This window comes from Mytilus galloprovincialis, chromosome 10 (assembly GCF_965363235.1).
Source record: "Mytilus galloprovincialis chromosome 10, xbMytGall1.hap1.1, whole genome shotgun sequence".
In the NCBI taxonomy this organism is placed as follows: Eukaryota; Metazoa; Mollusca; class Bivalvia; order Mytilida; family Mytilidae; genus Mytilus; species Mytilus galloprovincialis.
In genome coordinates this window covers 74,137,177-74,281,355 of record NC_134847.1, presented here as the reverse complement: position 1 = coordinate 74,281,355, position 144,179 = coordinate 74,137,177, and the positions used below count along the sequence as shown (strand labels likewise).

Here is a 144,179-nt window from a genome sequence, read left to right as displayed (position 1 = left end):
TGCTGTACTTCCGGTATAGTATCTGAAAATGATGCACATTCATATTCGTTATTTAGTACACTAAATTCTGCTATTGTACGGTCTTTCGCAATAACGACATTCTCACTTGTTGGATTAAAAATTTAACCGGAACTTTCCTATTGTACGGTACGGTAACAACACTTTAGCTACAAGTAGACCTTTACTACACGAAAACTTGCTTTTGGAGCACACACCTTGTAGTCCCAATGCAATGTAATTCGGAACCCTAGCCCAAACAACAGTATCTGTATTTGGTTCAAGGCTAAGTCGCTTATGAGTTTGAACATTTGCGGTATTCAATTGATATGACATTTTGCTAAAATCTAACACAACATTGTTTTTCATCAAATAATCCGTCCCTAGAATAAACGGATGTGAAGTTACTGGGAGAATATATACATCAATATCAATTTCCCCTCGTGTCTCTATGTACAATTTAATGTTGGCCGTTCCCGTTACTTTAATTGTGTCATTATTGGCTAACCGTATTTCCGAACAATCCAACTGTTCAAATGATAATTTTTGCTTGTCGGAAACAGAATCAAATGAAGATTTTGACATGATATTTATGGAACTGCCAGAGTCAACTAATGCAGCCACTTTCAACTGATCGAAAAAACATTAATGTACAAAAATTGATGCTTCTTTTGTGAACTGAAGTCTATAAAGGCACTTTCATAATCTATCCCGGACGACCGTGCCTGTCTCCCGGGTTCTGTCGGTTTCCCGAATCAAACGTTGTGCAGACATTCGCTGTATGTCCCTCCTGCTGACACAACTGATATTTTGCAGTCGACATATTTTTGTCCATACCGTTCTAATAACATTCACGCTGTCGGTGACCTCTACCATTACATTTAAAACACGGCCCGGAAAAGTTATTGCGATCATTTGTAACTTGTCCGCCATTTCTTGGATAATTATAATTACGACCAGGAGTATTTTGTCGGTCATATGTAGCCTGTGGCTTACTCTGCACATTCATTCATGATAACAGAGACGTTAGTGTCTGTATCTGATCCTTCGTTTCGGATATTTCAGATGAAGCCGCTGCAGGAGACTCGAGATCTGGGGATATTTTGTCGGATTTCATTTCTTTTTGTGCATTAACTAACTTGCTTAACTCCCGAATTTGCTCTCGTAAATCGCTCACCCAACTATTTCGATCATCTGCAGTTCTTCTGTTATCACGAGATTTGTTTTTGAAGAATCCTGCGGCATTTACAGAATCATCATGTTTTCTGTAACCTTAGGCTTCTGTCATTTTTGCGGAAGCGAGGGCGTTTTGCATATCTGGAGGCATCCCTGCGCGAACAAAAAATGACATTTGGTCTGGTAAGCCACTGATAAATTTGGAGAGCATTTCATGTTCCGGCAAGCTTTGACCTGAAGACAAGGTCAGGTTCTGAAATATTTCACTATGCATAAGTGCGTTAGCCCCATGCCCACATAAATTTACGTATTTCTCCTTAAATAGAATTCGGACACTTTTCCAGTCAGATTTGCTTTCATCGGCTTAATGAGTTGTACCATGTTAAAGCCGGACCTTTGAGGTGTAAATGAAAAGCAGCTAGCATGCGCTTGTCAGTCAGGTTAAATTCAGATAAACCGTGCAATGTGGAGAAAGATTCAAATTCAGTCAAACACGTATTACCATTGTCTTGAGGATATCCGTGAAACTTAGAGCACTTAGCCAAACTTTCCATTTTATTATTTAATGTGTGTGGAAGCGACACTCCGACGCTAGGTTCTGGTTGAAACGATATTTGTGTAGGGGGAGTTTTTCTTGAAAAGAATAAGGTTCAGAAAACGGAAGTTTAACTGTTGGTCTAACTGCTGTTGAATGAGTTATTGGCGCATGTAATGAATCATGTGGTAGAGTTTGTAAAGAAAACAGTTCAGTTAAAGCATGTGCCTTCAAAAATGAGTCGTTTAAAAAAAGTTGTGACACCGATTCATTTTGTTTCGAGTATGGTCCATTTTCAATTGATTCTTCCATAAATAAAGACGATTTGGTATCTTAACTCATAGTAGTAACGCGAGTTATAATATCAGGATTTGGCAAGACTGTTCTCACCGAAAAATTATTTTGATGAACATGGCAAGACTGTTCCCACCAAAACATAATTTTACACCCATACATTCACTTTATTTCTAGACCAAGGAACAATGTTACTAGCAACGCAACATTCTCTTTATTTACAGTTTTATTAACAACACTTAGTATATACACAAAAAAGACTGTTTATTATGCACAGTCGGTCATCACTCGTCGACAAATTTTCAACAGCAATATTAAGTCTCGCAAAAAAAAATAGAATGTTATAATTCAGTGTACAAGGCGTTTGTAGGATATTCCATCTGACCCCTTTATCTACTTAGAGTCATACCAACTTGCAGCATGCAAATATATTATTTGGTAACGATGTCAAAATGGAAACCTTGAAATGTTTGTCTCAGTTTCTAGTGTAAAATAATTTGTACCGATCACAGCCCTGTAAATGTCTCAATTTTACATTATTTTAAGGGACCTTCACTATTCTGTATCCTTGGGGGACTTTTGTATATTAAGGACACATATAATAACGAATAAGATAACGTCTGCTACCCTCATCGACAAGAAAAAGAGAAAGACTTAATATCAGTCCGGATACGGAATGACCTTTTCCGATTCCGGAGTGATACAGATACCAGACTGTGAGCTAGCAACCATTATTTATAACGAAAATATGTATATAACATAGGGTGACAACTCAAAGGAGACAGATATAGATGTCTGTCTGTGGGCTTGCAATACAAATCTGTAAATATGTTTCCACCCCTCACTTGTGTTGTAGTGTCAAGAAATGTGATCTGAGAGTCAGAGATTTCATATGTGAATTTGATTGAGGGATGGGCATCAATTGCATGTTGAATGAACAAATTTAGTTCTTCTTCAGTATTATCCCACTTCATGTCAATATCGTCGATGAATCGGAATCAAGAGAGGGATAAAGAGAAGAATTGAGAATTCTCTGTTCTAATTTCCCCATAAAAATATTAGCATAAGACGGTGCAATCTTTGTTCCCATTTCTGTTCTATTAACTTGGAGAAAGTGTTTACCATTAAATGTGAAGTTATTGCATTGTAATACCAAAGTTAGAAGCTGGATGAGACATTGAGTTGTTGGATGTAAGGTGTAACGAGAATTCCTGACTTCCTTACAGGCTTCAATACCATCGTCATGGGAATTTATTTTTAAGAGGGAGGTAACATCAAGCGAGACAATGATTGTTTCAGGTGAGAGAAGGTTCAAAGATTCCATTTTCTTAAGATAATGTGTTGTGTCTTGTATATAGGATAGTAAATTTTCTACATGTGGCCTCAGATGAAATTCAATAAATTCTCTGTAGGGTGGTCATTGGGGGAAACAATTGGTCTACCTGGATTATTGACTTTATATATTTTGGGTAGAAGATAGAAACGCCCCAGCTTTGATTTTTCAGGTTTTAGATATTTAAATATGTCCCTGTTCACACATGTTTTTCAGGTTTGTGGTGATCTCTTTAGGTTTTTTATAATTTATTTATTGTGTACATGTATCGTTACTCGTGAAGATCCAGCGCCCTCGTGGGGAAAATCGTTGACTATTATTTAGACGTATTATACCAAACAACACAATTTTGTTATCAATGGATGTTTCTTATTATACACAAATATTCCCCAAAATAAAGAAATAGTCGCTTGAAAACAAGTATGGAATAACTGTAAAGATAAACATCCCCTACAAACTGTCTGGTTCAGTTGCTGAGACTAGTGCTCGAAAACAACAATTTTGTATTCAACGAGCAGCACTACTTGCAGATTGACGGTACCAGTATGGGACCCAAAATGGCACCTTCTTTTGCCAACATTTTCATGGGGAGTCTCGAAGAACGCATCCTTTCGAATATACCATACAAATCCTTGGCTTGGCTCCGTTATATTGATGACATCGACATCAAATGGAACGAAACTGCAGAACGTCTGCAAGAATTTCTCGATTTCTGTTATAACTTTCATCAATCGATAAAATTCACATCTGAAGTTTCAAATGAGGAAATCGCGTTTCTCGACACCACCATAACTTTAAAAATCGGAGTCATGACAACCGACCTTCACACTAAAAAAACTGATAAACACAAACTCCCTCCGAAGAGTTGTCACCCGCAACACTTTGCCCGGAGCATTCCATACAGCCAAGCCATCAGGTTAAAACGGATTTGTTCATCGGAATCAAAATTAAACCATCGTTTGGGGCAACTCAGACAGCAACTTAAATCAAGAGGTTATAAGAACAAAATAATTCAGAAGCTTTCGGTAAAGCAAAAGAAATAGACCGAACAAAACTACTTCAATACAAAGACGGCCCAAACAAATACAATCCCGTTTGTTTGTTGTTAGCTCATCCATTGTCCACAAACACTGGCGTCTTATTGAAAATGATCCTTCCTTAAAAGAGATTTTCCCATCACCTCCCGTTATGGCTTACCACAGACCCAAAAACCTCAAAGATATTCTTGTAACATCCAAAGTATCTACACAGGAGATATCAACAATCGGAGGTTATAAACCATGCGGCCCGAGAACACAGTTATTTCGTAGTGCATTTCTTTTAGACAATAAATTCAAATTAAAAAAATCGCACCTGCTCTTTCTCAAAAAGATTTTTACAGTGTAGTGTACTACCAGTGAGACAAATAATATCAAAATTATAGAAACTTCTACCAGCTCTAACTCAAAATATTGACAATTCTGTGTTAAGGGGGTGTAAAATTCAGTTTGACAGCTTCAGACGTGCTAAAATTTGACCTTTTAGAACTGGACCAATTTACTTCTTAACATAAAGATTCAGCACCCAATTTTTTTTTACATGTAATTACATCCCATTTAATATCAAGAAATAAATTGGGAAAGTGTATCAAATAAGACATGCAAGTTATACACTGTTTACACTAGGGACTATATTCGTAGACAACGAAAACCAAAGGACGATAACTGTGTCCTTGGACCTAATAGGACAGAAAGACTTGACCAATCTTTATAAAACTTTGCATAACCTAAGCTTAGGCAATTGTGAGATAGGTTGCCAAGTTTCATGGCCATATGACATATATTAGAGACACTAGGGTCATTTTAATATAGACATTTGAATGTTTATTTTTGACGTGTAAATCAAATATCTTCAACTGTCAAGATTTTGGCCTTAAAATTTTAAATTTTGCAAAAATTTGCTTTTTAAATGCTCTTGAATATCAAATATTAAGTATTAAAAGCATCTGAACACTCTTTTATTTATCAGATGTATTGTAATTATTCCAAAGTTAAATTTATATAAGCCTATGCCTGAAAATAGAGATTTTCCAATTTAGGGACGCCTTATATAAATATGCATTTTTCTCAGCCAATTTGAAGATTTTGAAGTTTTTTATGCCTAATTTATTCTTTCATATATATAAAATGTACTTTAAATGTATAGAAAAGTGTCAAAAAGCATACCACATGAGTATAAAATGGTCTTGGGCCATGTAGTACTGAGAATTATTTAGAGTCGATTTAGGCGGTAGCCCATATTGACATATAAAAATGCACACAGAAGCTATTAGAAATGAAAATGTGTAACTTTTTGCTCATTTCTATGCTAAGGCGTTATGATACAAGAAGTCTAATTGCAAAAGGACTCTTGCATTTAATTTTTTTAGAAACAATATGGTCTGATGGCCAGTTTTTTCACTTTTCAATGGAAAACTTGCATTTAGTTTTAGCCTTAATAGGCATAAAGTTGGACCACTTACTATCATACAGAGAAAAAAAATGGTAGCCTATGAAAGGAGTAAGGTGTACTGAGTATAATAAAGTGCTTTTTTTACAGATTTAGTGAAATATTTGTGATGGACTACAGATTTGATGTACAAAGCTCTTCACATTTTACATACATCTATTAGGCCGTTTAACCATGGCCGTGAATACAAATATCTGCACTTTTTTTCTGTGATAATCTACTTTTCTCTATATCCAGAGTTCACAAATGGTTAATTAAATTTGATTTAATCATAGAAACACAAATATCAGGAACAAAAAAGCTGTCAGATAGAAAGTCAGCATGCCTCTTAGCCATAAAATGTAAACTGCTTTAAAATGCTTATTATAGCCGTAGAATGCCAAAATGGCACATTTTAACAGAATTTCTGTAAACCAAAGATGTAAATCCTTTACTTTGATTGATTTTGACAAACTGAAACCAGCAAATCATTCAGGAAAGTTGCCAAAGTACAGAATCTAGATTTCAGGAATCCATCTCTTAAGCCCGAGAACACAGTTATTTCGTAGTGCATTTCTTTTAGACAATAAATTCAAATTAAAAAAATCGCACCTGCTCTTTCTCAAAAAGATTTTTACAGTGTAGTGTACTACCAGTGAGACAAATAATATCAAAATTATAGAAACTTCTACCAGCTCTAACTCAAAATATTGACAATTCTGTGTTAAGGGGGTGTAAAATTCAGTTTGACAGCTTCAGACGTGCTAAAATTTGACCTTTTAGAACTGGACCAATTTACTTCTTAACATAAAGATTCAGCACCCAATTTTTTTTTACATGTAATTACATCCCCCTACTTGATATTTCATGCATTTAATATCAAGAAATAAATTGGGAAAGTGTATCAAATAAGACATGCAAGTTATACACTGTTTACACTAGGGACTATATTCGTAGACAACGAAAACCAAAGGACGATAACTGTGTCCTTGGACCATGCGGAAGGGGCAATTGTGAGTGCTGCAAAGTCGCCAACATTGAAACCCAATTCGTCAGCACAGTCACAAAGAAAACATATTTTTTAACTTCAAATTGCAAAACGCAAAATTGTATTTATGTTCTAACGTGTGGAACTTGCAAATTACAATATGTTGGTGAAACAGAAACACCATTCAACATACGACTAAATAACTTACGGTCATTTTATACAAAAGAAAGAAACTGCCCAATCATAGAGCAGGACATGATTTTGGAAACGTGACATTTCAAATCAGTGAGAAAAATCAAAAATTATATATGGCATGCCTTGTATATGTTACACTAAATATGTGAAATTAGGAATTACACGTAATTACTAAACATTTCAGTAAATACCTGTAATTACTAGCCAATTTAGTAATTACATGTGTGACGAAGTCAGTAATAGGATAAATATATTTTATTATGTAATTACAAAGTCAAGAATGTTTCTAAAGTTCAATTGTTCGAATGTTCACAAACTGTCTTTAAAGTTGAATTGTTCGAATGTTCAATATCTCACACGGGCACGTGATCGTATAGTAGTATAACTGTTCGTTCCTGTTAGAGTATTTCGGATATTAAGCACATGAGTTCCAGCCTACCCACGAGGGGAGAGACCTTGACGGAATCTCCGTTATCAATCTGTCCTCTTCGAATTGTACCAATCTCCCTAATCGAATCCAAAGCTGGATCTTATATAGTTCAGAGGGGCCATCCATCAAGTTCAAAAATAGCCATAAATGTCAATAGTTGTATAGAGTAGTCTAGCTATTAAGTAATACATGTACTAGGTTGGTCAGTTGACAATGTTATTAACATCTGCGCAATGCAATTATATAACGTCAGCAAAATACATGAACGATAATGTCTGCAAGGGTCAAATACATGTACTTGAAATTGTATTAATTATGTAACTAGTAGATTGGAACACAAATTGTGTTACATAATGCCTTCCCTCGCAATGAGAACGAATGTTCGGTAAAATACAATAGTCCTTCTTCATTTATGCTATTATAAATCCAGTAGTTCCTTGTTAAGTTTTCGGTAACCATCACCACATATATGGTTCATAAAATTCGGCAATTCCAACATCTGGATACAAAGAGTTCATAAAACCCGCCACCATCATAGTATAAAGTTCATCAACTGCTGGAAAGGGCGCAAATCTTGGTACAAGTGTCGGTCATCATCATCTTCATTACGAAGTACTTGACGCATCTAGCTGGTTAGTTCGTCCTTCTTAAAAGAGGCTGTTAACATCGGCCTTCAGTTAAGTTTGGTCCTTCATCAATGGCACAGAGGAAGAACTCTCTCTGGAAGCAGTTACATCTGTTCCAACCAATTGCATTGACACCATTTTATAACAATTCTTCATGGCATTAGAACCAGAACTCACAATTTCCTTTTTGGCTAACCAAGATATATTCTAAATGAATTAACAGTACAAACATATGGCTATTCCAATGAAGATCGCACCTTAAACCCAATAACAAACTTATCCCAATATGGAAAAACTTAAATTCAATTTCTAGGTATAATCAATACGTTCTCTTAAATATCGAATTATCTGGTTTAAACAAACAAACAAAAACTGTCGTATACAACTTCTACAATTTTAAGAATCTTATGTAATAAAAACAAAGATTCGTTTATCAACACAAGACATAAGCAATATATTTAATAATTTACAAAATAAAAATCAATTTGATCATTTTATATAACCCCTACACCTACATGATACTAAAATTATATGTGTTATTTTTTTTTAATACCTTGTTACCAATTGTAATACTTTTACTTATTTAACTTTAGTTCCTCATTAATTAATTTTAACGCTAAACATAAAATACAGACCACAGATTTATTCTCATCACTCTTAAAAAAAAAAAGATTTCATTGATAAAATTTTAACTATATCTTGCGCAATTGGTTACTGACTATATTTCATATTGACAGCAACAACACGTTTTTGCGAGAAAAAAAATGTCGTTCTCTGTAATCTATTACATTTTTTCAAAATTAGTATATAGTTACCTCATCATAATGATTCCTTTCTTTTTCATATATCTATTTTTCATTTGTTTTAAAATTTCAAACCTACTGCCTATCCTATTTATACATTTCAATATGGCTCAGTGTTAGGGTATAAATTGAAATCTGATTTTAAAACTTAACTAACATCTTAAAACTAAAACAAATTAAAAAAATCGGTGCCTATTTGTGAACAAAAAACATCGTTAAGACTCTTTTTTCAACTCCTTAATTAATTATTTCCTTATTCTTATCTTAATTTCTAATAATAAACCTCATATTAAAGTGTTCATGAAAAATTTCAATTTTACTTTAAAGCTAGTTTTCCTTTAATATCAATTATCTATTTCACTTAAATTTTCTCATTACGTTCGTATGTCTCTCTTTTTTTTTTTTATTAATATCAATCTACCACAACAATACTAGTATGTAAATCCCTTAGGGCAAAACATGTTTATGTGCTATTTTCTGAAGATACTTCTCTTTTCCTATTAACAATATGTAAATATGGCGTAATCTAACACCATAAAAAAAAACTTGCACCATTTAATTACTAACATCACTTATGTTAATCAACCGAAGAAGGGGTTGGAATCTAAAATTATAGACTATTTGTTTTCTCTAAACAAATGTGCGTACACACTACCAACCTACGTAAACCCATAATTATCAATGGCTATAATACGCAAACAATGTATCCTCAATGTACCCTTAACTTCATCTACCAAAGGTTCTAAATCAACCTTAATTTACACCGGTGCTCTACTAATTTTACGTAAAACATATGTTTTCTAGAATAATTGAGTGTATCTTCAAAAAAACAACCCATAATATGACCAAAAACCACCATTAAATACGGAAAAAAATGCTAATGTATCAGACATTTTATCTTTTTACATATTTACTTTAAACGAAAAACTAGCTTCTCTAAACTTAAATTTTTTTTTTTAAGAATCATATATATAATTTATCCTATCTATTAAATAACAGCCCATAAAAATACATGTAGCACTTAAAAAAAAACCTTTTTTCTCTAATAAAAAAAAATGTGTATAATATTCATAATTTTTAAATTTACCTTAATACCTTAAAACACTAAATAAAAAGTTTTATTTGAATCACATCTCGTGAACAAACATCCGATTTTCAGCCTTTTTAAAATACGGCCTCAATCCCTTTAAAATTAAAAACTTTACTTAATATGTGTGCCATCCCTTGAAAAGCCATTTCTACTTGTTGTACTGACATAGAAATATCTTGATTTTCCATTAAGAAAAATGAAAGTAACTGAGTTCTTACCTTTTATATTCCTTCGCGTTATTTTAGACAATCCAAGTCGATCGTGGTCAAACGGCATCAAATCGTGACTTATGTGACGAAGTCAGTAATAGGATAAATATATTTTATTATGTAATTACAAAGTCAAGAATGTTTCTAAAGTTTAATTGTTCGAATGTTCACAAACTGTCTTTAAAGTTGAATTGTTCGAATGTTCAATATCTCACACGGGCACGTGATCGTATAGTAGTATAACTGTTCGTTCCTGTTACAGTATTTCGGATATTAAGCACATGAGTTCCAGCCTACCCACGAGGGGAGAGACCTTGACGGAATCTCCGTTATCAATCTGTCCTCTTCGAATTGTACCAATCTCCCTAATCGAATCCAAAGCTGGATCTTATATAGTTCAGAGGGGCCATCCATCAAGTTCAAAAATAGCCATAAATGTCAATAGTTGTATAGAGTAGTCTTGCTATTAAGTAATACATGTACTAGGTTGGTCAGTTGACAATGTTATTAACATCTGCGCAATGCAATTATATAAAGTCAGCAAAATACATGAACGATAATGTCTGCAAGGGTCAAATACATGTACTTGAAATTGTATTAATTATGTAACTAGTAGATTGGAACACAAATTGTGTTACACATGTATTTACTAGTTGTTTCAGTGATTACTGGTATTCACTTATTTTCTTTGTCATTTTTACAGCTATTTACTAACTTGATATTTTTGTTTTAAAATTAAAGACATAATCCAAGATACAAAATAAGAAAGTAAAAGGGTAGGTGTTTTAGGGCTGACTTAATTAAGGATAAATGAATATAAGGCACACCTTTATTTACCTCGATTTCAACCAAACTTTTACAGAAGCTTGTTTATGATCATAAGATAATATCCAGAAGTAAAGTCTGTAAAAAAAATCCCTCTTCGTATATTCCTAATAAATGGACTTGGTTTTTTCCCCCAGTTAACATTACATACACTCTGCGATTAATTTTTTTTTAAACATTTATTAGATTTCATTAACCATCCTGGATTTTAACCAAATTTGGACAGAGCACTAGTCAAAATATTTGATATTTTCCCCCATTTTTGTTGAGCCTGTGACTAACAGCTCAAGTAGGCGAGATACTGGGTTCTGCGAAACCCTTACAATTTTAAATCTGAATACATCGGTAACCTATCTCCAGCTAGGTGTTGAATTGAAGGTCACATGAATACGTATTCAATGAGGTCCAATTATTCACTTGCAAGTGCAACATCATCAACCATGTTTCTCTGCTTATTATAGTAAAATAGAACCAGATTGACTGCTAAAAGTGAATTATAATTTCACTATATAATTTTCATTAATGATTTAACAAACAAAAAAATCATATTTAATTTATTTTATATCTCGTAGCTAATGCTCTTACAACAAAACAGGTACATTTTAGGCTGATCACTTTTTAAGAGTACTCACTGATCTTCTATAGCTAGAATTACCATAACTTTTGACCAGCTTACCATATTACAACATTGTTTTAACAGTTAGTAAATAGGTGTAAAAATTCATTTTAAAATTAGTAATTACTGGTAATAACTGGGCCGTTTCAGGAATTACTTGTATTTACTAAGTACATCGGGGATTGCATGTAATTCCTAAATTTTAGTAATTACATGTTATTCCTAATTTTACCTATTTACTGTAACATATACATGTATATCATAATTTCATTCAAATAATATAAACATGTACTACCTGAAAGTTTGAACAGTCTGTGCAGTTTCTCCGTTTCATATGGTTCTTACATTCAACGTCAAGCGTTTCATGTAAAACTGCACCTAAAATAAAATGGATATGGATTTGAGCAAGAACAAATCAAATATGGTAAGGTAGCATTTTCAAAATCGACAAGGCTTGAAGTAACGAGATGTGAAATGTAAGATATATAAAAAGTATAATATTAATGACTTGCTGGACAATGACTTTCAAAATGTACATACGCCAACGTAAGCGGTCAACACTGGTATAGCATTTATCTTTGTAATATCAATTATGTCTTGGCATTTTACATTCGTATTGTTCTACATTAAAAATATATATATATATGTGGTTATATTCCATCTGCATGGCTTATATTATTTTTGTCAAGCCTAGATGGTCGAGTGATCTAGCGCGCCGCACAACAATTTGATGCCATGATATCTATGAAGCACGAGTTCGATTCCCGGCCATGGAAGAACTAAAATTTGTCTCCACCAATTTACAGATCTGACATTGTTGGGCTATTAGATAAAGGCAACAGTAGAATACCGCTGTTCGAAATTCATTAATCGATAGAGAAAAAACAAATCCGAGTTATAAACTAAAACTGAGGGAAACGCATCAAATATAAGAGAACTACGACACAACAGAAACACAACATTAAAATGTAACAAACACAGAAACGAACAATTATATAACAATGGCAATTTCCCTGACTTGGTACAGGAAATTTTAAGATAAAAATGGTGGGTTGAATCTGGTTTTGTGGCATGCCAAACCTCCCGCTTTAAATGGTATTGTTAATTATAACATTAAAATGGCAACGTTACAGGACAGGACTACAATACAAATAAATGGGAGAAAATATAGGACAGAGAAACAAACGATTAATAGCCAACAAAAGGTACCTGGTAAAAAATTTAATACGCCAGACGCGCACCACGTTCACACAAGACTAACCAGCGACGCCCAGATGAAAAAAGTTTGAAAGCCAAAACAAGTACAAAGCTAAAAAGCACTAAAGACCAAAGGTTCCAAAAAGTTGTGGCAATACGACCAGGGTTTTTCACCTGGGACAAGAACATCCTTTAATATTATTTAGCATTTAGAATAATACATACTTTTGCAAACAGTAAATTTTATAAATTGACTATATAAAAGATATACATGATTAAACTGAAGTGGTGACTAGCTACAGTCAGGATCCTTTACAATAGTTTATTTAGGTGAATTATATATACTAAATGTGTTTTAGCCTTGAATCACCATCCCTGTTAATCCGATGTATAAAATGTGTTGTTGAGTTCAGACGTACTTATATATATATTATATACAAATCAAGATTGAAAACAAGATCAAAATCTATATTGCGTTGGATATAAACCTCATTTTTATAAGTATGCATGCTAAAGAAAATTTCTTCGTAGAGAGGTCTCATACAGCACAAACAACATTTTTAAAAAGCTCAAAACAGTGTATTTTAACAGAACGGTTTTGACTAGCAGGTCGAACAACGGGTTTTCTTAAACCCTGTTGACTGCCATTGGTGATGAATACCATTACATTTTTAATTGTTCAGCTTTTGATAACTGTAGAAAACAATGTATTGCATTTTACTATAGAAAAAGACCAAGCACATTGAAGTTTTATGACTTCATGAATCCAACAAATGTACAGAACTGAACGAACTTATGTAAACTTATTAATGAGATCAATAACAAATTAAACTTTTCTGGGTGAACAATTGTGAATTCCTCTATCTACTTTCGTACATTATTTATTTATGTAATTGTATTGTACGCCCCCCTTTGCTGGCACTTTTTTTTTTTTTATAAAATGATTATAATCAGCCTAGACTTTGTGAATTTTGCTGTGTATTTAATTTTAATGCGACAGTTCTTCACTTATAAAGATATGTTTCGCTCGTATTCACTGTAATATATTATTGATTATGTCAAAGTTATGTGATTCGCTACGGTGGAGTTGACAAGTACGTCAAAAAAAAACCGTCACTCAGTCATTTTGAAATTCAGATTACAGTAACACATGTTTAGGCTAAGGATGACGCCTTCAAAGTATTGAGCAAGGACGTATTGACTTCTTTGTCACAATTCCACCCAACAGAAAAATTATACTCCATTACACTCTAAAAAAACCGGGCGTATTTTTTTTGGGGGGGGAGGGGGGGGGGGTGATTGCATGTGAATCCCAAATCTGACCGAATCCGAAGGTCTGTTCCGCCGAACTGATATACTGAATATTTTTTTCAAAGCCCGACTGCAACCGGCCTGCTGGGTGTGGCCTATATGACTCTATTTGTCGAACGTTATTCACAACTTCATTTTCGTTTCCGATTCATTCGTAGCCTTTTGGTTGATTTGTACCCTTCGCTTCCATTGTTGGGATAAACATTTCAACCATTGAATAGCCGTATATCTTGTTCACAACAAGAAATCTGTAAAGTTATGCTAACTAACCATACAACAAACGGGAATTTCTCATGTCCATTTTTTACTGACAAATTCCACTTCAAATATATTAAATAGTACATATAGCTTTGGATCCATTCAGTCATTTTATAATAGACAATCAATGTAGAGAATACGGCACCAAAAATGTCCAGCCCCTACACTTTAACTAAAATGCATTTTACACTTATTTTGTGTTTTTTAGCAAAAAAAAGGTCCCCAAAAATTTATTCCTTCGTCCCCCCTTTCCAAAATCCTGGATTCCGCCCCTGATCTCTATTCTTTTGTAATTTGTTTGTGATAATAAAGATATATAAATAAACTGATCCCCAGAAACAAAATGTATAACAAAATGGATCTTTATTATCAATTTAATTCGAACTCGTGTTATTGATATATCGTGGCACCAAATCGCATTGCACTATATCCGACGCGCAAACCACTCGACCACCTAGTACGGGGCGCCGAATGGGACTCTTGTGGTTTTGTACTCGAAATTCAAATTTGTACGGAAAAAAGTGAGTTTTGTTCAACAAAAATGAGTTCAGTTTATCAAAATTTGTAGAATACTACACATTTAAAATTTTGTCATACAAAATTATCTTTCAGTGGACAAAAGTCACTTTTGTCATGACAAAATCATTAACACAGACTTGACTTTTGTTACCTAATTTGAAAATTGGGAGACAAAAGTCAATTTTGTATGCAAATTAGTTTAGTATGGATTCTGTGAACCAAAGTCAATTTTGTCTCACAAAAGTCAATTTTGTCTCACAAAAGTCAATTTTGTCTCACAAAAGTCAATTTTGTCTCACAAAAGTCAATTTTGTCTTCACAAAAGTTAATTTTGTCTCACAAAAGTCGATTTTGTATGCAAATTGGTTCACAGAATCCAAACTAAACTAATTTGCAGACAAAATTCAATTTTTTCTCACAAAAGTCAATTTTGTCTCACAAAATGTTAATTTTGTCTCACAAAAAACAATTTTGTCTCACAAAATTGAATTGTGTCGTTGACTTTTGTGAGACAAAATTGACAAAATTGAATTTTGTCTCACAAAATTAAATTTTGTCTCACAACAGTCAATTTTGTCTCACAACAGTCAATTTTGTCTCACAAAATTGAATCTTGTCTCACACAATTGACTTTTGTGTTAATTTCTATATCAGGTAACAGAAGTCAATTTTGTATGCAAATAAGTTTATATTTGCATCACTTTTTGACAAAATTGACTTTTCTCGTGACAAAAATGAATTTTGTCTACAAAAATGAATTTTGTCTACAAAAGTGAATTTTGTCATCGCAAAATTGAAGTTGTCATAAAACAAGTCTGTAACACATAGTTTTATAAGACAAACATGATTTTGTTATGACAGAATTGAATTTGTACAAAACCATTCGGCGCCCCGTAACTTGGCTCAACAAAAATAAAGCTTCCAGTGACCGGCTGTTACCTTTCCTCGTCAGTATTAATCTAGCTTCGTAATACAGGACATGATATATAAGGCATGAAGATGAACGTGTTTCAGATCAGCTGAATTATCTATTGTAAAGGATCCTACACATTAATGCACGATACAGTCACAGAAATAACTACAACATAAGTACGTCTGAACCAGTGACGACTCTACAAAAGATTTAATCCATCGGATCACCATCAGTGAAATTGATACAAGGCTGTGTCTTTCAGCCTTGCATCAACATCACCGGTAATCATGGTTAGATAAAACATGCTACCATTAATGAAATGAAGAGTTTGCTGGAGTTTCTATCACTTTAACATTCAATAGAAATATCTGTTTTTGCAAGAACATTACCAGACGGAAATTAAATCAATTGCTGTAAATTTAGCCTTAATTCTTCAGAAAGGAAGCTTTATCCGGCAAATAAATTAAATATAAAAAAGAAGATGTGGTATGATTGCCAATGAGACAGCTATCCACAAAAGACCAAAATGACACAGAAATTAACAACTATAGGTCACCGTACGGCCTTCAACAATGAGCAAAGCCCATACCGCATAGTCAGCTATAAAAGGCCCCGATAAGACAATGTAAAACAATTCAAACGAGAAAACTAACGGCCTTATTTATGTAAAAAAAATGAACGAAAACCAAATATGTAACATATAAACAAACGACAACCACTGAATTTATAGTTACTTTGATAAACTGCCAATAAAAATTGTCTAATTGTCTTCTCCAGGTACTAGTATGATAAGTAAACAAAATCATGTGTCCACTATTATCTGGTCAAAACAAACTATGCCATCAACTCTCTTATTGGGAGTGAAACTGACTAGTTGCAAGTTCAAGACAACCCCTAGCAAGAAAAAAAATATTTAACCCGGGACAGTTGTGTAACAGTACAACATAAGAACGAACTATAAAATCAGTTGAAAAAGGCTTAACTTATTAGATGGATACAAATAGAAATACTACACAGAGTGGACATGGCCGGGTACTTGCAATTGTATATCCCAACAACAACAAAAAGACACTAAGTACAGATCTGATTGTACTCGCAGTTACTGACAGCTACTGCAAATCCACTAACAACTAATATAAAATAATCATGCATCTAAGACTTAGGAGTTATTATTGATCTGCTCACGTAATGTGTCAAATACTAAGTAATATCATCATCGATACAAGTATTGAAAGACATTTTCGATTTTCAAAAAGTTGTCATTATTACATACTTTTCCGTTTGGTAAAGTTATTGTAAAACAGATATTTCTATTGGATATTAAAGTGATAGAACCTTCAGCAAACTTTTAATTTCTTTAATGGTAACAAACAGTACAATGGGGGCGTTCAGAACAATATACCTTAATCAAAAATTCTAGAGAGAAGTAAGTGTTACGATATTTGATTTTGTGGAGCTCGAATAATCAAACGCTTAGTATTTTAACGACCAAATTCCAGAAAAAAGAGCTACTGTTCTCTCGAAATTAATTTAGCAGAATGATGCTATTTTGTTAAATGATAGTTAAATAACTTTAAACAAATATGCAAAAAGCATAATTTAAAGTTTTAAACGAGTAAATATACCTTTATTTTCCTTTGTACTATGAATAGAATACAAAACAACTGGTACAATAGTAAGTACAATAATTATCCCAGTCAAAATTAGTGTAATTTTTCTTCTAGTAGTCGCAATAGGGTAACACTTCTGTGCTTTTCTTCTAACGGGCAATTCCAGTTTCACTTCATTATTTCCGTCAATCTCAAAGTAGATATGCGAGTCCGAGTTGCTTGAATTATTGGCCTCCGTTGAACGTATGACATTACTATTCCTGTTATATTTTGCTATCTTAGCAATCCAAAAGTCGTTTTCATAGTGCATCATCATGGACGGGTATTTTCAGATATATTTGTTAGAATAAATAAAGTGTAGTTATATAATCAAATAAAGAGGAAATATTTAATTGTGTTTCGATTTCAGTCAATATATATATTATTTATAAATGCCTTATAGTTTTACCTAACATGGTCATAGGAATTTTCTCATTCAAAATCGTCTATATACACAGACTTGATATTTTAAGTTGTCTCTCGATAATCGAGCTTACAACCATTTTTATTATTTTTACAGACTTCGACGTCCATGTTTCCAAAAAGAGGAACTGGGGCAGTGTTACATTTGCTTGTCACGCAAAGTGTTCTTAAAATAGAACTTGTCTGTTACATACAACGTTTTCGATGCAGTCATGGGGCTTAATTTTATATATATACTAGAACACACCCATGATATCGCGGGTCTGTGACTGAATTAAAGAATATAACTATGCGTAAGCCTTATTTTAGTATTGGTACTGTCATCTGATAAAGTCATGCCGATTATAAGATGCACAGTTTTCTCTGCTTTCAACATCTTTCTGTTTGAACCCGTCGACCTGGAACTTATCAATTACTGGTGCTATTATTTATTTGGAAAACAAAATGGCCTGGAAAGGAGTATTTTTTAATCAACAGCATTGTCCTAGAATGTTAGTTATAAAGAAAGTTGAATTCTTTGATTCGCTGTTTGACGCCATTCCGGCTAACAAATTGAAAACTGTACATGCTGTACCTATACGCCTTATTTTAAGTCCAGATTTTTATTATTCGTATTGTCATCTTAGAAAGTCATACTGATTAAAATACTACAATCGGGAACAATGTGACAGTGATTGAATTTAGTTGTGTCAACCCTGTGATTACGACCCGTGTATATAGCAAAATCTTAAATACAGCGTTTGGTGCTGCGCCTGTCAGATGCGGAACGTACAGATAAGTTAATAGGTAACAGGTGAATATACTATTGGTATCGGTATCGGATTTGACCCGGAACTTCTTTATTATTGGCAATATTAATTATGTGGAAAACAAAAGGGTCTGGAGTGGTGTAATTTTTAATCAACAGCATTGTACTATATTAGTTATATATAAAGTTGAATTCTTTGATTCATCGTTTTTACGTGATGACGGCTGACAAATTGGACCTCGTAATTTTAGTATTATAGATACAAAAATATCGCTTGACTGTCGTGCGTGGATGTTAAAATATTGAAGAATACTTTAATTTCTTGTTCCGGGGTAACGGGATAAAGGTACATTTTAATGTTTATTCTCAGATAGGTAACCACATCTATGACGCGGAATTAGGGTCATAAACCTCGAATTTAGCATATGCTTAAATCATTTTAGCATATGCTAAATTATAATTTATGCATATACTAAAATGATTTTAGCATAAGCTAAATTCATTTTAGCATAAGCTGAATTCATTTTTGCATAAGCTAAAATCAATTTAGCATATGCTGAATTGTTTAGCTTATACATAAATGTTGGCGCGGAATCAAGGTCATAAATATTAAAATTAAAGTTTATTTTAGCATATACATAATGAATTTAGCTTATGCTAAAATGATTTTAGCTTATGATAAAATCATTTTAGCATAAGCTTAAATCATTTTAGCATAAGCTAAAATCATTTTAGCATAAGCTAAATTCATTATGTATATGCTAAAATAAACTTTAATTTTAATATTTATGACTTTGATTCCGCGCCAACATTTATGTATAAGCTAGACATTTCAACATATGCTAAGTTGATTTTAGCTTATGCAAAAATGAAAAAATTAAATTGGCTGGTCTTTGACTGGTCTGCTTTGAATTGTGGCGGTAATTTCTATGGCTTGTGGAGGGAAAAGGCTACTTCTCATTTTCAAATATCCATTACTTTATCATGATTATTCTGCTCTTCATCTTGGTCGACTTATCTGTTGATAGAATTCTTAGTTTTCTGTCGTTTCAAACATGTTTGAAAAAGGTTTCGTCGAATTTTAAGCAATGAACGAACAATCAAGTACAGTGATTGATTTTGCTTCGGTTCATCACCTGTCTATGTGGCTATCTGATCCATCTGTGTCATGTAGGCCTCTAAAAAAACAAAAAACGAAATCATTATTTACAAATTTACAGATAATAGATATAAAAAGATGTGGTATGAGTGCCAATGAGACAACTCTCTATCCAAGTCAGAATTAGTCAAAAGTAAACCATGTTAGGACAAAGTACGGCTTCAACACGGAGCCTTGGCTCACACTGAACAGCTAACTTAAAATGGCCCCAAGTTGACTAGGCTAAAACTATCAAACAGCAAAACCAACGATCTAATCTATGTGAAAAGTCAGAAATGAAAAACTTTGCTTTAGAATTTGTACAATGTGTATGGTTGTAAAAAGCATTACAGAAACTATTAATTAGAATATTTGATAAAATTAATGTTAAACTGTTCAGGACGTTCATAAACTGCTTCATACAAGGTAGCAGATTAGAAATTGTACGATTGGTATGGCTTTGAAAGGCATGTCAGAACTTAACTTCTAAATGTAGTAGAAAGAGTTGAAAAGGGACAATGCATGCATGTAAATTACATAAACAGATATTAAAGTAATGCCTAATCTCATTTGACATCAAGATAGCAGTTTGTCACTAAGGTTTCAATTTGAGCCATGACCTGAATGTTAATATATTCCAAGATTATATATTTTGATTTATAGGATCACCATGGATAAGATGATTATAAGTTTGTTTACATTTGTTATCGGTAAGAGTAACATTTATCCTTCGTGAGATTTTTTTTCCATTGCAGGTTCTCACAAAGAATCGAATTAAGGTTGCGATTACAACTGTATAATGCAAATAGTTTTAACATTTTATATGCTCAATATTTAGTATTTGAAGGTGGACTGGTTTTACAGGGAAATTAAAAATGACAGCATATTATGATGACCCAAAAATGTAGGTCTATGTATGAAAACAACACGTTTTAATGGAAACGTGATCTGTCTGAACGCCAACTGTTGTTGCGGAGGATACTTCATTTTTGAGTAAACAAAAGCTCCCTCAAATTATTAAATTCCATTTCTTTCTGGCTTGAATTGGTATCTTTGGTAAAGTTTATCTTTTAATTTTAATTTAGATATTTATTTACTTAGGAAGATATATCAAAAGCAAGCATTATAAACTGTTATTATAGCACGATTTTCATCCAGTTCTTGGTGGGGTAAAAGTTGGTAGGTCATTAGTTTTAAAGTAGTGTTTTGTAGACTACGAACACCTCAGAAAGTAAGTTCAATGGTTTTTGCCGTACAAGGAGCTTCACCAATCAACCCAAACAGTTTCTTTAGAACAGATTGTACCGCCGAATGATGATATATCTATTCCCTATCAATCATTACGATTAACCATCCAAGAAGTGTTAGTTGATCGATATTGATAAATAGTTCATAAAAAAATTGAAGAATAATGAAATATCATTGAAAACGTATTAGTGCTGACAAATCGGATACTTGATAATACTATGGTCACGTACTGGATAGTCCAACTGAGGCAGTGTTGGTACAAAGAAAAAAGAAACAAATTCCAACGAAAATTCGAAACGGAAGGTCCTTTATTAAATGGGAAAATAAAAAGCTCAAACACATCAAAAACAACTGTCATTTCCTGACTTGGTACAGTCATTAGTAATTCTGTATGTAGAAAATGGTGGATTTAGCTTGGCTTTATAGCTATTAAACCTTCTCTTGAATGTATTATATTGACACCAATGTATGAGAAAACAAATAGGCATACATGTTATACTAGGTAAAAATGTCGAAAATTGGGGAATAGCAGTCAATATTGAGTTATATTTTTATCACTATAAAACAAACAAACATGTCAACAAAGAAAAACAAGATTCAAAACTCCATAACACAATAACACAATGGTGGAATATATAAATACAAAGCCACGCCAATTTACTTTAACGAGGTATTAAACTTTATTTAAATTAAAATGTCAACTACTTTCAGGAATAGCGTGTGTGTCCTCAATCTCTAACTGTCCAAAGGACTGGGCAGAATATCGTGGCGAATGTTTCCTGTTCAGTATTGATAGGAGGACTTGGGTTGACGCACAAGTAAGATTTTATTTTAAAATTCTACTAATGATTTGGTTTTGTAGTCTGTATCTTTATGCCAAACTATCTTTTTGAGAACAAACATAATATGAAAAAGGAAATATCAAATGTTTCTTTAATGATAATTCTAATGTTCCCCTTTATTCTAAAGGCTATTTCAATTTTTTTTTTAGAATAAATCTAACGTCTGGGGCTCATTTAAGTTGAAATCGTGCATTTATGATATCAGTTCACAAAGCAACTTGAAGAGATAAAACTTATCCAAAGAACAATAAGGGAATGTTAACTTTCACTAGCTCTATAACAAGTCTCAGCCAGTTTCATATGAAGTTTATTGGTAGTAATATGAATTAGGATAACTCAGTTACCCTCAATTCCTTTTTACAGACAATCCACGGGACTACTGGTGCACTTTGCATTATACTTTAAATTTCCGTTGAAATGATGCAAAATAAAAAAGAGTCACCGACTTAGTTTTTACGGTATACATCATTCACAGTCGTGTTCTTTGTGAAATAATCCCTCAAAACCTTGAAATAAACGTAACATCGACGCGTTGCAGGCCATAACACGTTGTTTTTTGACGTTTTTCACTACCAACAACTTAATAAATTGGTTATTAGACAAAAAACGCATTTATCGTGTAAAAAGTGGGTTCCAACTTCCGGAATCGCCCCCACCTGGATCCGCTACAGCCATTTCTATTGGTGAAACAATTTAAGTAATTACATAATTATGTTCGAACATTTTGTTTTTTGTTTCAGAGAAACTGTCGAACCCATCAAGCGTATTTGGTTACAGATGACAATGCAGAAAAACACAATTTTATCAGACAAATTCTCAGTGTCTTAGACGGTAAGTAAGAATACGTTTAGATGTAGAAGATTAACAAGGCAGTTACCAAATAACGATAAAATTTGAAAACATGTTGGGGTCTTCGAATATTACGTTCCCTTCATCACGCTATTATTCTGTATGTTTAAATAATTTATAGATTTAGTAAATTTGTTAATTATACTTTTTAAAAGAGAGTCGAATTATACCAAATAACATTCAAACTCATAAGTCGAAAACAAAGAGTTAACGCAAAGCCAAATAAACGAAACACGACCAAAAACACAAACAACAGTATACAAAACACAACATAAAAACTAAAGAATAGGCAACACGAACCCAAGCATAGGAATGGGGGATGTTCTTATGCGTTTCAGGAGGGTACGTAGATCCCACCCCACACGCGAGCCTTTATGTTACTCCTGTACGTTTTATCAAACGATCAGATATCACAGAATAAAACATGGGTAAGTTATTCTTGTATTTCACTAAAACATCTTCAATAAACCATCGGTAAAAATACCAATGAAGGGTAAGCAGATCCTGCTACATATGTAGCACCCTGAGTAATACTCGTTTTTATATGTAGACTACTCAGTTATATATGAATTCTTTTAAAAATGCATAATAAAACTATTTCATATACAATATTTTACACTTTATATAATGCATATTATATCTTGCTACAGTGTTAAGACTAAAATTCTTTACAGAGAGTCGTGGTTTAATGGTTAGTGCATCCGTGACTACTAATACAAAGGTTCCTGGTTCGATTCCAGGATGAAAATTTCAGGGACTGAATTTCGGCTCTGCCTTGACACCATTTGCGAGTATGGTCTTGAGGAAACAATGATAGTCCGTCGGAATGGGACGATAAATGGCTGGAACGTGTTAAAAGAGAGCCATATCTCTTGCACGTAAAAGACACCCTTGTAGTTTTCGAAAAAGAGCAGGCGAATGCCGCAACAAGGCAGCACTCGCACCCGCAAAGTCGAAAGGGATAAATATTAGTTGCAATAACTTGTTTCCAAATTCACTTTAAATAAATATGTTTAAACTTAAACTAAAATTCTGATTTTGGCCTAAGTTATAGTCAACAATGATATGAATCTGTCTTATTTAGAAATTATAAACTGTACTTTCAGGAGAAAGAATACAAAACTTTTTTGTTGGAGCAACAGATCAAGCATTTGAAGGACAGTGGCGTTGGTTAGAAACTGGTGTCCCACTAAAAGGTTATACCGCCTGGGGACCAGGAAAACCAGAAAATAATGTCACACTTGCAAACAAACAGAACTGTTTGATGTATTACTGGGTTGATGATGACGTGTTTTGGACTGACCACGATTGTTCTGATAGACATGTTCATTTCATCTGTGAAAAACAGTAAGTACCAACATTAAAATTGTATAATCAAGATTTTCCATTCTTAAAAAAAAACCCAACAACATTGAAATGGAAGAGTCAACTGTACATTTATTTGTTTCGTGTAAAATCTAAGGATAATTTTCCCCTTTGCGCATTTACCTTTATATGAAAAGGTCGTTTTATGAAGGTACGATCCTTTATAGTCATGCATTTTGTGTTATAAATATATAGCGGGTATTTAAAGCATAGAACATGTGTTCAAGGCCTGCACAATTTAGTAAAACTCCAACGAATTCGACTAAAGTGTCATAAAATGCAGTCTTAAAAAAGTTCATTTTTGATTTTATACATGTGTTTTAGTTCCTTTAAAAGCCAAAATAATATATATGAAAGTATGACGATTTTATTGTTTGATAATCATTTGAAAATGATCTTTCTATACAGTAATTAATTGAGCATTATGATTTCATGGTTTATTATTTATAACAAGCCGGGTATCCGTGTTGAGTTTTTCTTAAAACTACATGTATAGTGTATTTTGAATTATAGAAATATAACAACATTTTTAAAAAAGTTTTCAAATTTTTTTTTCAGGGCTACAGATTTTCAAAATAATACACAGATTATCGGATAAAGCAAGTTATTCCAGGACATTTAGGCATTAAATGGTGTCAAATTAAACATCTTGTTTCTTTTAATTCAAGCTTCAAACAGAAAACAGGAAAAATACCACTAAAAGAACAAATCGAAAGAAGGGAAATTTGGAAGGATATAAACCTAAAATGAAGAAAATTGGTTTGAAAATGTACACTTTATACTAAACAACACTTCCGTGTTGACATGAATATCAATCATAATTATGGTCATTTTTATAAATGTCCTGTTACAAAAGTATGATTTTTTCGAAATACTAAGGGTGTTCATATCCCATGCATGGATAACCTTATCCGTATTTGGCACCATTTTTTGGAAATTTGGATCCTCAATACTCTTCAACTTTTTACTTGTTTGGCTTTATAACTATTTTGATCTGAGCGTCACTGATGAGTCTTATGTAGACGAAATGCTCCTATATCTCGTATCAATGTATAAGCATGGTACCGTACTACATTTTTAGAAACTCATACAAAGTGCTGCGAATCAAGTCTTACAGACAGAGTTCAATTTTAGCAGTGAGTCACTCACCGTTGTAGAGTATGTCCCTTTACAACTTGGTAAATTGATTTTTCCCCCCTCAAACTTAAGTTTTGCTAATCAAAATTATATAAAACTCGATAAAAATGTCGAGAACCAAAACTAGCAGACAGAGTGAGATTTCAGACAGTGAGTCACATACCGTTCTAGAGTTTTGCCTCTTTTCAACTTGGAATTTTACAAAGCTTGAGCGGGGGAATTCGTGTCCTTAGATAGATTCTTCTTTTATTAATTGTTATGTTTATATGATGCTCAGTCGAATCCACTCAAACAATATTTACGAAATTCAAACGGATTATAATAATCAATTTATTTAGAAGAAACACGACATATTTTTTAATTCAAAGGGCATTTTAACATGACATTTGATGTTGAGGAATATGCTTTACACTATATTTACCATTCTCTGGTCGTAAAAGGCTGTACAAATGTTAACAAAATAACCCCCAATATGCTTGTTCAAAGCATACTTATTCACTTTCAAAACGATATAATTGTTTGAAGTATACACGAACACTTTAACAACCCTATGATTTTTTAAAGGATACTCAAACACTTTTAAAATGAGGTGAATGTTGCAAAGAACACCCATATCTTTTTTATGTTTTTGACATATTCCCCGTTGCCATTCTAAATTTTATATTTTACTTTTACAACACTAGTATTGCTCAAACTTTTTTAAGGACCCTCATACACTTTCATAACAATATGGGTTTTTTTTCAAGCAATCGAGATTGTAATCTTTCAATTAGTGACATGTGTTTTCCTGAAAATTAGAAAACTTCATACTAATAATAGGATACAATTTTCAATGCATTATTCGGAACCTCTAGTTTACTTTGTTTTAAGTGCATATTTAATTTCCTCTTACTAACATTGAATATTGAATGCTCTTATTTTTTCTACGAGAGTGTAACCTTCCAATAACATTTAAATTACTATAAATTTAAGATTAACCTTCCTTCATATACCGTTATTTTTGCATACGGCCTACCTTACTAGCATACTGTGATTTCGTCAGCAATACTAAGCAACCAAACAAAAGCGACTATATAATCATTTCTTAACCAAAATGAGACTACATAGAATAGAAATCCCGATTGTGTTTGTACAGTCAATCAACGGCGCAAAAAATCCTACATCCCTGAATTATTTTTTTTGGGATGTGACATCAAATGGCTGCTATACTTTATAGACCACAAAAATAATTGGTTCCGAGATTTTCTGCATTTAAGGAGTTGCATTGGATAATATAACTGTAACAGTATTGTTGATTGCAAAATTGAATTTGATACACAAATTTGTGTTTATGTTTTAGTTAAATGATCTTCAAAGTATCAATATTTATGACAAATATCATAGCGACAGAGTCACAGAATAAGAATTATGAGACAAAAGATACTTCAACGAATGTAACTTAATATATGAATTCATATATAACAATATATATTTCAGATAGAGCGGAATATTATAGAAGCAGTATTCAAGTCCTGATATTAAGAGATTCATAAACATAGCCATCCATTTTAGTTGTGCAAAATTAACAGTCTCGAGTGCAATAGTAGAACCTTTATGAATATATTCATTCAGGTCTGAAATCTTATGTGCTGCTTTAGTACATACATTGGTTGACATAGAATTTTAATGTCAGCTTAGGTAATATGATAACAAAACTGTGTCGTATCAATAGAAACATTTATAGATATGACTGTCTACGTTTACATAAGGTCAAATGAGTGACCCAAAGTTGAGAACTTGAAACCAGAACTAAGTTATCTATCAGAGTGAGACAGCAAATATGGAAAGGGCATTTTTTTGTTTATTTACAATTGTCATCGGTAAGATTTTACTATAATTACCAATTCAGATTAATCATGCTTATCAATTCTATTATAATGACTAAGTTTAAAGAAAATTTTAACAACTGCACGTTTGAACCTTATTTAATATTCTATAGAAAACAACAGATGTAAATTTAGAAATTCAATATACCTGATAAAAGATAACCCATCTTAACGAATCCATATTCCCTTCGTTATATACAAATTGTAAGACAAACAATTTAATATTCATGATAAAAAAACATATAGTAAGTTTGAATTTTGGCATTGTTTTGTCATGAATCTATGAAGACAGTTCAAACTATATATCAACCCGCCAACGAATTTGCATTCATCACCAATGTTTCATTAATGTCCAAAATAAAACAATGAAGGACAATCATCATGTTTTCTCTAAATGGCAAGTGGGCTACCAGAGGCCAACTGTGATAAAATCAGGAATTCGGCAAAAAGTATGGTTTCAGTTCACATTCCGTCCAATCCATGACGCTTATTTTACAATATCTAAAGAAATACAACAAACAGACGAAAAAACATTCTCAAGGGTGGGTTAGGTTGGGTTATTTTTGGTGTCTCTTCAGTTCAAATCACGCAATGAACAAATCACAAAAGCATGCAATTTTATATCAAATAAAACGGGGTAACCGCTTATGAAATAATATAAGTTAAAAGAAAAAGGCGCTCAAAATCTTAATTAAAGAAAAGTTAACTCTAGTTTAGCAGACGATAATCTCAATTTATGAAATAGATTTAATGCTAAATGATTAAATATTATTAATATCATGAACATCAAAATATTCAATTCTTTTAAGAACCTTTGATAAAAATATAAAGAATTAAATAAATTAAGTCGTCCCCATTTTTTATTAAATTTAATATTATTTTATACTTCATTAAATTAAAAGTAGCAGTATGTAATTTTTGTTTTTGTTCTTTTTTATATCTACAAATTTTAATTTCGATTATTTTTCTGCTCTATAATTGCGTTATTCTATCCTTTATGTAGGTCTAATTAATAAAGCAACAAAGCAATGTGTTGCTCGAGGTGCACGGTTTCGAAGATAAATACAGTACGTACATGTATAGCTGTACTACACTTCACCACAAATAAAACAGATCGTAATTAATGTTATGACGACAACACGCGTTTTCGTACTATCCTTCCTTAGAGTATACGATTCATCAGCTAACAACACCAATTTAACAACGACGACAACCTTTAATCAGAAACAAAAATGTGTCATTTGACCTATATGGCATATGTCGTGTTTATAAAAGAAAACCGTGAACACATGTTGTATCTGTCTATTTTAATAAAAAACATGTACACTTGCAGCTAAAAAACATTATAACGTTCTGATATTATTTTCAGGGATAGTTCTTGTAGCAGCAGTGTCTAAGTGTCCTAAAGACTGGGCAGAATTTAACAACGAATGTCTATTTTTCAGTTATGACAGAAGAAACTGGTTGGATTCTCAGGTAATGAAATGAAAATTATGGGAATTTTGTTTGTTGCCTCTGATACATGTTTGTTACTGACAATCATTCCTTATTTCGTTTGTGTATATATTGATATATAGACTAGGTGCAATTATATGATTTGATGTAATTGGCATACAACATAATTTAACACCAAAACCAAAATCTTATAAATCAGTGGTTATCTTTTGTTACTGTCTTCCATATATGTTTAAGTGTATTGTTTAATGTTTCAAATGTATATGTGACCGCGTTTAAATGTATCCGGTATGTTTAAAGAACTATCCTCTCGACCCAACGAACGAGCTCTAGGTGGCTACATCTGTTAATTTTCTATCCTATTTGCCCTTGTGTCCTTATACAAAATAACAAAAAAAAGGCTTTCAGAAACTAAATAATATCTTATTTAAAAGCAAACATAACTGATTGATACTTTCCTCTGCAGTACTTTTTAATGCAGCCACACGACAAAATATGTAATTACGAAGTAACTTTATAAGCATAAGTAACAGCTATAAGCAATAGACCATTGAACTTCATAGAAATCCTACCCTACTGAAAAACAATGTTTGACCTTTTAAAATATACTCGTGCAATATCTTTTATTTCTAACATTCAGAAAAGTTGTCGAGCTCAAAACGCCTATTTAGCAACAGATGACAGTGCAGACAAACATTCCTTCATTAGACAGATTGTCAGCGTATTAGACGGTAAGATTGCAGAATGATAATGTGTAGGTTGCACTTATGTTTAAAAAGACAAAGAGATTTTCGATAGGAAATCCTTTCGCGGATAATGATTTTTAACAATAAATTTAAATTTGTTTCCGAAAGAGGCTTGGTTTTTGAAACAGCTGTATTTACAAAGTGTAACCTATTCTTTTCTTAATTATTTGTTTTAAAACATATCAAACTGATATCTATACACACTTATCTATCATTTCAATTTTTATATGCTTATAAAACCGAGAAGTATGCTACGTACATCATGAAAATTAGAGTCAAAATGACCTGTGAATACTATTCCAGAGGTGAAATTTTAATTCAGCGATGCAATATTTCTATATTCACCCGTATTTTTATGGCAATTACAGTACATTTTAAATAAACTTCACATACGAAAAAAAATACTGAACTCCGAGGAAAATTCATAACGGAAAGTCCCTAATAAAATGGCAAAATCAAAGGATAAAACACATCAAACGAATAAACAACAAAGTGTCTTACTTAACTGTCGGTTAAATGCCTGGATACGATGGAGTTCCAAGAGGTTAGACAATGACACTCCATAAACCAAATAAGTTCTGATTAAAACTAAATGTAACTAAAGCCGGAAAGTTTTGGATGAAATACAGATTTACTTTCTAAGATGTAAGTTATTACTTTTAAAGGCGAACGGATTAAAGCTTTCTACATTGGAGCATCTGATCAAGCATTTGAAGGACAATGGCGTTGGTTGGAAACTGGTGTCCCACTGAAAGGTTACACTCAATGGGGACCAGGAAAACCAGAACCTAATGCTACACTTGCAAACAATCAAAATTGTATGATGTATTACTGGGTTGATGATGACCTATATTGGACTGATCATGATTGTAATGACAGAAATGTTCATTTCATCTGTGAGAAACAGTAAGTTTACTATGTACTATGTCGTCAGAAGTCCGGTAATAGTCAGTCTATATAAATAAATATTGTATAACTAGTTAGTTATCAAAGGTACTTGGATTATAATTTAATACGTCAGTCGCGAGTGCTGTCTACATAAGACTCACCAGTGACGATCAGTTCATAATAGTTATTAAACCAAACAGGTAAAAAGTTGAAGACATACTTCTGAAAAGCTACGAATCATCTGCGAATAAAAATTATATCTATGTTTACCCAATAGATAAATAAAATTAACACTAAAATGATTTGCTTCGTGAAGTTGTTTTAATTCGTCGTACAAACGACACGTTGAAATTAATATCGGTTATTTATTCCTACATAAGTTAACAAGACTCATAGAATCGATTCCATGAAAGTTCATTTTCAAAGTTCCCTGATTCAGTTCTTAATGGTGTTGGAATCTCACAAAAGGATACATTGTCAAAATTTTACCTAAATAAAGATATGTATTCGAAGTGTATCACCCCTTTTACCTGGTAGAGCTCTTTCATGGCCAAATTGTTTAACTTGCTGAAATATTTATAGAGTTCAACTGCTAGTTGGAATTATGTAATTTGTTTAGTAGCATTTTTGGTTAATTCAGCCTCGACGGACTTAAACCTCAGCTTATATTTATGTTCGCGTAACAATTTATTTACTTGTCTTTACAGAGAGTTAATTAAAATACTTGTATTTGATTTACAGAGCTTCAGACTTCCAAAATTCAACACAGATTATTGGAAGAAGATAAAGCTGTCATCAGTAAATACTACAACCAATAAGCTGACAATGGACTTTTACAATATAATAATAAATTTTTGTTGTAACTGAACATTTATGATTTCAAAGGAAGTATACAAATCTCTAAAATGTAATATGAGAATTGTTTAAAATGGACAAAACAATATATGGAAGGTTTTTTTTCACTTGCTTCGTTGATTGATAGTGTTTAGTTATGTCAGTTATGATAGTGCCCCTTTTTGAAGTTGTCTTCGAGATTTTGTTTGTACTTTTTTAAGTGCAATATAAGTTAACCTGAATTTTGTTCACATATCATTTTCTATATAATGGAATTATATGAGACAGTCGCACAATTGAGAGGCTTAGCCAGCAATAAAACAGGTTAATCCACCACTTTTTACACGAGAAACTGCCTGTAAAAAGTCAGGAATATGACAATAACTGTCCATTCGTTTGATGTAATTTTAACTTTTGATTTTGCCATTCGATTATGGACTTTCTGTTTTGAATATTCCGTGGAGTTATTATTTTTATTATTTTCTTTTTTTCTGTACTGAGATCGTAATCTATAGCTTTGAGCAATGTTCCCTTTGGAGTCCTAATCAACAAATTCCTTATCATCTCGAGTGTAAAACTGCTTTTAACTGATATCGTCTCTTCGTGTTATTTTACGAAAAATGCCGTTTTTTTATGTTTTTACCTTCTTCTTTGTAAGAAGCAATGCATAGAGGACAGCAATTGTGGAATATTCTGCATTAAAAACACCACCAACATCTGTCTCAATAGAAAACATAGTTTACCAAGCATTAGACACATGATTTCTATGTTTAAACACGGTAAGCATCAATAGTTGCTAAAGAAGTAGTGGATGTGGTCCAATCTTCTGGTTTGGCCAATTTGCACCTAATTTATTCCAAACTTCAATTTTGTCTGAGCGAGGTTTATATGATTATTAAAGAAAAATATGTTATAAATATTTTCAGTTCTAACTACCGAGCACCTGATATTACCATTGAAGAGTAAAAAGTAAAATCACAAACATAATAAACTCCGAGGAAAATTTAAAACGGAAAGTCCCTAATCATATGGCAAAATCAAATGATTAAACATATCAAACGAATGGACAATTACTGCCATATTCCTGACTTAGTACAGTCATATTTTCAAATGTAGAAAATGGTTGATTGAACCTGGTTTAATAGCGCTAAATCTCTCACTTGTATGACAGTTCACATCATCCTCGTTAAAAGATGATTATAATTTTATCAATTTCAGCTTCCGAAGCGCTTTTTTTGTTTTTACTCTCAAACATTTAAAAGTCATTTACGGGCGTAGACATACATGTTTAATTGAAGAGCGATATCACCAAAGGGAATAAGGTGAATAGCTAAATTTTTCAAAGTTAAATTATGACTCAGTCAGTTTGAACTTTATTTGTAAAGGGAAATTTAAGATGCGTTTGTTATATACATCATGTTTATAAGTACATAAGTTCATAAAATTGAGAATAAAATTGTAGATGTGTCAAAGAGACAACAACCCGATATATGGATCCATAAACTGTAAAAGAGGGACGAAAGATACCAAAGGGACAGTCAAACTCATAAATCTAAAACAAACTGACAACGCCATGGCTAAAAATGAAAAAGACAAACAAACAACAGCACACATGACACAACATAGAAAACTAAAGAATAAACAACACGAACCCCACCAAAAAACTGGGGTGATCTCAGGTGCTCCGGAAGGGTAAGCAGATCCTGCTCCACATGCGGCACCCGTCGTGTAAACTGTACTGAATTAAAAATTGTTATTTTAATAATATGAAACCTTATTACTCATACCTTGCCATTTGAAAATCTGTATCAGTAAAATACCAATGTCATCCGGCGTTATGCAGTACTGTTGAAAACAATGAAACCAATTTTTGAGTTTTGAATACTATTAGTTTCGTGAAACTGTGTTTTTATTGCAGAATTGTCTATCTAAGTTTTAATATAAGAAATATTTTTAATATTATTTTGCGTTTTTGAGACAACTGCTGGATACATGTCATATCTGATTTTGATATGTTTGCCAAGCAATTCTGTTGTAATGTTATGTTTCAAAATATTGCCAGAAGGCATCAGATGGTGGTAAAACTTTGACATCCACTTGCCAAACAGCAAAAAATGTCGTGATGCTTATAAATAAGATTTTCGTCCCTTGTATCTAAAAATATATTGTGTAAATAGATTAATAGATCAGTTGTAAGCAAACCTTACTACAAACAATATAAACATAGACATGCATCTACGTATGCAAAATAAACTAAAAACCACAAACTCCCCTTATGATATATGACTGAAATTCGGGCAAACCGAGATACTTAAAAAGTACAAAGTTATCGGAGGTACCAGGCTTACAATTTGAAAACCATAAATCAAACCAATAAACGTTATAAGAACAAAAGACCAATGGTTGATGATATTGACGCACAAACCTCTTAGTAAAACCTATATTTGTCACAGATACAGTTTAAGGGATAAAAGATAACAGATTCAGAGTATAATGTAACTGTAACTGCAATGCGACCACATAGTATTCGTATTTCACACGTCCAAATGAAGCATTTCGACAGTATCATGTTTACGAATCAAGAATTTGAGGTTGTTACTCATTTGATTTTTCAGTTATTACTGAAGGTTTGAGTGGTATCATAGATATGTAGGACTCAAATCTATGGTGGGTTCCAAATCTGTGGCAGATCCCTAATCTATGGCAAATGTGACGTCATGCCATCCCAAATCTATAGCAGATTTTTTACAATCCTAATCTATGGTAAGTTTTGTAGTTTCCTAGTCTTTGACGGATTTTTGTTGTTTCCCCAAATCTATGGCAGATGTTGTGCAAATGGAAAACAATGCAGTACATATACGACTAATGATTTGTTCTAAAGAAGTTGATATGTACCACAATGGGATCATGTCTATAAACCTTTGTGAAATAAACATTCCATAATTGTCAAATCGTGAACAATTCGTAAATGATGAATTCATATACCTTAATACAGACTTTGAGATTGAAAGGGTGTTTCCCGTAAAAATAAACATGTTCTAATCTGTGCATGGTACCTTTTTAACCTATTCATTAATCCATAGTAAGTCCCTTAACAAACAAAACGGAAGTTTTTTCTAAACAAAAATGATAAATAACAGTTTTAGTTTTCAAATAATATTTATTTCATTGTTGATACATCTGTTTTTTTTATTCGAAAACGATCTAAATCAAATTGGTATCCGGTAATTTTTTCTTTCACTTTGAAAACTTTGACAGCCGTAGACAGTTAACTATAACTTCTTTTCTAAAAATATCATGTACTGAAAAAGAGTTGCCGTTGTTCATCGCGGGTTTCGGACTGTACAACACATTCGAATTTTGTCTCTCTGCCGGATTATAGGTCACATCTTCCTGTAAACTTTCCTCAAATTGTTTTCGAGGGACATATGTTCATCTGGAATGGTCTCAAATCTATGGATTTTGTCATCGTTAGCGGCGGTGACGATGTAATATGGCGTTATTTAATTGCGACGTTATGTGTTAAATCTGCCATAGATTTGATTTGTTTGACGTTTGTAACGTCACATTTGCCATAGATTAGGTATCTGTCATAGATTTGGAACCCACCATAGATTTGAGTCCTACATATGTAATAATGTTGTGCGGATTATTTTGGCCAAAAATCAGTGCACATACTTATGTACACCATAAAGAAAACAGATAAAATGTGGAACAAAATGAGGAAAGAAATTTATGAATCATTCGAAATATTGGGGATTTTATTATCCCAGGCATATATTACCTTAGCCGTATTTAGCACAACTTTTAGGAATTGTGGGTCCTCAATGCTCTTAACTTTATACTTGTTTGGTTTTCCAATTATATATTTCTGACTCACACTAGTTAGTCTTGTGAAGATGTAACGTGCGTCTGGCGTATCAAATTATAAGCCTGGTACTTTTGATAACTATTTTAGTAAGATCTTTGTTTAATTGGTTCAATTGTATGTCTACTTTTTAACGCGTACCAATTTTAAGAATAAAGGAACTTGTAACTCTCTCAATTGAATGATAGGGGTTTCGAAAAGGAACTATTTCCAAGCGTGGCTGGGGTGGTCAAATATTATCTCTTCGGTTTTTTTCTACGACTGGCAGTGATATCCTTTCAAACGTGAGGTGTCAGCTGGATGTTGGGGATATAGACATACACAGCCATGTCTGGACTGAATAAGGACGTTACATCCGATGCCTTATGACAAAATAGTGTCACAGTCTCTGCACGTTATATAACCATTGTAACAACTCGTTGGGGGTCCATCGGTTTCATTTTTTGCCATGGCATTGTCAGTTTATTTTCGAATACCCGTGTTTAAATATCCCTTGTTTATCTTTCGCTACTCTTTTAGTGGAAGGCCAAATTTCCTTACCTATATTTTGGTTGACCTTCCAGTAAGAAACTCCTCATGTTATTTATTGTTAACGGTTTTACGCCTGGAATATTGTACAGAAACCCGGAATATTTATTAAACCATTATTTTTTTTTCAATATATGTATCACTTTGATTTTCACATGTCCATGGAGATTGATTCGATTTGACATTAGCTCTTTAGTCGTATTCCATACTCCCTAACAACTTATTGGACATATGTCTGGAGTCACGTTCGGATTTCCTGCATTACGACTGATTTTGCGTATGCCCTTATGTATCTTCTAAAAAAAAGACACAAAATTACTGAATTCCGCGGAAATTCAAACGGAAAGTTCTTTGTCAAATTGCAAAATCAAAAGCCCAAACACATCAAACGAATGGATAACAACTGAAATATTCTTGTAATGGTATAGACATTTTTCCATGTAGAAAATGGTAGATTGAACCTAGCAGCGCAATGAAGGGGTGCAATATGACACCTCAATAGGTGATTGCCATTTTGAAGATTCTGCATGCTGACTTAAAACAATAACCTTTTGCTCTAGCTTTCAATTCCAAGAATGTAGAAAAATTCAAAGTGGTAAACAAGAAAATACTGAGTGATAATTATTGGTAACCAATAATAAACTGTAAACGTATTACACAACTTAAAATATTTAACAAACTGAAAGAACGAAAAACTGGGTACACTGATTAGTTCGCGATGAACCAGAAGCTTTTACTTCGCTATCGACATCCGGGTAAAATACATTACTATTAACCTTTTACTTTAAACATGTCGACATTTATGAAAGACGAATAACCTATTGCAACGGTATATGGTTTGGTTTAAAATAAACGTGATAAGATGTGTAAAAAGAACCAAACTTTAATAAAAATTCAAAACAGAAAGTCCCCTAATGCTATGAGATTTTGATTCTCAACCTTGTAATAAAATGAATGTGTTATCTTGAGTTTATCAAAAATGTAAATGAAAGGTTTTAATATGTTTACAGTATTCTGTATAATTTCTATGTGTGTGATTTATACAATCAGAAATTCGATTAAACTTTTAGCCTGAGAAACCTTTCAGCTGCTCAAACGATTATATGTCTCATAATAGTTGACATACTTATCTATATCAATACTGTACTTTTCAAATCCATATATACAGAAATGTACTGTAATAGCATTTCAATCTTTTTCGCAATCAGTATGATATATTAAGGATTTTCTTATATCCCAGGAATAGATCATCTGTATTTGTCACAATTGTTTTGTAATTTTGGGTCCTTACTGCTCTTCAACTTTATATTTTATAACTCCAAAACGCTAAAAGTGTTGATCGGATATTTAATCCGTGTCCCAAACAATCACTTCATTCACATTAAACTTTTAAAATGATTGCAACTTAATTTTAACACGTTGCACTTTTAGTGTATAAGTAAGAGTATAGTTTGTCGTGATAAGGACACAAATATATTGAACGATTTATTAACCAAAACCTATAGAGTGGTTGACAAAAATAGTCAAGCGCTAAAAAATATCCCGCGTCTATATATTTGTTTGTTTTTATAATAATTAAGATTAGAACACAATGTTGACTGTTGCACCCTTATTTTTGTCATTTTTTTACTATAATGTCACACATTGTTTACAATATAAAGGAATTTTATGCTGTTGTAATACATGTGAGGTTTAGCTAGCTATAAAACCAAGTTTAATCCATCATTTTCAATATAACAAAAATGCCTGTCCCAAGTCGTGAATATGAACTTCCCTCAGACCTCGGTATTTTTGTTACTCTACCTTTTTATGGGCGTATTTAAAAATTATCAAAACTGGTATCGTTGATGATTGTTTTAACACTGTACCAAAGAACGGAGGAGACAAAGAATTATTTCACTACTACAGGACGAAGATGTATGACCGATCTTAAATAAATTGATAACACTCTATAACTCAACATCATCTTTTAAATAAATAGGGTAACATTGGCGAAAGGTTTCTACCATAAACGGACGGAAGGAAAGACGAACAGAGTTGATCAGTTACTACATCTGATTTTGCCCGTTTTGAAATTTAGGTAAACATGCCTTATTATATTGCCCATTGTTGAAAGTGACCTTTAGATATGTACAACATCGTCCTTTTGTTCTTGATTGATAATTGAAACAATCATTTTTCTGTTTCTGAAAATCGATACAACAGCATATTTGCTGTTTCTAGCTATCAAACCAGATGTAGTAACACAGTTTGTATGTGTACATTCATCAAATATATATATATAAAAAAAAGAAGCTGTGGTATGATTGCCAATGAGACAACTGTCCACAAGAGACCAAAATGACACAAACATTAACAACTATAGGTCACCGTACGGCCTTTTTATTTCAACTGAATACATATAAATGACTGGCATTTCATAATACATGGTATAACAAAATAATTCCCAGTAAAAATTCTAAACTGAAAGGACCTACTCAAATAGCAAAATCAAAAGCCCAAACACATCAAACGAATGGATAACAACTGTCATATTCCTGATTTGGTAACGGTCAATATGTGTAAATTGAATTTGGTTTCAATTGGTGGTCATTTTTGCTCGATATAGAGCTCCAATATCAATCGCTTGTAATCCATTCCGTTACCTGTAGCTGCTTTTTAGTATCTAAAAAAAAATCTAGTATGATGTTGATGTGTACAGGTTAATAACAAAAACATCTATACTTAACATATCTTAACTGTTTGTAAGTAAATTGTCTGAACAGTTATGTATCAAATATTTCTTTAGCTAGATTTTATCAAATTACTCATATCTTTAAACAGCTAAATGAAATAAATGAAACGTTTGTTACAGCTACATTAAACTATGAAATCTAGTGTAATGTTCAGTTGAATAATATTGTTGGCTTTATATCTATATATATAAGATAGTACATTGAAAGTATACCACGTGTCCTTGAATTGATCTATCAGAACCAGAACTGTTGATGGTACCTCAGTCTTAGACAACATGGGAAATCTTACTTTGCATCTATTGTTATGCGTCTTTGTTGGTAAGACTACTAGTTGATTATAATTCTAGATTAACTTAATTCGCATATATTTCTTGTGCAGTAAATTTACATAAACACAATATAAGTTCAAAACTGTTATTGTTCTACAAGCTCGTCCTATTTTGTAAACTTTGAAACCTTTGATGTTGTTTGACAATTTTTACAGGTGATTATAAACATAACATCTGTTATTCTATGTTAAACCTTTGTAATGCTATTCTGAAGTCATTGCTACTAGGCTACTTAGAAATTATATAAGGATATTCTTTAAATCAAATTTTCATTGAAGACGTCCCAGAGAAAAACAAGATTTCGAAGTGTGATAGATTATACACAATAGTGTTGTGACGTATAGAAAGCACGTGGTGTCATAACAAGGAATTGTAATTACATTGAAATACATTTTTTCGAAATTCAGTCGTGTGGATTTTGTTTAGAAATAAGATAGTATTGCAGTGAACAAGTTTGTTCTAATGATTTGAAAATTAGAGACCAATGGCTTCGTGTTTGCCCTCTAAATCAGTTAAATTTGTGTGATGTATGAAAAAAATACATAAAATGATAACAGAAATTAAATACTGAACACTGCATCAAATATCCATACATGGGACTATCATGAAAATATACAACAAACAATGACTTAACAATATCAATTTAATCTTCAAAATGTAACGTTTCTCGTTTTTCATTTCAAAGCATAGTTTTAGTGTACTATGGCATGTTATTTCTACGACAAGCTGTATAATAAGCTGCGGAAAGATAGAGGGTAGAGATCAAAGAGACAAAACGCATCAAAACACAAAAGATAAAAAAAATGCATCATGGCTCGCTTTATTTTGAAAGTGACTGTCTGATAGAGTGCATTCTTCGGACGTTTACGTTTCGTTAAGCTGTATTTTTATTGCATTTACATGTTCGAGAATATTTTTTATGAATCCATTGCTTTAAGATACTGACACTTCAGGAATAAATGATAGTTGATGTATGCATAGAAAAGCTGCTTATATAATTTTTCAAAATGTATATTTATCATTGATTGTTCATACCAGAAATGAGCAAATTACGGGTTCATGAAATACATGTAAAATAACACCATCATGTTATCTGGTCGTCATTTTTCTTATATGAACTTTATAATTATTCACAGTTATTTGTACTGCAAAATGTCCGAAAGACTGGGCGGAAGTTGGAAATGAGTGTTTGATGTTTAGTTATGATCGTAACACATGGAGCGGTGCACAGGTTTAATATTTAAATCAAAAAACAAATATAAAAAAAAAACAGATACCAAAAAAGAAGTCCGTGATGATTTACACCCCGAAAGACGAATAGCCTCCTTATTACATTTTAAAACTACATTTTCTCTCAAAAATATATTAAAGTCATGTTCACATTGTTCGCACCTTTCGTTGTTAGAGTTTTTACAAATATCTATATAGTTAGCTTAGTGAATTCAGTCACTGAACTATTATACATATTTGTTTAGGGGTCAGCTCAAGGACGCCTCCGGGTACGGGAGTTTCTCGCTGCATTGAAGACCCATCGGTCTCTTTGACACATTCCATTCTCAATTTTATTTTCGTCTAAATAAAGAGTTGTTTTGAGAATATTCATTGTTTAATGATGCTCTCTTTGTTCTGTGTGTTTTCTCCCTTTTTTTAATGGTATTAATTCTGTATCTAGAAAAATGATAAGATCAAATGCTTAATAGGGTTCTTGATCATCAAGGGTACATCATTAATCAAGGTCCCTTTGTCATTGATTATTAAATATATCTATTCATTCGTAGACTATGATGAAAAGCTTTAAACAGTAATTAAATTTTGAATTTGATATAGTAGTCTGTTGTCTGCGTTGTTCACTCTTACAAGGTTATGAATTTGATGTGCGTATTTGTCATACTAAAGATAATAATATATGGAAGAGGTTTTCGTCATTATAAAGGAAACACTTTACATGTAGTCCGGGATTAAAACCTCGGATGGTTTTACTACATGTATCATAAATAGGTCAGTGTCAACAATGATATTACTTATTTCATACAAAAACAATGTTTTAAAAATCAATGTAAAATTTCAATGAAAACGTATTTGTTTTGTTTAATTCAAGTGAAATTCACGTTATAAAATCATGTGAATCTCCATTCACGTGAAATCAGAATGAAAATTCCCACACCATTTTCACGAATATAAGTTCATGTGAAATTTGCCTGTCTGATTTATGTAAAATTCCTATGTTATATTAAAATTATGTCTTTGGCAATTCATAATTTTACTATAACAACAATACTGGAAGTGATTAACGACCTTAACTGAGTAATTTGCCTCTGTAAAGGGGGGAAAATTTAGTTTCGAAACCATATAGTTGGGATCACATATTACTTCTCTTAAGAACTGACAGACATTTTTTAATAGAACTACATGTACATATATGTTAAAACAGTATTTTTAAGAACGATTCCAATGTAGGACTGTCAAAATATTTTACTTGAGTAAAACTGTCAGAGTCTGTTCTGGAAAAGAACTGTCCGATAGGAAAATAAAAAGATGTAGTATGATTGCCAATGAAACAACTCTCAATCAGATATCATCTATAGGTCGCCGTTAGGCCTTCAAAAGTTACCTATAGTGTTCCTGTTTATTATTTGGTATGCAAATAGGACGAAAATTCATTGTTTTGGATAAAACTGAGAACGGAAATGGGGAATATGTCAAAGAGACAAAGTCTCGACCAAAGAGAAAAAAAACAGTCGAATTCCACCAATAGGTCTTCAACAGAAAATCCCGCACCCGTAGGCAGGCTTAAGCTGGCCCTACAAAGCAATGTGTACTAGTTCAGTGAAAATGAAAGACATATTAAACTTTAAAACGTCGAAATGAACTAAAACTAAAAACAATACAAGATTAACAAAGGCCAGAATGTATTTTTCAGTTCCGTTGTTTGTTTCGTATATTATTTTGTCATATCAACCGATATACTGAACCCGTTGGGTTTTTCGTTTGAATTGTTTTAAATTTTGTCACGTCAGTATCCTTTTTTGGTTACAGAAACTATATAGTATGAAAATGACAATTTTAAATTCAAAACAATACTTTAATGAACAATTTACTTTTAGGCGTTTTGCAGATCACAACTATCATATCTTGCATCAGATGACACCGCTGCTAAGCATACTTTTATCAGACAAGCTCTTAGTGTGCTAGACGGTTCGTATACTTTTCAAACATTCAACGAATATAAAGTCGCACGTTAATGAAAATTAAGCATGCAAAATTGCATTAACGTTGCCTTATAATGGATTTTAAATTAACAAAAGACGCAAATCTCATTTACTTCATTGTTTATGTTTTATCCTCTTATAGTGGATGTGTTTTCCTCGGTTTTAGTTTGGAAAGCGGATTTGATTTCTCTCAATCAATTTATGACTTATAAACAGCGGTATACTACTGTTGCCTTTATTCAGTTAAAATGCACATACATTAATTATCGAAATCATCGGTACAATGTTTCAAAAAACCTTTCGACATCTTACAGTAACATCGACAGCGTCAATTACATCATTCAAGAAATCTAAATACGAAAGCTGACCGATTACTTGTGACAACTTAACACGTCCAACCAACGGCAAGTTAAAAAGTTTGAAGGTCGTACTTTAACCTATAGTTCAATTGATTACTTCTTATTAATTGTTATTTGGATGGAGAGTTGTCTCATTGTCACTCATACCACATCTTATTTCTATTGAACACGTATCGGTGCATTTTTAAACATTGCTAAACTTGAACTTTGCATATAACTTCGTATTACATTTATTACATTTGAAAGTAATTTACTTTATTTAGGTTTACTTAGGCTCTTTACTGGTTTACTAAAGTTCCTCTACATCAGTCTCTTTATCTAAATCTTCTCCACTTCCGGTGATTTTTGATTTGTAGTCTTCGTACACCATTGTTTGGTTCTTCCAGTGTTTGTCTAGTCTATTCTGAAATGTATTTTTGGTTGGTGATGTCACTTGATTTCGGGTAGTGTGTTCCATGTTCTCACCACTCGCAGAGCAAAGGCATTCCTCCTTAATTCTGTTCTTGCTCTCTGTTGAAATGTTTTCAGATTTTTGCCGCGTATCCCTGTTCGTGTAGTCATATCCTTCCATAATTTAACAAATTGTGCCGCTCTTTATCATATTTTCCGTTCAGTAGTTTATATAATTCAATCATGTCACCTCGGACCCGTTTAAAATTTAGAGATGGTAGTTTGAATTTTTGCAATCTTTCTGAGTATGTTTAATTTTTGAATCCTGGTAGTTGTTTAGTTGCCCGGCGGTGCACATTCTCAATCATGTCAAAATATTTTATCTTATATGGATGCCATACTGAGCTTGCAAACTCTAAATGTGTTCTTACGAGTGTCTTGTATAATGGTACAAAGTATCTGTATCTAAATATTGGAAAGTCCTTCTCAGTAGTGCAAACATGGAATTTGCTTTATTAACTTTCTCACTTATGTGTTTTTCAAAATTTAATTCAGAGTCAATAATTACTCCAATGTCTTTTTCTTCAGTAACTTTTTGTAGTATTGTCGATATCAGTGTATATTTTGAGTCTGGTTCCGGTCCCGGTTTACCTATGTGCATATGCTATCACTCCATTGCGATAGTTTATTTAAGTCACTTTGTAATTGAGTTTTATCTTCTTTCTGACTAATCGTGTAAAAAGTTAAGTATCATATGCAAAGAGGTATACGTGGGAATCAAAATTGGAAGGTCATTTATGAAAATTACAAAAAGCACATATCCTTGAGGTATACCTGAAGTTACTTTTGATCATGATGCTGTTTTATTGTTTATTGAAAAATGTTGTATCCTGTCACTTAGAAAAAACTATCGATCCAATTCAGATCTGAAAGTTCTGTGCCATATGCTCTGTGTTTGTTGATTAGTCTTTTGGGCAGAACAGTGTCGAATGCTTTCATATAGTCTATGTAAATAACATCGACAGATTTACCATTATCAAGGGCTTCTAGCCATTTGTCCAATACATTTAAAATTTGAATAATGTAGATCTGTTTGATATAAATCCATAGTGACGATCAAATCTTTCATTTTTGGTATATTATAATAATCACTGTGATATAAACATGAATGTCTCTTTTTCTTCACTAGGTGCGAAAATAAAGGATTTTTTTATCGGTGGAAACGACCGAGTCTTTGAAGGTCAGTGGCGTTGGTTGGAGACTGGCATGCCAATTACTAAATTTACAGCTTGGGCTCCAAACAGTCCATCAACAAATATGACACTGGCAATGAAGCAAAATTGTATGATGTTGACATGGGTGGACAATGACGTGTATTGGACTGACCACGACTGTTCTGACCGTAGAGGACATTTCATTTGTGAAAAGCCGTAAGCATTTTTTTTACATAACGTTACGGAAATATTGCGTGTAGACAATACGAATGCCGTATCAACTGTAATAAACGATCAACAGATTCAAAAACATTCATTTACGCGAAAACACATCTTACTTTACAACACAAAAAAAGAAAGGAGTGGAGTGAAGATGTTGTTTGAAAAAGTTATGTGGGGAAACCCTTGCTAATACCGTTTTGATTTAGTTAAGGAATTTCGGTTATTTATAAGCACATAACCTCGGACTTGCCTTCATTCCTCCCTATTGGATAATAGAATGATCGTTACACGTGAAAAAAGCGCTTATTAAGTAAATGTATCTTACGTATAAATTATCATTGTTCACGACAAAGTGAATGGCTACAGAAAACACCGAATATTACACACATTTTTACATTTTATTTATGTGAGTTGGTATAACCAATCAAGAAAAAAGGTTTTGCAAATGATAGATTTAATTGATTCTTTAATTGTATCTTTTCAGGGTGTCTTCCATCACTAGCGCACCAGTAGTCGGTTGATTTTGTATAGGAAAGCATTTTAATAAAACTATAAACAATAATATAGAAACACTTTTCTAGAAGATTTATTTAATCTTAGTATTCCCTTTAAAATGAATTTAGGATGTTGACAGATGTATATTTACCTCTAAATTTATTTCAAACTATGGGGAACGTTCAATACTGAAATTCACCGCATAACATCGTTCCGCTTATACTTTGAATTTTAACATTATGATCTCTGGAAAATGGATCAAAACTTCAATTTTGAAGAATGTGCATTTTCCTTATAAAAAGGCCCATCTTATAAGTTCATCTCTTAGACAGTGTATCACCAAGACCTTGTTGATAAGTATTCAGTATCAACTTCACAAATAATACACGATGGTCTTGAAGTTAAGATTATGTGTACTGATCATGTTCATCATTTTAACGACGTGTTATAGTATTCTTTTATTTGTCTTTATCAATATTAATTTTGCTGTTTAATCTGGTTTTGTGCTATCCAATTGAGTGGCTCTGCACTTGTACATCCAGTCATTGTGTTGTTGTGCTTTGGTAGAATTTTATATTCTTGTCTTTCATATTTTCTAATGTTCTTTGTCTATATGCCTTATTGTGATGCTATGTTACATATGACACAGTTCTGTACTGATACATCCCATCATTGTGTTATCTTTGGTATATTTTGTTTGGTATTCTTGTCTTTCATGTTTCTTTGTTAAGCCCCATGGTCAGTTACACTAGACTACGATCGCGCCACGCTCACCGCGATTATATATGAATTCAGAATTCAGATCGTGATGAGATCGCAGTTAGAGCGCTATAAAAATGTACATTTTCGTTTCTTTCCCGTTGCTATGTCCTTATTACGCTTTTATAACGATCCCGCTACGATTATACCACGTTCTCACCACAATTACTCTTCGACCTCGCATGATGGTGCAACAAAACCCAACCCACCCTTAAGAATTTTTTTGTTATTGACATTTAATTAGTTTAATAATTTGCTAAAAATTACTGTACTGTTTTCACGGAAAAATAATTTAAATTAACGATTAAGATATGTCTGAGTGTATGTTTATTACATTCTTTTACAAAAAATTAGGTTAACTTTAAAACGGACATTAGCTTTAGTGAGAGAAAGGGTTTTATCTACTCTGACTCCGTCCACATCAAGAAACTGGTTGCCATGATTTACTACAGTTCGTAAAAGTTTTATTTGATACTGATGCATACAAACATATACATATGCTATATAACATTCATTTGATGCGATTTTAGGATTGTAATTGTTCGATCATGACGACTTTTGTAAAATTCTGCAGTTTTGTATTGAGCACAAATAATAAAATAAAAAAGCGACGTTGTTTAAACCTACAATATCAATAATTTGGTATAATTTAAAATATAAAATCTATGAGGTTCATAGGTATGTGATACCAATCAAGTTAGGAGACTGCAAGTGTAAAATATGTTATTTCTAAAGAAAAACGGCGCCCACAAAATAGATAAAAAAGTCTGGGCAAATAAAAACATCATATATACCAGGCTTAAAATTGTGTACGCCAAACGCTTGTTTCGTCTACAAAGACTCATCGGTGCCGCTCAAATCATTTAAGTGAGAAACGCCAAATAAAGTACGAAGTTAAAAAGCATAGAGTAACAAAAGTTCCGAGAGTTTTCTTTTAACGGTTTGAACTTCTCTGTTACATTATTTTCTACAAGATTTGTCGGCACAGCCTTTCTCCTTTCTGCCTCCCGCAGCGAATGTATTTCTTGCATGCATAACCACGCTCTCCAATGGTGAATGCATGTTCCTTTTTGAGACTTGCTTATAAAATAATTTGATAAAAAAATTGCTATGCCTTATATATTAGGTCAAATCTTTACATACAAGCATAATATTTCAGAAATTTTGATTATCAGGATTGTTCTGATATTATCTAAATGAACTTAAAGCTTTTACATTATACTATATGCTAAGATTAAAGGGTATATTTTTTGTGATTCGTCCACTATATTATTTTACAAAGACAAAGAACTGAATTTAATAACTACTTTGAAACTATCATAATTATCATTTCAAAAAATCAAACAATTATGTTTTCACCTTATTTTACCAATAAACTGTCCATAATTAAGATTATAACACAATGTAATGTTATGTTATTGACTGCTGTATTTTTGACATTTTTACCTAATATGTCTGTTTGTTTTGTTCACATATCGTTGTCAATATAATGGAATTTTTTGCGACGGTCATACAAGTGAGAGATTTTGAAAGCTATTAAACCAGGGTTAATTCACCATTTTAGACATAAAAAAATGCCTGTACGGTGTCCGGAAAATGACAGTTGTAATCCGTTCATTTGATGTGTTTGAACTTTTGACTTTGCCATTTGATTACGGATTTTCCGTTTTGAATTTTCCTCGAAGTTCGGTATTTTTCATGTTTTTGTTAATTTACCTTTTCCCCTGTATAACATCAGTCTCGTAAAACGATTTCTTTATTTATTTACCAGGTTCGATTGAATCCAGTTCATCTTTACTTGCAATGGAGGAGAAGCTTATGCGAAGTATACGATGTATCTGCATTTTCCTGTACTTTTGTGTTATTTTTTTTTCAAAATATCTATTTGAAATAAGGCGTTTTTTCTTCCCAAAAATTAATTGTTAACTATGAAACACCTTAGAAGATTGTGCATTGTCTTAATGCATTGTGTGCATCAGTATTCACAGGAGGGGTGTCTTCTCTACACATTGAGATATTTAAATCTTTTTATTTTGTAATTCTTTATATATTTAGCTTTTGTTAGTTTCATTTTGTGTTCATATAATATAATCACTGATTTTTTTTATAATTTGATATGAAGTTTGTTCTTAGTGTCTACCAAGTAATCCTTTCGGAAATGTATAGATAAATATGCATAGAACATTAACATATATTTTTGATTAGATCAGGAAAGTTACAAATTTAAGCATTCACTGTTAATTGTGTGCATTTTTTACAGCATTTTGTACCTTATGTAAGTTAAGCTTCTCGGTATTTACTTCTGGTGTATACTTGTCTATTAGCTTAAATAAAGAATAAATCTAAATGCTGTTATTCGGTTTCTTTTTCGAAAGTCATTTGACGCAGCATAAATTCCACCACTATTAATACGAAAGAGAGGCTAAACTAAGGGACATACAAAAAAAAGAAAAAGACCAAAAAGACCGAAAATAAACAAACAGTTTATTATACAGGCAACAACAACAAAAAAGCAATGACTGAGCAACACGAACGTTATTAAACATTAGGGATGATCTCATTCGCTCCGGAAGGGTAAGCAGATCCTACACCACATTTGCCACTCGTCATGTTGTTCATGTAAGTACAAACCCGATGATAAGTCTTAATCGGTAGGTCATATTAGTGGAAACGGAGGACGGGACTGTGTTTACGACGATTGGAGCATATCCGTCAGCATCTGTGTAACAGATGTTCTATAACGGTCAACCTAATCCAGATGGTGTCCGTAAAATTTTCGAATTGACATTTGTTTACTTAATTATCCCTCTCCCTTAACCTAAAAACGACCATACTGAATTTAAAAAACGTATTGCAATTAGACAACACTTGCAAGTATGTTCAATGATAAGTTTGCAGTCTATTTTTCAAACGATACAACTGCATATGGAATTTGGAATGGCAGTATCGCTCACGCTACTACGAACTCATTATTACTCTTGGGGTACCAATATAAGTGGATTTCGTGGGAAAAAGCGAACAATGAATTCAAATGTTCAACGAAGGACATATTTTCTATAGGCTTGTATGTAGAGAAACCATTAAATCAAATATCCACTAAAAATGGTATCCACGAAAATAAATGAATCCACAGTAACGTTTAATCTCTATTTCCTATTTTAATGGTCAGACATTTAGTTTTTATATTATAGTGAGGTAGTCAATTTAACATACTATATCCTTGTCCGGTTTTACTAGAAATGTCCATAGCGAAGCCGTTCAGGAGGCTCGAGGGTATAAAAATTGCAGAAAAAAATTAAACCTTTTTTTTTCATTACAAATTTTATTTATAACTTTTTTTAGTTGCTTCTCAATCATATGATACAAAAATCATTAAAAATAATAATTCGTTTCGGCCCCAGATGACTTTTAAAAATGCCTTTGTTTATATTACCTCTATTTCTCCTATTAGTTCAACATAAAAAAAGTACCTTTAAAAAATGTTAGCTTTTTTTGAAGGCAGATTGCGAGCGTAAATAAACCGTGACCCTATTTTTTTTTATTTTATTTCATTTATAGAAAAATACAGCGAAATCCTATATTAAGAGAAAAAAAATGATTGACCCGCTATCCCTTTTAAGCTTTGATTGTATGTTAGTGAATTTCATTCTACAAAATATGGAAAAAGGGAGGAACTATTCTTTCCTATTCTTGTTTTCACATCATATCACCAGGTTTTAACAAAAGCATGATCATCTTTACGTTCACCAATAACATCGCTAGTAACTTATTGTTTCATTGTCAGACAGCTATATTACCAATCTTCTGTGTCACTTTTCTTAATGCTAGTGTCTCTGTCTGCTTCTCACGAAGAGTATATAAAGTTCGTTCCTGTCGGTAGCGATGTTTCAGATTTTCACAATTTTTATCTCGATTTGACGGATTAAGAAAATGAAAATTGAATGTTGTTCCATGGGTCGGTGGCGGTAGTGGTGGCGGCGTAAACATTGTATTAGTTTTTTTCATTAATTAAGTATATAGGAAACATTTAGTGATCGATATTTGATAAACAGTTGTGTGAACATCGTCACATCTGATTTCCATGAAGATTTTTGGACCCGTCTGCTTACTCATGGTCTATTGAGTTTGAAACTTTTGCTTAGTTTGAATGCGCTACTTTTATAATTAGGTAAGTTTATGTCAGTTCAAGGTTAATGATACTTGATACGAAGTTGTATAAATTTGGTATTACTCATTTCCTGGTGTTTATTTTTGCCCCCCCCCTTTCCCACCGTCAGTCATTGCCTACTGACTATAAAACTTTTGTTTAGTTAACGTATATGTGTTTGTGATTAGGTTAATGAATGGGTACCTGCTAGTAATAGGTTCACGATATGTGATGTGGAGTTGTATTAGCATTGGCACGTCTTATTTCCATAAAGGTCATTTAGCCCCGTCCCTCAGTTATGGTATTTTGAAACATTTATGTAGTTTACATCCTTTAGTTTGTGATTTGGTTATTTCATGGGGATAGTTATCAAAGGTACCAGGGTCATAATATAATCACTAATGGTACTTCAGTGATATTTGGTATGCAGTTGTGTAAGCATTGCAGTTTCATGGAGATTGTTTGACCCTGTACCTTCATAAATTATTGACTTTAGATTTTGATTAACTTACAACTTAAAGTCTTGACATTTTTATTTCAATAGTTATCAAAGGTACCAGGATTATAATTTCATACGCCAGAGGCGCGTTTCGTCTACATAAGACGATCATATCAAAATATTTATAAAGCCAAACAAGTACAAAGGTAAAGAGCATTGAGTATCCAAAATTCCAAAAAGTTGTGCCAAATACGGCTAAGGTTATCTATTCCTGGGATAAGAAAATCCTTAGTTTTTCGAAAATTTCAAAGTTTTGTAAACAGGAAATTTAATAAAATGACCACATTATTAATATTCATGTCAACACCGAAGTGTTGACTACTGGGCTGGTGATACCCTCGGGGACGAAACGTCCACCAGCAGTAGCATCGACCACGTTGTGTAAATAGGTATCAAAGGTACCAGGATTATAATTTAGTACGACAGTTGCGTTTTTCTATCGAAATAACTCTTTGTTCAATTTTATCACTATTTACAGGGTTACTATAGTTAATGTCAACTACCCACATATATGCTTACGGCATATTAGTTGTAATTTTCTTCCATGGACATCAATACTTACGTTTTTTAAAAGTTGCATTTCTGTAAATAACGACACTGCAATTTCCTGTAGGATCTCCTTTTAAGGCTAAAACTGTACCACTTTTATTATGAAGTTTTGAATAGAATGATATCCTAAAATAAAAAGCTCATATGCACTACTTTTTTCAAAGGTCAAACTATAGGGTTGTGTGGCATTTTTTCAATGTTTATATGTCCCGAACTTCTAAGAGTTTACACTAACACTAAATTCATTAACTACCCCTACCTTGAGTGTAGGATTCACCCAGATTTCAATATAGACAATATACGTATGTACATTTACTAGTAACATTCTCAAGTTATGTATTTATGAGATCATAACTGAGAACCAGTTAGTAAACAAAATTTATTGAAAATTATGAACGTACAACGAATACGTTACACAGCAACAAACGACAACCAATGAATAACAGACTGCCGATGTTTGACATGAACATACAGAATATGGCGGGTCTCAACTCGTTTGAAAGTACCAAACCTCCTCACCTGGGACAGCAGGGTAACAGTTCAACATAAGAAAACTATAAATCAGCTGACAAATGCGTAACTCAGCAGATGGATACAACCAAAATACATCTAAAAAAAACATAGACGTGGATGGGTACTTTTTAATCCCAACAACAAAAGCGTTTACTACAGTTCTGAGATCATTCGCAGTTATTTGCCAGTTGTCCGAATTCTGTACTTCTTACAGATAAGAATACTTGTATCCAAATGCATGTGTTTAAGTACAAGGACACAAACATCAACTGTTCCAATTAAGATATAATGGCTTGTGTGTCATAATTTAAAAGGGTTAAGGTGCATTAGCTACGAGATAGAAAAAAAAATTAATATAATTTAGCTTGGTCCAATCATTTATAAAAGTAAAATAATGAAATAATAACTCACTTTAAGCAGCCATTCTTGTTCAATATAGTCAAAATAAGAAATGAAAAAAAAATCACAAAAATACTGGACTACGAGGAAAATTCCAAACGGAAAGTCCCTAATCAAATCGCAAAATCAAAAACTTAAAGACATAAAACGAATGGATAACAACTGTCATATTCCTGACTTGGTACAGGAAAATTTATTTTTAAATTATTATTAAACCTCTCACTTGTATGGCAGTCACATCAAATGTCATTAAAATGACAACGATATTTGAACAAGACAAACAGATATAAAAGGTAAGTATGTCAAAAATAAGGGCACATCAGTCAACATTGTGTTATAATCTTAATCGCTTTTAAAATAAACAAGTATGTCACAAGGAAGCACAAAAGGCATATATTACGTATGAATTATTCATTTGCAAGTACATAATAAGTTTCGACCTTGTTAAATCCGTATTCATATGACCATTCATTTAACAAATTTAATAGAGATTGGTGACGCTTGTTTTCGTCTTGTTCAGCCATTAATAGGTAAAAATATGAACATTGAAAGTGAAACAAATGTTGACCATTTCGTAACGTTGACTGGTTCGCTCCACAAATGATAAATCTTTAAACTATAATTAACTTATTTCTTTTAACCTATAATATGAAATCAGACAGAACTTAAACAATCCAAATGCACGAGGACGCTGTTCTATTATATAATCATGTTTTGTTTATATCGGGTTAATGTGACCGTCAACTCTCTCCCAAGGTCATCTCGATATATAATTAGATGGCGGCCAGACTAACTTACTAACGAAATTATGATAAAAAGTATCGATTGTTTATTTCAGTCTTATTGTGACTTCAAATCGTTGAACATGATTATGACAGCTAATGATCCTTTTAAGATATCAAATTAAAATAAAACTTATTCAGCACTAGATATTCCTGTTTAAGCAAGGTGCTTGATTATGGGTGCTAGGATACATTTGAAATTGTTTAAATATTTTAATGCAAGTATGCGCTGAGAAATAATTACTTGCGAGAAAACCATGTTTTATTTGGATATCATCCACTTATAAAGTTAAAACTGACATATCGATTTTAATTACGCATTCAATTCATCAATTACATAGCGGTAAATTAAAGCAAAGTGCGGTTTACATATACGTTACCTCGCATATAACATGTGCGTTGTAATGAATAGGAGGATGTATTGTTTTGTATATGAAACATTGTTGTTTCAACAAAACTGTCATTCAAGGTCTACTTTGACTTGACGCCAGACATGTGGGTTTTACGAGTTGTTATAGTTTTATGTAAGTAGATTTTAGAGAAAATAACAAGTAATTAATGTTTTTATAATAATCGTGATTTTTTTACGCTTTACTGAAATTTGTTGACAACCTCTATTAAAAGTTGTTGCTGTACAAATATTGACAAAAATTACTATTGATTGATATTTATTTGTAATTAAAGAATGTAAAGGGATACATTAATGATGACATGAATATAGCGTCAATACGAATAGAACATGAGAGTTATCCAACTAAAAGCTTGATGTACATATTTGAACAATAAAAATGCGTTTACATCAGAAGAGTCAGTTTTTCCAGCTCAGTTCTTTCAGATTTTTCTTTCGTTGTACTGTAACACCATTGTCTTATATGAGGAGAGGAGTGAGTGCATATAAAAATGCTTATTCCACATCATGTCCGGTATCCCGTGCCATTAAAGCAACCTTTTATCAGAGGTTTTGTAGACTGCTGGCTTTCATGTTTTTCGTTAATTTTAGAATTACTCAGGCCATTTCTTTTCTCTTGTTGCATTTTGTCATGTTGTGGTCATTTTGTTTCCATCCTACTATATGGCACGGGATTTTCTCATTGTTGAAAACCATACGATATCTTATAGAAGGTTAGATCTTCGTTCCATGGATATGTGAAGTTTTTTCAGTTTTATTACATCTTATGTAAGAATGCTGGATTTTGATTGGTTTGTACCCAGTGTATTTTGCGCATATTCTAAGCATTATTTTAACAACTGTCGGTGAATTCGCCACAGATTCCGCTCTATGCGGTGGTATTTGCCATCTTGGATATTACTTTTTTACACTCGCGAGTCTCTTCCGCCACTATTATTCGGATGTATGACGTTACATAAAGACAGAGCTAACGCGTATAAGTACATGTATGATTTTCGCGGTATTGTAATAGTCTCTACTTATCCACCAAATTATGTATAAACATGTTTATGGATTACAGCTTACTGGGAAAAAAAATATATCTTTTACCTGTACAAAGAGTTTAAATCAAAATTTAGTCGGTGTTATTTAACAGATATATCATGTTATGGGTGGGTATTTTGGGAAAATACCATTCTTGGGACATATTTCCCTTGCCTAGTGGGTATTTCTCTCAAATCCATAACATGATATATCTGTTCAAAACAACTTAAAAAATCTTATATTTATAAGCAGTAAATCGGATATCCATGCGTTATGCAGTGCCAAGATTACAAATCACATACGCTTTGTCATAGAAATTGACCAAGTGGTCTAGGGTGCATAATTCAGTATGGGCACGACGACGCATGCTACAAAAGAAGTAAATTAGCAAAAATACCAAAATTCTGAGGAAAATTAAAAACAGAAGGTCCGTAATCAAATGACAAAAATCAAAATGCATGGGTTCATATTTTACAAGGGAAGTAACAAAATTTGCTATCTGCTGTAATTGTATTTTTGTCTATATTTAATTTGTTCTTATTCAGTTTATTCTAAATAAAAAGTAAAAAAAAAGGTAAAAAATAATAAATTGATCGCGCCCGAATCTTTCATTTTCGTCCGTCAGAAATTCAAAATCATAAATGTTTCCGAATTAATCAATTCTATCTTATGTCAACTAAGACCTGGACTTGGAGCCTTAGTTTCATAATAAATCATAAATTTAAAGATAAAAAGTTAAATTTGGAAAAATAATCTGCTAAAATTTATGTCAGTACCGAAATTTTGTCTACTGAGCTGATGATTTATATTCGACAAAAAAAAAGATTTATAAAGCAAATTAGAGACAGTGCGATAACAAGAAAACAGTTTAGATATGATATAAAATTAACTTGATTCAAACCTATACACATTGATGTCTTTATTTTGTGATTAATTGGTCATTTTTTAACTTAAAATGTTGATTTATCAAGGTGTCCCTCTTATGAATGATGCTAGCATATGGGGATCATGGGGCTCATGTACGAAGACATGTGGAATAGGAACACAAATTAGACAAAGACTAAATAGTACTGGTGACGTCTTAGAATCGGAAACACAATATTGTAATACACAGCCGTGTGCAGGTATGTTGCATTGATGGAAAATCATTGGTTACGAATTTCAACTTTAAATGTCATTTTACGTCTCTATTATCCTCCAATTACAAGCGAATGTATTTCAAACATACATTTGATTTTCGATAATACATTTCCATGTTTACTTAGTACTGAAAAACAGTTGCAGTATCTCACCTGTAAACACTTTTCAGTCTTAGGCCGTGTTCACATTGACCTAAATTCGGTGTTGTGTTAGTGTAACTCACACATAAACTAAACACAATTGCGTTCCCATTGATAAAACTCAATGTTTACATGTAGTTTAAATGATGTTTTATCTACACACAGTCGATAGTGAATGTAGGCCTTGTGTAGGTTAAGTGTAAACAAAACTAGGCATTTAGGACATTAGTTTTACCGTGTATATATTTAAGGAGGAAACTATTTTTGAGTAAAATTGATATTTTTGATAATTATTAGTATAGTTCTTTACAGAAATTGAGTCAGATTTTTTTTTCGCGCGTACGTTTTTATTCCTTTTTTCGATGCTGGTGATCAAATTCTTTTTTTTCAATATTTAACACTATAATGTATGGGGGAACTCTTGATTCAGAATATTTTTTTTATCATATGTATGACCATTTTTATTTTATCAAATTGGGGATCGGAATATTTCCATTCCCAACCCCCACCCCATCCCCACCCCCATTTTGAAGTCAAATGGTTGTTCCCTTATCGCTAGAAAAATTGTCCAAATATTTTGAATTTAGTTCTACGTAATGAACATTTAAATGACATATAGTTTACAAGTGGGAACATATCTTATGTACAGGTAGCTAAACAAGGTGTATAGATGTGAACAAATGTAATGTGAAACCAGTGTACACTACACTAAACTAATTGTAAACATGTTTACTCTACACGGCGTTTGGTGTGAATACGGCCTTAAACGGTAAGTTTAATCTAAACATCATATATTTAGAAATGTGATATACACTAACAAACGACACTCACTGAATTATCTTTTATATCGTCATTGTTATACAAATTATTTTTTTCGAAATACTAAAGATTTTCTTCTCCAGAATAAACTATCTTGGCTGAATTGCCGAAACCTTTTGTGAATTTTGAGCCCTCAATACTCTTCACTTCGTACTGTTCTTGGCATTTTCAGTTTTTGTTATTCTAGCGTCACTGATGAGTCTTTTTTAGACGAAACGCGCGTTTAACTTACAAAATTTCAATCCTTGAATTGATGATGACTTTATTTACAGGCTGAATGTTTGTCACATTTTCTGTAGTCCTATTATGATATATATTCATTCTTTTTAGTTGAAAAAACCTGCCGCTATTATTGGGATTGTAATGGTGATTACGGAACAGTTAAATGCCGAAATAATACTTGTCTTTGTACTGGAGGAGAGGGTTTTAATGTTGCTAACTGTTTTCGTAAGTCTATATATCTTAAAGTAAATTTACAATCTATAGCTTTTGTTAGTCTGTATATCTTTATGTGAATTTTACACAGTCTATTATCAATGTTATTTCAACTAATCGGGCGGAGCTTATGTTTTAATTTGCATAAGGACAGTCTATTTGAAGATCTATTGTGATAAGGATAATTGCCGTTATAATTATTATTGAATTGCAATCACCTATCAGTGTCACCAAACGCATATACAAAAGAACTGAGTGTATGATATGGGACGAATAACTGGACACTTCCTTGATGAGTTTATCTCAAAACTCCAGTCTATAGATGGACTTGTCTTTAATACGCGATCTTCTTAAACCCTGTCAAGGGAAATAAATCTAGTAACAAAGGCAAAAGAATTTAAGTAGCAACAACTTACACATGATATAATCTTTCACATTAAAAATGAAAATACAAGATTCAGAGCAACTGGTAGCCCACCAAAATACGAAATAGTTCTGATACATTTAATTAGCATAAACCATGACTTAGTTGGGTATCTATTTACAGTTAACGATAATTACCGTGGGACTTCAGGGGAGACCTGGCCTTCCTTCTAAACTGGCTAAAACGGATTTCGATCGTTGATTGGTCGCTATCATGTAGCTGTTTATCATAATTAATATAATAAAAAAAAAACATGATAAGAGATCTTATCCTGATTTAGAGTAATTTCTCGCGATTGGATTGGCTGATATTGTCCTAATAAATTTCAGTACAATTTTTATTACGTCAATTGGAATTATCTCCCTTATTTATTACGTCAATTGCAATTATCTCCCTTATACCATTGACCTAATAAAAGATAATAATTTTGGGTTGCTTAATAGTCCTATATTTTTTTTTCAAAGTTTTAGATTAAAATCTAAAATATATTTGGTTGATATTGTCCTAATATTGAATTTGAATATAATAATATGTAATATAACAAAATCAGGATAAATCGTTACACAGTGTTCAATTGTCATAATACGGAATTTATTGACTCGATAAATTCTCGTATTAGGACAATTGCACACTGTGTAACTAATATTATCAATTAAGGTACATAACCACCCAAATGAATTAGAACCCTAGGCCTATTAAGAACTCATTTATAACTGACCAAAGTAAATAATAGTAAGATCATGCATATAACTTTATTCTTATACACCCATCTGTGTTTAGCTTCAGCAGAGATATAATTACAACAATTATAGATATTTGCAATGTATACCAAACAAGGGAAAGATGTTACAAAAATAACTAACCAAGAGGACAAACACTAGTCTTGATATTTTTTAAATACGAACAAAGCTTCCTCGTATAACGATGTTTTACAACATATGAGGTTAATAAGTCTTTAAGCTTTTGATTTTCCTGCAACAATGAGCTAATCCTTTACGGCAAAGTCAGTAGCAGTCTAGATCTTTGCTTAAATCTGCAAGCTGTGAGACAGATTGGCAATAAATGTGATATACTGATTATATGAATAAAGAAAAATAATTAAGTGGTATATTGCAACATCATACCTCCTATACATTTCTAGGAATATGACTGGTTAAACGCGTCTGCGCGGAAACAGTGTATATTCCATATTAGGTTAGTAGGGAGGCTTGGTTTATTTCAATGCCCTGCTAGTAGTTGAGTTATGGCTTTGGCACTATTTGATTATTTAAAGTTATTGAAAGTTCTTTTTAATCTTGTTATAGCAAGGTTGTTGATATTAAATTGTTATTGTTGACATTTTTTTTGTACAGACCAATGAAAGTAGGTTGTTAAAATTGAACACTTAAACACTTTAATATAAAAATAGATAGATGTGGTATGACTGCAAACAAGACAACTCTAGTATAAAGCTAGTCGGTAAGATAAATTCGTTACATAGTGTGCTGGTGACCTAATACGATATATACATGGTCGTTCTCACCCCATGTGGAATTTACTGAACCCGTATATATCGTATTAGTCACTAACATACTATGTAACTAATATTATTTAGATTGTTTTAATAAATAAAAAAAATAGGATTTGTTTTTCTATTCAACAAGCCATACAAGGGGAAATGACTCTTTTAGTAAAATTTCATAAAGGAATGTTGAAGTAAATTTTCATTTATACGTGTAGCAAGAAGTTAGGTGACTCTATTTGTTTCTTTCTTTTTCTTCCATCTTATTATAAAACCAATTATCTCATATTTTTCTTTCGTCTATTTATTTTTATTCAAGTTTTTTTTTAATGAATAATCTTAATAAAAGAAGTTAATTGTGTATGACTTGTATCTTGAAAATATTACACTGATCCTTACTCTTAAGTATGTGTAGGAAACTTCAATCTATGTAAATATGATCCATCTTGATTTATTGACGCATACTGATCCCCTTATTACCAAAGAGGAAATACTGGATAAGCATAGGTCTGTTCTATGTTCCTTCGGGATTTCAACCAAAGATGAAGAACTGGATCTTCCATCACTGTATTAGATACCTAGCCTATATAAGTGTCTTTAGAAAGAACAGTATATTGTTGTGTCTTCTAAATGCTCGACATACATTTTTCTAAATTATTAACATATAATTTATCAGCAATCAAAGCCAGGCTTCAAAGTTATTGTGAAACTGCCTATTCTAGAGGTGGCGTGATTCAGCTGTGGATACTAACAAATTCCAAAGATCTTTAAGAGTACATACAATCTAAGATACTTTCATCTTGCAATAATATTAAAACATTTGACTGTTCTACACTTTACACAAGTATTCCCCATTTCAAACTAAAAGACAAACTGAAAGAGTATGTTTCATAAAAGAATGGCCAACGTGAATACAAGCATTCACTCTGATTCAAACAAAAAAAGAAAATGACATTATGAAGATGCTTGATTTATTGATTGACAACATATTTGTAACGTTTGGATGACTTGTTGTTCAACAGATTGTCGGCATTCCAATGGGAACAAATTTTGCCCTTCTTCTTATCGACTTTCTATGGAAGAAGGGTTGCTGCTCACAAAGAAGCTATCAAAGCAAGATTTAAAAATGGTTAAGTTGAAATCATCCTTTCGTACTTTCGTAATTTTACGGATGCAATCACGAGTTGGTTGACCGTTATGATATAATCGTTTCACTGATGTTATCTGATATTTTCCATATGTCGTAACTACAATCCCCTTCCATTTTCACGAATGTGACCTAACGAACTGGACTATTTACCGGGTTTGTATTACCATGAGCAACACGACGGGTGTCAAATGTAGAGCAGGATCTGCTTACCCTCCGGAGCAGCTGATACCACCCCCAGTTTTCGGTTGGGTTCATGTTGCTTAGTCTTTGGTTTCTAGTTTGTTTCTTGTGTACTAATATTTGTCTGTTTGTCTTTTTCTATTTTAGCCATGGCGTTGTCAGTGTATTTTCGAGACTATGAAAGAGGAACGAAAGATCCAAAGGGACAGTCAAACTCATAAATCTAAAACAAACTGACAACGCCATGGCTAAAAACTAAAAAGACAAACAGAAAAACAATAGTACACATGACACAACATAGAAAACTGAGTTTGACTGTTCCTCGGGCATCTTTCTTCTCTCTTTTATTTGTTTTATATTAATATTGTTAGTGTGTATGTTTGTTTATGTAAACATCTAAAACTAGTGTTCCATTTTTTATAACATGTTTTTAAATATTTGTGAATTTTAATATATTTTTCAGCCCAAAAAGGAACCTGCGCTATTCTGAAAAACCCTCCAACGTCCATTGGATATAAAGATCCTTCTGTTAAATATCCAAGGTACAATAGATATCACCTTTACAGCTGTACAACAAATGACAACCCGAAATATGAAGTTCATGTAGTTAGCCTCCCGGAATGTTTTACCGCTGAATGTTTTAACAAAACGAATACAAATGAAATATCCATTGTACCACGAGGTCCTGTAGTCAAGCCAATTATCCTCGTATTGACATCTAATTCACATTTAACTACACACAGCTGGAAGATCGAAACGCCTGTTGGAATTAACAAAGTGATGTTTGGAGTAAGATTTTTTTATATAATTTTTATTAAGGTCTGCTTTCTACCATGAATTTATTTTTATTTACATGTAGTTATAATTCTTCACTTTTTACAGCCATAATGAAAAGTAAACTTTATGAAGGACAGGTGGATCTTTATAACTTAAACGGAATTAAACACATGGCTAGTTATAAAAGGTATATTAACTGCATTCAGTCACGAATTGTAAAATAGATGAAAAGCAATTGATCAAGTCCTTTTGTAACCGACAAATTTTGAGGCAGATTGGCATATAGTGTGTAAGATTGTTTATTTGAATAGAATTTAAGTTATTCATTGCATAATCTATACGGTTTAAACACATAAGGAAAAAGGTTCATAAATGATCTAGCTAATGTGGTAAGCTACAAGTCTTGCATAATTGCCTGACAAATACCACGATGATCATTAGTGTTTATAATATTTTTGGAAAAAAAAACATGGTAAAATCTACATTTTGGCAAAGTATGAGAAAAGTCTACCAGAGGGAATACATGCTGATGACCCACTTCAATACGTTCTAGTTTTTGTAAATGTTCTATTTAGAATGTGTTGATTATTATAATTTGTCTACATCGAGCTATATTGAATCTGTTGCCAAATATTGATATTACTGTTATGTTTCCGCCACAATTGTCTTTCGGTGTATAGTGGTTTTGCAAGATGCTAAACAACGTACATAATATGATTGATTGCATATGGTATCGTTCAGTCATTGCGCTTTTGAAACTGACCGATCAATCGTTTAAAATTACGACACAATTATTTCACCACTTTGCTTGTTATATCTTCAGGATCTTACGAGCAAGTTTGATCGAAGTGGTCTGAAGACTCCTTATATGATTTATTTCCCTTTCTGTATACAAAAGAAGTTAAATGTAATAGTAACTTGTAAACCATTAGTGTTAGATGCCTATGGTCTTTTTAATTCAGATCCTTTGTACAAAAAAAAAAGAAAATAGGGACAGGGTCAGATTCAATTTTTTTTTTTTTTTCCTTAACACTGCTTCTTTTCAATAAACGTATAAAAAATCGACTAAATATACTTTACTAAACTGGGTTTTGTCCCCTCTAATACTCAAAATAAGCTGTAGTAGAATATAACTTATTTCTCTTACAAAGAGGAGATTGAGGATCCTTTGAAAAGAGATCGTTCGGTTCATTGACCTTGAAATTAAGTTTAAGGTAAATGTAAAGTGCTGTTTCTGTTATTTTCTTCATTGATATTTTGCTGTGACATGAAAAATATTTACCACTGAAGTTTTATAGAACTTCATTTTTCTTTTTTGTTTACTTTTTTCCTTTTTCTGTATAATTTATTTTAAAATAACATACTTTTTCCATTTAGTGTTTCTATAACCAATATGACCATTATACGAACAGGTAAAATTGGGTGTATGTTATAATGTTACATAATTTAAAAGACTTTTTTTTATTTTAAATAGAAAATTAAACGAAATTTAAAAGCATATGAATTTGTCATTTATGTTTGTCATTAAATATTTAAAGCAAAATCCAGCTTTTAAAAAATCTATATTGAAATTAAAACAAAAATATGTTATTGTATGCATTTCAACATTACATACCGCCAATACTTATCAACAGAGCTATTGGTCATGGATTGGTATGATATAGTTGAGTTGGTTTGCTTAACACAATTCCTTTTCGACTGGGTTCACTGTCAGGATTTTGTATGATAAAATGAATTTACATGTTAATTGTAAATAATGAGAAAAGGTAGCATGTTGAAGTTAAAAAAAAACTGTCAACAAAGCTACAATACAGGCATTTCAACCTACTCAACCAAATTTTTAGAATATTTCCGCAGGGATCAAGTGTCTACCCTGTGTCATTTTAAAAGTAAATGGACTGGATAATTAACACACGCTTAGCTTCTTTAGCGCAAGGTCTGATAAAATAACGTTATTTTCAAATGCATACTTATTACAGAGATTTTCAACAGTTGAAAATAAATCGTCATCAAAATGTGATTTTCGAGTATTTCAAAAATTAAATTTAAAAACTGGAGATGGAACTGACAAAGAAACATCAGAACTGCTTAGATCTGTTTACGACGATTATGGGCCTATAACATCGGTTACTGCATACAGGTTTCATAGAGTTGCATCAGTATTTAAAATAATACTTAGCGTTGGAGGTAACCCACTTCAAGTCTTACCTCATGGATACACAGTAAGTGATTTTTTTTATATAGATAAGACCCCTGGTTTCCCTGTTTGAATTGTTTTACACTAGTCATATTTGGGCACTGTATACCATAAATACTTCGATGTTAGCCAAGGCTCCGTGTTAGATTTATACTTTGAACTATAATTGCCGTAGTTTTACACCACATTCTGACTTGGATGGAGAGTTGTCTCATAGACACTCATACCACATCTTTTTATTTTTATTTTACAAATTCAAAGTACAAAAAACGAACATATTAGATACTACGAATAATTCTGTGGTTCGAACGTTTGAGATATACATTATCTAGGAAATTCTTTTAAATTTGTCTGTCATTAAGATTACTCACACCTTAAGAGAATTGCTCTATTCAAAAAAGATAAACTGACAACTCATATCTTTTCAAACAATCAATTTGTCGCTTCTATAAAATCTTTATAAGCGTACATTAATCATATATCAAACCAACTACTCAAACTGGCAAATAAAATCATGATGTTGATATACGATCTTCAACAATAGACTGTGAAAAAGTGTGGCAAGTTCTTAACATCCAACTTGTCAACTTGTCCTGAAAATGAATAAACATTGACGGAAACTTAAAAAAGCTTAATGTCGTGCAGCGAGTATTTGTTTTAATCTTAAATAGGAACATGTATTGTATTACAGATCTTAAATTAAATACAAACACGATAAATAAGTCAAGGTAACAAACTAAACTATAAGAGAATCGAATTAATTCCCCAAAAAAAACGAGACCAGTTGCCTTATCATGTTGAGCGTCTCTTTCTGTTCATAAAGGACATGTAAATAAACTCATCATAGATAGCAGGATTGAAATTTTGTATTTGCGCCAGACGCGCGTTTTGTCTACAAAAGACTCAGCAGTGACACACGAAGAAATAATAGTTAAAAATGCCTAATGAATACGAAGTTGAAGTTGAGGACCAAAAAATCCTGAACCCATGCTGCTGGGTTAAACTAGCTTTAAAAGTTTATATTAGAATTGATTTACGTTTTTTGATTGATTTAAGCTTTCCAATTGATATTTTATCGTGTGTTTTTTTCTATGTTGTGATGTTGTGATACTATTGTTTCAGAAAAAGGCAGAAGGTTTGGTACCATTAAAACGGTTAATCCCGCTGCAAATGTTTGCACCTGTCTTAAGTCAGGAATCTGATGTACGGTAGTTGTCGTTTGTTTATGTAATTTAGACGTGTTTCTCGTTTCTCGTTTTTTTATATATATTAGACCGTTGGTTTTTCCGTTTGAATGGTTTTACACTAGTAATTTTGAGGCCCTTTATAGCTTGTTGTTCTGTGTGAGCCAAGGCTCCGTGTTGATACCGTACATTGACCTATAATGGTTTACTTTTATAAATTGTAATTTGGATTTGTCTCATTGGCACTTATACCACATCTTCCTATATCTATATCTACAAATACCTGAATGAGATTGGTAATTATAATTTTGTCCTTGGTTAAGACTTAGATAGACTATGACACCGAAACTACTTTCGTAACCTATATACACACTCAGTTAAATTTGACAGTGATCTACCCACACAGTCATAGGGTCCTGCAATTCTAAGCAAGTATAAATTGAAAACAAACTACAGATGTGTTACTAATGGTCAAATGAATAACACAAACAAATAATGCATTAGAGATAAAAGAAAAACACAAAGGCTCTCAAGCTGGAGATATATATTATTCATATATCCCTGAGCGTCTGGCGTACATATTTTTAGTTATGTTTCTATGATTAGTTTATCCATGAAAAATGATTGCTCACTTCGACAATAAAATGAATAGTTTTTAAAACATCGTGTCACCCTCTTGCTGCCAGCGATAAACATGTCCATTTGTTTAATTATCAAACTTCTTATCATTGTTGTATCTTTTCAAATAAAATACCGAAAATTAAACCGTGTTATGATCCTCTTTAATAGGTCCACAATGTAACTTCATTGGGGCATTACTTTATATATCGAATGATGTCATTGTTGATCCTGTTACGCGTCACAGACGTCCAGCTAGTCATATTTTCTTGTACATCAAGAGAGTTAACAACAACTCAAGACTTAATCGAGATATCTTATTCATTATTTCATAATTTAAATTAATAACTTGTGTATTCCATAGTACAAGGTATCAAGCAATTGTACTGAAGGAATGCTGGACTGTCCATTGATGAATCCCCAAACAACAGCCATTTCGTCAAGTAAGTGTCTAGTTTCAACGATTCACTCGGATATAGATATAGATATATGGCAATTCCGGGGGTCTTCATCCGATTGACACTAAACTTGCAAAAGTGGAGCGTCTGTTTGGCTGTGTGGGTGTATAATTCGTAGTCAGAATGGGGACCTTAATTATGGTTCCTCAAGCTATGATTATAAAGCCAAGCTCACTGCACATGGAGAACCCAACAAGTCTCCGAGGTATCGATATCGTATGTGGCTTCCTCTCTCCGTATCATATTGTTATACATTTGCATTTCAAATTAGCGCCTTTATCACTGGTTACTTACTGTTACAAGCCCTGTTTACTCTATCACTTTTTCATTTGTTCTCATGAACACGCATGATATATTTGACATCCTTGGCTTTCATATGTTTAAGAGCGTTGCTGATAAATGTATATCCAGAAAAATTCGTGGACGGTTTCTTATTTATTAAGTGTTATTTTCATGAACACTTTTTTTGACGATTAACTAGCATTAGAGTGTATTTGGCAGAATGATTATGAAATCTCACGATAATCATCACGGCTCAGAAGTCATTGCTTCAGTATTGACAATATTTATTAAAAAAAAATATTAACAGCAATATTATTATAAATTCCACATTCTTCGTACATATTATTTATTTCTAACCTATGTCTTTGACTCTGGAATAATTAGAAAGTTCACATAGCTTTGATGCATGCGAAAAATGGTATTAGTTAAAGGGTTGAGATTATTCTCAAAATGAAAATAAAACCTTATAAATTTTCTTTGTAAAGAGCGATTTCTGTATCTAATTCGAGTTTTTAATTTATCTTTAATTAATTAAGGAAATAAACACACTTTTCAGAAGAACTTTCAATGTATTTATAAATGTTTATTTATTTGTTTGACAGGTGTCCAAACATATTCTTGGACTCAATGGTCATCCTGCACAAAAACATGTAACATTGGAACACAAAGTCGCTGCAGATATAACAATGCACTTCAGAAAATTGAGTACGAAGAGCAGTATTGCAACACTCAGTACTGTCCAGGTATTTGGAATCATTTTTTGTTCTTAGTTAGTAGACTACGGTTTTCAGAAATAACGACAACTTAACTTAAACTCGCAGCATGTGTATATATTGAAACCCACCACCTAATTGATTGTGGGGGTACTCAATTTTTAATAACATTTAAAGGAATTAAATACTATTAGCATAAGTCATAGTTAGTAATGTGTAACAACACCTTATGAAGGAAAGCATTGTACGTTGGTAATCTTTTGTTCCGTTGTAAACATTCTTACATTTATATTAAACATTATATCATGACCATGCTGACTATTGGGAAGGCAGATAAAAAGAAAATGTAGGCTTGCAGAGAATAAAGCAATCGATTGCAGAGAAGATGTTTTAATTTTGAACAGATTAAAACAGTTACTTATACGAGAATTGTAAAAGTTGAACATGAATATCTAAATAAGTAAATGATAAGGACTTGTTTGTATATGCAAACAGTTTAGACATAGATGTTCGTGTAAGGTTTTTATGTATCGCTTTGCCACAAATAGTATTAGAATGTAGCTCTTAGTAGTTCAATCATGATGCCCAACTGTTTTATCAATTTAAATTGTACAGGTGTAGATCTAAGCTGCAATACAACTAACGATTGTCTAAGACAAACAGGATGGAGTTCTGCCTTCATGAACACTGAATGCAAAAACAATGTCTGCCGATGCTCGCTTGAAGATAAATATAACAAGCATAATTGTTTCGGTAAGTTCTAATTTGAAAATTTTCAATATTATTTCCAATAATTCAATCACGTGCCGAAGTGAATATCAGTTTTTCAAAAGTCAATAAAACCACATATTTGCCGAAACAAAAGATAGTAACTGTTTTATTCCATATTCCGAGAGAAATGTATGTTATGGACGTTATTAACCAAAACAAATTGTATTTTTAACGTTTTTAACCAAATTTATACACGTAAAAGCATACTTTATCCGCAGGGGAATATACTTATTTATTCAACCACCATTCATATAGAAAAACCTACAAAAGTTTCATAGATATGGAATAAATATATATATTTGAATTTTGGGTCCTCAAGGCTCTTCAACTTTGTATTTGTTTGACTTTACTAATATTTTGATCTGAGCGTCACTGATGAGTCTTATGTTGACGAAACGCGCTTCTGGCGTATTAAATTATAATCCTGGTACCTTTGATAATTATTGATAAAATGTTGAATAATTCCAATTACCTACGTATTTTTTTTTCAAACAAAGCAAAATAGCAATAGTCATTTTTATCGCAGTTTTTCGGAATCTGTGGTTTTCGCTGAACACGAATGTATTTGACTAAACACATTAACTGTTTGAAGTCAAGCTACACTGATAATTATCAAGTGAAGACAATCGAATCTTGCGTCCAAACTTATAAACCTGCTATTTTAGACCTATTTGGTTAGTTTACGGGTAGTATGTCTAATTTGGTATGACTCATTAGAGGGGGAAAAGAAGAAGGATTGTGGGTATTTGACATGGATCAATTTCTAAATAGGTGAAGTTGGAAACTGTGTTATACGGAAGGAACCTCAAACAGCACTCGGATACAAAGATCCTTCAGATACATATCCATATCCCATTTTAGAACTTGAAAGCTGCACAACGAATGACAACTCCGTTTATGAATTACATGTTATCAGTATTTTTGGACTCGACGAGATCTATGAGGTTTCCATTAAACCACGTGGTCCTGTCAGTAAACCCATAATACTCGTTCTGATATCGTGCTCTTCAGTCCATTGGCGATTAGAAACACCTGTCGGATTGTACAAAGTGTTGATTGTGGTAGGTGAAAGAGGACTCTAAGTCAGTTAGAATATGTTTACAAGAAAAAAAACGTATACGAGTAACCTGCTCGTGAAGTGGTACCTGTATTTAAGAATACGCAAAATTAGTTAGGTTATTGTTTTCTTTATAAATTAAACTATGGCTATAAATATATTGATAGTGAAATTCCTAGAAAGAAAAATGAAAATACAAAGGGACTCTCAAAATCATAATTCGAAAATTGCCACTTACATGATACCAAAGACAAAATCAATAAATTGAACACTTTATACATTTAATGCATCAAACTTACTTTTTTTAATTTACCATTTAGGTACGGTTAAAGCCAAATGTTTGAAAACTAATGATGTTTTAGAACCATAACATTTCAATTGATAAAGAAGAAAAATGAATTAAAAAATAACTTAATTTATGTAAGGTCAATTTGCCTGTAGCAGTTGAAACATTTTTTTCTGAATAATTTTTGATTTATAGACGGACCAGTTTACAAAAGTTTGTTATAAATTATGTCCATTACCGAAGAATTGTCTACTGAGCTGAGGATATCTACAGTGGCTATTAGTCCAGAAGCAGTTGTATTAATCCAGTGCTGTTAAAAATGAAAAACAGGACTCTATAAATGTCAACAGCAGAGACACTGAAGTGCAACAAAAAACAAACGACAATGCAACACACACACACACACACACACATAAACGAACTATAAGATAACAACTGCCATTTTACTGAGTTGGTACAGGACATTTTAAGAAGGAAATGGTGGGTTGAACCTGGTTTTGTGGCTAGCCAAACTTCGCGCTTTTATGGCAATGTTAAAATTGGTAACGTTATTGTTAATAAATTAAACTCTGAACAGTGACATATTTGGTTTAATTAAATTAATGTTTATATTACAGAATGTAATTATTTATGAACAAAATGGTTAAAGCGCCGCATTTAAGAGTGATCGTAGAACAATGAGGAACTGAAAAATCATAGGTACCAGGATAAAACTTATGTATAAAAAAGAAGATGTGGTATGATTGCCAATGAGACAACTCTTCACAAGACTAAAATGACACAGAAGTTAACAACTATAGGTACCTTCAACAATGAGCAAAGCCCATACCGCATAGTCAGTTATAAATGGACCCAAAATGACAATTTTCCTGTGTCATCTTCAAAAACACACAAGTGAAGCTCGGATCAAAAAAGAACCCAACTTCCTACAAACAAATTAATATAGTATCTACGTAACAGATATTTTGTTTCTATTTTGTTTTATAGGGATGTCGCTATAGCAATACAACAGTTGAAAAGAATTCATCATCAAAATGTAGTTTTGAAGCAACACAACGATCCGATATAAGACACTTTTTTCCTAGAGGTGACGTGCCTGATTTGACCAAATTATCAATTGAGTTTGGACCTATAACTTCATATACCAGATATCTTAAAATATTCTCGAAAACTACACCACGGATAATACTTGAAGTTGGAGGATCCCCACTTCAGGTTTTAACCAGAGATTATACGGTAAGATAAAATAAAATGCTCGATCATAAATTCAAAATATGATTTTCGTTCTTACTTAATTGAATAAATATTGGTCACTATATTCCTTAATTTTGAGTTATCTATTTGTTATATTTATAATTTAGTATATTCGGATAGTTCTTACCTGTTTAACTCTTCAACACTGTTAACATCCGTAATCTTTATCGAGATAATACGTACAAATTTCGATCTATCAATATCTTTTGATTATCTTGGCTTAAAAATTAGAAAAAAAGTAAAGTCACTAAAATACTGAACTCCGAGAAAAATTCAAAAGGGAAATTCCCTAATCAAATTGCAAAATCAAAAGCTATAACACTTCAAACGAATGGATAACAACTGTCATACTCCTGACTTGGTACAGGCATTTTCAAATATAGAAAATGGTGGCTTGAACATGGTTTTATAGCTAGCTTAACCTGAAAATTGAAAGATTAATTAAAAAATATCGTAACTATTCCTTTTTATGTTTTATACATACAAAAAGTACGATGTCGATTTAAATTTAAAAAAGGGAATAAAATATATTTTGAATAAATGAGAGATGAAAAAAACGAGATCAAAGTTTATGTTTTGCCTTTTATTTCAACAATGAAAGAAATATCATATTTGTGTTATTTTTATGTGAAAATACCTCAAAGGTTGTTGTTAAGACAAAAATTCAAAGCACCAAAATAAATACTCCATTTCAGCATATTGAATTTTGCTTTTTTAAATTATGAAATCGAAAGCTTAAAAATATAACCATTTTGCATATAATAAAAATTCGAGCATTTTTGTCGATATAATATCGAAAGAGAAAAACGTAAAACGCTTGGGTTTTTTTAAGTTGAAAAGTCCGGATAATTACAATGTGCTTTTAACAAAACGAGTAAAAAATGACAAGTAATGAATAAAACGTAGGAATATTAAACGCAGAAACGTGAAAATAATCAACCAACAATTGTTTCATGATTAATTGTAATATTGTATTTTTTTGGTAAATCCTTTACTGATGCAGGATCTAATTAAAATTTTGAAAAAAAATACAAATTATTTTAGCAACTCTTTAACCAATCTGATACAATACATGGCGACAACTGGATAAGAAATAAACGAAATTGACAAAACTAATGTGATTCGTTGTTCAATGAAATTCAACATAATTTTAGGTCCTTTTCCCCAATTATTTTTTACTTTATTGAGATTGTTTAATCACACTTAAGAATTGCCATAAGGACATTTAATATATTGGACAATTGATACGGTGCTTTTTGTCCGCAATTTGCTTTTTGTCCGATTTTGCTTTTTGTCCGATAATTTTGCTTTTTGTCCGACACTTTTGCTTTTTGTCCGTTGCTTTTTGTCCGTTTCGCTTTTTGTCCTATAATTTCGCTTTTTGTCCGACACTTTTGCTTTTTGTCCGTTGCTTTTTGTCCGTTTTGCTTTTTTTCCGATAATTTAGCTTTTTGTCCGACACTTTTGCTTTTTGTCCGTTGCTTTTTGTCCGTTTTGCCTTTTTAGCTCACCTGGACCAGAGGGTTAAGTGAGTTTTTTTCATCACTTGGCATCCGTCGTCGTCGATAACTTTCAGAAAATCTGAAACTAATAGCAAAATTAAAGCAAATATGGCCACAATCATCCTTAGGGTATGTAGTTTCAAAAAGGTATCCGATGACCCCGCCCAAAAATCAAGATGGCCGCCATGTCTAAAAATAGAACATTGTGGTAAAATGTAGATTTCAGCTTATATCTCTGAAAGCATTTAGTTCTGGGATAAAAATATTCATCAAGTCATAATCTATAGCCCGAGATTTTTCAGTTACATTAGACAACGCGTTTTGGGGTTGCTGCCCCTGATATTTTAATTTTAAGATAAATTAGCATTTTTTAGTTCTAGTTTGATAGAAATTTTATTTTAAAGTCGTTATAAGGAGTAAGCTTACTTCTTATAATGACTTAACTAACAAAACAGCTTACTTGTTTTAACGACTTAACTAACTCGTTTAAACGACTTAACTAACTCGTTTAAACCACTTGACTAACTTGTTTACTTAAAAACTACTTATTGTAAATACACAATTTTTATGTGATGTTTAATAATAATATAATGATTAAATTTGTTGCTATTAGATAATAAATAAAATTGAGAATGGAAATGGGGAATGAGTCAAAGCGACAACAACCCGACCATAGAGCAGACAACAGCCGAAGGCCACCAATGGGTCTTCAATATAGCGAGAAACTCCCGCACCCGGAGGCGTCCTTCAGCTCCCTAAACAAACATGCATACTAGTTCAGTGATAATGGACGTCATACTAAACTCTGAATTATACAAAGAAACTAAAATTAAAAAGGATACTAGACTAACAAAGGCCAGGGGCTCCTAAATTGGGACAAGCGCAAAATTGCAAAGACCCTATAAGTGAATCAATATTAAAGCCAAAATATGCAATCTTTAATGACCTGACAACAGTATCGTAACTATATCCCTTCTTAATAAGTCTGTTTAAAGGTTTTGTTAGCTTTTGAGGTGAATACTGACATTTTTGTGCTTTGTAAAGAATATTACCATAAAAGATTGGATGTGAAATACCTGAACGTATAAGATATCTGCATGTTGAGTTATATTTACGAATTATTTCCTTGTACCGATGATAAATTAAGTAAATGTTTTGACTAGTTTGTGATATCGAAAACCCTGGTGTAATAATTTTTCAGTAATACATAAATTTCTCTCGCTAAAATCTAATACGTTGTTACATACACGAGCAAATCGTACAAGTTGAGATATATAAACACCATAAGATGGTGACAAGGGAACGTCACCATCTAAAAATGGATAATTAACAATAGGAAATGAAAAATCATCTCTTTTATCATAATTTTTTGTATTAAGCTTCCCGTTACATGCGTTAATGATATAGATATCAAGATAGAGGAAAGGACAGTGGTTATTGTTACATGTAGTATTAGCTATATTTAAAGTAAGTTCAACAGGATAAATTTCTTTAGTATACATACTGAAGTCGTCATTATTGAGAGCCAATATATCATCCAAAAATTTAAAAGTATTGTTAAATTTTTGTTTCAAATGTTGTTTCGATGAATCTTTGCTGGTTTAAGTCATAGTTTGTAACTCATAACAATACAAAAACAGGTCCGCAATAAGTGGTGCACAGTTAGTCCCCATTGGAATTCCAATAACTTGACGATATACGGAATCTCCAAAGCGAACAAAATTGTTATCAAGTAAAAATTCAAGCGCAAATATAGTATCAAAGCATGTCCGATTGACATAGTTCATTTGTTTGTTGCTACTAAAAAATGACCGAAAAGAGTTTGAACATATGTATTGGCATTCTGACTTTTTAAATGCCCAATTAATTAGGGATGTGATTTTTTTTTCTTAATAAGAATATGAGACAAAGTGGTATATAGGGTAGAAAAATCATAACTTTGAACAGATTCAAAATCACCAATATATGCATGCAATTTATCAAGTACTTCCAACGAGTTTTTGACACTCCAAAAGTAATTAATTCCACTATTTTCAAAGGCCTTATTTGAACAATTTATTATTAGGTTTTTGATTGTACCAAGTGTACCTGTAAGTAGAATAGACAATTTAATAATGCAACAATGGCTTGAAGATGAAATAAATATATACTTGTAATGTGTTTTGTGTAGCTTCGGAAGCCAGTACATAGTTGGGACTTTCATTGTATTTGGTTCTGCTTGTAAAGATGTAGCTAAAAGTTTGTGTTTGTTACAGATGTCGTTTTCTGAAAATGAAGTCAGTTGGAATGTTGGTGAATTCGTGATTTCCTTTTGTAAAACCTCAATGTAAAATTTACGTCAAACAATAATGATATTAATAGTAGCTATATCAGCCGGGACAAAAACAAATTCCTTGGCTAGTTCATTTAGTTTAAGCATGGATTTCTGGCGAAAACATTTATAACGGTCGAATTTAAAGTTTAGTCTTGGTTAATAGAAGAAATTTTCATCATAAAATTGAAACGCATGCGGAAAAACGCACAAACGCATAAAGATGTTTATTCAGGACAATAACTTATATCCAAAAATAACAGCAGAAATATATATGAACTACCACCAATGAAGGTAATAAAATACTATAGGTAATACTTAATGGTTTACGTAATGTGCTGTTTATCTTTTTTTTTTGTCGTTAAGACTTAGAATTGCACAAAAATAATGGATTTATACTTTAACGAAAACATATCTTGAAAAGTTATTCGTTGATGGCTAAATGATATTTATTTCTGAAATCTAAATCTTGTTTCGCTGTTCTGAGTGTTCAAGATGTTACACGCAGTTAAGAGTGGTGAAACAAATACAAAAAAAACACTGGTCTGTATAAAAGTAAACGAAAGAAAGCCGCTGGAATGCACTCCTGGTCTCAGATAAGCACATTTAAAAAATGACAGCTAACATGAAATAAGTGCCAATAAAAGAGTGAGTCCAACACTTGCTTTTTCAAAAACAACAAAATGATAATGTATATAAAAAAAAAAAAAAAATTCGGCTACAATGGGTATATGAAACATCCAATGTCGAATTATCAACATTGATTCTTAACAAAGAATGTTTCTGTCATGTTGTGCAACGAAATCTCTACAGCACATGGTACATGTAGTGACACCACTAGATGTTTAATAGGATCCCGCGAAAAGTCTGACTTTGGTCCACGAAGGTAGCAAATTGTCTGTGTGACCATCGCTGGCGGCTTTTGGTACACATAAGATATTTTATTTTTTTGGTTAACAGATATTTTTTTTAATATGCCGGACAGCCATTAAAACATCACCAAGGAAAGAGGTTGCCATGCTCTTTGTTAATTTCCATGAAACTGATATAGCCCCAAAGGTTTTACATGAACACCAATGGATACTCATGTCAATTTGAAAGCCACGCGGAATCAATATCGGAGATGTTTAAGACAAATGCATCGATCCTGCTGGGCGTTTGTTCCTTTATATCTCCCTTGACATGGCCTATCATTAAAAGGTCCCTTTTGAGGACTTGTGGATTATTTGGTATACTGTAGAGGGTAATTATACAGTCTACAAGCAATTGCATCCTTGGAAAAGCCTCCTTAAATTACGCCCCAAATTGTTTGTCATTAGTTGTTAGAAAGACCTGGCATATAGTCTGCTGTTTATTGAAGTGTTTTTACAATAAGGGCGTGACATTCATGACATAAGCTAAACTTTACATGTCGAAAGTAAAAGCAAGAAAAAAGTCATACTTGAGTTAGAAAACGTTTGAACTCGAATTACGTCCGTTCAAATAACCCTTGTCCTTCACATATGTTCCAAAAATCTATTAAGCGAAAAGTATTCGTCTTAACAGTCATGTTTAACCAACTATGCATAGTTCTAATAAAAATAAACTAGAAGCTCTAAATAGCCTTTGTGATCACCTGGGTCTATGTGCATATTCAACAAAGGACACTCTCCAACATTATACACAAGAATATAATTCATGACAAAATCTGTTTTGTTGATCTTGTATTGCTGATCATGTGCTGATCGATTCCTTCTTTCTTGTTTAGTTTTGCTCAAAACACAAAAGAGGATAAAAAAAAATCCTCATTTAAGTGCAATTACTAAAGATTCACAGTCTACTTAACTTTGTCGACAACATTTGACTTGTTAGTAGATCTTGACTTGCTGATCATTTTTGTGATTTAAAGTGTATCTTAATCTATAATAATTTTCTATAATATATGACAAAACTTTAAAAAAAGATAAATGAAAATCTTCTTTAAGGTGGTATGGAAGTTTAGATTAAAAATACTAGAATGTGCCAAAACGTAGTACAAAAATGTATATATGAACTGTGTAAATAAATGTTCAAAAATTTAATAAATATGATAGGTCACCGAGCATTTTTCGCAAGCTACAGGTTGTGACAAAATGACACTATTTACACTTATACCTTATTTGTATGACATCGCTGAAGTACGTCCATTATTCATTTTCCATTATTCAAAATTCAATAATGAATAATGAAATATTTTATTTTATTAATCACTATACGTTAAGTGATGAATAATGAATAATGAATTAGTTTTTCTTTCAGTATTCAAGTTGAAAAGTGAATTATGAAATAGAATAATATTTTTTGACTGTGACACTATATCCCGTATTACAGAATTCGTAATTTTGATCTTACAAATATTCAAATTAATATCAGACAAAAAAATCCAAACACTCTTTGAAATTTTAAACTTTGTTTATTTATCTAGTTTCGGAGGAAAAACTAGAGGGTTTCTCTAACTATTTTTAACAGAAATTTCTTGGTTTAATGTATGGACGACCTGAATACCATAAATATATAAAAATTCAAATACTTTACGTTGTCTTTTATTATTTTCACTGGACCTTTGCTATTCTTCATCCCTTGATTATAGATATGACATGCTAATTGTACAGCAATGAACATTAGAGGGGTTACGGAGAGGACCAAAATGCCAAATTACGCGTGAAAATTAAGAAATAGCCAATTTTGAATAATGAAATGGATAATTTGAATAATAGAATGACTGCTGCGGCCCTTCAACTCCTATTTACACTTATACCTTATACCTCATTCGAAAGCTTATTAATAGAGGAGCAAAAGGTATATAGTCAGTGTGTTCCTCGTCGCCTATTAGAGGAGAAACGAAGGACCTAAATATCGAAATACATGTGACTATTAAAAGACATAGCTTATTTTGAATAATGGAATGGACTGCTGCAACCAGTCAGCCTCTAATTCAAGAAACCTTAATACACCATTTGAAACCTTGATAGAGTAACAAAACTGTTTTTAACAACGTGTAAATATTTTGGCACCTCTAATGGTCATTGCGGGACATACTGTTCATAACCATTGTATTCCTCTTTGTATATCTATACGCTATATACCTCTTGTTTCTCTGTTGGAACGCTTTTGAATGACGTATAAGGTAGCAATACACAGTAAGGAGTTTGGTTTCGTATTTTGGCCCCGGTGGATATGACAGTTATAGTGCAATAAAATTCATTTTTTAGACAGATGAGTACTAATTTAGCCTTCAAATACGGTTAATAAGAACATAAAGATTGTTTTTTACATGTTGTATGGCCTATTTACTGTTTGACTCTCCGTATTTTCATAGCTAGACTGGCCATAGGTTCGGAAATTAATGTAAATAATTGTTTATAAACGCTTTTTTTCTACACAAAGTATTTTACAAAAAAAAAATACGCGTATTTTGGCATTTACGTCCTCCGTAACCCCTCTAATGGTCAATATTTATATACCCGTTTTATTCCTCTTTGTATAGCTATAGGCTATATACCTATTGTTTCTCTGTTGGTACGCTTTTGAATGGCGTATAAGGTAGCAATACGTTAAGCTTTCGAATGAGTCATAAGGTATATCTGTTATTAGGGGCTGAAGGGTCGCAGCAGTCCATTCCATTATTCAAAATATCTATTTCATTATTCAAAATTGGCTATTTCTTAATTTCACGCGTATTTTGGCATGTAACCGTAACCCCTCTAATGGTCATTGCGGCACAATCGACATGATCTATCTATAATCAGAGGATTAGGATTAAGCAAAGATCTTGTGAAAATAAAAAAGACAATGTTTAGTCTTTTAATTTTTATATATACATGTATTTTGGTATTCAGGTCTTCCATACATGAGGGGGGGCAAGGGGTTTAGCTGTTATGCTGTTATGGGGCATTTTAATTCTTTGTTATCTGTTATTCTGAAAATATGTTTGCTGTTAGCTGTTATTGTCTTATTCTTTGTTAGCTGTTATTGGGCTTTTAGTTTTTTTGTTATCTGTTATTGTGATAATGTATTTACTGTTAACTGTTATCGAAAATTGGAATGTTAGCATTTTTTTGACAGCCACGAACGAACATATAAAATTAGAACAATTCTTAATATGACAAAAAGGAAAACATATGGCCAGGAATATCTGACAAGGATCTCAATTAAGGACTAGGTCCTTGCAACCAGTTAACCTTTTATATTATATGGTTCATAGACTCAGCTCTTTTCATAGCAGAACCAAATACATTGTACAATGAAAGTTCCACCATGTACCGGGTCCAAGGCCGAAGCTGCACATAACTCATTACAAACAAAGAGTTATTTCGTCTTCAAGCCATCGTTCCACTACTAAAGTATGTATTCTACTTATTAGTAGACCTGGTACAATCAAAAACCTGATAAAAAATTGTTCAAATAAGGCCTATGAAAATAGTGGAATAAATTACTTTTGGAGTGTCAAAATTGGTTCGAGGTACTTGATAAATTGCATGCTTATAATTGGGGCTTTTGATTTTTCTACCCTATATACAACTTTGCCTATTGGTCTTATTCAGAAAAAATCACACACCTCATTAAATGGGCACTGATTTAAAAAAGTCAGAATCCGAATATATATATATTAAAACTCTTTTATGTCATTTTTTAGTAGCAACAAACACAAGAACTATGTCAATTGGACCTACTTTGATACAATAACTGCCCTTGAATTTTTACTAGATATCTTTTTTGTCTCTTTGACATATTCCTCATTTTCATTCTCAATTTTATTACTCACTATTTAAATTACAAGCATGTGTGAGTTTCTATAATTGTACAAAAATTAATGCTGAAAAAAGTATACTATAACAAATAAATAGCTACGCCATGAGCGCATGATACGCCCGTCACCTTATTGAAATATTCAATAACTTCTCAATGTCATATCAGATATTTTTAAAAATCAGTCAATATATATCATGTATATAAGCAATACACCAAATTTTTATGAGAACTGCTGAAAACATTTTTGAGTTATTGTCCGAAAACTGGAAAATACCATCTTTTTTAATGAATCAACCAACTGAGTAACATAAAATCGAAAGAAAAAAAATCGAAAGGTTGTTTACAACGATAGATATAAACAATTCAGAAAAGTTTCATGAGAACTACTGAAAACGTTTTTGTGTTAATGTCTGAAAACTAGAAAATCCCCCCTTTTTAATTAATAAAACCCCGGAGTAAAATCTAAAATTTATAAAAATTGAAAGGGAGCTCATGTCAATAGATATAAACAATTCACCAAAATTCCTTGCAATTTTGTGAAAGGATTTTTGAGATATTATCAGAAAACTGAAAAAAAAAACACCATTTTTATTGAATAAAACCCCATTACTCAGAAACTTAAAATCTAAAATTTATAAAAAACGATAGGGAGCTCACGTCAATAGATATAAACAATTTACCAAAGTTTTATGTAAATTGTTTAAAGAGTGTTTGAGTTAATGTCCGACATTTTGACGACAGACGGACAAGAATATACCAAATACATATCTAGATACATAATTTTAAAAACCATGTTCATAGAAAATGGAATTCATTACAAAGGATTATACCCGTAATAAGAAATACTGGATTTGTCAAGGACTCAACTTATTTTAATATTTCATTTACTGTTATCTGTTTTTGTCCATTTTAATTCCTTGTTATCTGTTATAAGCCAAATCAATTTGCTGTTTTGCTGTTATTGGGACCCCCCTTGTCCCCCCTCATACATTAAACCAAGGAATTTCTGTTAAAAATAGTTAGGAAAACCCATTAGTTTATCCTTCGAAACAAAATAAATAAATTAAAAAGATCCGGCATTATTTCACATAGTGTTTTGATTCATTTCTTACAAAATTGTTTAAATTAGTTAGATCATTCGAAAATGACGAATTATGAAATACGGGATATATATAGTGTCACAGTCAAAAAATATAATTCTATTTCATTATTCACTTTTCAATTTGAATCCTGAAATTTAAACTATTTCATTTTTCATTATTCAACACTTAACGTTGAATAGTGAATAATGAACTATTTCATTATTCATTATTGAATTTTGAATAATGGAAAATGAATAGTGGACGTACTTCAGCGCGGTATTTGTATGGATTATACGGAGAAAAACAGCATTATGTGATCAGAAGCTAATCTAAATTATAGAATTGAAAACAAAATGCGAGAAGATAGCTTTAAGAAAAATGCTTTGAGAATATCAATAGATACAATAGGGTCACCGTGCGTTTTTTCCTGCTAAAATTTAAGATAGCAAAAGTTCATGTATATTCTTTCAGAAAATGCACTATGTCCCCTAAAAATGCCAATTTAAAAACATTAAAAATCAAACAAATAAAATCTACGTTTGTAAAAATATTAATATTTATCAGTTGAATTTTGTTACAATGATTTAAAATTAGACCTTAAGCTTTCTTGTTATTTACAATCCAAGATATAAGATAAAAAAAAAAAGCCCTCCCTCCCCCCCCCCCCTCCCGCCAAAAAAAAATAGTCAAAAAAATAGTCAAAATCATCATCAATGGACATTATCTGTATTAAGGAATCGATTAACGATTTCAATCATGTTGTCTCATTTGTAGAACTGACCTTGCTGATCACCATTAAGTTTTTCTGTATCTATTATAATTTTCAAGATAGTAGGCAAAACAATTTGTCATTTTAGGGCAATTAATCCTATATTAAAAAATGGGAAATGAGTCCATGGGACACAGATAATGCCCCCGCTCGCATATTACTTTAGAAAGGGACATAACTTGATAACGACAAAAGTGACACTACCCACATTTGTTCTTGATCTAACTTCTGTTGTAATAAGTATTGTGTATAAGTTTCATAAAATTTGCTTGAGGCCGTTAGTTTTCTCGTTTGAACTGTTTTACATTGTCATTTCGAGGCCTTTTATAGCTGACTATGCGGTATGGGCTTTGCTCATTGTTGAAGGCCGTACGGTGACCTATTGTTGTTAATTCCTGTGTCATTCAGTCTCATGTGGAGAGTTGTCTCATTGGCAATCATACCATACTTCTTTTTTATATTAAGTTAAGAAACACAAACGATAAAGTCAGTATTTTTCCCATTTATATAGGACATAAGAGGAAAAGTGAGGTCATCAAAATTCATACTTGACCTGTGTTTTGTGGTATACTCATTACATATAAGTTCCATGCCATTTTTTTAAGGCAAACTGCAGTTAAAGAACGGATATAAAAAGTTCAGCAGTTTTTCCATTTCCAAACTCTAGAGCAGTAAAAGTGACGCCATCAAAATTCAAACTTGATCTGGGATGTGTGGTAATAAGCATTGCGTTTTAGTTCCATAACATTGGTTTGGGGCGAACTATAGTTAAAGAATGGAAACCAATTTTGGACGTCATCTGACAGTTTTGAAAATTGGTAGAGCTCAACATCCTGCTGTCAGATTTTCTCTCTTTTTAATGGTTTTCAGAATAATAGACAAAACTTTAATTTTACCCCGTATGTTCTATTTCAGTCATGTTGGCCATCTTGGTTGGTAGGCGAGGTATAAATCAGGCATATTTCTTTTTAAATAAGATACCCTAATGATGATTTTTCGAAGTTCAAAATAAAACCTGCAAAAATATACACGTTTTTATATCGGACATAAAGCAAAATCAGCGTACAAAAAGCAAAACGGACCAAAAGCAACGGACAAAAAGCAAAAGTGTCGGACAAAAAGCAAAACAATCGGACAAAAAGCAAAACGGACAAAAAGCAACGGACAAAAAGCAAAAGTGTCGGACAAAAAGCAAAATTATCGGACAAAAAGCAAAAGCGGACAAAAAGCAATTTGCGGACAAAAAGCATCGTATCAGACGATGATCTGTTTTTATGACGGTTCTTCAACAAATGACCTTGTTCTAAAATCTACATTTACCAAACAAAGATTATCGTTCCTGTTCCATTCTGTTCATGAGTCCCTATATATTTTTTATAACTTGTATATTTCGTATAAAATTTTCTACTTTTTACTTTTATGTTACAGACATTGAGAGTTATTTTTAGTATGTTCTGCTTATCATCTTTTAATATTCAAAATTTGACTATCACATGTAACACTGAAATTGAAATATTAGTTATAAAATACATGATTTTGCTCAAACACAAAAAAAAAACAAGCCGGTAAAAACTATGAAATAAAGTGGAATATTATTATCAGTGCGTATATACAAAAATAGGGGAAATCGTACAAGTCAGTTTAGATAAAAATAAAACTATATGTTAGAATTATTTGTATAGTTTGAGTTGCCTATGGACGTCAGAGCACTGTAGCCATTAAGCGATGTGGAAAAATTTATAACATTACATATCGTGTGTGTTCAAAATTTTCATTTTCATTCCAGTACGATGCGTCACAGCTTAGCTGCGAATCGCCAACACCACCACTAGCACCACCACCACTGTAACAAGTTACCCTTACATGTACAAGGCCAAGGTGAAATCTTTTAATTTGAAAAAAAAACTGTATATGGTTTTGTCTGTATTATATCCTATACACTACACAGCTTATTACTGTCATAATTTGTCAAATTCAATGCCTTAGATATTTGCAGTTTGCTTTCACGTTATGTAATTTCAAAGCTACCAGGCTAATGATTTACTAATGACTGGGGTTTTGTATAGCACGTTCTGTACTCTGCAATCGTGTATTTACCGAATATTGAATAGGAAAGAAGTGATTTTCAATTAAATTATATACAATAATCGTTAGCCTTTCAAATTTTGGTCGAAATTTTGAACTACGCTTCTGACGAAATGTGCTCGACTCCGAACTTAATTGTTGATGATTGTCAAATTCCTCCTCTAGCTTCCTCCAATGCAAGTAATTGGTAGCTAAGATATATATCATATGTCTCTTAATGTGAGAGAGACACCAACACACACAAACAAACATACATGGTCAGATGTATGTTAATCTAATTTCGTTGTAGTTGATCGGTAATGCCAACTCATTTTTTGCAATTCATGCATAATGCTCCTATCACCCTCATATAATAAAAAAAAATACAATTTAAAGAAGCGCACTTTTTTAATACTAAATATTCAAAATCTCGCTATTTTTAGCTCACCTGGCCCACAGGGCCAAGTGAGCTTTTCTCATCACTTTGCGTCCGGCGTCCGTCGTCCGGCGTCCGTCGTCGTCCGGCGTTAGCTTTTACAAAAATCTTCTCTGAAACTACTGAGCCAAATCAAACCAAACTTGGCCACAATCATCATTTGGATATCTAGTTTAAAAAATGTGTGGCGTGACCCGGTCAACCAACCAAAATGGCCGCCACGGCTTAAAATAGAACATAGGGGTAAAATGCAGTTTTTGGCTTATAACTCAAAAACCAAAGCATTTAGAGCAAATCTGACATGGGGGTAAAAATGTTTATCAGGTCAAGATCTATCTGCCCTGAAATTTTCAGATGAATCGGTCAATCGGTTGTTGGGTTGCTGCCCCTGAATTGGTAATTTTGAGGAAATTTTGCTGTTTTTGGTTATTATCTTGAATATTATTATAGATAGAGATAAACTGTAAACAGCAATAATGTTCAGCAAAGTTAGATTTACAAATAAGTCAACATGACCAAAATGGTCAGTTGACCCGTTTAGGAGTTATTGCCCTTTATAGTCAATTTTTAACCATTTTTCGTAAATTAAAGTAATCTTTTACAAAAATCTTCTCCTCTGAAACTACTGGGCCAAATTAATCCAAACTTGGCCACAATCATCTTTGGGGTATCTAGTTAAAAAAAATGTGTGGCGTGACCTGGTCAACTATCAAAGATGGCCGCCACGGCTAAAAATAGAACATAGGGGTAAAATGCAGTTTTTGGCTTATAACTCAAAAACCAAAGCATTTTGAGGAAATCTGACATGGTTGAAAATGTTTATCAGGTCAAGATCTATCTGCCCTGAAATTTTCAGATGAATCGGTCAATCGGTTGTTGGGTTGCTGCCCCTGAATTGGTAATTTTGAGGAAATTTTGCTGTTTTTGGTTATTATCTTGAATATTATTATAGATAGAGATAAACTGTAAACATCAATAATGTTCAGCAAAGTAAGATCTACAAATAAGTCCGCATAAACAAAATTGTCAGTTGACCCGTTTAGGAGTTATTGCCCTTTATAGTCAATTTTTAACCATTTTTCGTAAATTAAAGTGATCTTTTACAAAAATCTTCTCCTCTGAAACTACTGGGCCAAATAAATCCAAACTTGGCCACAATCATCTTTGGGGTATCTAGTTAAAAAAAAATGTGTGGCGTGACCTGGTCAACCAACAAAGATGGCCGCCACGGCTAAAAATAGAACATAGGGGTAAAATGCAGTTTTTGGCTTATAACTCAAAAACCAAAGCATTTTGAGGAAATCTGACGGGATAAAAATGTTTATCAGGTCAAGATCTATCTGCCCTGAAATTTTCAGATGAATCGGTCAATCGGTTGTTGGGTTGCTGCCCCTGAATTGGTAATTTTGAGGAAATTTTGCTGTTTTTGGTTATTATCTTGAATATTATTATAGATAGAGATAAACTGTAAACAGCAATAATGTTCAGCAAAGTTAGATTTACAAATAAGTCAACATGACCAAAATGGTCAGTTGACCCGTTTAGGAGTTATTGCCCTTTATAGTCAATTTTTAACCATTTTTCGTAAATTAAAGTAATCTTTTACAAAAATCTTCTCCTCTGAAACTACTGGGCCAAATTAATCCAAACTTGGCCACAATCATCTTTGGGGTATCTAGTTAAAAAAAATGTGTGGCGTGACCTGGTCAACTAACAAAGATGGCCGCCACGGCTAAAAATAGAACATAGGGGTAAAATGCAGTTTTTGGCTTATAACTCAAAAACCAAAGCATTTTGAGGAAATCTGACATGGGTTGAAAATGTTTATCAGGTCAAGATCTATCTGCCCTGAAATTTTCAGATGAATCGGTCAATCGGTTGTTGGGTTGCTGCCCCTGAATTGGTAATTTTGAGGAAATTTTGCTGTTTTTGGTTATTATCTTGAATATTATTATAGATAGAGATAAACTGTAAACATCAATAATGTTCAGCAAAGTAAGATCTACAAATAAGTCCGCATAAACAAAATTGTCAGTTGACCCGTTTAGGAGTTATTGCCCTTTATAGTCAATTTTTAACCATTTTTCGTAAATTAAAGTGATCTTTTACAAAAATCTTCTCCTCTGAAACTACTGGGCCAAATAAATCCAAACTTGGCCACAATCATCTTTGGGGTATCTAGTTAAAAAAAAATGTGTGGCGTGACCTGGTCAACCAACAAAGATGGCCGCCACGGCTAAAAATAGAACATAGGGGTAAAATGCAGTTTTTGGCTTATAACTCAAAAACCAAAGCATTTTGAGGAAATCTGACAGGGGTAAAAATGTTTATCAGGTCAAGATCTATCTGCCCTGAAATTTTCAGATGAATCGGTCAATCGGTTGTTGGGTTGCTGCCCCTGAATTGGTAATTTTGAGGAAATTTTGCTGTTTTTGGTTATTATCTTGAATATTATTATAGATAGAGATAAACTGTAAACATCAATAATGTTCAGCAAAGTAAGATCTACAAATAAGTCAACATAAACAAAATTGTCAGTTGACCCGTTTAGGAGTTATTGCCCTTTATAGTCAATTTTTAACCATTTTTCGTAAATTAAAGTGATCTTTTACAAAAATCTTCTCCTCTGAAACTACTGGGCCAAATAAATCCAAACTTGGCCACAATCATCTTTGGGGTATCTAGTTTAAAAAATGTGTGGCGTGACCTGGTCAACCAACTAAGATGGACGCCACAGCTAAAAATAGAACATAGGGATAAAATGCAGTTTTTGGCTTATAACTCAAAAACCAAAGCATTTTGAGGAAATCTGACGGGATAAAAATGTTTATCAGGTCAAGATCTATCTGCCCTGAAATTTTCAGTTGAATCAGTCAACCCGTTGTTGGGTTGCTGCCCCTGAATTGGTAATTTTGAGGAAATTTTGCTGTTTTTGGTTATTATCTTGAATATTATTATAGATAGAGATAAACTGTAAACATCAATAATGTTCAGCAAAGTAAGATCTACAAATAAGTCCACATAAACAAAATTGTCAGTTGACCCGTTTAGGAGTTATTGCCCTTTATAGTCAATTTTTAACCATTTTTCGTAAATTAAAGTGATCTTTTACAAAAATCTTCTCCTCTGAAACTACTGGGCCAAATAAATCCAAACTTGGCCACAATCATCTTTGGGGTATCTAGTTAAAAAAAAATGTGTGGCGTGACCTGGTCAACCAACAAAGATGGCCGCCACGGCTAAAAATAGAACATAGGGGTAAAATGCAGTTTTTGGCTTATAACTCAAAAACCAAAGCATTTTGAGGAAATCTGAAAGCGGTAAAAATGTTTATCAGGTCAAGATCTATCTGCCCTGAAATTTTCAGATGAATCGGTCAATCGGTTGTTGGGTTGCTGCCCCTGAATTGGTAATTTTGAGGAAATTTTGCTGTTTTTGGTTATTATCTTGAATATTATTATAGATAGAGATAAACTGTAAACATCAATAATGTTCAGCAAAGTAAGATCTACAAATAAGTCAACATAAACAAAATTGTCAGTTGACCCGTTTAGGAGTTATTGCCCTTTATAGTCAATTTTTAACCATTTTTCGTAAATTAAAGTGATCTTTTACCAAAATCTTCTCCTCTGAAACTACTGGGCCAAATAAATCCAAACTTGGCCACAATCATCTTTGGGGTATCTTGTTAAAAAAATGTGTGGCGTGACCTGGTCAACCAACTAAGATGGACGCCACAGCTAAAAATAGAACATAGGGATAAAATGCAGTTTTTGGCTTATAACTCAAAAACCAAAGCATTTTGAGGAAATCTGACGGGATAAAAATGTTTATCAGGTCAAGATCTATCTGCCCTGAAATTTTCAGTTGAATCAGTCAACCCGTTGTTGGGTTGCTGCCCCTGAATTGGTAATTTTGAGGAAATTTTGCTGTTTTTGGTTATTATCTTGAATATTATTATAGATAGAGATAAACTGTAAACATCAATAATGTTCAGCAAAGTTAGATTTACAAATAAGTCAACATGACCGAAATGGTCAGTTGACCCCTTTAGGAGTTATTGCCCTTTATAGTCAATTTTTAACCATTTTTCATAAATCTAAGTAATCTTTTACAAAATCTCCACTTAAACTACTAGGCCACAATCATCTTTGGGGTATCTAGTTTGAAAAATGTGTCCGATGACCTGGCCATTCAACCAAGATGGCCGCCACGGCTAAAAATAGAACATAGGGGTAAAATGCAGTTTTTGGCTTATAACTATGAAACCAAAGCATTTAGAGCAAATCTGACATGAAGTTAAATTGTTAATCAAGTCAATATTTATCTGCCCTGAATTTTTCAGATAAATTGGACAACTGGTTGTTGGGTTGCTGCCCTCCAATTGGTAATTTTTAAAGAAATTTTGCCGTTTTTGGTTATCTTGAATACTATTATAGATAGCGATAAACTGTAAACAGCAATAATGTTCAGCAAAGTAAGATCTACAAATAAGTCAACATGACCTAAATGGTCAATTGACCTCTTAAGGAGTTATTGCCCTTTATAGTCAATTTTTAACAATTTTCATTAATTTGGTAAATTTATGTAAATTTTTACCAAATATAGTTCTCTGTTACTAATGGGCAAAGTTCATTATAGATATAATTGTAAGAAGCAAAATCGTTCAGTAAAGTAAGAACTTCAAACACATCACCATCACCAAAATACAATTTTGTCATGAATCCATTTGTGTCCTTTGTTTGATATACACATAGACCAAGGTGAGCGACACAGGCTCTTTAGAGCCTCTAGTTTATTTATCTCTCTTAAACATTTATACTGCTTTACTTTTCCAAATTTTTATGCTGGTTTGTTTTGATGATTTACTGCTTCCAAAAAATAATATTGTATTTTTTTCCAAACTTTATTATTGGTCTGTTATAGCCTTTGATAATTACCTTTTCTCAAATGTTTATTATATGATTAAACACATTTTTGCTAGAGGTTATTGGTGTGTAGAGTAGGGTGATTAACTGGGGGGTTCAGTTTTTGAGTAAGCGACACAGTTTACACGTCAATAACCTTTAGAAAAAACGGGTTTCGTCCTTATAATTCTTAAGACAAAGATTTACAATTTATGGTTTACAATTTTTGTTCAAAGGCCACTATTTGCAATCACATGCGCAAGTGACATTTCGTTTCTAGGTAGTGATCCGCCATATTGAATTTCTGAAATTCATAAATGTTCGATTAACGCAATAGAATATGGAATGAAAAAGCACCTGCCTCAAAAACTTCATTTTAATATGATTTTATCTGAATTTGAAGCGTACAAGTTAGGGAATGATATTCAGCATGAGAGTTTTCAATCGTATGAAGTCATGTTCTGCCAAGACATTAAAGCGCCAACATCATTCATCATATTTCGCGGAATATTATTTTAATTCAAATTCAAAAATGTTACAGGCTTAATTAATGCATTATTTCATGCATTAAAAAAATACAGTTGTGTATTTTTTTTTAAATCTCAATTTGCTTAGAATCTCTAGATTTCATGCATTTATAGTGCGCATAAATAGATCACGGTGAATGTTATGGAGGTAGTTAAGGCAACATGGGTTATCGAAGTGTAAACTATAGCAACAATTGCTTACAGATCAATCCCATTCAAGTATATATAGATACGCAAATCATATAAGAATTATAATTTCTACTTTCAAAACTTTGATATTTATCTGGTGTAGTGTATTTTTATATTTACCTCTCTCAAACGTTTATATCGGGCTAGTTCACTTCAAAAATATTCCCACATCGAATATCCCCATCCTTAAATTTCAGACCTTTGAATATTGTTGTTATTGGTAAAAATATCGATTTTGTTATCCGTAAATTAGAACTATGCTAAATAGTATTTTTATACACATATATACTTTCACGGTACTACAATCTGTTGATATGTATATTTTGGCATTGCTCAATGTCGTGTTTTTTTATGACTGTTAATGACGTCTTTACAGTAAATCCATTGGATGTCGAATGTGTATTAATTGATACATGATTTCTTTTATTAGTTGTTATTGGCTTTTAACTAGCTGCCAGTAACTGTGACTACTCCCAGATCTTTTATGTGTCTATTTGTTGTAAGGAATGTATAAATACCCGGTCATGTCTGGTCTGGGTTTTTCTGCTTGGTATTGATCAGATGAGGTAAGCAATTTTTCAGCTGATTTTTATAGTTTGTTCTAATGCTGTTCTGTAACACCACTATCCGAGGAAAGGGGTGTTATGTGCTCTCACTAACATGTTTAACCCCGCCACATGTTATAAATGCCTGCTGCAAGTCAGAAGCCCGTAGTTCAGTGGTTGTCGTTGATTCCTATCTGCCACTTTTGTTTTTCATAAATTGATCTGTTAAAATTGTGCCGTCAGTTTTCTCAATAGAATTGTTTCATAATGATTTAAATGTCGGGCCCTCTTTTATTAGACTATCCGTTATGGGCTTTTCTCATTGGTGAAGGTCATGTGGTTCACTATGTTTGCTTACATCCACCTCATTTGAACTTGGATGGATAGTTGTCTTATCGGCAAATATACCACATCTCTTTATATTTCATTTACTGTTTTACTTTCCAAACTTTGTTCTTTATCTTAACTAGTAAGGCAGCAACCATTTGATTTTCTGGGGGGGGGCTATGGTTTTTTTTGGAAAAAAAAGTTTGTTTCCAGTTTTTGGAGAAAAAAATAATTTGTTTTTGATTCTGAGAAAAAAAAATTGTTTGTTTCACTCTCAGCTGCCACTATATGTAATGCTAAAATTGAAAAAAAAAAAAAAATTTCGACTTGTCGCGAAAAAAATAGATTTTTTTCGCCGCAGGCGAAAAAAAAAGTTTGTACAGAAAAAAAAACCATAGCCCCCCCCAGAAGATCAAATGGTTGCTGCCTAAATGCTATTCCAGAAACAGTTGTCGACACCTCCTTTCTCTTATTTCCCTTCTGGTGCAGATTTATTTCTTGCATAAACACGCAGTATTTACCATTGGTTTTAAGCCCGATTTTGTTCAAATAAATATACAATATTAGGTCAATGTCAGAAAAATATAACTTTTTGTGAATGATGCCCAGAAACTGGGGAATGGCGAGGTTCTCCCGAGCTCTTCCCAGTTTTGCGCAGAATACAAAAAAGTTTATATTTTTATGACATGACCTAAAATTGTTTTATACTGTAACTTTAAAATTAAAACATTGATAGTTTTTTAAATCGTAACACAAATGTCAAACTTATTTCATCCCTTAATGGATCCCTGATTGTAGAGAAAGTGTTCCATGATGAAATTGACATTATACAAAATATAGCTATGTTACTATATTAAGAAATAAACACACAACTAGTTGCAATATAAATAAATTGAATTGGATTTGGCAATAGACCAAGCCTGTGTAAGCCCTCTCAATAAATGAATTATAGGGGTTTTTAAGAATTATCAAAAACTTGCTAATAAAGACTATTCAATATACCAATTTCGTTGCCTTATATATTCGGTGTCAGTTCTTTATATCTAAGCATTTTCTTTGAGTATTGTAATAATCTGTTTTGCACTTATATTTTCTACATGAACTTAAAGTTTAAACATTTAAATGTATGCTAAAATCAAATATCTTAATGTTTGTTGATTCGCCCTTTATACCTTCTTATATAAAAAAGAGAATTTGTAAGGACTGTTATGAAACTATCATAGCATTACAAAATAACCAAACAGTAAATTTGTAACCATATTCGACCTATAAGCTGTCCATAAATAATCTGTCACGTAAAACAATTTATTCTTTTATTTACCAGGTTTGACTGAAATGCAATTTGGACACTCTACCAGTACAAGTTCACCTTTACTTATAGTGGAGAGGAAGCTTATGCGAAGTATAAAATGTAACCGCATTTTGCAATTTATATACTGTACTATTTTTATATTTTAAAACAACTTTGTGATGTTAGGAGTCTTTTCAACATTATATTTTTGTCATCAAAAATGAATTGTTTACAATCAATGACCTTCCTAGATTGGTCAGTGTCTGAATGCAAATGTGTGTGCGTCTCCTCTGCAATTTTGTTTACTTAATCTTTTTGATACCAAGTAGTTAATTATTATGTTTCTATATACATATATATTCTCAATGTATAACGTATGCGTAGACTGGTATAGATTTCAAATTTAAATAGAAAGTTCTTTTTTAATTTTAAACATTGACTATTAGTTTTTTGGCTAATACGTCCATTTTTTTTTTTTATTAAATTTGGTAATTTGTGTAAGAAATAACTTTCAGTATTTTTTGTTGGTGTAAATATGTCTTTTAAATTGAATAAAGTATTAATCTAACATGGGGTTGCTTATTCTGTCGCTCCAAACAAAAAAGTCATCTGACCGTGGCGCAACACAAATTCCCTTACTATTTTTACGAGCTCACTTAATTGTACCTATCCCCAAAACTTTAACTGAACCGAGTAGTCTGATAATTGTTTGAATTATCACACTGATAGGCTGCATTTGGAAAACACTTTCAATAATCTTTGATGTTGGCTTTGCGTTGTCTGTTGAATCCATCGTCTATTTACCATATTGCATAGAAGGTATAAGCACTCATGATAATGTTGTTATATATCTTAGTAGTCAACCTCATACGTATAGACCACTTTTTCCCGCGTTTTTTTTCTTTTTTATAGATTACGTAATAATGCATATACCTGTTATTGTGTAATAATACATATTGCTAATTACTTATTGTGTAATAATGCATATTGCATTAATTGCGTAATATTGATAATTGACTGATTGCATAATAATGCATATTATAAGTTTTATGTAATACTATGATTTTTTAGTAGGATAAATATGTAATATATGCATGGTGAGTAATTAGGCTTATTAGTACCTTATGTATGCCCTTTTTTCACTTGACCTTTGCGCGTGTTTGTTTAAAGATAATTATCATGAATTAAATATTTAAATGATTTTGAAAGAAGAATATCATTCTTAAAAGAAAATAAAAACATGTTAAGATATAATGATCTGTTGAATTAGGTTTAATAATTATCTTTTAATTCAATGTTTTTCGTTGTAGCTTGACGATAAAGGTTTAAATGATTTGTTTCACAGTTGATTATGAAAACATCTGTCCTTGCAGCTTCCAACACGATTGTATTGTGTATTGAGGTCATCTGGTCTGAAGCTTTGTAACTGACAAGACAAATAGCAGTATATATATAATCAAACTTTGAATATTAGTTGAATATTTATCAAAGCCGATAAATTGATCTTTTAAATTGACTATGTGCATTTAATTTTAATTTTCGTATTTAATTTAATAAATAATTAGATACTTTTTTAAGTTTGAATTATATAGGAATTTTATTTGAACGAATAACCTACCGTTATTCAATTTAGATAATCCTTTTTGATTATTTCTAAACATTATTAAAAACAAAACCTCTTTGTAGTTAACATTTAAAATCTGTCGTATATACTCATAGCAAAATTAAAGTAGATATTTTCCCACAACTGCAGCTATTTAAGACAGATGTCCTTAATCACCCATATAACTAGCGGGTCATGCCATGATTAACATCAATGGTCATGATTTAAAATTGAGTGGTTCCTATGAATAAAAGCCAATGAACAGATGATTATCTCTTTGGCCACTTAATTATGTCTAGTTAAATACACCAGCTGCATTTGTTATTACCAGTTTGAAAACAAAATATTTCAAGCATACTTGACTTCGTATTGCTAAATTGTTTGAATTCCTATTGCTAAATTATTTGAATTCTCATTGCAACATTATTTGAATTCTCATTGCAACATTATTTGAATTCTCATTGCAACATTATTTGAATTCTTCTGCGAGATTATTTGAATTCCTTAGAATCAATATAAATGCGCATGCCTCCTTATTTTTGCGCCACATTTAAACGTGTAATAAACGACGACATACACGGGGAATTGATGTATGGGATAACTTGGACAATTTATTGCTTAAGGTAAGATTTATTATATAAATTGTTTGACATATCAAATATTTCAAATACAAAGACAACAAAACCTTTTCGAGAAAAACATATTTTATTAAACTAGTAATACAGTATTTACAAGTCTTGTAAATCGCGTGTGTTAACCCATGATGAAAATCTCTCTGGCCAATAAAGCCATTTCACAAAATATTGTTTGTTAGGGCCCTTTCCTCTGGTTTTCACAATTTTTTCGATTTTCCATAAATCATCATCTTTCGTGGTAACCTTCTGGACTTCACTCTGGTAAAAGGTCCCAACTATTTCTTTTCCGTTGTAATCCTGGAGACGATAGATTGCAGCATTGTTTCTCCAAAATCTACCAGATATTGTAAATATCTCCCCGGTCCATTTTTCTTCATATTCACGAGTAAAAACATTTTTAAGATATGTTATTCTAACACGAGTTCCTATTGAAAATCTAAATCTCAAATGTTTTGGCATTTTCTTTGATGGTTTCCGTGCAAAGTATGTAGCTAGATGTACGCTTTCTTCATTCTGTTTAGACACCTCATTCGGTTGCATATCTATGGTTCTATGTACAGTGTTATTATAACCTTCAGCATAATCTTGCAATTTATCTATGTATTTGTAAGATTGTTTATAGGCAAAGTAACGATATATCCTGGTCTTAATGGTTTTTATTGCTCTTTCTGAAATAGCTGCTTTCACCTCGTTTAAGGCATAGAAATGATTAATTCCCTCGGTTTGAAAAACACGTTGTACATTTCTTGATCTGAACTCTTGGCCTTTATCGGTTCTTATTCGGTTTGGTTTACGACCCTCCTTAAAAATGTCTTTAAATGCCGAAGCAACGGATTCGCCCTGTTTGTTTTTCAATTTTCGCAGCCATATGTATTTGGAAAAAGCATCAATTACGACCAAAACGTAAGAGTAATCGTCGTTATATTTTTTAAATTTCACCATATCCATGAGATCTGCAGACCACTGGTCGTCTATACCGGCGACATTTATATGAGTTCGATTTTTAGGTCGTCGAACACCTCTCTGCATTGAATAAGACTCTTGGTTCTGTAACCATTTTCTTATCTTATATTTACTGAGTTTGTATTTTCCATCTCGCTTTACAAATGCGTATAGTTTATCCGGTCCAGCAAAACTAGCGGCATTTGATGGCTCATAATAAATCTTCTGTAAATACTTTTCCCACGACGCCATGTGCACTGGTTGAATGTCGGAAGTAAAATGAAACATAATTTGAGTTTTCATATTATAATCCTCCTCCTCCTCCTCCTCCTCCTCCTCCTCCTCCTCATCCTCCTCCTCCTCCTCCTCCTCATAAAAAACGAGAGAACGAAATGATTAACACTAATAGTTCTAATCCTCCTCCTCCTCCTCCTCCTCCTCCTCCTCCTCCTCCTCCTAAAAAACGAGAGAAAGAAATGATTAACACTAATAGTTCTAATCCTCCTCTTCTTCCTCCTCCTCATCATCAACGTCCTCATCTCCCTCCTCCTCCTCTTGATCATCATCATCACCACCCTCCTCATCTCCCTCCTCCTCTTCGTCATCATCATCACCCTCCTCCTCTTCTCCGTTTTCTTCCTCCTCAATGACGTCATCAAGATAATTATCAAGTTCATTTTTGTATTTTCTTATCGCCATTTTTATTGCCTTCTTATATTCAGTTCCTTCTTGAACCAGTTTTTCAATGAATTTTACTACCTTTAAATGCAGTCTACCAACTCTAAGTTGTAAAATATAATGTACCAAGTTTGCATATTTCCACATAAACTTGTCAAGTTCATCATCTCGAAGTTTTCGGTTAGCTCTGTGTTTTGCCTCAGTTTCACTCATTCCGTTTTTCAAGTACTTGTCAACTTTCTCTTCCCAAAGGTCTTCTGTCTCGTCTCTTGCATATTTAGCTAATTTCTTAAAAACATCGTCTTCCCCGTCTTCAATCTGTATTTCTTTTTTGAATTTCTTTGAAGGAATATCCTCATATTCCTCGTTGAATTTACGCTTCAAATCGTTATTTTCTGGACACCATGTCTTAACATGCCTCATTAAATCAGATACGTTTTCGAACATCAATCCACATTCATCACATGAAGGCATTTTTTCTTCTTTAGTTTCAAACAGTTCTGAATAGTCTCCTAAAAGCGACTGCTCTCTTGTTCTTCTTACTTCAAACTGGTCAATATTTTTACCTTCATCGTTTTTATACTGCGCCATACCGCCACCAATCATGACATCCGAACTGTCTACCTTTTGGTTTTGTTCATTAAATATATCAATTTTTAATCTCTCTTCTTCTAATGTGTTCTGCTTGAGGTCAATAAACAGGTAGCCGTATGGTCTTTTAACTCCTTCTATATATTTGTTCATGAATCGTTTTGAATTGTTTGGATACATCTGTCTAGCAAATACAGCAGGTGTTACTTGATCACGTGGATTTTTGAAGAGAACTATGTACTGACTATTAATGCTCATCGTTCTATTTTCCTTTCCTTTCGAAAAAGCATTTTGCATAATACACGCTACACTCAAGTTACGGTGATGACTTCCCTCGATAAATAATTCGCACACATCTTTACTATTTGTTGCGTCTTTCATGAGATCATCTATTACGACAAGACTAGGGTATTTAGGGTCTATAAATGAATCGTTGTTTAGGTCATCGGGAATCCCCTGAACGAAAATAATGTTCTTTACCGTCTGTTGCATTTCAGTAAATAATGGCTGCCATCGTTTATAACACCATATTATCCTCTCTGGTGTTGGTTTTATCATTCTCCTTGCTCTCTCTAAAAGCGTTTTCATCCAAAATGTTTTCCCTGAGCCTGTAGGTCCGGCCAACATCATGGTAAATGGGTGACATAAAATGACATTGTCAACAAGTGGCAATGTTGACGGAGAGAGCATTTCTGTATTTGAATGTTCCTTCTGTTCAAGGTATGGTTGATTCTTCCCATGGTTATTATTTATATGTCTTTGCATATTGTCCTTTCTGGAAAAGGATATTAAACAAGAAGGACACTGGTACATCTTTCCACTTTGAAATCAAATATTCATATGACAGTTTTTATCAAGACATATTTGTTTTATAGATCTGTGTATTCATTTCATTTATATTCCTTTAATCTACAGGAAATCATCATTTAAGAATGGATCGTCAATCAGGGAAGATGTCACAAAAGTATGAATGTTTGCATTGTGGGGCAGTCTTTTCCAAGCGGAGTTTTTTAGAGGAGCACAAAAGAATACTTGGGCATAGAGACTTATTTTCCTGTGATGTTTGTCATAAGAATTTTTACAGAAAAGATAACTTGGACACTCATAAAAAGAAACACGACAAAATCAACAATATATGCTATCAACACTATTCTGAACCCGAATCTCTAGAGTTACATCATATACATACCCATCATGGTCAGACTGGAAGAGGTCAAAAGCGAAAGGGACAAGAAAATTATGGACCCCCTGTGAAAAGAAAATTAACAACCTTCGACAATCCTGAAGATATGTATACAATTATGGTCGTAGGGGAGCATAGAATGCCAAAATTTAACACAACGTCAACACGGTACAAAGTTACCTTTAAAGATTTGGATATCAGAGGGATTCCTAATATTTTAAAGAGTTTAAAAGTGCTTTTCAACTCCATTATAAGGAACATAACAGAGTTTATGGATCAATCTGATCTCGTTCGACTGTCAGTTCAATGTCCAGAACTGGACTTTCCAATCTCTTTGTCGTTTATGAAATTATCTCAACTGCATACCGAACGCCTACTCTCAGAAATAGAAAGGGTTCTTCAATCATACGAACAATTTGTTCTTGACGAAACACTTGAAATTGAACTGATTCATGTAAGTCTCCCATCTGGTGGTATTGGAAAGCGTTGTAAATATGTAGACTTGGAAAAGACATTAAATGAAAAAAGATGTTTCCTCCAAATTCAAAACAAAGATGATTTATGTTGTGCCAGAGCGATAATGACAGCCAAAGCCAGATTAGATGGCCATGAAAAATGGAATTCAATCCGACAGGGCAGAAATATACAAGGGGAACTAGCCAGAAAGTTGCACAATAAAGCTGGTGTTCCATTTCGCAGATGTGGGATAGAGGAGATCAAGTCTTTCCAAAGAATATTAGATGGCTACCAAATACATGTAGTCTCTAAAGAGCATTTCAATGCCATTATATACGAAGGACCAACTGCAGAAAAGAAAATTTACCTGTACCTCCACGATCATCATTATGACGTTATAACAGCAATGCCTGCTTTTCTCAGTCGGAATTATTTTTGCACAAAATGTAACAAGGGGTACGATCATAAAGTAGATCACTCCTGTAACAATGTCTGTCACCAATGTTACAAAACCCACGAGTCTGGTGATGAAGATTGGATATACTGTAATGATTGTAACAGATACTTTAAAAGTGCTAAATGTTATGAAATGCACAAGCAGGAAACTTCAACAGGGAAATCAACTTGTTACACTAACTTCAGATGTAGAAAGTGTAATCAGTCTGTATATACAAAGCTACATAAAACAGCCCATAAATGCGGTGAACATTATTGCAAGACATGTAAAGATTATGTCCCGAAAGAACACAAATGTTACATGTTACCTGCATGTCCTGACAATATAGATACGTTGAAGCATGACGTCAAACCTGGGGAAAATGCTAAACAACTAAAGAAGAAACACACAAAAACTTTTATATTTTTTGACTTTGAATGTACACAAAACAAAGTCTTACAGTGCGACATGGGGTTCGAAAAAAACATCGAAGGGCGTAAATGTAAACATTGCAAGCAGTCTTGGTGTGGAACTAGACAGCACATACCAAATCTATGTATTGCTCACAAGATATGCGAATTGTGCAAAGACTCGAAGGTTGACAAGACCAGTTATTGCGATTCATGTGGAAAACATGAACATATATTTAGTGGAGAATCATCAAGAGACGACTTTTGCCGCTGGTTGTTTACGGGAAAAAATGCCGGATCAAAAGTACTGTGTCACAACTTTAAAGGTTATGATAGTTATCCTATCTTGCAATATCTTTACAAAAATGCTATATTGCCAGAGGTAATTGTTACAGGGTCCAAGTTTATGTCAATCGACGTTCCCCAGTGCAATATTAGATTTATTGATTCGATTAATTTTCTACCAATGGCATTAGATAAATTTCCTAAAACATTTGGTTTAAAGGAAATGGTTAAAGGTTACTTCCCACACTTGTTCAATACTCAAGAAAATCAGCACACAGATTTACCAAATTCCTGATTTGAAGTTCTACAATCCAGATGGAATGACAAGGGACAAAAGATCTACGTTTATGCAGTGGTATGGAGAGCACAAGTACGATCATTTTAACCTCCAGGAAGAGCTGTTGAAATATTGTAGATCTGATGTCGATATTTTACGGAAAGGTTGTTTAGAGTTCAGAAAAATGTTTATGGATATAACAACGAAAGGCGATTTAGATGGAATTGACCCTTTCGAAAGCTGCATCACGATAGCATCAGCGTGTAACCTGGTTTTTAGAAGAAATTTCTTGGAGCATCAAAGTATCGGTATCATACCAGCTAATGGATACAGATGTGAACATAAGCAGTCCATCAAAGCTTTGAAATGGTTAAAATATCTGTCAGAAAAAGACACTATCGACATTATGCATGCAGGAAACGGAAGCGAGAAACAAATTGGTTCGTTTTTAGTAGATGGGTATAGGGAAACAGAAGCAGGTGAACGAGAAGTATACGAATTTCATGGTTGTTTCTGGCATGGTTGCGACAAATGTTTTGGAAGATCTACCATAAATCCGGTAACTGGTTATACCATGGCTGATCTTTTCCAGCGAACAATGGACAAGAGGTCATTTCTTGAAAAAGATGGTTACAAGTATATATCGATTTGGGAATGCCAGTTTGACAATGAATTAAAGAGTAATGTACAGATGAGGAATTTTGTTGAAAATCTGTGCCTTAAAGATCCATTGGAACCTCGGGACGCCTTTTATGGAGGTCGAACTGAGGCATTTACAACCTACAAAGAGGCCAAAGGAGATAAAATTGATTATTATGATGTAACATCATTATACCCGTTTATTAATAAAACGGGGAAAATTCCTTTGGGTCACCCCAAAATAATCACCGAAAATTTTGAGGACATCAATAGATATGAGGGGCTAATCAAATGTAAAATTGTTCCACCCAGAGGATTGTTCCTACCAGTGTTGCCATTAAAATGCAATGGAAAACTTTTGTTTGGGTTGTGTCATACATGTATGAAAAACAACTTTACTGACGAATGTAAGCATACTGATGAGGAAAGAGCAATAGTCGGAACTTGGGTAACTGACGAAATAAAAAAAGCTGTATCAAAAGGATATTTAATAACAGAACTTTATGAAGTGTGGCATTTTGACGAAGTATCACAATACAATCCTGATACCAAAGAAGGTGGAATCTTCACAGAATACGTGAATACATTTTTGAAGATTAAACAAGAGGCAAGTGGTTGGCCCGAGTGGTGTTTGACAGACCAAGATAAACACACATATATAAAGAACTATTTCGAAAAAGAGGGAATCTGGCTGGAAGAGAAAAACATTAAAGAGAATCCAGGTTTACGACAACTTGCCAAATTGATATTAAATAGGTAAGTTATTTTTTTTTATCTTCTTACGAATTTGTAAACTTGAAGTCAGATATACATCAAAACTAAAAATAAAAACAGATAACCATGTTTCAAATGTAAAAACATTTTAATGAATATTTGATAACATATTTTTTAAATATTAAATTTGTATTTTAATTCTTTTCTTTTTCAAGCTTCTGGGGTAAATTTGGACAACGTTTGAACCTGCCTAAGACGACATATGTTAAAGATGCAGCAACTTATTTTGACATACTGACGAGCGATGGACAGGAAGTAAAAGATGTTAGCTTTGTATCAGAAGAGATGGTTCGTCTTCAATGGATAAATAACGAAAAATTTGTTGAAGAATCTGGAAAAACGAATGTAGTAATTGCTGCATACACTACGGCTCAAGCTCGACTACAGTTGTACAAATACCTTGAAAACCTTGGTGACCGATCACTGTATTGTGACACTGATTCAATAATATTTTCTTCAAAACCAGGCGATTGGCGACCAATGACTGGAGATTATTTGGGTGATTTGACTGATGAGCTACCAAACAATAACATTGAAGTTTTTGTAAGTGGTGGGCCTAAGAACTATGCGTTTAAATTAATAAAACCTGACAAAGCTGGAAACCAAACATGCTGTAAAATACGTGGCATCACATTGAACTATAAAAATTCACTAGAACTGAACTTTGAAATAGTAAAAGAGATGGTAAAAGGTAGAATGAAATCGGTAACAGTTACAGACGAGTACAAAATTCGTAGAAACGTCAAATCCATTGATATCATCTCATGTGTGGAGGAAAAGGACTATAGAATAGTTTTTGATAAAAGAGTGCTCAAGGACAACTACACAACAGTTCCTTATGGAATGTGATGACTGTAGAATGTTCGTTTTAATAAAATAAAAATATATATATTTGCTTGTGTTTTATAAATAAGCCAAAAATGAAAACTATACAGAAACGGTAAAAAAGGAAGAAAAACAGTACAACAAAATAACACAAAGCATCCAACTTATTGTTGCCTGATTATTTAATGACAATTTTTTATTCATATCCATCAATATCAAATTGATAATAATTATCTTACGGTAAACAGACCCAAAGGTCAAGTGAAATTAATAATCAGGTTAATTACTCATATCAAAACATATGTACATGTTGCACCATTTTTGCTAGTTAGCGTTTGCAACACTGATTTGCTTTTTTTTTTTGCCGCTACAGTTGCAAATCATACTTTATTACATAGCACTATTGCGTACATCTCATTATCATGTCTTTATTAGCTACAGAATGCACATATATTACAAATAAATCCTATTAAAAAAACATAGTATTACATAAAACTTATAATATGCATTATTATGCAATAAGTCAATTATCAATATTACGCAATTAATGCAATATGCATTATTACACAATAAGTAATTAGCAATATGTATTATTACACAATAACAGGTATATGCATTATTACGTAATCTATAAAAAAGAAAAAAAACGCGGGAAAAAGTGGTCTATACGTATGAGGTTGACTACTTATCTTTATCATATATTTAGTAATAAATACAGTAGTTTTTAACATTTGATAAATAGCCTGCTGTTTAATCCATATCGCGCACCCTTTAGCATACCCTTTATCACACCCTTTATCGCACCCCTACTAATTTTTTTTCATTTTTTACTTAAAGTCCGTTGTAATGTATGCAAGCTTATCAAGAAATATTTTTTTCAAAAAGAGTCCTAAATGAACGGTCATTCGGGCGTGATGCAATTTATTGAATGACGTCATTGTTTGGCATGCGGCGTCACAAACGTCGAGTTTTCATATTTTCTGGCACACGAAATGCAACTATAAAACCATACAAAACACACAAAAAAATACAATAAACAAACTATTTTTAAAACAACAGCACACAAATTGTAAGGTAACCCAGGTGCTTCGGATGAGTAATTGATCAGTCCTTTTAAAGCTTTTAAAACATGACAAAAGTAGAACTGAATGTAAACCAGGTTCTAGGGATCAGAAAGCAGTTCATATATAATCTCCTGTTGAACTATATGATAAAGCGTATAAAACATGGCAAAATCTGTATCACAAGCCGTATCACCCTCGACCAATATCATCCCTCGGGCCTAAAGGCCCTCGGGCTGATATTGGTATCTCGGGATGATACCGCATATGATACAGATTTTGCCATGTATTATTTTCTATTTATTTCACATTGATATGGGCAGTTATCTGGTTTTGAATATTTATGCAGTCAATTTTTTCAGTGCAATTTAACAATGGATTTTCTTGTTCAGCTTTCCAATAAATAAAATGATGAAACCCTTATTCTTGGGTCGTATGTTAGTTTTAAATTTCTCTCTAAAACAATAATGAAAATGGGAAGAGAATTCCTTTTCTATCATAACTTTCCCTTATATTGGTTGTGTAATGTTCCTTTTGATGTTTTTATGTAGTGTAGAGTTTTCAATTTGTTTGATATGTTCATGTTGATAGATATGTTTCAGATTTTGATCATGTTCAGGGGCGTAGCTGCCGTTAGGCACTTTAGGCACGTGCCTACACATAATTTTTTCACAAATATTTTTTTTCATTAAAAAAAATAATAAACAATGTTATATGTAGATGAACTCCAGTGAAGTTGTCACAACTCGAATGTCATGTGTACACTAGTATCTCGTCCTTAGTGAATGGAATATTGGATAGAATTCATGAATGTTTTTATGTGTGTACCTTATATAGAAACTATAAACTAGAACTTTGGTTCAGATCATTTCAATTCTATCCACAAAAACTTGAATGAACCTCAACTTAGACACATGCATTTTCAATTAGTTGTTGTTAGTTTTCAACTAGCTTTTCACTTTGTCTTCACCCGACTTGCCAATGTTGGTCGTCCGTTTGGCTGTGCAGGATGCATAAAGACGTAGTCACGTCTGGTCAGAATGGGGATATTCAATCTTATGCCTATATGTAGTGAGAATGCCACTCTTTGAGGAGTCCGTAGTTGGTCTACTGAAAGGCAAAGTTTCTACTCCTATCCAATAATCCTTCATTTTCCAATGCATGGGATTTTCAAAACACCTATTACAGGACTAAGTTAAATGTTGTAATTATTGTAAATAATCAATTTTTTTTTTTATTCTAAACTTGCATAAATATTTTACACTGGATGTTTAGAAATCAATCTATCAACTAGCTTCCAGGAGGTTTGGGTACTCGCAGATCTACGAGTAATGACCACAATTATTCAAATTCCTAAGCAGGTAGGGATTTTACAGTAGAGCGGTATATAAAGAAATACGAATTTCTTGAATTTTGTTACGTTAGTATGAACAGAACAGAACTTTTGCACTAGGCATCGACTATGTGTGTATGTGTTTGTGTGGCTAGGATGAAGGTTAAAGAATCAAAATATTGATGGTTGATGTCTTTCTAGCCAAAAGGATAGTGTTATTATATAGTATAATATCAGTGTTTACGTGCACGTGCGTATTTTTTTTAAATGAAGGATCGTCAATATGTACTATCCATTAAGTTAAACGTATATATCTATCATAACGGAATAGATTTGAAAATACCAAACAGGGTGTACTGCTTAATAAAAGGGATACGCGGATCTATGATTGGCAGTACATTGTAAATATTTTTTTTAATATTTGATTTTCCAATTGTACTGCGTTATTTAATTCACCATTCAGATGTTATGGTAAATTATTCATATTTTTTTGAACTTTTCATTATGTATATTATACTGAATTATCATGATTAAATGACCAGAAAATTTAATATTTTTGTGCATAAAATTTTGCAGCCAAAACGCTGAAATCCGTTTTCCGTCGGGGGGCGAACCCCTGAATCCCCTACCAGGTCCTGCCCTGGACCTGCTGGGGGCCTTAAGCGGCCCCCAGACTCCCGGCCGATTTGTGCCTACAGTTGAATGAATGCCTAGCTACGCCCCTGATGTTTATAGTTGACAAATTTCCTGGCTTAATTCAATTACTCACGTATATCATTTTGAAAAGGGAAGTCTTTTCCTGACGTAGTCGTAAATATTAACATTTCCTAAATAAACTCATAGATCCCAGGATTAAATTTTGTATTTCCGCCAGACGCGCGTTTCGTCTACAAAAGACTCATCAGTGACACTCGAATTCAAAATAGTTAAAAAGGCCAAATAAAGTACGAAGTTGAAGAGCATTAAGGACCAAAATTTCTAAAGGTTTTGCCAAATACAGCTAAGGTAATCTATTTCTGAAGTAGAAAAGCCTTCGTATTTTAAAAATTCAAAAGTTTTGTAAACAGTAAATATATAAATATGACCAATCAATGATAATTCATGTCAGCAGAAGTGCTGACTACTGGTCTGGTGATACCCTCGGGGAATTAAAACTCCAGCAGCAGTGACATCGACCTAGTGGTTGTAAATAAACTCATAATTGATACCAGGATTAAATTTTGTATTTCAGTACGCCAGACGCGCGTTTCGTCTACAAAAGACTCATCAGTGACGCTCGAATCCAAAAAAGTTAAAAAGGCCTAATAAAGTACGAAGTTGAAGAGCATTAAGGACCAAAATTTCTAAAAGTTTTGCCAAATACAGCTATTGTAATCTTATCATGAGGTAGAAAAGCCTTAGTATTTCAAAAATTCAAAAGTTTTGTACAGTAAATTTATAAATATGACCATATCATTGATAATTCATGTCAGCCTAGAAGTGCAGACTACTGGGCTGGTGATACCCTCAGGGAATTAAAACTCCACCAGCAGTGCCATCGACTCAGTGGTTGTAAATAAACTCATCATAAATATCAGGATTAAATTTTTTATTCACGCCAGACGCCCGTTTCGTCTACAAAAGTCTCATCAGTGACGCTCGAATTCAAAATTCAAAAATTCAAAAAAAAAAAAAAAAAAAAAAGGCCAAATAAAGTACGGAGTTGAAGGGCATTAAGGACGAAATTCATCAAAGCTAAGGTAAACTATTCCTGAGGTAGAAAAGCCTTAGTATTTAAAAAATTCAAAAGTTTTGTAAACAGTAAATTTATAAACATGACCATATCAATGATAATTCATGTCAAGCACAGAAGTGTACTATTGGACTGAAAATGACATACTACTTTTTCTTATTCTGTCTCACAAAGATATAAGTAATTCCTATGATAACAACAATGTAAAGCTGAATAGTTCAAAAATTATTGATGTATGACGAATACGAATCTTTATATCAATTGATTAAATTACATTTGGTTCATTTTTAAATGACTCATTTAAATTTCGGACCATAATTGCGTATCGCTTTCCTACAATTCCATATGTCGTACTACAGAATAAGTCTCATTTAATCAAATATCATTGAGGATGTGTAGGAGCTGCAATTCCAAGATACGTAACAAATAAATCCAAAAATTCACCTGGAACATAACCGAATCGATTGCACCTTATAATAAGCCACATCAAATAAAAACAAGATTGAGACACTACACTTGAATTTTCAAAAGAGTACAATTTTTAATATAAGTTTATGCAAGATTTAGAAATAGGCAAAATGAATAATGAAAGCCAATGACAGTACCTTGTTCAAAATTAAAGAAAGGGGAAGAAAGTGTGATATGGCATCTTATTTGGATGAAACAAGTATCTGGCGTACCAAACTATAACATCTTTGGTGAAGTTTTAAAACCACTGTGTCGATTGCACTGTTGAAGAACTTTTCGCACCAGAGGGATTCACTAACCCAGTAGTCAAAACTTAGCTGATATGAAATAAAGTTGACATGTTCATTTTCGATTCATATGCGATTTAAAAGAATGTTAAAAATATTCAAAACACGGCGGTCTTTCTATCCCAGGTAAAAATTGTGTACGCCGTATTTTGAACAACTTTTTGGAATTTTGGGTTATTAATGCTTATAGAATTTGGCTTTGCAACTGTTTTGATTTGATCGCGTAAGCAGACCACGAAACGCACATTTGTCGTATCATATTGTAAGATATGTTAGTTCCCATATCCTAAAAGATAAACCCTTAGGCACATTCTGTGCATGTCATAAGTGTGCACTGGGTTAAGAGGCCTATGAAAAAGGTTATGGCGATTAGAGATACAGAGAGAATATAGAGAGTAATGTGTTCTGCACAGAGTGAATAATTAAAAGTAAAGTGTCAATTTATTGGAGTAAAAATTATTCTCTGATGTTACTGCTAATATCTAAATACAAATTAAATTATTAAAAATTTAACAAACTACACTTTTTGCAATATTCCTTGTATGCAAATTAATAGAACGGTATCAAAAGGTGATATTCCAACTTTTTTTTTTATATATTTGTCTAAAAATGGTCTTCAAGACTTTGTAATGCGACCTCAAATGGTATGATCATACTACTCTTTTAATTTTTGTCACATATTATGCGAAATCGTGAGTTCACTGTGTAGAAACTGGGAGAGTGAGGATGGTGCCAATGGTGACGAGTCCCACAAATGCATAAAGAATGTGTTGCTCAAATGTGTAAATGGATTGTGTGTCTTAAATAGAAGGTGTAATGCTTTGTGTTTCCTTCAATAGTGTAAAGGGTAGAATGAGTGACCTTTAAATGGGCAAAATGTTGCCTATCCTTGAAAAGTAAGGCACAGATAGTTGTAAATTCTTCAGAAGGTTTATAATGAATGAATGACGATATATTATTCTTAAATAACTGAAAACGAGGTGGTATTGTCATTACAACTGTTTACAAAACTTTTTTTGAATTGTTTGAAATAATACGAATGTTCTAGACGTCGGATTATTTTCTTTTGTTTCCCATTCTGACATTGAATTCAGACTTCTTTTAAACTGAGTTTTACTGTACATATTGCTGTGTGTTTCTTTATTCTACATTGACTAGAGGTATAGGGGGAATGTTAAGATCTCACAAACAAGGTTTACCGTGCCGCATTTTTGCGCCTGTGGACTTTGTTAGTCTTGTATGATTTTTATTTTTAAAAAATTTATATGTTTTAACGTTTAGTATGGCCCCATTTATCACTGAACTAGTAAACATTTTGCTTCAGGGGCCAACTGAATCCGGCGCCGGATTTTCTCGCTGTGATGAAGACTCATTGGTGGCCTTCGTTTTTTTTTTTTTTTTTTTTTTTATCTTTGTTCGGATTGTTGTCTCTTTGACACATTCCCCATTTCAATCCTAATTTTATCTGCAACTACTCATTTTCTTTATGGTGCATTTTTTTACTTTTAATTCGAGGGACATTGGTGAGTCTTATGTAGATGAAACGCGGGACTGGCGTACACAATTTAATCGTGATATACATGTTTAATGTTGTAAGAGCGACATTTAGTCGTAAAAAATACACAACATTTCGAAAATAGTTCTTGACAGGGGCACTAGCTGTCAAATGCATGGTCGCCGATTTCAATTGATTTGTAACAATGTAAAACATTTATACAAACTGTTAAAAGTCTAAAATAAACAATTAACAGGGCACGGGCATGAAAATACGTAGCTTCGTTTCATGTGTATTATAGTCTAGACGCCATCCAATTAATTATCGAGTTGACCTCTAAAGTCATCCGATGACCATATAAACGATGTTAACATAAATATAGATATAAATAGATAAAGCAAACTCGTACTGTTGGATTATTCTAGATCTATTTAATTTCATATTATAGATGAAAAAGAAATGTGTATCATCGTTTTTACCTGTATAAAAATGTTTTTGTGGATCGAATCAGGCAATCGAATGAAATACCTTTGTTCACTTTCAATGTTGACATTCTTTTCCTTTGGATAACTTAACAAATACAAATTCACATGTCATCCATCTCAAGCTAAGGGGTTAATTGAAGTTTACATGAAAACGGATTCAATGCAAGTGAATAATTCATAATCAATGTTTTTTCAGCTTATTTTGACAAAATTGAACCATACAGGCTGCTAAAAGCGAATTATTATTTCACTATTTGCATTTCAATAATGATTGAGCAAAAGAAATAATACATTTGATTTTTTGTATATCTCGTAGCTAGTGCCCCTTAAATATATCACCGAAATACATTATAACGACACAATATTTTTCTGGGTGGTATTGACCAGCTTCCGTTTAAGCAGACGGTAATTAACCAATTATTATTCCTCTAATTCTGTCACAAATCAAACCTGTTGTAGTTATGCATATGTTAGAATAATCAACCATTTGTCAAACTATTACTTCATGTGCTCCAGACTTCTAGTCTTAATCAATCATTAATTGTCATTACTGTTATAGTTGTCTGTCGCTCTACACTATAAAGAAAAATGGTAAATATGCGGATGTTAACAGTCTGTGCTGTCTTGATTGCTTTTTCTTTCTTGATCATGAATGTCAGGCTTAATTCCATAGAAAAAAGGTAAGACATTTAATTATATGTTATACAAATTGGGGACATGAAATAAAAAACAAAGGACAAAGTAAAATTGAGAAAGGAAATGGGGAATGTGTCTAAGCGACAACAACCCGACCATAGAGCAGACAACAGCCGAAGGCCACCAATGGGTCTTCAATGTAGCGAGAAACTCCCGCACCCGTAGGCGTCCTTCATCTGGGCCCTTAAAAAATATGTATACTAGTACAGTGATAATGGACGTCATACTAAACTCCGAATTGATAACCTAAGAATTTTACACCAAAAAGTTCACTTTTTTTAAGAGTATTTTACAATGTTTTACATGCTTTATGCTGGTGAAACTTTCAACATGATAATAACAAATAATTCTCCTCTAGTGTAAAGTTTACACTATCGTTTAATTCAAATATTAAAAGTAACCTTCTGCTTGGGTAGCTTCATAAATGTAGTCGAATGGTACCCAACTATTTTGAATTAAAGATTGTGTCTGTACCAAGCGAGTCTGCAGTTTAGTTGCTCGTTGTTTCATATATTTATTTTTCGTAAATTATTTTTTATAAATTAAGCCGTTAATTTTTTTGTAAAATGAAAAATATGTGTGCCTCTAAAAACAATATGTCTAGTAACTTTTATGTAAGCAAAGATCAAAGAGCACGATTGCTGTTTCATTTTTTATTTTCTTAAATTCAAATTAAGACTTTCTGACAGTCTGAAAATATAGCTCTCTGACCATTCTGACATTTTTCGTGTTTGTCAACGTGTTAGTTTGACCTTTAATCATGGTAATTTTAAATATGAAATTCTAATAATTTCGTCATTACATTTTATGTACATGCTTTTAAAGCAGTTGTCCATTAAACTGATAATGAAAGTTTAAACGAGTATTAAATTTATCTAAGTAATTTTTCAATTCATTCTACATGTGATGTAGGCAGTTATATTTTGATCCGCTGATGTAAATTATCCTTATAAATTTGCCGTAATAAAACTGTTTTGCTCTTAATCAATATAACTTGAATGTGGTTTTGACAGATTTCGTTCGATTTTAAGATTTTCCTTCTACTCCTAGCTACTGATATCTATATACATTGTACACTAACTTTATAATAAATTATATTGTTCTACTACAGAGTTAGCATTCTATTGTGCGTTTTGTAGAAACATTGTTAATGTAAACTCGATCCAAATTAGATTCAATATATGTAAAGTATATCAGTCTTGTCCATTCGCATTTTATTATCATCGAAAGATATGTGTTTTGAATTGTGTCAATTTCCAGTAAAGCATGGCATTTGTTATTTTGCTTTATCATTTTTTTTCCATGTTCAGAAGCGTATACAGGGGGAAATAAAGTTTCTGCATCGAATTACCTCAAATTTTAAAAGTAGACGTTTTTGCGCATTCTGCACTTTTTATTGATAAAATTCATAGCTGTAATTTTATCACTTAAAATGGTATGTAATATTTTGTAATTTGAATCATGTACATTTTATATGATAAGTTCAACATTTGAATTGATACGTATTCTTCATGAACATTCTGTATGTCAGGTTCATTGGTTATAATTTGTGTGTAAATGATTAAGAAAGTATAGCAGAGACGGAATTAACCACATGACCTTTTTGGTACTAGTTCAATCCATTTCACTAGGTTTACAGTCTCTTTTTGACCTTTTTAAATGCAAATCAATTTAAAGCATTGAAACTATCATTTCCACATGTACAGTGACAACTATAAGAAAAACAAGATCACATATGTGTTTGTATTCGTCACGTTTTTACAAAGGCACATGTCCCTGAAAAAAAATATACTTATATACTTACATAACGTTTTTTCAAAGACAAGTGCCTATGCGATTTTATCATGAAATAAGACATTTTATCGGTGAGACGCATTCACTTTTCGTTTTACTTTGCTATATACAATATAGGTTCTTATTCTATTAAAATGTGATGTGTTTTTTTACTTCTCTGATTTTAAAATAATTACTTTATTCAACATTTTAGGACACCAGTTAAAAAGCAGTCACAAGAAGTATTTAAAGGCATTAGTCGTGTCTGTGATAAAGACGAAAACAATGTATTGAATCGTTCGGAACGGGCATGTGTGCGCAGATTTATGAGTATGGTCATGGGCTGAGAAGAGAGTAACCGTTACAATAAAGTGTAATTATAAATCTTAATGTGCTATAATTTTCGTTTCTGAAAGTATGTAGTAGTCTTTTTCAAGATCACCTGGCCCATAGGCTCTATAAATTAGATATGTTTTGTTCAGGTAGCTATGCATGTAGATGAATTGAGATGGTTCTACAATATGCTTTGAAAATATCCATTACTGCTTCTTACTATCAATTCTTTTTCCATATTTCCGCAGACTAAGCATGTAAAGTTGGGTTTTTTTATTCCGATTTAAAGTTTATTTTATTGATTTTGTATATAAATTGTGTCATAGATTCATTCAGCTAGTGTATGTTCACGTGTGTTTATATTTTTTTTGATCGAGTTAAGCCATTTCAATATTGATATTTTATAGTGTGTCTTTCTATGTTGAGATGCAACACTATTGTTTCAGATAAGGGTGCAGGTTGGTACCTATTAAAACGTGTACACCCGTTGCATTCGTTTGTACATTATATGTCATAAGTCAGGAACCTAATGTTCAGTAGTTGTCGTTTGTTTATGTTGTTCATACGTGTTTCTCGTTTTTCATTTTTATATAGATTAGACCGTTGGTTTTCCCGTTTGAATTGTTATAAATTACACTAGTCATGTTTGGGGCCCTTGAAAGCTTGTTGAACGGTGTGTGCCAAAGCTCCGTGTTGAAGGCCGTACTTTGACCTATAAATTATAGTTTACTTTTACACATTGTGACTTGGATGGAGAGTTGTCTCATTGGTACTCACACCACATCTTCTTACATATATGTAAACATAACAACCCAGATCAATACCAGACTTACCCTTACAACATGATGGAATAACAAAGCACAAATTTACTGGCAAATGTCGTTGAAATATCAATATTTTAAAAGTTGTTTTCTTAAACTTTGGCGCTGAATTCCAACAATTAAAACCAGAATTTGATATTATAACATCAGTAGATATATTTTTGTTTTTTTCTTTTTCAGATTTACATTAAGGAAAGACTACTCAAGGACATATACAGTATTTAACGACATTTTGGAACTCAATTTCAAATCTGCAGTCACTAAAGTCATATTCAATTTGTATTCTGAGATAAGATATACGAAACATTTTAGTACTTGTATTTTGTACTTCATTCAACATGTGGATATTCCAGACAATGGTTGTATCTCATTCTGAAAAATTATGTTATTTCAAAAGCAGTTTCTTTTTGGGAAAATATTTGAATTAACATAAAAATGTGTTGCATGCATCTTGGTTTCTAGTGGAAATTTTGGATATCTCATGTCAATTTGTCGTACTTTGGCATCTAATTATTAGTAAACTATTAATGTTAACAGATTCGTCAAAACTGACATTTTGTCAGATAGCATGCACATTTTGTCAGATAGCATGCACATTTTGCTCTTACTTGCCAAATAAAAGCCTAAACATTCGATTTCACTTCGTTTAATCTTTAATACCAATAAGACACTTGCCAGATTAAACATATTTATTTATAGTGGATTGGGAAGCAAGTTATTGCAACTTATATTAATCCCTTTCCACTTTGCAGGTGCGAGTGCTGCCTTGTAGCTGCATTGCTTGAAGCTCTTTTTCGAAATCTACAAGGATGTCTTTTACGTGCAAGATATATGGCTCTCTCTTAACATGGGTTAGCAATCGTCAACTTCCGACGGACTATCACCGTTTCTCAAGACCATACTCGGCCGCAAATGGTGTCAAGGGAGAGCCGAAAATTCAGTCCCTAAAATTTTCTCACCGCTACGGGGATCGTACCAGGATCCTTTGTGTTAGTAGTCAAATGAGCTAACCACTACACCACGGCTCTAAATTTTGATGTTGCAATTGATTGTTTATATTCTGTTTTCCAATTTCCATAGTTAAAACAGAAAAAATAAAATTTAATGTTATTACTTTGTTTGCAAATTGGTTACCACCCAGATCGACGAGAGGGTTATTGATTGACAGTTTGTTGATAAACGTCAAGTGGCAAATATTTTATGCATTTTTAAGACGAGAACAAACTAACAATTACTACAACAAGTAGGTTCTGACCGTTCTGCAATTAAAGGGGGTCGACCGTAATGAAGGTCGAGACATTTGGAATACCACTGTAAAAGGGCTTTATTATATGGAGAAAGAAATTGTAACATTGATTATTAACGTGATGAACGTGTGGCACTCTCTACTCACGAATTTATACATACCGCACGTCGAAAGAGACTGTCACTCATGACTTTGGCTGGGGTTTTACTGTCAATCGGAAGAAGACCAACAGATTATATATTATATGTATCTACTCCAGTCAACCCTCGGGCCTTCTATCGTTTGCTTATAAGTTGAATAGTGGCAGACATTTTGCTTTACAACAGGTTCCTACGGACACATTTAAGGGTCAATTAAACCTGATCGATTTAGACTGCTCTCGATAAAGGGTATGGTGTGACGTTTTTGGCTTATATGTAACTTGGATAAGGAGTTGTCTCATTGGCACTCGCACCACATCTTCTTATATCAATCTGTCCGTTTTCACAGAATCTGAATATCCTTTTGAACTTATCCATGCGTATAATTGCTAAACTACGTAATTTTTCATTTTTTTAATATTTATTAATAAACAACAATGAAGATCGACAAAAATATGTATGAACACAGGTTTAATTCACAATTTTCTTTGGAAAGTGGTGTGCCAAGTCAGGAGTATAGCATGGTGTACCAAGTGAGGAGTATATCAGTTGTTTTCGCTTGTGTCCGTTGGTTGATAGCGTTTGGTTTTGTTACGGATTCTTTTAATAGTTAGTCTTTTTCGCTTACCCCTTTTCAATATACCAAGGAGTTCGGTATTTTTGTTGTACTTTTTATGTGCCATGCAGTTCGCTTTAAAGGCAACAAGGTGACAGAAATTTCATATTAAGACAGATAGGATCACTACTTTCAACTTGAAACAAAAATAATAAGAAGAAAACCAGTAGATTTTTTTCAAGGAACTATTCAGTAGACGAAAGAGCATATATGATATAACGAAACCATTTTGAAACAAGTAATATGTGCTGGAACATGGATTCTATTTAGAAACGGATGAAGAATTATCTGATCAAGAATCATTTTTCAACTGAAACGTATTTGGTCGACAAAAAATATCAAAATACATCTGCCCAATAAGTACAACTGTTTGATTTCTACAGGTTGCAATTCTGTAAATATATAGATAATGCAATTTCCCATAGGAACTCCCTTTGCAGCTAAAAATGAGACAGTTTTACTATCATGAAGTTTCCTGAAAAATTATATCCCAGAACGGAAAGTTAATATGCACTATTATTTTATTCAAAGGTCAAAATATAGGGCTATGCGGCATATTTTCAACATTTATATGCCATGTACTTCTAAGAGTTTTAACTCATATTAAAATTCTAAACTACCCCTAACCTCCACTTTTGGACCTCCTTAGAATTAAATTTTAGGCGCTATCATGTTTTTCTATAATGGTAATATTCCCAAGTGATGTTTCTGTGAGATGAAACAAATTAACATATATATCTATGGATATTATATATCGCCCCAAAAGAGGAGTGATTTGAGAGACAGTTGTATTTACAAAGTGCAACTTACGAAATGTTCGTATATATATATATGCAAATAATTAAAAAAAAACGACTTCTAAAAATGTTCACTATATATAATCAATTTAATTAAGAAGGACAGCTCTAACTCGACACAATTTACAACATTTATTGGTGATTAATGATTGCAAGTGCCAATTTGTTATATCATGGGTTTTTTTTTATATTAGGCTACTATCTGATAAGTATTATTGAACCTTTAAACTTTAGAAAGGGAGATAATTGTAAACATTAGATAAAGTATTTGCCATGTTTACATACATTTTGTGAAGGTTGTCTTTCAACTTATATAGCTTCCGGTTTCGAAAAAGGACAAAAATCAAATATGTCTTGTCCCATCTGCAGACAAACCGTCGTTGTGCCAGAAGAAAATGTTTCTAGTCAAGATTGGGCTGCACAGCTTCCTTTGAATTTTCTTATTTCTGGACTGATGGATACACAAAAGGTTCAGAGGTCTAATAAACTGTGTATGATGTGCGAAAGGTTAGGAGCAGAAACAATGTCAAAAGCAAGTTATTTTTGTGTAGAATGCTCTGACACATTGTGTGATACATGTACAAAATATCACAACTCTGTCAAATTTCAAACAAAACATGAAGTGAAAACAATTGGAGCTTTTTCATCTGAGGATCTCACTGCAAACTCCTTTAAAAATAGCTGCACTGATCACAAAAACAAATCTTTGGAACTATACTGTGAAGATCATGAAGAACCATGTTGTTCTATGTGCGTTTCAATACAACATAGAAAATGTGATAAGGTCCTTTCAATAGTAGATGCTGCCAAAGGATTTCGCTCTTCTCAAGACGCAGTATTAGTAAAGAATGATTTAGAAAACATTCTTAAAGATTCAGTAGCAATAATTATTTATAATAAAGACCATTTAACAGAAATAGAAGCACAGTACAAAGATGAACAGCAAAAACTAGAACAGATTTGTAAGGATTTGATATCTACGGTGAATACTTTGGAAAGACAAAGAAAGGATGAGCTTTCAAAAACTTATAGCGAAAATAAGGACAAAATAGAGCAAGTTATTTGTATTTTTGAAGGTTGCAAACACTCAGTTGAAAATGAAAAGGCCATTTTAGAAGTATGTTTTGATAAAGCATCCGAAACGCAGGCGATGATTGAAGTCAATAAAATTAGAAAGCAGATAAAGCAACATAAAGTTCTTTTAGAAGAAAATATGAATTACCGTAGAAAATATGCCATGCACGTACAAGTCACAGATTTGCCAAACGTTCTTATTTCAAATCTTCAAAATGCCCTTCAAGTTAAATGCAATGTATCCGAATGTGAACTGAAAATAAATAGTACATCGGTTTATTCTTTCAAACGATTTAAAAGACTTGGTACAAGTGATTTTTATTGGCATATGGGGGACTATAAACTAACGTTCCAGGCATCAAGCAACATTTCATTTTTTGGAATTCTTTCGTACGGTTCAAAGACTGAATTAGAATATGAAGTTGAAATTTGTCTGAATTACGACAACGCTACTTTAGCTAAATAATGTAAAATCTTAAAGAAGGAAGATGCTAAAGAGGAAATCATCGAAGTGAAATTTGACAAACCTATTAATCTAAAAGCTTTTACGTATTATGAAGTTGTCATTAATCGGACCCCATCAGGTATTTTCCATTACGGCGAAGAGGAACAATTGACAGCAGAGTCGCATGGTGTAACATTCACATTTCAACATGGCTATATTAAAGGTAGAGGGCAAATACCAGGATTTTTGTTTTTGGCTTAAATCCGAAAACAATTTATGTTATCGGTTAGTATATGAAGATGTTTTACACTAAAGCCTTGACTGTGCTAGTTCTACTTGTTCATCCCTTAGCTGTCGGAAATGTGTACATTTTGTAGATGGTAATTATATATATTTTGTTAATAAAAGGAGCTGCTGCAAAAACATGAATGAGATCCAATGACAAAAAAAAGTCTTCGAAACGCAGGTTGTTCTAAATTCTCATAACAAACAATAAAGAGTGGAAAATAAATTATAAGTGTGTCTTTTTTGAATTTTCAATTTGCCAATGTTCATTTTAATGTCGTTTCAATGGTCAGTGTCACTTTAATCAGTACAGAAAAGCATTAAACGATTATAAGTAATTCTGTTTGAGCTTTGATACTGGAAACGGATCACAGGCACTTAATTTAATTGTCTCAGAACAAATATTCCTGTATACCTTGTTATAATAAGGTATACAGGAATTTTTTTTCTGAGACAAGTGCCTGTGAAACGGGTGTGTCCGATCTATATTCTGTTGATTGAAACACAAAATGAAATATAATATTCAATACGTCTCCTTATTTATACAGAATGAACTCGTTGATATCTTTATAATTCTATTTAAAATCTTGGTCATTCGTAACAAACGATATGGTTTGTCTCAATGTTGAAGGCATAACGATTGCCTATTGCTTACATCCATTTCATTTGAGTTGTTTTAGATTCTTATAGTACTTGTCTCGTTGGCAAGTATAACACATCTTATTTTTCTCGAGTATAGTAAATCTAATTGATCTGTAGAAATGAGCTAGAAATTATTCAAATAATCGGAAGGATGGGGAATTAATATATATATTATCCTGGTAAAGATTGAAAAATCAGAGAAGTGTAGCCAACGCGCCTCGGAGATCTTGTTGGAGCGTGTTCGCCTACAGTGCTGGAGGTCTAGGTTTCGAAAACGATTTTTCATTGGTATTATCAGCTTCTCTGTGTTATGTCAACGAATATGCACATTTTTATTTTGACTCGGAATATTTGAAATTCAAACCGAATGCTTGCATTAGATGTTGAATATCGGTTAACGAATAAAGAACCGGCCGCTGAATTATTATCTATACTACTAAAGGAAGAGATCAATTTCATTGAGTCGCAACTCTTCTGAAACTATACATAGTCGGGAATATATGTGATATAACGTATAAATGTAGTGTTTTGTGCTTCCTAAATTTGTCTTTGAACCAATCTATTTTCCACAGAAAACGCAATTTGTTGAGAAAATATCCTATTTTGGAGACCATTATCGATCCGTGTCATACGCTTTCACGCATTCTCAGTCAATTTTCAACTTGCGAAGAACTCTTTTTCAACACTTCACTAATTATACCGCAATATCGCGGGTATCTTCTAGTCATATCTGAAATTGATAGAATAGTTTTGTATTAATTGCAAATGAGACAAAAAAAAAAGAAGTGGTCTACTTTAAGTCACCGTACGGCCTTGAAGAATGTGCAAAAAGTACCCCTTATAGTAATCTACATCTTTACTAGCCAAGGGTTACGATCCTCTCCGAGTGGATCGTAACTCTTGGCTAGCGAAGATGAGAAATCAATAAAAGGCAAAATGTAAACATTTCAAACGAGAAAACCAACAACTCGATTAATGATAAAACAAGAAACAATGAACAATAAACTTTAAGACAAAAGGTAACCAATAGCTACCACTGAATTAAAGGCTCCTTACTTGACAGTAGTAAGACCGCTCAATATAAGAACGTGTAGTCTTATTTTGTTCATCCGAGAGCAATGTTGGAAACAAAAGCAAGATTGGTGTATCTTCTTTTACACGAAGGACTGTAAGGGACCTTAAAAATATGTGCATTAAAATATGTATATATTCAACTAGACAACAGGAAGTTAAAATGTGTTTGGGAATCTATTGAATAATGTAGGAATAAGTGTGATTTTAATGAACTCAAGTATGTTCTTTAAAACAGAAAAACACAATCGTACACTTATATACAGTATGGAAGATACTGAAACACAATAAAAACAGTTGCACGATTAAAAACCGAGTGCAATTATGGAAACTAGTTGCATATTGGTATCGATCCGAAAATAAGACACCGAAATCTGATTTTAAGTATGAAAGAACACAGCCTTATACAAACTGAAGATTTACTAAATATTGAAGTTCACATGAACAATTTTGCTAATCGGTTTTGTTTTTTTAAATTCCGAAATTCGAAATTTACGCACATACACCAAACTTGGTTAAGTACAAAAATATATAAGAGTATCATATGACAATAAAAATACAGTTACGTATAGATTTTTTTCAAAATATTAGACAGCGACCCTTTTGCAATTGTTTTTTCACTTTATTCCAAATCTTGTAAAACATATTAGTACTCTCAGATCTGTTCCTAGTGTCTTTTTGTTGTCGGGATGTACAAGTACCCGTCCACGTCCACTTGTATTTTTGTCCATCTGATGAGTTAAGCCTTTTTCAACTGATGTTTATAGTTCGTTCTTATGTTGTACTGTTATACCACTGTCCCAGGTTAGGGGAGGGTTGGGATCCCGCTAACATGTTTAACCCCGCCACATTATTTATTTATGTGCCTGTCCCAAGTCAGGAGCCTGTAATTCAGTGGTTGTCGTTTGTTTTTGTGTTACATATTTGTTTTTCGTTCATTTTTTTATTTAAATAAGGCCGTTTGTTTTCTCGTTTGAATTGTTTAACATTGTCATATCGGGGCCTTTTATAGCTGACTATGCGGTATGGGCCTTGCTCATTGTTGAAGACCGTACGGTGACCTATAGTTGTTAATGTCTGTGTCATTTTGGTCTCTTGTGGACAGTTGTCTCATTGGTAATCATACCACATCTTCTTTCTTTTTTTATAGTAAATGGTACCAATTTTACTGCACCAGATGCCCATTAATTTTAACAATATCTCTTCAGTGATGCTCGAGGCCAAAATATTTTATAAATCCAAAACTCACAAACGCTGATCAACCAAAAGGGCCTTAAGTGTAGCAAAAACCGGTATGAGGAATCAGGGCTTTGTATGATGAAAATATATTCCTTATTTACAATGATTTCTAAAAGACGAACAGCAAGAAAAAGACGTAAAATAAGTCTAAATAATAAGAAATATTAAAAATTGTCAGTTAAGTTTTATAGTGGTTATCTATTTTTTAAAGACAATAATAGTTCAAAAGGAAGTGGAACATGAATTTTTAATCAATTTAAATGACTAATGGTAAACACTTTAAAGTCAGCTTCAAATAGAAACGCAATTGTGTAATTCATTCAAAATTCGAAGTTTATATACAACCTGATGATGAGCACGGCGAATAAAACACTTTGAATAAAAAAAAAAACAATCCCATTTTGCACATTTTCGTACAACGTTGATGTTGCTGGTGTACTGAGTTTCTGACGCCCTACCAGGCTTATATATTGTGAAAAGGTCACATGCAGGATGCATCCAGTATTTTATAAATACTTGTTTAATTCAATTCAATTTAACCATTATACGTGTTTGTTTGGGTTTATTGCACTATATCATACAAATGGAACATAAAATAAAGAATACTTCATTTTCGGTATAGTACATTTTCTGAGCAGTGATTCCGTATAGTCCTAACGATAAAGTACATCTTCCGAGTAGTGATTCGATATGAATATATATACAATACATTTTCTTTTTTAAGACATCTTAATTGATATCTATTTCGTATGATTTCCCTTCTCCATTTTCAAAATATCAGAACTATTCGATATTAGCTAGTACGAATGATTGAACGCTTTCTTCTTCAAATAGCTACATCCCAACATATGAATGTCTTTGAAATGATATCGTGATTCATTAAATCGTTGTTAAGATGTCTTTTGTGACAAGCAAGAAGTGTAAGACGAGAATAATATATTCCCGAGGTGAGTATCAGGTGGTATAATCTGTTTTACGAAAGGAAACAATGTGTATTCGAGTGGATAACAGTGGTAGTATTCCCCGGTGATATATTCTTTTTTTCTAGCCTGTCCATTCGACCACTTCTGCCTTATTGAATTACGAAGTAACTTAAAAAATTTAAAATAAACCATTTTACTTAGATAACGCAGGAAGAAAATTGGCTATCAAAAACAATAAGTCGAAGCAAACTTTATCATACAATACCAACACCACATATTTACCGGTTCAACCAGGAGATGGATGCTCTATGTGCAGATGCTCCTGGAATGTTTTGAATATAAATTGAAAGCTCGCAATGTAGTATTGAAGTAATTTGCTCGTTGTGTTTACCTCTAAACCAATCCTCAATTTTATTTTCGAGTAAACATTTCATACACATCTAATTGTATCTGTATTTGTGAATATAATATGTTCTGTCTGTAGCTGTATTTCATATATGCATGTGAAATTTTTAAATAAGACATCGACCGGTGTCTTTTGGGAAGAATTGCACTACAGCGGTAATGCGATTAGCGTGCAGTTGATTGTTTGCTGTCTGTTTGGTGTCCGGCGACAATTAGTACATGTGTTTTAGGAAGCATCTGTGAAAATAACCTGTCATAGTATTTAAATCCGAATATAGCCATCTGTACTGTTAATTATTTATGCATTTTAAATAAAACTTTCACAACTACTTTTGACCGCCAAAGCCGGTTTCGTGTCTTTCGTTTTCGCATTTTTGTGTCGTTGGGTTGCTTTCTATTTGAGACGATCGAAACATTCTTTGTCTTCCTTTTCAATGCGAGTTGGTCTACATCTCCTACGATAAATACATAAAGATAATTTGAATCAATAGATGCGTTTTCTGTGAGAAAAAGAATAAATATCAACAAATCTGGATACTGTTCACTTACCAACTTCTTGTGATTTAAAAAAAAATCATGAAACATTTCAATGAACAGATGTTATAGAAATAAACATTTCGACGACATTTACTAGAAAATTCCAACTTGTTTTTTTTTATTATCTTTCCTTAAACATAACAGAACAAACAAATGTTTCGTATTCATTTATTTTTATTTCAGTAACTGCTAATATAAAAAAAAACTAAGCATCCTTTTTTTCTCATTGTGTGTCCGCTATATAGTTACGTCTTCTTGGATAATATATTCTGCAATTATCTTCGTTTTCTTTTTTTAAACTCTTACGTTCCCAATGGAAATGCGCATTTGCATATAGTCGAGTCTCTGACTTATCCGTCTATTCTTCTAAATAACTCTTTTATTCCTTTGCTCCCAAGGTGAGTGTTAGTCGGTGTTCTTTCAAAATCAACCTAATTGATAATAAAAAAAAAAACAAAAGTGACAGATTCATCTCAAACAAGAAAACAATCTTTTATAAACTCATACAATTGTTTACCAACCCAATTGCCATTTTATCCCTAAAGATTCCAAATATACAGCATCTATTTATTTTTTTTAGAAATATTATTAAAGGAAACATTTGTTTTGACATTGATCCATTTTTGAAGTTTAACTTCTTAATCCCCTCAGTTGACGGAACAATTATATGGAAGTAGGTTCGGTTCAATTGACATTTGTCATTTTTGCTTTTGTTTATTCTAGTATGTTACATTTATTCAAATTTGAGAAAATTACAAAGCTGACTGTCTTCATTCGTGGTATAGTATTAAACATTGGAACGACTCACCGTGCATTATTAGCTTTCCTTATCACCTTTTTTTTAAGATTTAAAAATTTTTCAACTTGGCTCATCAATTTCATTTTCGTTGTTGGCCCTTCGCTCATTCCCCTCATCGTCTCTACTTTCATCGCTGTCAGATTCATCAGTTTCATAATCAGATAAATACATTGGATAGTCAAATCGTGCGATTCCAGTGCCTTCCTCTTCTTCGTCGTCATCTGCAAACGCATGTTCAACTAATATCTCTTGCCGAAGTCTGTTTATCTTGAAGGCTTTCATTGTTGCAAATTCGTAATACATGTTTCGGACACCTTCTGCAACGGCCATTCTCATCCTTAAAGAATATCTTAGCGCCAAATGACCAATAGTGTCTGCCCTTTCGTATCTTTTGGTCAAGTTTTCAATGTAAATATTTTGGACGGATAGTTGATAACAAGATAACCTATAATAGTTCTCCTGATCGTACAGCTGGTATCTTAGAATTTCTAATTTAGACATTGTTATCGTATTAGTGTGAACGACTTGTGAAAGTATAAACGAATTCAACTATATTCACTACTGCAGAAAATGCAATTTATATATCATTAATCGTGAGTAAAATTTTCAATGAAAGTAAGACTATTTGTGTCAATACTCGTGTAAGACTTGTGTAAGAAAATATTACTTTTCGAACAAGTTAATTGCTAAAATTACTCTTATAAATCTATTCCATTAATTATGATATATTTCTTAATTGATTTAATTATTATAATTGTTTATTCCCTTCAGATTAAATAATAAAATAATAAGTACCAGTCTGTCTAATTAATATTGATTAAAGCATTGTAATACTAATTAGTTCAAGTTAGTGATAGTAATTTTTATTGAATATGAATATTTATTTTATTTCAGAAGCAAACATAATGCTATAGCATTAAAAAAATTTGAACAAATAATAATGACAGACACAATAATGACAGTAGACATGCAGAGAACATCACAATAAGGTCATAACAAGCACAGAACTACAACTGCTATGATGCCTTGCAATAATAATTTGTAATCTTAACTTACATGCTGCATTAAGAAATTACACATATTTTAATTCTTTGAGCTAGCCTAACATGTAAAAGAAATACAACGTAGCTTTTAATTCTTGTGATTCATATTTAGTATATTTACTCATTGTACCTATGTGTTGTAAAGCCGATTTAGTAAATAAATAGTTTACCATGAACCAGTATATTTATGGTAAAAACTATAGTTACCCTCAATGCTCTAAATGCATGGCATACTAAAACAAAATGGTACTCAGTTTCAATACAATTATTATGACAGCATATAAGATCATATAAAGTTGTGAAAAATTTTCTCATTTAAGGAAGGAGTTAATCTACAACTGTTTTATAAAAAAAACATTACTAATTCCACAAATATTGATTCTCAGTTTATGTGGTTGTTAAGTAATGAAGACACTGATGTATGTAAAAGTATAGCTGAGTACATAAACATGTGTTTTTTACTTAGAATATAAGTGTAAAATTTTTGTTTGCTGCTTATATTACACTAGAGTTACTCCCCTTGGAACACATATACCTTGATACTTGTGTAGTTTATTCTTTGTAAGTAAGTAAGTAAGTAATTTTTATTGGTTTTAAAATCCAAAATTACAGGATTGATACCAAGACAATACAAATTTGTTATACACAAACATACAAACATCTATATATCATACCAAATTCACAAACATTATATGAGGAGGTGGTACCACAAAGTTATTTAGTGCTTAATAAAGCATTTCTAGAAATGTACATGTCGCTTATAAATTTAACAATAATTCTAATTATATCAGTCTCAGCACACGTATACAAAAATTTAAATCTTTCTTCATTAGTCATACTTCTCCAGGTCACAGTGGCACCCATAACAACTATTTTTTGTCAATAACTTGGTTTATATCTGGTTAATTAGTGTAAATGTGTATTCATTCAAATGTACTTTAATCATTCTAATCATTTTCTGTGCTTTATTTTGTAATTCATTTGATTGTATAGCTCAAATTTTGGGCACCATGATTGGTTAATAAAATTATTTATCTATTTGAAAAAGAGGGAACTATTTCACTAATTTTGGAAAACAGTTGGTCTCTAATTATATTTAGTTTTGTACATTTTAAAGTGAAATGAAATTCATCTTCTACTTCTATGAGGCACAAAGGACAAATTCTTTCTTCTTTCTTCTTTTTTGTATCTATGCTATTAATGGTTATGTTCATAATTGAGCTTTCTTTAATAAAATATTTCGTATTTCGTATAAATATACAAAGTTCTATTACAATATTGTCAAAACGAGCCGTATGATCTTATATAATCAGTTTTAATGTTCCAATACGTAGTTTAGTGAGTAAATTGCTATTCAAAATTTTAGTTATCTCCTTAACAAAAATTATTTTTCAATTTTCTATATTTAACACAGTTTTCACAATCGTTCGAAATGCGACATTTTATATATCTAAATGTTGCGTTAATTTTCTCTAGGTCAATTCATACACAGGGAGGCTATAAATATCATATACAATATTAGGTTTATCATATATAGTATATGCAACAAAAATTTTATAATTCTATGTTTCCTTAAAAATGAACATATTTTCAAGTAGATTACCAAGTTCACCACAAAATAAGGTGATAAGTAAATTTTTAGCAAGCTTTAACATAAAACGACAGAAACGATTATGAACGACTTCTAGGTCTTTGACTCGATGAAATCCCCAAATTTGAGACGCATATTTAAGTATAGAGGCCACCATAATGTTAAACAAACAAAAATGCTTGACTTCGGTCAATATAAACCCGCATAGAGAGTGTTGAATAAGGCAGAAAGTGCCTTTGTTCCTTGCTGATAAATCCTATTCTGTGAGTGCAAAAACTTTCAATTGAAATATAGCAATACGCCTAAATATGCATATGAATTTACAATTCAGTCTTGTTCATGGTTGTCAGAGAAAAAATGGTTAATTACAGGTTGCCAACCATTTCTGAAAACGACTATTTTTTGTCTTGTTAGAAATATTAGTTATTTTCCCCCATTTACATTAAAACAGTATTATTGTCCATTGGAATACTTTGAATAACGTCATTCACGAAAAAATTAAACAACAGATCAATGTGATAACGGTCACCTTGTTTCACTACCAAGAAATTGTCAAACCACCTCTGAAAATGCCCTCAGCCCCTCTAAACGAACATTCGGGCTTATAATATTCTTTAAAGTTGTACCTTCGAATTCTCCGGATAACTAAGTAATCGTTCAGTTAATATCGATGTAGACAATTTTGATAAAACACGTACTATAAGATGATCATCGGTCCGGAGATAATTATTCAGGTCTGTTAAGTCACAATTTTTTAACCGCTAAGCCTATTAATTTACAAAACCGTCCGACCACTTACCAGGATACAAGCCATACCAAAACATTAGGTTGAAGAGAGTTTAAAAAACAACAACTTGTATTATGTGAGGGGATGACCTTTATCGGGACTCCGGGATCGTGTGTTTTTAAGCTCAGAATTTCGGAATTGATCCTTTCGGGATCCGGGAATTCTTTTTTCGAATTTCGGGATTTCATGTTTTTAAGCCCGGGATTTCGGGATCAGGACCCCTCCGACCCCCTCCTTATATGTCTCTGGTACATATATCCATGTGAGACAAAAAAAATCCACAAGAGCTCTGCTCGAGGGATTTGAGCTCTTGTACTTTGGTATTATATTAGTTGAGGGTTGATACGTTGATACTTTTATTACAGGGCCGTAACTACATTGAGGCAAATGCCTCATGTAGGAAATTTCAAAACCAAACGCTTGTCTCCATATCAAATTGTGTTCACCGTGAGTGCCTTGCAAGAACGCGTCAAGTTCTGTTCTCCTTCAGACGTAGCCCTTGATTTTTCGGGATCAATGTTTCTTATCATTATTTGTCTTTTGTTCATTAATTGCCCTTCTGTATTCTGTTAGTTTTGCATTTATTTTGTAATTTAGTGATTTTCATGAGTTTAAAAAAAAACAGCTGCCACAGACTTAACTATGTGAATTACATTTTTGCTTTATCATGCATATTGGTATTTTGATGTTGTCCCTAGAAACTTCTTTGAGACCAACATATTGTCAAAAAATTACTAAAACAGAACTTGAATTTTCAGATTAAGAAAGGATCTGGGGAACACCCAGTCTGAGAAAGCATGATTCTTGGGCCTTCAGTAGTTCCAAAACCCCGCTTCAAAATTTTTTTTGCCTCACTCCGCTCGGCGAGACAGGTTTGCCAATACTTTTAAAAGACCTTAGTTTCAACCATACTTTAAATACTGTGTATGTATGCAGTTGGAAATAAAGAACCCAACGGTTCGTTTCTGCAGAGGACGGGATGCCGGATTAATTCTGATAAATGGTACATGTATAATGACTTGACTTGAATAAAACAAATGTTTAAAAATTGTATGTTTTCAAATATCATAAATATAGTTGTGAAAATAAATAATCAGTTCCTTGCTTTAATCATGTTAATGTAAATGAAAAATCTTGCACAATAGTGCAGAAAATAGATAATCTGTCCTCTTAGTTTACAAACTAAAGAACCGATCCAAAACAAATCCTCCTGCCCACCCCCAACCCCCTCCCCAGGAATATCAAATGGTACGTCGCTTTATAAAACCCCAGCGAAATGCAGTGTTACAAGAGACTCGTATGTAACACCTAATACTGATCGATGGTTATTATGGTCCGAGGTTAAGTGTCGTAAATCGGAATCCAACCCGGCTTGATTTAGTTTTTATGGGTTACACTAATGACTGGACCGAATGACTGGACCGAATGACAGGACCAAATGAAAAATGCTAATAACTTTTTCATTTCTCAAAGGATTGATCTCAAATTTGAAATATAATAAGATTTCATCATTTGATATATAGATTTTAGAAAAAAATTTAAAAAAATTTGTAAGAAACTTTAGAAAACGTGACATGACCAACTCTGATAATGACAGGACCAACATCGACAATGACAGGACCAAATAAAAATGCTAATAACTTTTTTATTTTTCAAAGGAATTATCTCAAATTTAAAATATAAAATGATATGTCATATTTTGAAAGCTAAAGGTTATAAAAAATGTAGATTTTATTTCAAAAACATTCGAAAACGTGACATGACCATCGCTGACTGACAGAACCAACCTCGACAATGACAGGACCAAATGAAATTGCTAATAACTCTTTTAGTTCTCAAAATATTTTTCTGAAATTTGAAATATAATAAGATTTCATCATTTGATATATAGATTTAAGAAAAAAAATTAAAAAACTTTGTAAGAAACTTTAGAAAACGTGACATGACCATTTCTGATAATGTCAGGACCAACATCGACAATGACAGGACCATATAAAAATGCTTGTAACTTTTTTTATTTTTCAAAGGTTTTATCTCAGATTTGAAACATAAAATGATATGTCATATTTTTAACCTAAATGTTACAAAAAATATAGATATTGTCTCAAAAACTTTCGAAAATGTGACATGACCATCGCTGACTGACAGGACCAATTTAACCTCGACAATGACGTACAGGACCAAATGAAATTACCAATTACTCTTTTATTTCTTAGAATACTTCTCTGAAATTTGAAATATTAGAAAATTATACCATTTTATACATGAATATAATAATAATAAAAAAAAAAGAGTATTTAAAGCTTGCTGTAATGTGACCTGGTCAACGTTGTCAATGACAGGACAATCCTCGACAATGACAGGACCAAATAAAATTACTTATTTATGCTTTATTATTTGTCAGAATATTCCTCTCAAATTTTAAATAATGACAATTTAGACCATTTCGCACATCATATAAGAAAAATATAGAAAAAAAAAGTATTGAAAGTTGTTGCGGTTATGTGACCTGACCAACATCGGCTATGTCCTGGCCGATGAAAAATCATAACTTTGATTCTTATTTTACTAAAATTTTTCAATTCTGATCCATAATTAGTAACTTGGGAAATCTTGACATAGCTGCAAAACGTATGTTGGCGTACAGAGAGTCACAGGACAAAAAGACACGAATGATCAGTATATCTGAGGGGGAGGACAGGGGGGTACCCTTCTCCCTTCTCCCACCCCTCTTCTCCTTTCTCCTACCCCCGTTCTCCTTTCTCCCATTAGAATAAAACATCTCCTTTTGAGATATTTTTTCTTGAAATATTAGATCATTTTTTAAAAGGAGAGATATTTTATTTTTTCTCCTTTCTCCAACTTTTTCTCCTTTCTCCCAGCCTTCCTCTCCTTTCTCCTTTCTCCCACCCCTTTCTCCTTTCTCCTACCCCCTGTCTCCCTTACCCCTGTCCTCCCCTCATATCTAAGAAAGGGATCTTGAAATATTTACATGTTATTACATATAATCATTGTAGAGTTTAAGAGATAGTTCATTAAACTATAGATAAATTAAGATTTATTGAATTATCATCATAATATTTCTTGACATCATGAAGTCCAATTTAAGCAACTTTGGAAAGGTATCAAACCTTTTAAAGTAGTCGGTGGAAATGTGTGCTTCAGTATATTTTATGAACAAATATTTAAAACTAAAAAGAAATCATGCATGCAAGGGTCGGACATACTTCAAGAAATGGAAATAATTATTTTCTGTTTTGAAAATAATAATAAAACACTACATGAACAATTATGTGATTTTAATTACTGTCATAACAATCTTTATTGGATTTATCAACTTATTTATGGCTTATGTCACACCTTTTGTTTGTTACCTTATAATTGTTACCAGAGGTGTCAGATTATGAACGGTAATTAATATACAAAAAATGTTGATTGAATGAATGAATTATCTTTATTCTCTCAAACCAAATACATATAAAGTTACAGAGAAGATATAACAATGATATATATATAAGATATACACGTGTGAAATATCAATCAATTTGATAAATATTTACACAAAAGATAAATAAAAATTTAGATGTACTAACCAGGAGGATAGACTTTCACATATATAGATTTTATAAATACAATATTTCTACAACTTTTAATACGTTTAATACAGACTAACGTTTTTTCCAATGTTAGTTTTTTCCCTTATTTGCTAAAAACTTAAATCATTCAATCTTAATGTGTGTGTTTTATTTTATTATTTTTAACCAGGATTTATATTGTAGGAACTATGGTCATTTCACGTTTTCGCAATAAAAATAAATCTAGATTTTTTTCTTTAATTGATATATTAAAAGATGAGATCTTATTATATTTTAATTCTGAGAACATTCCCGTTAGGCAGCAATGGTCATTTCACGTTTTCGCAATTAAAAATCTAGATTTTTCTTTAATTGATGTATTAAAAGATAAGATCTTATTATATTCTAAATCTGAGATAATTCCCTTTTAAAATAAAAAAGTGAATATCATTTTTATTTGGTCCTGCCAATATTGTCGAGGTTTGTCCAGTCTCTGTAAGTGTTGGTCAGGTCACTTTACAGCAAGCTTTTAATATTTTTTTCTATAATTATTCCTATGTTTATGTATAAAATGGTTAAATCTAATTATATCTCAAATTTCAAAAAAATATTTTTTAGAAATAAAAGAGTAATTAGCAATTTCATCTAGTACTGTCATTATCGAGGATGGTCATGTCAGTCAGCGATGGTCATGTCACGTTTTCGAAAGTTTTTGAGACAATATCTATATTTTTTGTAACATTTAGGTTAAAAATATGACATATCATTATATATTTCAAATCTGAGATAATTACTTTGAAAAATAAAAAAGTTACAAGCATTTTTATATGGTCCTGTCATTGTCGTTGTTGGTCCTGTCATTATCAGAAATGGTCATGTCACGTTTTCTAAAGTTTCTTACAAATTTTTTCAATTTTTTTTTAAAATCTATATTTCAAATGATAAAATCTTATTATGTTTCAAATTTCAGAAAAATATTTTGAGAAATAAAAAAGTTATTAGCAATTTCATTTGGTCCTGTCATTGTCGAGGTTGGTCCTGTCAGTCAGCGATGGTCATGTCACGTTTTCGAATGTTTTTGAAATAAAATCTATATTTTTTATAACCTTTAGCTTTCAAAATATGACATATCATTTTATATTTTAAATTTGAGATAATTCCTTTGAAAAATAAAAAAGTTATTTTTTTTTTATTTGGTCCTGTCATTATCAGAGTTGGTCATGTCACGTTTTCTAAAGTTTCTTACAAATTTTTTTAATTTTTTTTCTTAAATCTATATATCAAATGATGAAATCTTATTATATTTCAAATTTGAGATCAATCCTTTGAGAAATGAAAAAGTTATTAGCATTTTTCATTTGGTCCTGTCATTCGGTCCAGTCATTCGGTCCAGTCATTAGTGTAACCCAGTTTTTATGATAAATAACAACCGGAAGTGCATTTCGAGGAAAGAAACTGGAAAAATGACAAATCAAATGAGACAGACACCTCTTACTTGTAGTGGCCATACAAGACCAGTCGTCTTCTTGGATTTTAGCGACATCACTCCATTTGGTTACTTTCTTATCAGTGCATGTAAAGGTATATATCATTAAGATTTATTGTAAAACATTGTGAAATATGTTATACGTATAATAGTTAATACGTTCGTACCAACAGGCACTTGTTTCTATCCATGGGAATACCCACTATCAACGTACATTTACGTACCACATGCACTTGTTTCTATCCATGGAAAGACCCACTATAAACGTACATTTAGTGGTTCTTCCAATGGATAGAAACAAGTGCCCGTACATGGCGTAGTCGTACATAACAGGATGTCAAGAAAGTCACTAAAAAGTTCCCTGGGGTTTTGTGGTCTAGTGGTAAAGACCTATTGCTAAAATTCTGAATTTCCTGGGTTCAATTCTGACTCTAAAGGGCTAGAAGAGGTGCCTAAAATATTAGAAGGATGATGATTTGTATTGGTATTGGGTCTGTTCACTGACTCTACACGTGTTTTCCCCCAGGTCCCATCCCTTATTGATTTGTGTCCGCCTTTACTGGTCAGCACACAGGTTCCTGTATAATTTTGACATCATAAATATCATCCGCGAGCAACAATATTATAGGAACCTTTTTGGTGAGTGAGCACTGCGCAAGCGCAACACATTGTGTTAAGTGGCTGATATTTTGCAACATCTAAACGAAGAAAACCTGATTATCTGTTTATCGTTCTATTAATACTGGTCTTTTCCCACTTCTTCGTGTTCCTAAGACATTATTATGCTTGACAAAAGCAAGCTTGATAACATCTCCTCTTGCATTGTGAGGTCGCTGATAACTTCTCTCACATTGTGATGTCGCTGATCAGTGGCGGATGCAGGAATTTTCGAAAGGGGGGGTGCAGGGGGGGTGCAAACATATGTCCCGATTCAAATGCATTGATCGGCCAAAATAAAGGGGGGGTGCGGACCCCCGGAAACCCCCCCTCTGGATCCGCCACTGCTGATAATGCCTAGTCTCGTTTTGAAGCCTTGATACAAGAATTACGGAGCGACAGAGCACGGTGATATAGGCGTTGGGAACACGGATCTGGAAATTTTTTCACCTAATTTCGGTCATTTTCATATAACTTAAAAGTTGGTGCCCCTTTTCAAAAAAAAAGATTGTCAAAATCTCATTACTGTATGAGTATGCTCATACTCGTAGCATCAACAAACTTGTTTCACTGTCGCATCGCATTTACTTCATGATTTATTCTACCATTTTTCTAAAATCGATCAAGAGCAATTAAGGGAAGGCAACAGTTTAAAAATAAAATGATTTTAATGACTCAACACAATAATTTTCTCAGTAATCGCTTACATTTCTTTCTATTTTGAAGGTGAAAGTCGATCAAACCTGATGTAATTCGACAATACTAAAATGAACAATTCCGGACTAATTTCTGGGATTAGTTTTGTTTATCAAATTTACAGGAAATCATCAGATTTTTAATATTTTACCTTTAACAGTAAGAATATTAATGAAAAATTTGAAAATAGTTGCACTTGCTTTATTTAGCATGAAATCATTCTAAATTTACAATTCAGTGTCTAATCTGTTGAAGAGAATTTCAAGCATGCATATTACAAAGTAAACAAAGCATGTGCACTTTTTTCTACGTAAATTAATCAAGTTTTAATTTAATTTTAAATCATAATTGTCTTAGCTGAAAAGTAATTAAATAATGAAGACAGTTGGTATGGAACTTTAATTTCTTTATAATATTAGTTGGGGGCTTGTGATTAATAGCCAGGTGTGAATTAAAAACACAGGTAAAGAGATTAGCAATCATTAGCCAATAGCTCTCTTAGGCATTAATATACATTGAAGTTATTAGAAGGGCCCCCAGGATTATAACACTTTACTGGAGTGGCAGAATATAATGTAATTACATAAAATCGATGACAAAACAAAAATATGTTCAATATGGTGATTTTGAAACTCGATCTCAACGAAATGACCGAAATTATTTCTGTTGAAAAATAAAATTTGACCTAAATCCCAATTACACGTTTAGGACAAAATACATTCAGTTTCAGGACCTTTGGTAGGGAAGGACAATAATATTTAATATCTTTACAAGTTTGAAAGTAAACATGGTAAATACATGAATATTAATTGCAACTTGATAATATCTTAAGAAATTTTGTATCGTAATTCCCAATTCATTCCGTAGAACTTTTACAATCATAAAAAGTTATCATATTGATACATCTGGTCTTCCTGTTTCAATTCAGAATCGGAAGATAAGTGTTGCAAAGTCATTAAAAATCATCTGCCCTCCAAATCTTTTCTTCAGCGTTTTACAAAACAAGAGCGAAATTTCTGGTAGTTTATGATGCAAATCGTCGATACCATTTCTGACTTTAACAGTGGACATCTATATTGAAAAAATAAAATAAGCAGTATATCAGCCTGTTACTATTCCTTACATGAAAATAAAGGAATGAAATGTTTTCTATAACACCATGCCATAGACACGGGATTTTGACATGGTGAAAGTTCCTCCATCGTTCAATTTTCATCCATGGAGATCCCTGCTAACATACCTTTTATGTCTACACAGAGAACAATAGCTATTGAATTTATTCATTGGGACAATAGAACTGACAAAAGTTTAAAAAGATCGAACAATAGGATATGAATCTATGGAAAAGTTTCATTTGAATTTGTTGGCAATAACTGAAATAAAGAAATCCCTTATCTTCTAGGCCTTCTTTGCAACTTCATAATGATGTAATTATTTAGTAATACATGTAGTTTATTTTCTGTTCTACATTTTGTAGATGGGAAACCAATGTTACGCCAAGGGGACACTGGTGACTGGATTGGTACTTTCGAGGGCCACAAAGGTGCTGTTTGGGGAGCCACTTTAAACAAAGAGGCCACAAAGGCAGCAACAGGAGCTGCTGACTTTTCTGCGTAAGTTTTCAGCTATTTAGTCAGTTTGAACCAATTTAAAACATATAAGTCCATTTCATTATTTGTTTACACTATATTCTTATAAAGGACCTTCCCATCATGGTGTTTACCAAATATTGTTACATTTAAAACTAAAAAGTAAGAAGATGTGATGTTATTGCCGATCAGAAAAGTTATTGTAAATGGCATCTTCAATTTACATATACTTACATAGGATCAGCAGTAGTATTGCTGCTTTACTATAGAATACAGGAGGAGATAAATGAATTTCTATCTGACATGTCTGATGGTGGAATCACAATTTTGTGTAAAAAATATTCATTGAAAAAAAAAATTCTACTTAAGAAAAATATTTGAAACCTGGTATAAAATGTATAAGCCTTTATTTTAAAAAGAATAGCTCTGTGTAACCTATTTTCACAAAGAAAACTGTGTTTACTTTTTAAAATTGCTGAAAGAGGCATACTCATGTTATTAGTATTTGAAGCTTAATAAATTTATTTTCTATATTCCAGTAAACTTTGGGATGCATTGAGCGGAGAAGAATTACATTCTTTTACACACAAACATATTGTAAAAAGTGTTAATTTTGCAACAGACAGTACACAGTTATTAACTGGCAGTAATGAGAAACTTCTTCGAATATTTGACCTGAACAACCCAACTGAAGGTTAGTCAGGTCGTCGATAAAATACAATTTATTAACAGTGAAGTATGTGTATGAAAAAAATGATACTTTAACAATCAAATGCACATCGTTATTATTTCATAGGTCTGGAAGGTGATTTAGTATGGAGGGGAATATATCTTAATTCTTTCCTTCATATTTGACATTTTTCTTATCAAGGCAAAGTTATAGTCCCCAGTAAAATTCTGTTTATTAAAAAAAAGGATGTGGTATGATTGCCAATGAGACAACTATTCACTAGAGTTCAATTTCAAATAAGTGGATATAAGCAGTTATAGGTCACCTTACAACTTTCAACAATGAGGAAAACCCATATTGTATAGTCAGCTTAGTCACTGTTGGCAAAATACAGGACAAAAAAATAATAGATATATATTGATTGTTCACAATCTCCATTCATTTTATGAAAATTTAAACTGTCAAAGATGTTAGTAGATGTCATTTTATTTCTGCAAGAATGAAATTTGTAACAGAGAGAGAGGAATGTGTAACTTTAATATAATTTCTACAAATTGTAGATTAAATGGGGAAGGGGGTTAATGCATTACATAATGAATTATCAAAACACTGTATTCATGAGGAATTTTTTTTTGAAAAAGTCTAGACAAAGAGGGTTCTATTGTTTGGCAAAAAAATGGAAGAGAAGGATTTTTTTCTGACTTTCTACTTAATTTCTCTGACTTGAATATTTCTCATTCTTATTACATGTACTGGTACATAAAAAAATGAACAACATTTTGAGCATCATGCTATAGTTGTCCTTTGCAATTTGAAAACTAAATACAATGTATTTACATATTTATCAAATGTTTATTTTTTAGATGCCAAGGCAACATTTACAGGACATACATCAAATATAAAGAATGCATTGTTTACATATTTTGACAAAAGAGTAGTCAGTGCATCAGATGACAAAACAGTCAGGTAATAATATATGAAGAGAAAGTATGATGTAGATCATGTGTCTTTCTATGTTGTGATATTACACTATTGTTTCAGATATTGGGGGAAGGTTTGGTTCCATTAAAATGTTTAAACCTGCTACGACTGTTTGCACCTGTCCAAAGTCTGATGTTCAGTAGGTTTCATTTGTTGATGTGGTTTATAAGAGTTTCTCGTCTTTTATATAGAAAAGACCTTTGGTTTTCACGTTTAAATGGTTTTACACTGGTAATTTGTTGGCACCCTTTAAAAGCTTTCTGTTCAGAGTGAGCCAAGACTCTGTGTTGAAGATCATACTTTGACCTAAATGGTTTACTTTTCTTAAATTGTGACTTGGATGGAGAGTTGTCTCATTGGCACTCGTACCACATCTTTTATATCCATCTAAGTCGTATAAAAGTAAATAACACAACAGTGTTGGTATAAATGTTTAGGATATAAGTAAAAGGTTGTATAAGGATGAAATAAAGAAACTATGAATACAAATTAAAAACCAATTGTTCAGAGAACAATTGAAGGTCTTTCCACCAGTTAATATCTATTTTGATATTGAAATATGAAAAATCAGTTTAAAATGTTAGTTCATATGGCTTTATGATGTATTAATATCAATTTAAAGCAAAGGTCAAAATCTAGAAGGTCCTATTAACCTATGACCTTGACCTCAATTTCAAGGTCACAAACCAAGGATCTTAAATCAAAAGACCCTAGGTCTTTAATATGTTTGGTTAAAGAGTAATATCACTTTACGGGTAAACCTAAATATAAGATGGGCAAAAACTCCCATTTATTGTCTGCGCACCCTTTCACCCAAAATATACAAGTAAGAACATGTCACAACTAACAATTTAGGAAAACTTATTTGTGGATATGGCATATGGTATTTGAAAATCAGTGAAAATAAGCAAAATTCAAAAATTTAGAACATGACCTTGACTTTTGACCTTGACCTCATATTCATTTTTTTGGACCAAAGACCTCAAATCTGAAGACCCTAGGTCTCTATAACTTATGGTTTACCAGTTAGAAATGCATAATACTTATATCATTTACATAAGGGGAAATAACTCTCATATGGAGTCTCTGGAAAGCTTTGGTCCAAATGAATTGCCTAATCCTGAAGATGTAACGAGCAATTTGGTAAAATAAATTTATTGTAATCTTTTACGGTTGCGAAGGAGTAGTGGCCACAAGAAAAACAGTGTTTGGGGAGATAACTCTGACAACGTAAAGTATTTTGTTATGCGGTTGAAAAATTTTAAACTGGTCAGAAATTTAAACCAATTGCTGTAAAAAACCACAGCCAAGTCATGAAAGTGCAAGGTGATAAAATAAAACATACTTACAATCCTATAAAACTTTAACTCCACTTTAATGATGTTGTGACAAAATTAGTTTATCAGTTTGTATAGTTATATTATATTCATTTCCATGCTGAAGGGGAACTGTTTATTTTGAATTGCTATTAAACTGTCCAAACTAAGCTTTCATATAGTTTTTCTTTCTAAAAGTATTCTATATTTATAAGAATCAGACATTATGTGAATTAAAAAATTTCATATTCAGGAAAATATGTGTCAAATTGCAATATATGTTTGTAGGAAGTTTCCATGGGGGAGATAATAACTTTTCTTTCAAAAAGTCTTTATTCAAAAGAATAATATTTTAGGTTATCTCCCCTGAAAACTTATCAATAGCATATTGTTATTTCACACATATTTTACTGAATATATGATGTTTTATTTAAAATGATATCTGATTCTTATAAATATTATAGAATACTTTTAGAAAGAAAAACTATATGAAAGCTTAGTTTGGACAATTTTATAGCAATTCAAAATAAACAGTTCCTCTTCAGCATGGAAATGACCATAATATAACTATACAAACTAATAAACTAATTTTGTCACAACATCATTAAAGTGGAGTTAAAGTCTTATAGGATTGTAAGTATATTTCATTTTATCACCTTGCACTTTCACATTTTGACTGAACAATTTGTTCAATATTCTGACCAGTTGAGCAATTTGGTTTAATAAAACAATTGCAATTTGGTCAAAATTTTGAATGAGTTGCAATTGGTGGAGAGCAACATTAACAGTCAAGTCACTGTAACATTAATATGGTTTGCCTCTCTAACAAGCATGCAGTATCAAGATATAATTTAATTTTGGATGTGACGCCCCTTCTGATTGGCTGACGTTATTTTGTTATCAGCCCATAGACATAATTTAGTCATGTGATGCTGTTGTCGTCAACGTTTTTTCGTGGTTTTCTACGGTTTAAAATGGAATTTAGAATTAAATAATAAGAAATGACTGTAATATTTTTTCTGTCTATTGGAAATAATATAAAAATGTGGTGCACACGGTTAAACGTGTTAAATAACCCGCTACACGCGTTATTTAGTGTGCACCAAATTTTGTATGTTATTTCTTCGTAGACAGAAAAAATATTACAGTCATTCTTAAGTAAAAGTAAAGAATGGTTGGAGTATGTATTTTGTGTTTGTTGATAGCATAACATGTTTAAGTACTGCAAACTGCATTTCTGCTAGCACATAAACAAATCTGTTTTTTTCAATGGTTTAGAAATTTAAATAAATAACTAGATGTCTGTATCCTCAATATTTTGAACGCACCAATATGAACATTTTCATAAAGTATTTATGTTGTTTTTCATTGTTATTATTTAGGGTATGGGATGTGACAAGTGGTGAAGAGATTCACAAGTTTGAGTTTCCCACGGCACCAAACAGTATAGATATTTCTAAAGATGGAACTATTTTAGTAGTGTCACATGGTAACTTCACAAGTTTCTGGAATGCTGAAAGGTAAATACTTTTAACAACATCTAGCCTTATGCTTTAATGATTTCATAAGCTTTTTAAAAAACAATTTCATTAAAATTCCAATTCAGTTTAAATACTTGGAATGACATTTTAGAAGTGTTCCTTTGTAAGCATACATGTAAACAGTACCAATTTCAGTTATTTAACTGCTCCAGATGCACATTATGACAACTAATATATCTCCAATGATGCTTGAGACCAAATATTTGAATTCCAAAACCTAAGGCAAAGTTTTTGAAGCTCTAATAAAACAAAAATTTATATCTGATAATCTTGCTTGTCAACTATCATACTGTTTTAAACAGAAAATAGCAAAGGTGACTTAAATTTATTTACCCATCATTAACGCTTTCTCCTTTTAGAAATTTACCTAGTGAGTATCAACATTTATATGCAACAGGTATTTATTTTTAAGTCTTTATAAATTTTTGCATAGAACTTTTGTCATATTGAAACATATTTTTTATAGATTTGATAAAATAAAAGAATATGAAGCTCCAACACAGATAAATTCTACAGCGTTACATCCAGATAAGAAGGTGTTTGTCTCAGGGGGAGAAGATTTAAGAATGTACAAGTTTGATTATGAAACTGGAGAGGAATTAGGTATGATTAGATGTGTGCAATCTCTACTATAGATTTGGGAGGTTACATTTTAAGACTTAACATCTGATGCTCGAAAGCTAATTTATATAAAGTAATAGTTGCATCATCAAAATTTGCAGGAAAACAATGACAGTGTTAATGATGTTTGTTTGCTAGGGTGATAATTTTGTTTCATCTACTTTTCAATTGTTGAATCTGCAAATTGTAATGTTTGAAATAGTGTATTGTTGTAATTGTATTGGTAAAACATCTCAAATTGGTCTACATTAAGGTCCAAAGGGTCCAAAATTAAACTTAGTTTGATTTTAACAAAAAATGAATCCTAAGGGTTCTTTGATATGCTGAATCTAAAAATGTACTTAGATTTTTGATTATTGGCCCAGTTTTCAAGTTGGTCCAAATCAGGGTTCCAAAATTAAACTTTGATTGATTCATCAAAAATTGCATAATTGGGGTTCTTTGATATGCTAAATCTAACTGTGTATGTAGATTCTTAATTTTTGGTCCCGTTTTCAAATTGGTCTACATTAAAGTCCAAAGGGTCCAAAATTAAACTAAGTTTGATTTTAACTAAAATTGAATTCTTGGGCTTTTTTGATATGCTGAATCTAAACATGTACTTAGATTTTTGATTATGGGCCCAGTTTTCAAGTTGGTTCAAATCAGGATCCAAAATTATTATATTAAGTATTGTGCAATAGCAAGAAATTTTCAATTTCACAGTATTCAGCAATAGCAAGAAATCTTCAATTGCACAGTATTGTGCAATAGCAAGAAATTTTCAATGGCACAGTATTGCGCAATAGCAAGAAATCTTCAATTGCACAGTATTGTGCAATAGCAAATATTTTCAATTGCACAGTATTGCGCAATAGCAAGAAATATCTAATTGCACAATATTGTGCAATAGCAAGAAATTTTCAATTGGAGTTATCTTTCTTTGTCCAGAATAGTAGTTGAATCAACTTAAATCATTGTTTTATACAATATACAATGTATATTCACTTTTACTACAAACTGATAAATTAAAACAATCTTTACCATTCAGTGATAACAAGCACTTTATTTTACATTTTCATATTTTATGATGTATTTAAATGAGTAGTTATTGTTGCAAACTCCATTAGAAATTTGAATTGAGATCAGTTTTGGAAAGAGGGAAAGTGGGATGTGAAAAAAAAGGGGGGTTAAATTTATCTCATTTCAGATTTCATAAATAAAAAGAAAATTTCTTCAAACATTTTTTTGAGAGGATTAATATTCAACAGCATAGTGAATTGCTCAAAGGCAAAAAAAAATATTTTAAGTTCATTAGACCACATTCATTCTGTGTCAGAAACCTATGCTGTGTTAACTATTTAATCACAATCCAAATTTAGAGCTGAATCCAGCTTGAATGTTGTGTCCATACTTGCCCCAACCGTTCAGGGTTCAACCTCTGCGGTCGTATAAAGCTGCGCCCTGCGGAGCATCTGGTTAAAATCAGCTGTTAGATCTTTTGGCTACCTAGATTTTCAACAAATCAGTAATATTCAAGATCACAGATGGTATTTACATTTTCACTATTTGTTATCATCAATACTATTTTTTATATTTTCAGAATCTTTTAAAGGTCATTTTGGACCAGTTCATTGTGTAAAGTTTTCACCAGATGGAGATTTATATGCCAGTGGTAGTGAAGATGGTACATTACGTCTTTGGCAAACAACAGTTGGAAAAACTTATGGACTTTGGAAATGTGTAATGCCTGATGAAACAGTGCCAAACTCAGATTCAACACCAGTCAAAGCAGAAACTTGATCAAAATTTGTTTTTAGGATACCTGTACTTAATTTATTATCACAATGTCTCAGTGATGATTTTTTTCACGTTAAATTTGGCCAGTCGAACAAATAGTTCAAAACTAAAACTTGTGAATTCAGCAAAAGCAGTATACTTGTAACGCAATTTAAATTATATTGGAAGAACAGTTAGTCTTTTTGTTTCAGAAAAGCAAGTCTTTGTTTTACACATTCACTATACCGGTTTCACTATGCAACTTTGATATTTACAAGTGTACCTTGTTTAATGAATATCATTTTAAAGGTGGATTCTCTTTAGAAAACTTACCATGTATCAGTTGTTTTGGTGTATGCCTTTTCAACATTTAACTAGAATAAATGTTAAGTTTTGCTTAGACTTTTTCCACTGTTTGAAAATGTCTGCATCTGATAAGAAATGTCATCTTGATCTGAGACAAGTTACCATGTAATTTAACATTAGAGATGAGCTCTAGGTATGACAATGTTATGAAATACTAAGGTGCAAACAATTTATTTTAACAAATTAAAACGCAACAAACAAAACTTGGATTTAACATTCTGTGAGATATTTTGGTAATTTGGTACTGCAATAAATACAGTGAATTTGAAAACACCATATAAACATTAATATATGGTACAAATGTCTATTGAAAGTCACATTTTAATATGCTGATGTCACTTAGATATAATGAATTGACATTATTGTCACAGACACATCACAAGGAGCTTAAACTGTGACTCCAAATTACAAAATGTGAATCAGTTAAAAGTCAATAAAATCACATTGCAGTTGTGTTATATTTTATGATTTGTATAAGGGGAGTAAGTGTCTGTGAAGGTTTCTGATTTTAAGGTGTTGTGGTGTCTTTCGCCATCTTGGATTGCAAAAAAAACCGAGAATCTGAGGTCCATATTTTCAATCAAATTTTGCTGCAAGAATGCAGATAACTAATGTGAATTTCCATTTAAAAAACAAGTTTATATCATTATAACTTAGGAGTATTAATATTTTTACTAGTGTTGATTATTTTTGCTTGATTTTTATGTTTTCAAATTTGCATTTTAAGCGGAGGTAACTCTGAAGGAATCTACATGGAATTTTGCTATTTTGTATTTTTGCCGGAAAAAACACACGGTGACCCTATCTTTTCTTTTGATATTCTCAAAGCATTTTCTAAAAGCTATCTTCACGTATTTTATTTTACAATTCTATCACAATTAGCTTCTAATCACATAATGATGTTTTTTCCTGTATTATCCATACAAAATGTGTCATTTTGTCACAACCTGTAGCTTGAGAAAATGCACGGTGACCTATCATTTTTATTATAATTTTGAACATATATCAATAGATACTACGTTTTGGCAATGTGTGCACAAATTCTATCATTTTTAGTTTAGACTCCCATATCACATTTATGAAATTATTGGTATCTTGTGAGTCATCTTTTGTATATATATATATATATATATAACAGACCAAATTTCGATTAGTACATGTATTGACCAATGTTATGACATTACAACCATTCCCGACCACCAGGGTTGACTGGAGTATACATATATGCGTTCATCCATTGGTCTTTTCTCGACTGACATTAAAACCCTTCCCAAAGAGGAGTGTATGTGGTGTATAAATTCGTAGAATGGGACTTTAAGCCGACCCCCCGTGGCGTTATATTTACGCTCAGAATCTTTGCACCAACCCTGAGGGTCATAATTTCTGTATCTGTCCAATATATTCTGATCTTTTCGTAGCATTTAAAATGTTTTCCGCCTATCATCTCAGTCGACCCAATGTAGCATTGTATCTTTTGATCATTTATTCTCGTTTTGAACATCATTGGAAGAACTATTTGTCACTGGACGTTAGGCAAACCGTGAATACTCATTAAACAATCAACGATCATCCAATACAAAAAATGAAGTTGACATGGCCAATTCATTGCTTGAGTAAATGAGAAACGGACCATACCATGAAAATTAAGTCATAAACAAATAAAACCAACCAGACAGACCTTAAAATTCACTCCATGCATGTATAGCTATATGCAAATATAATAAAATTAAAGGAAACAAAAACAAACAAAAATTGATAGAAAGGGGGGAGTGAAATAAAAGCTGTTCTATCACTAAGTTCTTGTGGATATATTCATTTTAGAATCCGAAATTGGGACCTTAAAACGCAAACTTAACCTTGTACAATGATCCGTGAAATTAGGTCGAGGTCAGTTGAACCTTGTCGAACTGACATGAAGCATGGACACTTGTCTCTAAAAAAAAATGCCTATATTTGTATACCTTTTATAATATTGCTCATAATAAGTGAGGAATTTACTAATTATGTTTTGTTTACGCAGTCGGTGAACCACGCAAATGATGTCAAGGACAATGATATGACTGACGGAAACTACGTTTCAGAAGGCATCACTCATTTAACATGTTTACTAGGTATCAAGCATCCAGCAGTGGCGGATCCAGGGAGGGGGTTCCGGGGGTTGGACCCCCCTTTTTTTGGACGATCAATGTATTTGAATGGGGGACATAAAGTTGGAACCCCCCTTTTTGTCCTGGGTTGGGACCCCCTTTTTTTAAATGGCTGGATCCGCCCCAGTCCAGGTAGTTCTTACCTTCTGGAATGTAAAACTTCCGGCATCATCAGTGCAAAGAGCTAACGACGACGCCAGATTAGCATACTTAGATTCTGCGACTTTCGTTACAACTTGAAAAATAGGGTAACGGGTTCTGTGCATACAATAATTAATAAAACCAAATTATATACTAATCATAAGTAAGTAAGTAAGCAAGCAAGTATTTTTAATGAAATAAAGTACAAACATTCAACTATTATCAAATATAACAATTACAAAATAAACAGTATATGAGATTTATTTTCAAATTGTCTGTGTCATTTGTTATGATTGATGACGCACCAGATTCACAAAAAATCTTGAACGCCAATGACATAACTTTGATAATAGAATTTCGTAACCTGCATCAAATAAATGTTAATAATGAGCTAATGACTACCATAGCCATGGAGAATGTTACAAACCATCCACCAAGGAATCCAATTCCTCTAGAAGGTTGTGGTAACGGCATGAGATAGGCAACAGAGTGAAAAAGTCTAAAAGCGGCAAACAATCGGAAATGTAAAGATGCATAGAAAGGGTCTGGTCCTGTCAAACAGTAAAAACTGCCAATCAAAACAAAAGGAATAATGTTCTCCAGATCGTTTAGATGACATCTGTAATGGAATAAATTTAATCACTCAAGTATATATGATATTTTCAAAAACGTCAACGATGTTTCTTTAAATACTTCGAGTTTGTCACTAAATTTTTAGTATGAAAGCAGGAACATACTGTTCCCAGATTAAAGTAATGACTTTATGTCCATTAGTACCCATTAAACACTAATAATCAATCCATTAAACATATACCATGTTTTACAGTTGTAATTCAAATTTCCCGCCTTAATTTAAATTTGTCCTTGCTGTCCAACCTTGCATTCTTGCAAAAACTATTGCATCAATTTTTAACATTTTCTGGTCCAGCATATGCATCAAATAGTTGCCGCTGGGCGGTAAAAACCCAACAATCAAAATTCAATATACACTAAGAATCTAGATAAATATAAGTACCTGCGTACTCTTTCAATGTCAGGGTCATTCGTTGCTATTTTGGCGTCGGGTTTAATGGCTAGTTTTAAATCCTCTGGATTTAGAAATATCTGGAAAAAATTAGCATCTATTAATGTAACAATCTTGAATGTGAAGACCTAGAATCACGTACACAATTATTATTGCAAATCGCCGGAATGATTTATTTTGGATCATAATGATGAGAATGGTCGCATCTGAGGTTTGCATGCAGTTACCTGATTTTTTCTTCTTAATTTGATTGTGAGAAAACTCATTATCATCATCTTCACAAGGACGATACTGTGAACATTAAAAGTGTGCATCAAAAAACATGTTCATAAAAAGATCAAGAGTTAGACCTTCTTGAAAATCCACTTTCCACATGTTTTTTTTTTAATTTAATGGAACTGACAATTTAAATTACACATAAACTGAAAATTGCTTAAAATGCATAAAACTGTATTTAAATGAATAAGACCAAAGAGAAGATATTTATACAGACAGTCAGAGGCTTTCAAAAATACTTTCCCATTCTTTACCATATTAATTTTATTTCATTTTTTGTAGATTTTTTCCTCTTAGATTTTTTCTTTTTCTTTCTTCACTTCCATGTTATATAAACTATTTTTGTTGCAAAACAATAAGATAAGACTACAATATTTATCTTGTGGTCAGGGATTAACAGCTGGACACTGGTATCAACAGATGATTGACATATTAGCCCCTCCCAAATGCCTATATATTTAGATTAATTACAATGTGCTTTTATTTACATAAGTTCAATATCAATTTTCTCCCTGTTGTGATATGATAATGACTTTGGGATTTTTACAAACTGCCCAGAATAATTCTTACTTCAAAATTATGTGATAAAAAAAATATCTTCAAAAAATCATCGTTAGACTGTAGTGCTACCTTAAACACATACTTAATGGTACTGATAGGACGAGTGTATTGACATATGGTACATGCGTCTTTTTATTTCATCTGCACACACACACACATATATATATATATATATATATATATATATATATATATATATATATATATATATATGTTTCATTCGTGATTGTCCGACCGACTTACTTTTTTTATTGAATTACTATTCTTTAGAAAAGATGGTCTGGAAGGGGGCTTCTTCTCTTCTGTAATTTTTTTCGTCATTTTTATGCCCCACCTACGATAGTAGAGGGGCATTATGTTTTCTGGTCTGTTCGTCCGTCCGTCTGTTGGTCGTCTGTCCCGCATCAGGTTTAAGTTTTTTGTCGAGGTAGTTTTTGATGAAGTTGAAGTCCAACCAAACTGAAACTTAGTATACATGTTCCTTATGATATGATCTTTCTAATTTTAATGCCAAATTAGAGTTCTGACCCCCAATTTCACGGGCCACTTAACATAGAAAATGATAGTGCGAGTGGGGCATCCGTGTACTGGGGACACAAGTATTCTCTAATTTTTTTTGCCTATTACTTTACATTCTTTATACTCTAGTTTATGTTTACTATAGTGTCAAGCTATCAAGCAATTCCCAACCTGCAATTCTCTTTATGAAAAGTTATCCTGCAGTTCGGCGTCATCTAGATATTGCGTTTGGAAAACTACTTGAGCGACAATCTTAATTTTCTTTAAAATCACAGTTTTTGACTTTTTTGATGGAAGATTTTTATATCCCATTAACAAAATTCTAACTTTAGTTTGCAGATTTCCAACTTTGGGTTTATGGTTTTGTAATTAGCATTTACAATAAAAAAAAAAATTAAAAAAAATATGATAACGATTCAAACAAAGTATTATCTGTTAAGTCCATGATGTGATTTGTACTTGTTTTACCCATACAATGTATTTGCGATTTTCACAACTTTAATTAACGATCGACTAAAAATATGGACTTTTGATGTAAAATGAATATTTTCATGGTAAACCGACAATACAACTTCTATTTGAAACTGGGTCACCAACTTTCAGTCCTACCCATTGCCTCGGCAGTTCTGTATGGTTCGTGATTATAGACTTTGCTCTAATAAATAACTATTGGATAGTACTGCAGCGGGAAGGTAAAGAATTTTTGTGGTAGGCATTCCTAAAAGCCGAAAATTTCGTCAGTAACACGAAAAAAAGTCAAATTTGATAAAATAAAGGAGAAAAAGACGAAGAAGAAGATGCTTTATTTCAATCAAATGGGCTCACAAGGAGCATAATGCATATATATAATAGCATTATATAATATTAGTTTAAATTTACAAACATAAGTTACAA

General features: G+C 32.4%; 7 protein-coding genes across 8 annotated transcripts; all 7 read left to right on the top strand.

Moving 5' to 3' along the window:
- Nucleotides 1–20,315: 20,315 nt before the first annotated feature.
- Nucleotides 20,316–24,688, top strand: LOC143049339 (perlucin-like protein). The gene is made up of 5 exons (XM_076223013.1): nt 20,316–20,449; nt 21,699–21,805; nt 22,570–22,660; nt 23,785–24,025; nt 24,602–24,688. Exons 1-5 carry the CDS (start codon nt 20,410–20,412, stop codon nt 24,639–24,641), a joined length of 519 nt encoding a protein of 172 aa, XP_076079128.1. The 5' UTR covers nt 20,316–20,409; the 3' UTR covers nt 24,642–24,688.
- A 2,201-nt stretch (nt 24,689–26,889) lies between these two features.
- On the top strand, nt 26,890–31,096 carry LOC143048366 (perlucin-like protein). Its single transcript, XM_076222019.1, has 5 exons — nt 26,890–27,039; nt 28,415–28,521; nt 29,141–29,231; nt 29,912–30,152; nt 30,876–31,096. Exons 1-5 carry the CDS (start codon nt 27,000–27,002, stop codon nt 30,919–30,921), a joined length of 525 nt encoding a protein of 174 aa, XP_076078134.1. The 5' UTR covers nt 26,890–26,999; the 3' UTR covers nt 30,922–31,096.
- A 7,190-nt stretch (nt 31,097–38,286) lies between these two features.
- Nucleotides 38,287–44,392, top strand: LOC143048365 (C-type lectin domain family 17, member A-like). Its single transcript, XM_076222018.1, has 5 exons — nt 38,287–38,417; nt 39,565–39,659; nt 41,533–41,623; nt 43,576–43,816; nt 44,307–44,392. The coding sequence occupies exons 1-5, from the start codon at nt 38,375–38,377 to the stop codon at nt 44,341–44,343; spliced, it is 507 nt and encodes a 168-aa protein (XP_076078133.1). The 5' UTR covers nt 38,287–38,374; the 3' UTR covers nt 44,344–44,392.
- A 7,967-nt stretch (nt 44,393–52,359) lies between these two features.
- Nucleotides 52,360–90,071, top strand: LOC143048363 (uncharacterized). Of its 2 annotated transcripts, XM_076222016.1 has the most exons (12): nt 52,360–52,489; nt 54,369–54,521; nt 55,827–55,943; nt 59,650–59,975; nt 61,943–62,185; nt 64,327–64,405; nt 65,305–65,445; nt 66,031–66,168; nt 66,958–67,247; nt 68,517–68,765; nt 81,004–81,095; nt 89,537–90,071. In XM_076222016.1, exons 1-11 carry the CDS (start codon nt 52,459–52,461, stop codon nt 81,064–81,066), a joined length of 1,830 nt encoding a protein of 609 aa, XP_076078131.1. In that variant the 5' UTR covers nt 52,360–52,458; the 3' UTR covers nt 81,067–81,095; nt 89,537–90,071. The 2 variants fall into 2 exon arrangements, with proteins under 2 accessions (XP_076078131.1, XP_076078132.1); XM_076222017.1 differs by lacking the exon at nt 61,943–62,185.
- Nucleotides 90,072–97,149: 7,078 nt separating this feature from the next.
- On the top strand, nt 97,150–99,320 carry LOC143048362 (uncharacterized). The gene is made up of 2 exons (XM_076222014.1): nt 97,150–98,394; nt 98,568–99,320. The coding sequence occupies exons 1-2, from the start codon at nt 97,184–97,186 to the stop codon at nt 99,259–99,261; spliced, it is 1,905 nt and encodes a 634-aa protein (XP_076078129.1). The 5' UTR covers nt 97,150–97,183; the 3' UTR covers nt 99,262–99,320.
- Nucleotides 99,321–112,787: 13,467 nt separating this feature from the next.
- On the top strand, nt 112,788–114,468 carry LOC143049338 (uncharacterized). The gene has a single exon (XM_076223012.1). It carries the CDS (start codon nt 112,870–112,872, stop codon nt 114,058–114,060), a length of 1,191 nt encoding a protein of 396 aa, XP_076079127.1. The 5' UTR covers nt 112,788–112,869; the 3' UTR covers nt 114,061–114,468.
- A 13,884-nt stretch (nt 114,469–128,352) lies between these two features.
- LOC143048361 (serine-threonine kinase receptor-associated protein-like) lies at nt 128,353–138,646 on the top strand. Its single transcript, XM_076222013.1, has 7 exons — nt 128,353–128,517; nt 131,253–131,388; nt 131,904–132,058; nt 132,898–133,000; nt 135,714–135,851; nt 136,339–136,475; nt 138,076–138,646. The coding sequence occupies exons 1-7, from the start codon at nt 128,400–128,402 to the stop codon at nt 138,273–138,275; spliced, it is 987 nt and encodes a 328-aa protein (XP_076078128.1). The 5' UTR covers nt 128,353–128,399; the 3' UTR covers nt 138,276–138,646.
- The last annotated feature ends 5,533 nt before the right edge of the window (nt 138,647–144,179 follow it).

What these genes read in the sequence shown, in the direction of transcription:
- LOC143049339 (XM_076223013.1), top strand. Translation starts at nt 20,410, where the DNA reads ATGGATAAGATGATTATAAGTTTGTTTACATTTGTTATCG. An exon ending in TTTGTTTACATTTGTTATCG is followed by an intron (nt 20,450 to 21,698) that starts GTAAGAGTAACA and finishes AACTACTTTCAG; the next exon opens with GAATAGCGTGTGTGTCCTCA. An exon ending in CATTTCATCTGTGAAAAACA is followed by an intron (nt 24,026 to 24,601) that starts GTAAGTACCAAC and finishes TTTTTTTTTCAG; the next exon opens with GGCTACAGATTTTCAAAATA.
- LOC143048361 (XM_076222013.1), top strand. Translation starts at nt 128,400, where the DNA reads ATGACAAATCAAATGAGACAGACACCTCTTACTTGTAGTGGCCATACA. An exon ending in GGAGCTGCTGACTTTTCTGC is followed by an intron (nt 131,389 to 131,903) that starts GTAAGTTTTCAG and finishes TCTATATTCCAG; the next exon opens with TAAACTTTGGGATGCATTGA. An exon ending in TGAAACTGGAGAGGAATTAG is followed by an intron (nt 136,476 to 138,075) that starts GTATGATTAGAT and finishes TTATATTTTCAG; the next exon opens with AATCTTTTAAAGGTCATTTT.
- LOC143048366 (XM_076222019.1), top strand. Translation starts at nt 27,000, where the DNA reads ATGGAAAGGGCATTTTTTTGTTTATTTACAATTGTCATCG. An exon ending in TTTATTTACAATTGTCATCG is followed by an intron (nt 27,040 to 28,414) that starts GTAAGATTTTAC and finishes TATTATTTTCAG; the next exon opens with GGATAGTTCTTGTAGCAGCA. An exon ending in GAAACTGGTTGGATTCTCAG is followed by an intron (nt 28,522 to 29,140) that starts GTAATGAAATGA and finishes TCTAACATTCAG; the next exon opens with AAAAGTTGTCGAGCTCAAAA.
- LOC143048363 (XM_076222016.1), top strand. Translation starts at nt 52,459, where the DNA reads ATGTGGGTTTTACGAGTTGTTATAGTTTTAT. An exon ending in TAATACACAGCCGTGTGCAG is followed by an intron (nt 54,522 to 55,826) that starts GTATGTTGCATT and finishes CATTCTTTTTAG; the next exon opens with TTGAAAAAACCTGCCGCTAT. An exon ending in TTTTAACCAGAGATTATACG is followed by an intron (nt 68,766 to 81,003) that starts GTAAGATAAAAT and finishes TTTTCATTCCAG; the next exon opens with TACGATGCGTCACAGCTTAG.
- LOC143049338 (XM_076223012.1), top strand. Translation starts at nt 112,870, where the DNA reads ATGTCTTGTCCCATCTGCAGACAAACCGTCGTTGTGCCAGAAGAAAAT.
- LOC143048362 (XM_076222014.1), top strand. Translation starts at nt 97,184, where the DNA reads ATGTTTATGGATATAACAACGAAAGGCGATTTAGATGGAATTGACCCT. An exon ending in GCCAAATTGATATTAAATAG is followed by an intron (nt 98,395 to 98,567) that starts GTAAGTTATTTT and finishes TTCTTTTTCAAG; the next exon opens with CTTCTGGGGTAAATTTGGAC.
- LOC143048365 (XM_076222018.1), top strand. Translation starts at nt 38,375, where the DNA reads ATGGGAAATCTTACTTTGCATCTATTGTTATGCGTCTTTGTTG. An exon ending in ACACATGGAGCGGTGCACAG is followed by an intron (nt 39,660 to 41,532) that starts GTTTAATATTTA and finishes ATTTACTTTTAG; the next exon opens with GCGTTTTGCAGATCACAACT. An exon ending in CATTTCATTTGTGAAAAGCC is followed by an intron (nt 43,817 to 44,306) that starts GTAAGCATTTTT and finishes GTATCTTTTCAG; the next exon opens with GGTGTCTTCCATCACTAGCG.